This window comes from Heterodontus francisci, unplaced genomic scaffold, assembly GCF_036365525.1.
Source record: "Heterodontus francisci isolate sHetFra1 unplaced genomic scaffold, sHetFra1.hap1 HAP1_SCAFFOLD_1239, whole genome shotgun sequence".
NCBI lineage: Eukaryota > Metazoa > Chordata > Chondrichthyes > Heterodontiformes > Heterodontidae > Heterodontus > Heterodontus francisci.
In genome coordinates this window covers 1-118,343 of record NW_027142275.1, presented here as the reverse complement: position 1 = coordinate 118,343, position 118,343 = coordinate 1, and the positions used below count along the sequence as shown (strand labels likewise).

At 48.0% G+C, this 118,343-nt stretch overlaps 1 protein-coding gene across 5 annotated transcripts; it reads right to left on the bottom strand.

The window, feature by feature from the left end:
• Positions 1-26,725: 26,725 nt before the first annotated feature.
• On the bottom strand, positions 26,726-103,663 carry LOC137366896 (cytoglobin-2-like). Of its 5 annotated transcripts, XR_010973619.1 has the most exons (4): positions 103,433-103,663; positions 96,064-96,295; positions 93,057-93,717; positions 26,726-26,787 (listed from the first exon to the last, which is right to left on the bottom strand). XR_010973619.1 is itself a non-coding variant. In XM_068028452.1 (3 exons), exons 1-3 carry the CDS (start codon positions 103,567-103,569, stop codon positions 93,559-93,561), a joined length of 528 nt encoding a protein of 175 aa, XP_067884553.1. In that variant the 5' UTR covers positions 103,570-103,663; the 3' UTR covers positions 92,695-93,558. The 5 variants fall into 5 exon arrangements, 4 of the variants coding, with proteins under 4 accessions (XP_067884553.1, XP_067884555.1, XP_067884554.1 ...); XM_068028452.1 differs by lacking the exon at positions 26,726-26,787 and having other exon boundaries at positions 92,695-93,717; XM_068028454.1 differs by lacking the exon at positions 26,726-26,787 and having other exon boundaries at positions 92,695-93,717; positions 96,064-96,286.
• Positions 103,664-118,343: the final 14,680 nt, after the last annotated feature.

Sequence of the window (118,343 nt, the reverse complement as noted above, 5' to 3'; positions counted from 1 at the left end):
GGGAAAAAGAGGGGGGGGGAAAAAGAGGGGGGGGGAAAAAGAGGGGGGGGGAAAAAGAGGGGGGGGGAAAAAGAGGGGGGGGAAAAAGAGGGGGGGGGAAAAAGAGGGGGGGGGAAAAGAGGGGGGGGGAAAAAGAGGGGGGGGGAAAAGAGGGGGGGGGAAAAAGAGGGGGGGGGAAAAAGAGGGGGGGGGAAAAAGAGGGGGGGGGAAAAAGAGGGGGGGGGAAAAAGAGGGGGGGGGAAAAAGAGGGGGGGGAAAAAGAGGGGGGGGAAAAAGAGGGGGGGGGAAAAAGAGGGGGGGGGAAAAAGAGGGGGGGGGAAAAAGAGGGGGGGGAAAAGAGGGGGGGGAAAAAGAGGGGGGGGGAAAAAGAGGGGGGGGGAAAAGAGGGGGGGGGAAAAAGAGGGGGGGGGAAAAGAGGGGGGGGGAAAAAGAGGGGGGGGAAAAAGAGGGGGGGGGAAAAAGAGGGGGGGGGAAAAAGAGGGGGGGGGAAAAAGAGGGGGGGGGGAAAAAGAGGGGGGGGGAAAAAGAGGGGGGGGGGAAAAGAGGGGGGGGGGAAAAGAGGGGGGGGGGAAAAGAGGGGGGGGGAAAAGAGGGGGGGGGAAAAGAGGGGGGGGAAAAGAGGGGGGGGGAAAGAGGGGGGGGGAAAAGAGGGGGGGGGAAAAGAGGGGGGGGGGAAAAGAGGGGGGGGGGAAAAGAGGGGGGGGGAAAAGAGGGGGGGGGGAAAAGAGGGGGGGGGGGAAAAGAGGGGGGGGGAAAAGAGGGGGGGGGAAAAAGAGGGGGGGGGAAAAGAGGGGGGGGGGAAAAGAGGGGGGGGGGAAAAGAGGGGGGGGGGAAAAGAGGGGGGGGGGAAAGAGGGGGGGGGAAAAGAGGGGGGGGGAAAAGAGGGGGGGGGAAAAGAGGGGGGGGGGAAAAGAGGGGGGGGAAAAGAGGGGGGGGAAAAGAGGGGGGGGGGAAAGAGGGGGGGGGGAAAGAGGGGGGGGGGAAAGAGGGGGGGGGAAAGAGGGGGGGGGAAAGAGGGGGGGGGGAAAGAGGGGGGGGGAAAGAGGGGGGGGGAAAGAGGGGGGGGGGAAAAGAGAGGGGGGGGAAAAGAGAGGGGGGGGAAAAGAGAGGGGGGGGGAAAAGAGGGGGGGGAAAAGAGGGGGGGGGGAAAAGAGGGGGGGGAAAAGAGGGGGGGGGAAAAGAGGGGGGGAAAAAGAGGGGGGGAAAAAGAGGGGGGGGGAAAAGGGGGGGGGGGAAAGAGGGGGGGGGGGAAAAAGAGGGGGGGGGGAAAAGGGGGGGGGGGAAAGAGGGGGGGGGGGAAAAAGAGGGGGGGGGAAAGAGGGGGGGGACCTCCCGCTGCCGCCGGTTTGATTCCAGTCGCTGAATACGCAGTACCCACCCCCGGGCCTCGGCCTCCCCCAGCCTCCGTCGCCCCGAGCCGGGCCTCGGCCTCCGCCGCCCCGGGCCTCGGCCTCCGCCGCCCCGAGCCTCGGCCTCCCCCAGCCTCCGCCGCCCCGAGCCTCGGCCACCCCCAGCCTCCGCCGCCCCGGGCCTCGGCCTCCGCCGCCCCGAGCCTCGGCCTCCCCGTGCCGGGCCTCGGCCGCCTCGAGCTCCATTACCGAGCTTCGCCGCCGCCTGAAGCGACTCCTTCGACTGGATCCAACTTCAATCCTGCGCCCACTGAGTGACAACAACAGCAGCCAATCAGCGCACCGACGTCCTGAACCAGACCAGGCTGAAAGGGCGGACATCCGATCACTTCCTGCTGCCGGTGCGACGCCAGGAACAGACATCTCTCTGCAACCATGCAACAGGGGAACAGGCATCACTCTGCAGCCTTGCAACAGTCATCACTCTGCAACCAGACAGCAGACATCTCTCTGCAACCATGCAACAGGGAAACATGCATCACTCTGCAGCCTTGCAACAGTCATCACTCTGCAACCAGACAGCAGACATCTCTCTGCAACCATGCAACAGGGGAACAGGCATCACTCTGCAACCATTCAACAGGGAAACATGCATCACTCTGCAGCCTTGCAACAGTCATCACTCTGCAACCAGACAGCAGACATCTCTCTGCAACCATGCAACAGGGAAACATGCATCACTCTGCAGCCTTGCAACAGTCATCACTCTGCAACCAGACAGCAGACATCTCTCTGCAACCATGCAACAGGGGAACAGGCATCACTCTGCAACCATTCAACAGGGAAACATGCATCACTCTGCAGCCTTGCAACAGTCATCACTCTGCAACCAGACAGCAGACATCTCTCTGCAACCATGCAACAGGGAAACATGCATCACTCTGCAGCCTTGCAACAGTCATCACTCTGCAACCAGACAGCAGACATCTCTCTGCAACCATGCAACAGGGAAACATGCATCACTCTGCAGCCTTGCAACAGTCATCACTCTGCAACCAGACAGCAGACATCTCTCTGCAACCATGCAACAGGGAAACATGCATCACTCTGCAGCCTTGCAACAGGGAAAGAGGCATTACACTGCAGACCATTCAACAGTCATCACCGTGCAACAGGGAAACAGGCATCCTTCTGCAACTGTGCAAAAGGGAAGCAGGCATCACTCTGCAACTGTGCAAGAGGTATTATTCTGCAACTGTGCAACAGGCATCAATCTGCAACCATGCAACAGGAAAACATGCATCACTCTGTAGCCGTGCAGCAGGGAAACAGGCATCACTCGGCAACCATGCAACAGGGATACAGGCATCACTCTGCAACCATGCAACAGGGATACAGGCATCACTCTGCCGCCATGCAACAGGAAAACCGGCATCACACTGCAGCCGTGCAACAGGGAAACAGGCATCACGCTGCAGCCGTGCAACAGTCATCACTCTGCAACCAGACAGCAGACATCTCTCTGCAACCATGCAACAGGGAAACATGCATCACTCTGCAGCCTTGCAACAGGGAAAGAGGCATTACACTGCAACCATTCAACAGTCATCACCGTGCAACAGGGAAACAGGCATCCTTCTGCAACTGTGCAAAAGGGAAGCAGGCATCACTCTGCAACTGTGCAAGAGGTATTATTCTGCAACTGTGCAACAGGCATCAATCTGCAACCATGCAACAGGGAAACATGCATCACTCTGTAGCCGTGCAGCAGGGAAACAGGCATCACTCGGCAACCATGCATCAGGGATACAGGCATCACTCTGCAACCATGCAACAGGGATACAGGCATCACTCTGCCACCATGCAACAGGAAAACCGGCATCACACTGCAGCCGTGCAACAGGGAAACAGGCATCACGCTGCAGCCGTGCAACAGTCATCACTCTGCAACCATACAGTAGACATTTCTCTGCAACCATGCAACAGGGAAACATGCATCACTCTGCAGCCTTGCAACAGGGAAAGAGGCATTACACTGCAACCATTCAACAGTCATCACCGTGCAACAGGGAAACAGGCATCCTTCTGCAACTGTGCAAAAGGGAAGCAGGCATCACTCTGCAACTGTGCAAGAGGTATTATTCTGCAACTGTGCAACAGGCATCAATCTGCAACCATGCAACAGGGAAACATGCATCACTCTGTAGCCGTGCAGCAGGGAAACAGGCATCACTCGGCAACCATGCATCAGGGATACAGGCATCACTCTGCAACCATGCAACAGAGATACAGGCATCACTCTGCAGCTGTGCAACATGGAAACAGGCATCACTCTGCAGCCTTGCAACAGGGAAAGAGGCATTACACTGCAACCATTCAACAGTCATCACCGTGCAACAGGGAAGCAGGCATCACTCTGCAACTGTGCAAGAGGTATTATTCTGCAACTGTGCAACAGGCATCAATCTGCAACCATGCAACAGGAAAACATGCATCACTCTGTAGCCGTGCAGCAGGGAAACAAGCATCACTCGGCAACCATGCAACAGGGATACAGGCATCACTCTGCAACCATGCAACAGGGATACAGGCATCACTCTGCCGCCATGCAACAGGAAAACCGGCATCACACTGCAGCCGTGCAACAGGAAAACAGGCATCACGCTGCAGCCGTGCAACAGTCATCACTCTGCAACCAGACAGCAGACATCTCTCTGCAACCATGCAACAGGGAAACATGCATCACTCTGCAGCCTTGCAACAGGGAAAGAGGCATTCCACTGCAACCATTCAACAGTCATCACCGTGCAACAGGGAAACAGGCATCCTTCTGCAACTGTGCAAAAGGGAAGCAGGCATCACTCTGCAACTGTGCAAGAGGTATTATTCTGCAACTGTGCAACAGGCATCAATCTGCAACCATGCAACAGGAAAACATGCATCACTCTGTAGCCGTGCAGCAGGGAAACAGGCATCACTCGGCAACCATGCAACAGGGATACAGGCATCACTCTGCAACCATGCAACAGGGATACAGGCATCACTCTGCCGCCATGCAACAGGAAAACCGGCATCACACTGCAGCCGTGCAACAGGGAAACAGGCATCACGCTGCAGCCGTGCAACAGTCATCACTCTGCAACCAGACAGCAGACATCTCTCTGCAACCATGCAACAGGGAAACATGCATCACTCTGCAGCCTTGCAACAGGGAAAGAGGCATTACACTGCAACCATTCAACAGTCATCACCGTGCAACAGGGAAACAGGCATCCTTCTGCAACTGTGCAAAAGGGAAGCAGGCATCACTCTGCAACTGTGCAAGAGGTATTATTCTGCAACTGTGCAACAGGCATCAATCTGCAACCATGCAACAGGGAAACATGCATCACTCTGTAGCCGTGCAGCAGGGAAACAGGCATCACTCGGCAACCATGCATCAGGGATACAGGCATCACTCTGCAACCATGCAACAGGGATACAGGCATCACTCTGCCACCATGCAACAGGAAAACCGGCATCACACTGCAGCCGTGCAACAGGGAAACAGGCATCACGCTGCAGCCGTGCAACAGTCATCACTCTGCAACCATACAGTAGACATTTCTCTGCAACCATGCAACAGGGAAACATGCATCACTCTGCAGCCTTGCAACAGGGAAAGAGGCATTACACTGCAACCATTCAACAGTCATCACCGTGCAACAGGGAAACAGGCATCCTTCTGCAACTGTGCAAAAGGGAAGCAGGCATCACTCTGCAACTGTGCAAGAGGTATTATTCTGCAACTGTGCAACAGGCATCAATCTGCAACCATGCAACAGGGAAACATGCATCACTCTGTAGCCGTGCAGCAGGGAAACAGGCATCACTCGGCAACCATGCATCAGGGATACAGGCATCACTCTGCAACCGTGCAACAGAGATACAGGCATCACTCTGCAGCTGTGCAACATGGAAACAGGCATCACTCTGCCGCCATGCAACAGGGAAACCAACATCACTCTGCAACCATGCAACCGGGAAACAAGCATCACTCTGTAGCCGTGCAGCAGGGAAACAGGCATCACTCTGCCGCCATGCAACAGGGAAACCAACATCACGCTACAGCCGTGCAACAGGGAAACAGGCATCACTCCGCAACTGTGCAACAGGGAAACAGGCCTCACTCTGCATCCAGGCAAGAGAGAAACAGGCATCCTTCTGCAACTGTGCAAAAGGGAAGCAGGCATCACTCTGCAACTGTGCAAGAGGTATTATTCTGCAACTGTGCAACAGGCATCAATCTGCAACCATGCAATAGGGAAACATGCATCACTCTGTAGCCGTGCAGCAGGGCAACAGTCAACACTCTGCAACCATGCAACAGGGATACAGGCATCACTCGGCAACCATGCAACAGGGATACAGGCATCACTCTGCCACCATGCAACAGGGAAACTGGCATCACGCTGCAGCTGTGCAACAGGGAAACAGGCCTCACTCTGCAACTGTGCAAGAGGTATCATTCTGCAACTGTGCAACAGGCATCAATCTGCAACCATGCAACAGGGAAACATGCACCACTCTGCAGCCTTGCAACACGAAACAGGCATCACTCTGCAACCATGCAACAGTCATCACTCTGCAACCATGCGACAAGGAAACAGGCATCACACTACAACAGGGAAAGATGGAAACAGGCATCACTCTGCAACCATGCAACATGCATCACTCTGCAGCCGTGCAACAGGGAAACAGGCATCACTCGGCAACCATGCATCAGGGATACAGGCATCACTCTGCCGCCATGCAACAGGAAAACCGGCCTCACACTGCAGCCGTGCAACAGGGAAACAGGCATCACGCTGCAGCTGTGCAACTGTCATCACTCTGCAACCATACAGCAGACATCTCTCTGCAACCATGCAACAGGGATACAGGCATCACTCTGCTGCCATGCAACAGGGAAACCGGCATCACGCTGCAGCCGTGCAGCAGGGAAACAGGCATCACTCTGCAACTGTGCAAGAGGTATCATTCTGCAACCATGCAACAGGGAAACATGCACCACTCTGTAGCCGTGCAGCAGGGAAACATGCATCACTCTGCAGCCTTGCAACAGGGAAACAGGCATCACTCTGCAACCATGCAACAGGGAAACATGCATCACTCTGCAGCCTTGTAACACGGAAACAGGCATCACTCTGCAACCATGCAACAGGGATACAGGCATCACTCTGCAACCATGCAACAGGGATACAGGCATCACTCTGCAGCCTTGTAACACGGAAACAGGCATCCTTCTGCAACTGTGCAAAAGGGATACAGGCATCACTCTGCAACTGTGCAAGAGGTATCATTCTGCAACTGTGCAACAGGCATCAATCTGCAACCATGCAACAGGGAAACATGCACCACTCTGTAGCCGTGCAGCAGGGAAACATGCATCACTCTGCAGCCTTGCAACAGGGAAACAGGCATCACTCTGCAACCATGCAACAGTCATCACTCTGCAACCATGCAACAAGGCAACCGGCATCACACTACAACAGGGAAAGATGGAAACAGGCATCACTCTGCAACCGTGCAACAGTCATCACTCCGCAACTGTGCAACAGGGAAACAGGCATTACTCTGCAACCATGCAGCAGGGATACAGGCATCACTCTGCAACCATGCAACCGGGAAACAAGCATCACTGTGCAGCCATGCAACAAGGCAACCGGCATCACACTACAACAGGGAAAGATGGAAACAGGCATCACTCTGCAACCGTGCAACAGTCATCACTCTGCAACTGTGCAACAGGGAAACAGGCATTACTCTGCAACCGTGCAGCAGGGATACAGACATCACTCTGCAACTGTGCAACAGGCATCAATCTGCAACCATGCAACAGGGAAACATGCATCACCTTGCAGCCTTGTAACCCGGAAACAGGCATCACTCTGCAACCATGCAACAGGGAAACCGGCATCACGCTGCAGCTGTGCAGTAGGGAAACAGGCCTCACTCTGCATCTATGCAAGCGGGAAACAGGCATCACTCTGCAACCATGCAGTAGGGATACAGGCATCACTCTGCAACTGTGCAAGAGGTATCATTCTGCAACTGTGCAACAGGCATCAATCTGCAACCATGCAACAGGGAAACATGCATCACTCTGCAGCCTTGTAACATGGAAACAGGCATCACTCTGCAACCATGCAACAGGGATACAGGCATCACTCTGCAACCATGCAACAGGGATACAGGCATCACTCCGCAACTGTGCAACAGGGAAGCAGGCATCACTCTGCAACTGTGCAAGAGGTATTATTCTGCAACTGTGCAACAGGCATCAATCTGCAACTATGCAACAGGGAAACAGGCACCCTTCTGCAACTGTGCAAAAGGGATACAGGCATCACTCTGCAACTGTGCAAGAGGTATCATTCTGCAACTGTGCAACAGGCATCAATCTGCAACCATGCAACAGGGAAACATGCACCACTCTGTAGCCGTGCAGCAGGGAAACATGCATCACTCTGCAGCCTTGCAACAGGGAAACAGACATCACTCTGCAACCATGCAACAGTCATCACTCTGCAACCATGCAACAAGGCAACCGGCATCACACTACAACAGGGAAAGATGTAAACAGGCATCACTCTGCAACCGTGCAACAGTCATCACTCTGCAGCTGAGCAACAGGGAAACAGGCATCATTCTGCAACCATGCAGCAGGGATACAGGCATCACTCTGCAACCATGCAACCGGGAAACAAGCATCACTCTGTAGCCGTGCAGCAGGGAAACAGGCATCACTCTGCCGCAATGCTTCAGGGAAACCGGCATCATGCTGCAGCCGTGCAACAGGGAAACAAGCCTCACTCTGCAACTATGCAAGAGGGAAACAGGCATCACTCTGCAGCCATGCAACTGGGAAACAAGCATCACGCTGCAGCCAGGCAAGAGGGAAACAGGCATCCTTCTGCAACTGTGCAAAAGGGAAGCAGGCATCACTCTGCAACTGTGCAAGAGGTACTATTCTGCAACTGTGCAACAGGGAAACATGCATCACTCTGTAGCCGTGCAGCAGGGAAACAGGCATCACTGCAACCATGCAACAGGGATACAGGCATCACTCTGCAACCATGCAACAGGGATACAGGCATCACTCCGCAACTGTGCAACAGGGAAGCAGGCATCACTCTGCAACTGTGCAAGAGGTATTATTCTGCAACTGTGCAACAGGCATCACTCTGCCGCCATGCAACAGGGAAACCGGCATCATGCTGCAGCCGTGCACCAGGGAAACAGGCCTCACTCTGCATCTATGCAAGCGGGAAACAGGCATCACTCTGCAACCATGCAGTAGGGATACAGGCATCATTCTGCAACTGTGCAACAGGCATCAATCTGCAACCATGCAACAGGGAAACATGCACCACTCTGTAGCCGTGCAGCAGGGAAACATGCATCACTCTGCAGCCTTGCAACAGGGAAACAGGCATCACTCTGCAACCATGCAACTGTCATCACTCTGCAACCATGCAACAAGGCAACCGGCATCACACTACAACAGGGAAAGATGGAAACAGGCATCACTCTGCAACCGTGCAACAGTCATCACTCTGCAGCTGAGCAACAGGGAAACAGGCATCATTCTGCAACCATGCAGCAGGGATACAGGCATCACTCTGCAACCATGCAACCGGGAAACAAGCATCACTGTGCAGCCATGCAACAAGGCAACCGGCATCACACCACAACAGGTAAAGATGGAAACAGGCATCACTCTGCAACTGTGCAACAGTCATCACTCCGCAACTGTGCAACAGGGAAACAGGCATCACTCTGCAACCGTGCAACAGGCATCAATCTGCAACCATGCAACAGGGAAACATGCATCACCTTGCAGCCTTGTAACCCGGAAACAGGCATCACTCTGCAACCATGCAACAGGGATACAGGCATCACTCTGCAACTGCGCAACAGGCATCAATCTGCAACCATGCAACAGGGAAACATGCATCACCTTGCAGCCTTGTAACCCGGAAACAGGCATCACTCTGCAACCATGCAACAGGGATACAGGCGTCACTCTGCAACTATGCAAGAGGGAAACAGGCATCACTCTGCAACTGTGCAAACGAGATACAGGCATCACTCTGCAGCTGTGCAAAATGGAAACAGGCATCACTCTGCCGCCATGCAACCGGGAAACAAGCATCACTGTGCAGCCATGCAACAAGGCAACCGGCATCACACCACAACAGGGAAAGATGGAAACAGGCATCACTCTGCAACTGTGCAACAGTCATCACTCCGCAACTGTGCAACAGGGAAACAGGCATCACTCTGCAACCGTGCAGCAGGGAAACATGCATCACCTTGCAGCCTTGTAACCCGGAAACAGGCATCACTCTGCAACCATGCAACAGGGAAACAGGCATCACGCTGCAGCCGTGCAACAGGGAAACAGGCGTCACTCTGCAACTATGCAAGAGGGAAACAGGCATCACTCTGCAACTGTGCAAACAAGATACAGGCATCACTCTGCAGCTGTGCAACATGGAAACAGGCATCACTCTGCCGCCATGCAACAGGGAAACCTGCATCACGCTGCAGCCATGCAACAGGGAAACAGGCATCACTCCGCAACTGTGCAACAGGGAAACAGGCATCACTCTGCAACTGTGCAAAAGGGATACAGGCATCACTCTGTCGCCATGCAACCGGGAAACAAGCATCACTGTGCAGCCAGGCAAGAGAGAAACAGGCATCCTTCTGCAACTGTGCAAAAGGGAAGCAGGCATCACTCTGCAACTGTGCAAGAGGTATCATTCTGCAACCATGCAACAGGGAAACATGCATCACTCTGCAGCCTTGTAACACGGAAACAGGCATCACTCTGCAACTATGCAAGAGGGAAACAGGCATCACTCTGCAACTGTGCAAACAAGATACAGGCATCACTCTGCAGCTGTGCAACATGGAAACAGGCATCACTCTGCCGCCATGCAACAGGGAAACCTGCATCACGCTGCAGCCGTGCAACAGGGAAACAGGCATCACTCCGCAACTGTGCAACAGGGAAACAGGCATCACTCTGCAACTGTGCAAAAGGGATACAGGCATCACTCTGTCGCCATGCAACCGGGAAACAAGCATCACTGTGCAGCCAGGCAAGAGAGAAACAGGCATCCTTCTGCAACTGTGCAAAAGGGAAGCAGGCATCACTCTGCAACTGTGCAAGAGGTATCATTCTGCAACCATGCAACAGGGAAACATGCATCACTCTGCAGCCTTGTAACACGGAAACAGGCATCACTCTGCAACCATGCAACAGGGATACAGGCATCACTCTGCAACCATGCAACAGGGATACAGGCATCACTCCGCAACTGTGCAACAGGGAAGCAGGCATCACTCTGCAACTGTGCAAAAGGGATACAGGCATCACTCTGTCGCCATGCAACCGGGAAACAAGCATCACTGTGCAGCCAGGCAAGAGAGAAACAGGCATCCTTCTGCAACTGTGCAAAAGGGAAGCAGGCATCACTCTGCAACTGTGCAACAGGCATCAATCTGCAACCATGCAACAGGGAAACATGCATCACTCTGCAGCCTTGTAACACGGAAACAGGCATCACTCTGCAACCATGCAACAGGGATACAGGCATCACTCTGCAACCATGCAACAGGGATACAGGCATCACTCCGCAACTGTGCAACAGGGAAGCAGGCATCACTCTGCAACTGTGCAACAGGGAAACAGGCATCCTTCTGCAACTGTGCAAAAGGGATACAGGCATCACTCTGCAACTGTGCAAGAGGTATCATTCTGCAACTGTGCAACAGGCATCAATCTGCAACCATGCAACAGGGAAACATGCACCACTCTGTAGCCGTGCAGCAGGGACACATGCATCACTCTGCAGCCTTGCAACAGGGAAACAGGCATCACTCTGCAACCATGCAACAGTCATCACTCTGCAACCATGCAACAAGGCAACCGGCATCACACTACAACAGGGAAAGATGGAAACAGGCATCACTCTGCAACCGTGCAACAGTCATCACTCTGCAGCTGAGCAACAGGGAAACAGGCATCATTCTGCAACCATGCAGCAGGGATACAGGCATCACTCTGCAACCATGCAACCGGGAAACAAGCATCACTGTGCAGCCATGCAACAAGGCAACCGGCATCACACCACAACAGGTAAAGATGGAAACAGGCATCACTCTGCAACTGTGCAACAGTCATCACTCCGCAACTGTGCAACAGGGAAACAGGCATCACTCTGCAACCATGCAACAGGCATCAATCTGCAACCATGCAACAGGGAAACATGCATTACCTTGCAGCCTTGTAACCCGGAAACAGGCATCACTCTGCAACCATGCAACAGGGATACAGGCATCACTCTGCAACCATGCAACAGGGATACAGGCATCACTCTGCAACTGTGCAACAGGCCACAATCTGCAACCATGCAACAGGGAAACATGCATTACCTTGCAGCCTTGTAACCCGGAATCAGGCATCACTCTGCAACCATGCAACAGGGATACAGGCATCACTCTGCAACCATGCAACAGGGATACAGGCATCACTCTGCAGCTGTGCAACATGGAAACAAGCATCACTCGGCCGCCATGCAACAGGGAAACCGGCATCACGCTGCAACTGTGCAAACGAGATACAGGCATCACTCTGCAGCTGTGCAACATGGAAACAGGCATCACTCTGCCGCCATGCAACCGGGAAACAAGCATCACTGTGCAGCCATGCAACAAGGCAACCGGCATCACACCACAACAGGGAAAGATGGAAACAGGCATCACTCTGCAACTGTGCAACAGTCATCACTCCGCAACTGTGCAACAGGGAAACAGGCATCACTCTGCAACCGTGCAGCAGGGATACAGACATCACTCTGCAACTGTGCAACAGGCATCAATCTGCAATCATGCAACAGGGAAACATGCATCACCTTGCAGCCTTGTAACCCGGAAACAGGCATCACTCTGCAACCATGCAACAGGGATACAGGCATCACGCTGCAGCCGTGCAACAGGGAAACAGGCGTCACTCTGCAACTATGCAAGAGGGAAACAGGCATCACTCTGCAACTGTGCAAACGAGATACAGGCATCACTCTGCAGCTGTGCAACATGGAAACAGGCATCACTCTGCCGCCATGCAACAGGGAAACCTGCATCACGCTGCAGCCGTGCAACAGGGAAACAGGCATCACTCCGCAACTGTGCAACAGGGATACAGGCATCACTCTGCAACCATGCAACAGGGATACAGGCATCACTCCGCAACTGTGCAACAGGGAAGCAGGCATCACTGTACAGCCAGGCAAGAGAGAAATAGGCATCCTTCTGCAACTGTGCAAAAGGGAAGCAGGCATCACTCTGCAACTGTGCAAGAGGTATCATTCTGCAACTGTGCAACAGGCATCAATCTGCAACCATGCAACAGGGAAACATGCATCACTCTGCAGCCTTGTAACACGGAAACAGGCATCACTCTGCAACCATGCAACAGGGATACAGGCATCACTCTGCAACCATGCAACAGGGATACAGGCATCACTCCGCAACTGTGCAACAGGGAAGCAGGCATCACTCTGCAACTGTGCAAGAGGTATTATTCTGCAACTGTGCAACAGGCATCAATCTGTAACTATGCAACAGGGAAACAGGCATCCTTCTGCAACTGTGCAAAAGGGATACAGGCATCACTCTGCAACTGTGCAAGAGGTATCATTCTGCAACTGTGCAACAGGCATCAATCTGCAACCATGCAACAGGGAAACATGCACCACTCTGTAGCCGTGCAGCAGGGAAACATGCATCACTCTGCAGCCTTGCAACAGGGAAACAGGCATCACTCTGCAATCATGCAACAGTCATCACTCTGCAACCATGCAACAAGGCAACCGGCATCACACTACAACAGGGAAAGATGGAAACAGGCATCACTCTGCAACCGTGCAACAGTCATCACTCTGCAGCTGAGCAACAGGGAAACAGGCATCATTCTGCAACCATGCAGCAGGGATACAGGCATCACTCTGCAACCATGCAACCGGGAAACAAGCATCACTGTGCAGCCATGCAACAAGGCAACCGGCATCACACCACAACAGGTAAAGATGGAAACAGGCATCACTCTGCAACTGTGCAACAGTCATCACTCCGCAACTGTGCAACAGGGAAACAGGCATCACTCTGCAACCGTGCAACAGGCATCAATCTGCAACCATGCAACAGGGAAACATGCATCACCTTGCAGCCTTGTAACCCGGAAACAGGCATCACTCTGCAACCATGCAACAGGGATACAGGCATCACTCTGCAACTGTGCAACAGGCCACAATCTGCAACCATGCAACAGGGAAACATGCATTACCTTGCAGCCTTGTAACCCGGAAACAGGCATCACTCTGCAACCATGCAACAGGGATACAGGCATCACTCTGCAACCATGCAACAGGGATACAGGCATCACTCTGCAGCTGTGCAACATGGAAACAAGCATCACTCGGCCGCCATGCAACAGGGAAACCGGCATCACGCTGCAGCCGTGCAACAGGGAAACAGGCGTCACTCTGCAACTATGCAAGAGGGAAACAGGCATCACTCTGCAACTGTGCAAACGAGATACAGGCATCACTCTGCAGCTGTGCAACATGGAAACAGGCATCACTTTGCCGCCATGCAACCGGGAAACAAGCATCACTGTGCAGCCATGCAACAAGGCAACCGGCATCACACCACAACAGGGAAAGATGGAAACAGGCATCACTCTGCAACCGTGCAACAGTCATCACTCTGCAACTGTGCAACAGGGAAACAGGCATCACTCTGCAACCGTGCAGCAGGGATACAGACATCACTCTGCAACTGTGCAACAGGCATCAATCTGCAACCATGCAACAGGGAAACATGCATCACCTTGCAGCCTTGTAACCCGGAAACAGGCATCACTCTGCAACCATGCAACAGGGATACAGGCATCACGCTGCAGCCGTGCAACAGGGAAACAGGCGTCACTCTGCAACTTTGCAAGAGGGAAACAGGCATCACTCTGCAACTGTGCAAACGAGATACAGGCATCACTCTGCAGCTGTGCAACATGGAAACAGGCATCACTCTGCCGCCATGCAACAGGGAAACCTGCATCACGCTGCAGCCGTGCAACAGGGAAACAGGCATCACTCCGCAACTGTGCAACAGGGAAACAGGCATCACTCTGCAACTGTGCAAAAGGGATACAGGCATCACTCTGTCGCCATGCAACCGGGAAACAAGCATCACTGTGCAGCCAGGCAAGAGAGAAACAGGCATCCTTCTGCAACTGTGCAAAAGGGAAGCAGGCATCACTCTGCAACTGTGCAAGAGGTATTATTCTGCAACTGTGCAACAGGGAAACATGCATCACTCTGTAGCCGTGCAGCAGGGAAACAGGCATCACTGCATCCATGCAACAGGGATACAGGCATCACCCTGCAACCATGCAACAGGGATACAGGCATCACTCTGCTGCCATGCAACAGGGAAACCGGCATCACGCTGCAGCCGTGCAACAGGAAAACAGGCCTCACTCTGCAACTATGCAACAGGGAAACAGGCATCACTCTGCAACTGTGCAGTCGGGATACAGACATCACTCTGCAACTGTGCAAGTGGTATCATTCTGCAACTGTGCAACAGGCATCAATCTGCAACCATGCAACAGGGAAACATGCATCACTCTGCAGCCTTGTAACACGGAAACAGGCATCACTCTGCAACCATGCAACAGGGATACAGGCATCACTCTGCAGCTGTGCAACATGGAAACAGGCATCACTCTGCAGCCGTGCAACAGGGAAACAGGCCTCACTCTGCAACTATGCAACAGGGAAACAGGCCTCACTCTGCAACTATGCAAGAAGGAAACAGGCATCACTCTCCAACTGTGCAAAAGGGATACAGGCATCACTCTGCAGCCATGCAACCGGGAAACAAGCATCACTGTGCAGCCATGCAACAGGGAAACAGGCATCACTCCGCAACTGTGCAACAGGGAAACAGGCCTCACTCTGTAACTATGCAAGAGGGAAACAGGCATCACTCTGCAAATGTGCGAAAGGGATACAGGCATCACTCTGCAGCCATGCAACCGGGAAACAAGCATCACTCTGTAGCCGTGCAGCAGGGAAACAGGCATCACTCTGCCGCCATGCTTCAGGGAAACCGGCATCATGCTGCAGCCGTGCAACGGGGAAACAGGCCTCACTCTGCAACTATGCAAGAGGGAAACAGGCATCACTCTGCAACTGTGCTGTTGGGATACAGATATCACTCTGCAACTGTGCAAGTTGTATCATTCTGCAACTGTGCAACAGGCATCAATCTGCAACCATGCAACAGGGAAACATGCATCACTCTGCAGCCTTGTAACACGGAAACAGGCATCACTCTGCAACCATGCAACAGGGATACAGGCATCAATCTGCAGCTGTGCAACATGGAAACAGGCATCACTCTGCCGCTATGCAACAGGGAAACGGGCATCACGCTGCAACTATGCAACAGGGAAACAGGCCTCACTCTGCAACTATGCAAGAAGGAAACAAGCATCACTCTCCAACTGTGCAAAAGGGATACAGGCATCACTCTGCAGCCATGCAACCGGGAAACAAGCATCACTGTGCAGCCATGCAACAGGGAAACAGGCATCACTCCGCAACTGTGCAACAGGGAAACAGGCATCACTCTGCAACCGTGCAGCAGGGATACAGGCATCACTCTGCAAATGTGCAAGAGGTATCATTCTGCAACTGTGCAACAGACATCAATCTGCAATCATGCAACAGGGAAACATGCATCACTCTGCAGCCTTGTAACACGGAAACAGGCATCACTCTGCAACCATGCAACAGGGATACAGGCATCACTCTGCAACCATGCAACAGGGATACAGGTATCACTCTGCAGCTGTGCAACATGGAAACCGGCATCACTCTGCCGCCATGCAACAGGGAAACTGGCATCACTCTGCAACCAAGCACCGGGGAAACAGTCATCACTCTGCAACCGTGCAACAGGGAAACAGGCATCATTCTGCAACTGTGCAAAAGGGAAGCAGGCATCACTCTGCAACCATACAGCAGACAATTCTCTGCAACCGTGCAACAGGGAAACAGGAATCACTCTCCAACAGGGAAACAGGCATCACACTGCAAACGTGCAACAGGGAAACAGGCATCACTCTGCAACCATGCAACAGGGAAACATGCATCACTCTGCAACCGTGCAACAGGGAAACTGGCATAACTGTGCAACAGACATCATTCTGCAACCGTGCAACAGGGAAACAGGTATCAGACTGCAACAGGGAAAGATGAAAACAGGCATCACTCTGCAACCGTGCAACAGGCATCACTCTGCAGCCATGCAACAGAGATACAGGTATCACTCTGCAACCGTGCAACAGGGAAACAGGCATCACTCTGCAGCCATGCAACAGGGAAATAGGCATCACTCTGCAACCGTGCAACAGGGAAACAGGCATCACTCTCTAACTGTGCAATGGGGAAAGAGGCATCACTCTGCAACCATGCAACAGTCATCACTCTGCAACTGTGCAAAAGGGAAGCAGGCAGCACTCTGCAACTATACAACAGACATCTCTCTGCAGCCGTGTAACAGGGAAACGAGAATCACTCTGCAGCCATGCAAGAGGGAAGCAGGCATCACTCTGCAACAGGGAACGAGGTAAATAGGCATCACTCTGCAACTGTGCAACAGAAAAACAGGCATCACTCTGCAACTGTGCAAGAGGTATCATTCTGCAACCGTGCAACAGGCATCAATCTGCAACCATGCAACAAGGTAACAGGCATCACACTACAACAGGGAAAGATGGAAACAGGCATCACCCTGCAACCGTGCAAACATGCATCACTCTGCAGCCGTGCAACAGGTAAACGGGCATCACTCTGCGCCATGCAACAGGGGAACATGCATCTCTCTGCAGCCGTGCAACAGGGAAACATGCATCACTCTGCAGCCTTGCAACAGGGGAACAGGCATCACTCTACAGCCGTGCAACAGGGAAACATGCATCACTCTGCAGCCTTGCAACAGGGAAACAGGCATCACTCTGCAGCTGTGCAACAGGGAAACATGCATCACTCTGCTGCCTTGTAACAGGCAAACAGGCATCACTCTGCAACCATGCAACAGGGATACAGGCATCACTCTGAAGCTGTGCAACATGGAAACAGGCATCACTCTGCAACAGGGAAAGATGGAAACAGGCATCACTCTGCAACTGTGCAAAAGGGAAGCAGGCATCACTCTGCAACCATACAGCAGACAACTCTCTGCAACCGTGCAACAGGAAAACAGGAATCACTCTGCAACAGGGAAACAGACATCACACTACAACAGGGAAAGATGGAAACAGGCATCACCCTGCAACCGTGCAAACAGGCATCACTCTGCAGCCCTGCAACATGCATCACTCTGCAGCCGTGCAACAGGGAAACAGGCATCATTCTGCAACCATGCAATAGGGAAACAGGCATCACTGTGCAACCGTGCAATAGGGAAACAGGCATCACTCTGCAGCCATGCAACAGGTAAACAGGCATCACTCTGCAGCCCTGCAACAGGGATACAGGCATTACTCTGCAGCCGTGCAACAGGGGAACATGCATGTCTCTGCAGCCGTGCAACAGGGAAACATGCATCACTCTGCTGCCATGCAACAGGGAAACCGGCATCACGCTGCAGCCGTGCAACAGGGAAACAGGCCTCACTCTGCAACTATGCAAGAGGGAAACAGGCATCACTCTGCAACTGTGCAGTCGGGATACAGACATCACTCTGCAACTGTGCAAGAGGTATCATTCTGCAACTGTGCAACAGGCATCAATCTGCAACCATGCAACAGGGAAACATGCATCACTCTGCAGCCTTGTAACACGGAAACAGGCGTCACTCTGCAACCATGCAACAGGGATACAGGCATCAATCTGCAGCTGTGCAACATGGAAACAGGCATCACTCTGCCGCTATGCAACAGGGAAACTGGCATCACTCTGCAACCATGCACCGGGGAAACAGTCATCACTCTGCAACCATGCAACAGAGATACAGGCATCACTCTGCAGCTGTGCAACATGGAAACAGGCATCACTCTGCCGCCATGCAACAGGGAAACAGGCATCACTCCGCAACTGTGCAACAGGGAAACAGGCCTCACTCTGCAACTATTCAAGAAGGAAACAGGCATCACTCTCCAACTGTGCAAAAGGGATACAGGCATCACTCTGCAGCCGTGCAACCGGGAAACAAGCATCACTGTGCAGCCATGCAACAGGGAAACAGGCATCACTGCGCAACTGTGCAACAGGGAAACAGGCCTCACTCTGCAACTATGCAAGAGGGAAACAGGCATCACTCTGCAAATGTGCGAAAGGGATACAGGCATCACTCTGCAGCCATGCAACCAGGAAACAAGCATCACTCTATAGCCGTGCAGCAGGGAAACAGGCATCACTCTGCCGCCATGCTTCAGGGAAACCTGCATCATGCTGCAGCCGTGCAACAGGGAAACAGGCCTCACTCTGCAACTATGCAACAGGAAAACAGGCATCACTCCGCAACTGTGCAACAGGGAAATAGGCCTCACTCTGCAACTATGCAAGAGGGAAACAGGCATCACTCTGCAAATGTGCAAAAGGGATACAGGCATCACTCTGCAGCCATGCAATCGGGAAACAAGCATCACTGTGCAGCCATGCAACAGGAAACAGGCATCACTCCGCAACTGTGCAACAGGGAAACAGGCATCACTCTGCAACCGTGCAGCAGGGATACAGGCATCACTCTGCAACTGTGCAAGAGGTATCATTCTGCAACTGTGCAACAGGCATCAATCTGCAACCATGCAACAGGGAAACATGCATCACTCTGCAGCCTTGCAACACGGAAACAGGCATCACTCTGCAACCATGCAACAGGGATACAGGCATCACTCTGCAGCCATGCAACATGGAAACAGGCATCACTCTGCCGCCATGCAACAGGGAAACAAGCATCACTCTGCAACTGTGCAACAGGGAAAGAGGCATCACTCTGCAACCATGCACCGGGAAAATAGGCATTACTCTGCAACCATGCAACAGTCATCACCGTGCAACAGGGAAACAGGCATCCTTCTGCAACTGTGCAAAAGGGAAGCAGGCATCACTCTGCAACTGTGCAAGAGGTATTATTCTGCAACTGTGCAACAGGCATCACTCTGCCGCCATGCAACAGGGAAACCAGCATCACTCTGCAACCATGCACCGGGGAAACAGGCATCACTCTGCAGCTGTGCAACATGGAAACAGGCATCACTCTGCGCCATGCAACAGGGAAACCTGCATCATGCTGCAGCCGTGCAACAGGGAAACAGGCATCACTCTGCAAATGTGCAAAAGGGATACAGGCATCACTCTGCAGCCATGCAACTGGGAAACAAGCATCACTGTGCAGCCATGCAACAGGAAACAGGCATCACTCCGCAACTGTGCAACAGGGAAACAGGCCTCACTCTGTAACTATGCAAGAGGGAAACAGGCATCACTCTGCAAATGTGCAAAAGGGATACAGGCATCACTCTGCAACCATGCAACAGGGAAACGGGAATCACTCTGCAACAATCCTCACAGCCATCCGACCGGGGAAAAAAAGATTCTTCAACAGTAGAACAGTCCGTAGTTTAATTCAGAAGTCAAATAGTTGCTCCATCTCCAGTGACGAAGTTCAACAATTAACAACTTCCAAACACTTTTTTTAATGAATCAATTTGGCTTTAGAATTTTTGGGGAATAATGATTGTCACAGTCTAACTTCCCTTCCTTCAGTTTAAATTATCAGAGATCTCTGTTTTGGCTTGACTTTTTAGAATTTTGAGACAATAATAAAGAAACAGACTGCATTCTCTTCCGTTTAAATGGTCTGACAGCACTCCTTTCAGATGCTAACCCACCTCTGTCTGTTTCTTTTAGTTAGAACCATCTGTTTCCACTGTAACCAGTTCAAAATTAAATTGTAACCATGTATCTCTCAATCTCTGGTCCTGAATGGCTGTATCCCAGGCAACAAGAATACATTCTTTCACTCAGTCTTTGGAGCTTGCAGCCTTAAAGCAGTACTGCTCCCTTTCCAGCCTTAAAGGCACACCGCATTTTTCCCAAAAAAAGCTACAGGGTTTATAATACTCTGCAACCGTGCAACAGGGAAACATGCATCTCCCTGCAACAGGGAAACATGCATCACTCTCCAACCGTGCAACGGGGAAACATGCATCACTCTGCAACAGGGAAATAGGCATCGTTCTGCAACAGGGAAACATGCATCTCCCTGCAACAGGGAAACATGCATCACTTCAACCGTGCAACAGGGAAACATGCATCACTCTCCAACCGTGCAACAGAGAAACAGGCATCACTTTGTGACAGGGAAACTTGCATCACTCTGGAACAGGCATCACTCTCATAGAGTCATAGAGTTATACAGCACAGAAACAGGCCTGTCAGCCCATCGTGTCTGTGCCGGCCATCAAGCACCTATCTATTCTAATCCTATTTTCTAGCATTTGGCCCGTAGCCTTGTATGCTGTGGCGTTTGAAGTGCTCATATAAATATTTCTTAAATGTTGTGAGGGTTCCTGCCTCTACCACCACTTCAGGCAGTGTGTTCCAGATTCCAACCACACTCTGGGTGAAAAAACGTTTCCTCAAATCCCCTCTAAACCTCCTGCCCCTTACTTAAAACTATGCCCCCTGGTTATTGACACCTCTGCTAAGGGAAAAAGTTTCTTCCTATCTACTCTACCAATGCCCCTCATAATTTTGTATACCTCAATCAGGTCCCCCCCTCAGCCTTCTCTGTTCTAAGGAAAACAATCCTAGCTTTTTCAGTCTCTCTTCATAGCTGAAATGCTCCAGCCCAGGCAACATCCTGGTGAATCTCCTCTGCACCCTCTCCAGTGCAATCACATCCTTCCTATAGTGTGGTGACCAGAACTGTACACAGTACTCCAGCTGTGGCCTAACTAGCGTTTTATACAGCTCCATCATAACCTCCCTGCTCTTATATTCAATGCCTCAGCTAATAAAGGCAAGTATCCCATATGCCTTCCTAACCACCTTATCTACCTGTGCTGCTGCCTTCAGTGATCTATGGACAAGAACACCAAGGTCCTTCTGACCCTCTGTACTTCCTAGGGTCCTAGCATCCATTGTATATTCCCTTGCCTTGTTAGTCCTCCCAAAATGTATTACCTCACACTTCTCAGGATTAAGTTCCATTTGCCACTGCTCCGCCCATCTTACCAGCCCATCTATATCTCCCTGTAATCTAAGGCTTTCCTCCTCACTATTTACAACACCACCAATTTTTGTGTCATCTGTGAACTTACTGATCTTACCTCTGATATTCACGTCTAAATCATTAATGTACACTGCAAACAGCAAGGGTCCCAGCACCGATCCCTGTGGTACACTACTGGTCACAGACTCCCACTTGCAGAAACAACCCTCGACCTTCACCCTCTGCCTCCTGCCACTAAGCCAATTTTGGATCCAATTTGCCAAATTGCCCTGGATCCCATGGGCTCTTACCTTCTTAACCAACCTCCCATGCGGGACCTTATCAAAAGCCTTACTGAAGTCCATGTAGACTACATCAACTGCTTTACCCTCATCTACACATCTAGACACCTGCTCGAAAAATTCAATCAAATTTGTTAGACACAATCTCCCCTTGACAAAGCCATGCTGACTATCCTTGATTTCCTTTATCTTGCCCGTCAGTGTTTTATCATGTCCCCTCTTCACTTTCCTAATTACTTTTTAAAGTATCCCCTACACTTTCTATACTCCTCTAGTGCCTCTGCTGTTTTCAGCGCTCTGAATCTGCCATAAGCCTCCTTTTTTCTTTATCCAATCCTCGCTATCCCTTGATATCCAGGGTTCCCTGGACTTGTTGGTCCTACCCGTCACCTTTACGGGAACATGTTAGCCCTGAAGTCTCAATATTTCCTCTTTGAATGACTCCCACTGGACAGATGTAGACTTTCCTACAAGTAGCTGCTCCCATTCCACTTTGGCCAGATCCTGTTTTATCATATTGAAATCGGCCTTCCTCCAATTCAGTACCTTTACATCCGGTTCATCTTTGTCCTTTTCCATAAATACCTTAAATCTGAGAGTTATGGTCACTATCCCCGAAATGCTCTCCCACTGACACTTCTACCACTTGTCCGGCTTCATTCCCTAGGATTAGGTCCAGTACTGCCCCTTCTCTTGTAGGACTTTCTAGGACTCTGCAAGCATGCAGCAGGGAAACTGGCATCCCTCTGCAATGGGGATACATGCATCTCTGCAACTGTGCAACACAGAAACATGGATCACTGCAACTGTGCAATGGGGAAAGATGCATCACTCTGCAGCAGGGAAACAAGCATCACTCTGCACCCGTGCAACAGGGAAATAGGCATCACGCTGCAATCGTGCAGTGGGGAAATATGCATCATTGTGCAACTGTGCACGACGGAAACCTACATCACTCTGCAATAAATAAACATTGTACAACAGAGAAACATGCATCATCTTAACAGATATCTCTGCAGCATCCTTAAACAGGGTGAGGTCCCGGAGGACTGGAGAATTGCTAATGTTGTCCCCTTGTTTAAGAAGGGTAGCAGGGATAATCCAGGTAATTATCGACCGGTGAGCCTGACGTCAGTGGTAGGGAAGCTGCTGGAGAAGATACTGAGGGATAGGATCTATTCCCATTTGGAAGAAAATGGGCTTATCAGTGATAGGCAACATGGTTTTGTGCAGAGAAGGTCATGTCTTACCAACTTAATAGAATTCTTTGAGGAAGTGACAAAGTTGATTGATGAGGGAAGGGCTGTAGATGTCATATACATGGACTTCAGTAAGGCGTTTGATAAGGTTCCCCATGGTAGGCTGATGGAGAAAGTGAAGTCACATGGGATCCAGGGTGTACTAGCTAGATGGATAAAGAACTGGCTGGGCAACAGGAGACAGAGAGTAGCAGTGGAAGGGAGTTTCTCAAAATGGAGACGTGTGACCAGTGGTGTTCCACAGGGATCCGTGCTGGGACCACTGTTGTTTGTGATATACATAAATGATTTGGAGGAAAGTATAGGTGGTCTGATTAGCAAGTTTGCAGACGACACTAAGATTGGTGGAGTAGCAGATAGTGAAGGGGACTGTCAGAGAATACAGCAGAATATAGATAGATTGGAGAGTTGGGCAGAGAAATGGCAGATGGAGTTCAATCCGGGCAAATGCGAGGTGATGCATTTTGGAAGGTCCAATTCAAGAGTGAACTATACAGTAAATGGAAAAGTCCTGGGGAAAATTGATGTACAGAGAGATTTGGGTGTTCAGGTCCATTGTTCCCTGAAGGTGGCAACGCAGGTCAATAGAGTGGTCAAGAAGGCATACGGCATGCTTTCCTTCATTGGACGGGGTATTGAGTACAAGAGTTGGCAGGTCATGTTACAGTTGTATAGGACTTTGGTTCGGCCACATTTGGAATACTGCATGCAGTTCTGGTCGCCACATTACCAAAAGGATGTAGATGCTTTGGAGAGGGTGCAGAGGAGGTTCACCAGGATGTTGCCTGGTATGGAGGGCGCTAGCTATGAAGAGAGGTTGAGTAGATTAGGATTATTTTCATTAGAAAGACGGAGGTTGAGGGGGGACCTGATTGAGGTGTACAAAATCATGAGAGGTTTAGACAGGGTGGATAGCAAGAAGCTTTTTCCCAGAGTGGGGGATTCAATTACTAGGGGTCACGAGTTCAAAGTGAGAGGGGAAAAGTTTAGGGGGGATATGCGTGGAAAGTTCTTTACGCAGAGGGTGGTGGGTGCCTGGAACGCGTTGCCAGCGGAGGTGGTAGACGCGGGCATGATAGCGTCTTTTAAAATGTATCTAGAGAGATACATGAATGGGCAGGAAGCAAAGAGATACAGACCCTTAGAAAATAGGCGACAGGTTTAGATAGAGGATCTGGATCGGCGCAGGCTTGGAGGGCCGAAGGGCCTGTTCCTGTGCTGTAATTTTCTTTGTTCTTTTGTATCTGCAACTGTGCAATGGGGAAACATGTATCACTGCAACTGTGCAGCAGGGAAATATGCATTACTCTGCAGTCGTGCAACAGGGAAACATGCATCACTCTGCAACCATGCAACAGGGAAATATGCAACACTCTGCAACCATGCAACAGGGAAATATGCAACACTCTGCAACCATGCAACAGGGAAACATGCATCACTCTGTAACTGCAATGAGGGGAAATGCATCACTCTACTACAGGGAAACAAGCATCACTGTTTACCTGTGTAACAGGGAAACATGCATCATTCTGCAACTGTGTAACAGGGAAACATGCTTCACTGCAACCATGCAATGGGAAAACATGCATCTCTCTGCAAGCATGCACCAGGGAACATGCATCATTCTGCAAGTGTGCAACAGGGAACATGCATCACCTTTTGCAGGAAAACATGCATCACTCTGCAACCCTGCTACCAGGAAACAGTCATCACTGCAACAGGGAAATATGCATCACTCTGCAACCATGCAACAGGAAACAAGCATCACGCTGCAAGCGTGCAACAGGGAAACATGCATCACTCTACAAGCGTGCAGCAGTGAACATGCATTACTGCAACAGGAAACAAGCATCACTCTGCAACCATGCAACAGGGAAACATGCATCACTCTGCAAAATGGTTATATGCATCGCTCTGCAACTGCAGCAGGACCACATGAAATAGAGTCTGCAACTGTAGCATATTTTCCTCTTCCATTGCCCCATCCCACTCTCTCAATTACCTGTGTTTGGTGCCCACCATATTCTTTTCCCCCTTACTGTTGAGTTCTCTGAGATACTTTGCTGCATATGTTGAGCACTGTATAAATGTAACTTCTTGTTTTTTTACCATGTTTATGGCTTTGCTCAATTACCAGTATTTGTGGTTTGTTGTTTTATCCTGGAGGGAAGTTCCCTACTCTCAGTTCTAACTCTTGGATGTGGGAACAATGAAATTAGTGGTGAGAAATAGAGACAGTCAGACATACTGCCTGTAAGACTGGCGAGCCCCACCCAATGAGATACTGCCATGTGGTGTTTGATGTACAGTGTTTTCCCATGTCTTTCAACACTTGACAGTCAGTTGGAACAAAGCAGACTGTGGTGTTGGATTGAATTACCATTCTGGATGTACTAGATAATAATTACGTTAGTGTCAGGATGGAACCAATTTCCGCCTGCCTTATTCCAAATCTGACTGTAAACAGGACCAGATGTCAGTAACAGCTTGTGCACTCAGCATCTGAGATCCTATAGGTTTGGGACTAGATACTAATGAGGACTGAAGGATTGCAAAGAACAATCCCATAACAATGCATAGGACAGCTTTACAGCTTGTAAATTATAGTTCACATGCATTAAAGAAAAGAAAATTAGTGACAATTGAAAACCAAATTGTTTTGGCCGAGTGCAGGAAATGGAAGTCCCAAACTCAAACTGAGCTCCCTACTCATTCATTATTGACTTACATTTGCATTAGTCCTCCTTTAAAACTAGGTCATCTGTGGCTCGCTTTGCAGGATTCTCACCTCTTGAGTCTGAAGGTTGTGTGTTCAAGTTCCCCTCCTGCTATGAACAGGTAGTTAATTTTTTTTTAACCCATTTCTCTGTCTTTTGCACAACCTGTCCATAAGCAGATTGTGATTGGATTTTCCTGCCTTGAATCCTGACTTGTAAAGAACCACAACAACACTATTGTTAAAGTTAAAACAAAGAAATTGAGTTTTTTAACACACACTCTTAAACTCAGGACGGGGTTAAGTTCACAACGCATCCTCAAAAATGTACAAGGAAAGGTAAAAGCATAGAAAGGGTAAGGACATTTACTAAATGGAAAATAACTTAACTGCAAACTAATGGTGGTTTCACTTGAAACTAGAATCAGTTTTTTTTTAATAAACAGAAAGTCCAAAAACTGGAGTTAACTGACTGGAAAAGCCGAGTGAGGGTAGGAGTTGATTAAACCTCCTCTTACATTTTCTTCTTCTTGCACTTTCGAAGATATGTTGAGGTAGCTGAGTGTCTGACGTCAACCGTCTTGATGAAGAGAAAACTGGCAGGGAACAGAATTTCTTGCTGTTTTGCAGACTGTGGCTTCTTTACTTCCTTGCAGGAAGGCCTCAGAGAACTGAGATGCAGCATCTAGGCAGCTGTGTCTTTGAATGAGCTGTTCCTTCAACTTGTACCTGTTTCACATCCAGGCAGGTTGAAAAGGGTGGCTTCTGGGCCATATGATCAGACCTCTTCAAGTAGCTATCCTGGTGGAGTGATATCCCTACTCCATTTTAACATACGGAATACAGAAGTAAAAATAACTTAACATGCTGTGTATACTGGCCGTTGACAATAACACCCAAGTGCACAAAAATACAATTTACAGTTGGTTCTCATTGGTTCATGAAACTACAACATTTCAGCACAAGAATCCAGGCCTACTCTTCGGCGCTATATTGAGGGAGTGCTGCTCTGTTGGAGAGGCAATACTGAGGGAGCGCTGCACTGTCAGGAGCAGTACAGAGGAAGGGCTGCACTGTCAGAGAGGCAGTATGAGGGGGTGCTGCACTGTTGGAGGGTCAGTATGAGGGAGTGCTGCACTGTCGGACGTTCAGTATGAGGGAGCGCTGCACTGTCGGAGGGTCAGTATGAGGGAGTGCTGCACTGTCAGAGGGCAGTACAGAGGGAGTGCTGCACTGTCGGAGAGTCAGTATGAGGGAGTGCTGCACAGTCGGAGGGTCAGGACGGAGGGAGTGCTGCATTGTCAGAGATGCAGTACTGAGGGAGTGCTGCACTGTCAGAGATGCAGGACTGAGGGAGTGCTGCACTGTCGGAGGGACAGTATGAGGGAGTGCTGCACTGTCAGAGGGCAGTACAGAGGGAGTGCTGCACTGTCAGATGGACAGTACTGAGGGAGTGCTGCACTGTCGGAGGGTCAGTATGAGGGAGTGCTGCACAGTCGGAGGGTCAGTATGAGGGACTGCTGCATTGTCAGAGGGTCAGTACTGAGGGAGCGCTGCACTGTCAGAGGCACAGTACAGAGGGAATGCCGCACTGTCAGAGGGACAGTACAGAGGGAATGCCGCACTGTCAGAGGGACAGTACTGAGGAAGTGCTGCACTGTCAGAGGGTCAGTACTGAGGGAGGGCTGCACTGTCGGAGAGGCAGAACTGAGGGAGTGCTGCACTGTCCGAGATTCAATACTGAGGGAGTGCTGCACTGTCGGTGGGGCAATATGGGTGGTGCAGTGGTTAGCACCGCAGCCTCACAGCCTCACAGCTCCAGGGACCCGGGTTCGATTCCGGGTACTGCCTGTGTGGTGTTTGCAAGTTGTCCCTGTGTCTGCGTGGGTTTTCTCCGGGTGCTCCGGTTTCCTTCCACAAGCCAAAAGACTTGCAGGTTGATAGGTAAATTGGCCATTATAGATTGTCACTAGTATAGGTAGGTGGTAGGGAAATATAGGGACAGGTGGGGATGTTTGGTAGGAATATGGGATTAGTATAAATGGGTGGTTGATGTTCGGCACAGACTCAGTGGGCCGAAGGGCCTGTTTCAGTGCTGTATCTCTAATCTAAATCATATAAGGGAGTGCTGCACTGTCAGAGGGGCAGTGAGAGGGAGTGCTGGACTGTCAGGGGCAGTACGGATGGAGTGCTGCACTGTCAGAGGCACAGTACAGAGGGAGTGCTGCACTATCAGATGGACAGTACAGAGGGAGTGCTGCACAGTTCGAGGGTCAGTACTGAGAGAGCGCTGCACTGTCAGAGGAGCAGTACTGAGGGAGTGCTGCACTGTTGGAGGGTCAGTACTGAGAGAGCGCTGCACTGTCAGAGGGTCAGTATGAGGGAGTGCTGCACTGTCGGAGGGTCAGTATGAGGGATTGCTGCACTGTCAGAGGGTCAGTACTGAGGGAGTGCTGTACTGTCAGAGGGTCAGTATGAGGGAGTGCTGCACTGTCGGAGGGTCAGTATGAGGGATTGCTGCACTGTCAGAGGGTCAGTACTGAGGGAGTGCTGTACTGTCAGAGGGTCAGTATGAGGGAGTGCTGCACTGTCAGAGGAGCAGTACTGAGGGAGTGCTGCACTGTTGGAGGGTCAGTACTGAGAGAGCGCTGCACTGTCAGAGGGTCAGTATGAGGGAGTGCTGCACTGTCGGAGGGTCAGTATGAGGGATTGCTGCACTGTCAGAGGGTCAGTACTGAGGGAGTGCTGTACTGTCAGAGGGTCAGTATGAGGGAGTGCTGCACTGTCGGAGGGTCAGTATGAGGGATTGCTGCACTGTCAGAGGGTCAGTACTGAGGGAGTGCTGTACTGTCAGAGGGTCAGTATGAGGGAGTGCTGCACTGTCAGAGGGTCAGTACTGAGGGAGTGCTGCGCTGTCAGAGGGTCAGTATGAGGGAGTGCTGCACTGTCGGAGGATCATTATGAGGGAGTGCTGCACTGTCGGAGGGTCAGTATGAGGGAGTGCTGCACTGTCGGAGGGTCAGTACTGAGGGAGTGCTGCACTGTCGGAGGGTCAGTATGAGGGAGTGCTGCACTGTCGGAGGGTCTGTATGAGGGAGTGCTGCACTGTTGGAGGGTCAGTATGAGGGAGTGCTGCACTGTCGGAGGGTCTGTATGAGGGAGTGCTGCACTGTCGGAGGGTCAGTATGAGGGAGTGCTGCACTGTCGGAGGATCAGTATGAGGGAGTGCTGCACTGTCGGAGGGTCGGTACTGAGGGAGGTTTCCACTGTCGGAGATTCAGTATGAGGGAGTGCTGCACTGTCGGATGGTCAGTATGAGGGAGTGCTGCACTGTCGGAGGATCAGTATGAGGGAGTGCTGCACTGTCGGAGGATCAGTATGAGGGAGTGCTTCACTGTCGGAGGGTCGGTACTGAGGGAGTTCTGCACTGTCGGAGGGTCAGTATGAGGAAGTGCTGCACTGTTGGAGGGTCTGTATGAGGGAGTGCTGCACTGTCAGAGGGTCAGTATGAGGGAGTGCTGCACTGTCGGAGGGTCAGTATGAGGGAGTGCTGCACTGTCGGAGGGTCAGTATGAGGGAGTGCTGCACTGTCGGAGGGTCTGCATGAGGGAGTGCTGCACTGTCGGAGGGTCAGTATGAGGGAGTGCTGCACTGTTAGAGGGTCTGTATGAGGGAGTGCTGCACTGTCGGAGGATCAGTATGAGGGAGTGCTGCACTGTCAGAGGGTCAGTATAAGGGAGTGCTGCACTGTGAGAGGGTCAGTATGAGGGAGTGCTGCACTGTCGGAGGGTCAGAATGAGGGAGTGCTGCACTGTCGGAGGGTCAGTATGAGGGAGTGCTGCACTGTCGGAGGGTCTTTATGAGGGAGTGCTGCACTGTCGGAGGGTCAGTATGAGGGAGTGCTGCACTGTCGTTGGATCACTATGAGGGAGTGCTGCACTGTCGGGGGGTCAGTACTGAGGGAGTGCTGCACTGTCGGAGGGTCACTATGAGGGAGTGCTGCACTGTCGTTGGATCACTATGAGGGAGTGCTGCACTGTCGGACGGTCTGTATGAGGGAGTGCTGCATTGTCGGAGGGTCACTATGAGGGAGTGCTGCACTGTCGGAGGGTCAGTATGAGGGAGTGCTGCACTGTCGTTGGGTCACTATGAGGGAGTGCTGCACTGTCGGAGGGTCACTATGAGGGAGTGCTGCACTGTCGGAGGGTCACTATGAGGGAGTGTTGCACTGTCGTTGGATCACTATGAGGGAGTGTTGCACTGTCGGAGGGTCACTATGAGATAGTGCTGCACTGTCGTTGGATCACTATGAGGGAGTGCTGCACTGTCGGAGGGTCACTATGAGGGAGTGCTGCACTGTCGGAGGGTCAGTATGAGGGAGTGCCGCACTGTCGGAGCTCCCATCTTTTGTATGAGACGTTACACTGAGGCTCCCTTTGCCTCCTCAGGTGGATGTAAAAGATGCCACTGTACTATTTGAAAGAGCAGCAGAGTTCTCACCTCTCACCAGGCCAACATCACTAAAACAGATCAATTACTCATTACAACTTTGCTGTTTGTGGGATCTTGTTGTGCCATAATTGAGGTGGTGTTTTCCTACATTAAAACAGTGACTACACCTGAAAAGTGTTCATTGGCTGTAAAACACGTTGGAACGTCCTGATCTGATGAAAGGCGCTACATAAATGCAAGTCTTTTTCTTTTTGGAATTAATTAGTCGATCTCCTGTGGCATTCCTCATGAGGGAGCCAAGAGCAGTCAGAGCCTTTATGTGAAGTGGGGTTAAAGGGCGAGGGATAACTGGACACAGACGCAGAGGTCTTAAATTTTAAAATTCTCATCCTTGTTTTCAAATCTCTCTGTGACTTTGCCCCTTCCTATCTCTGTAATCTCCTGCTGTGCCACAACCCTCCAATAGATCTGCATTCCTCCAATTCTGGCCTCCTGAGCACCCCCGACTTAAATGACTCCACCATTGGTGACCCTGCCTTCAGATGTCTGGGGGTTAAGCTCTGGAATTCCCCCCCTATGCCGCTCCGCCTGTCCCTGGTCCGAAACCTCTCCACCTGTTTCTGGTAATAAACCTCTCCGCCTGTCTCTGCCATCTGCATTATATTGCCTATGTAGCTCAGTGTCAAATGTTGCTGTATAAGCACAGTGGCGCAGTGGTTAGCACTGCAGCCTCACAGCTCCAGTCACCTGGGTTTAATTCTCGGTACTGTCTGTGTGGAGTTTGCAAGTTCTCCCTGTGTCTGTGTGGGTTTCCACCCACAGCCAAAGACTTGCGGGTTGATAGGTAAATTGGCCATTATAAATTGCCCCTAGTATAGGTCGGTGTTCGGGAAATATAGGAACAGGTGAGGATGTGGTAGGAATATGGAATTAGTGTAGGATTAGTATAAAGGGGTGGTTGATGGTCGGCACAGACTCGGTGGGCCGAAGGGCCTGTTTCAGTGCTGTATCTCTAAACTAAATCTTATAAAGCACCTTGGAATATTTTATTATGTTTTGTTACACTAAAGGTGCTATTTAAATATACAAGTTGTTGCTGTAATTCAATCTCCATGACTTCAGGTGAACACAGACAGACTGGTGAAGTGGGCAGACACATGGCAGATGAAATTTAATACACAGAAGTATGAAGTGATACATTTTGGTAGGAAGATTGAGGAGAGGCAATTTAAAATAAAGGGTGCAATTCTAAAGCGGGTGCAGGGACAGGGAGCCTGGGGGTTCACTGCAGGGACAGGGAGCCTGGGGGATTACTGCAGGGACGGGGAGCCCTGGGGGATTACTGCAGGGTCAGGAGCCTGGGGGTTTACTGCAGGGACAGGGAGCCTGGGGGATAACTGCAGGGACAGGGAGCCCTGGGGGATTACTGCAGGGTCAGGAGCCTGGGGGTTTACTGCAGGGACAGGGAGCCTGGGGGATTACTGCAGGGACAGGGAGCCTGGGGGTTTACTGCAGGGACAGGGAGCCTGGGCGTTTACTGCAGGGACAGGGAGCCTGGGGGTTTACTGCAGGGACAGAGAGCCTGGGGGTTCACTGCAGGGACAGGGAGCCTGGGGGATTACTGCAGGGACAGGGAGCCCTGGGGGATTACTGCAGGGTCAGGAGCCTGGGGGTTTACTGCAGGGACAGGGAGCCTGGGGGATTACTGCAGGGACAGGGAGCCCTGGGGGATTACTGCAGGGTCAGGAGCCTGGGGGTTTACTGCAGGGACAGGGAGCCTGGGGGATTACTGCAGGGACAGGGAGCCTGGGGGTTTACTGCAGGGACAGGGAGCCTGGGGGTTTACTGCAGGGATAGGGAGCCTGGGGGATTACTGCAGGGACAGGGAGCCTGGGGGTTCACTGCAGGGACAGGGAGCCTGGGGGATTACTGCAGGGACAGGGAGCCCTGGGGGATTACTGCAGGGACAGGAGCCTGGGGGTTTACTGCAGGGATAGGGAGCCTGGGGGATTACTGCAGGGACAGGGAGCCTGGGGGATTACTGCAGGGACAGGGAGCCTGGGGATTACTGCAGGGACAGGGAGCCTGGGGGTTTACTGTAGGGACAGGGAGCCTGGGGGATTACTGCAGGGACAGGGAGCCTGGGGGTTTACTGCAGGGACAGGGAGCCTGGGGGTTTACTTACACAAATCTTTGAAGACGGCAGGACAGGAGGCTGTTAAAAAGCAGACCTGATCTTTGGTTTTATTATTAGAGGAACAAAAGCATGGCAGTTCTAGTAAATCTTTATCAATCACTGGTTAGGCCCCAGCTGGAGTATTGTGTTCCATTCACTTGGAACTATATCGCCGTTCCTTCACTGTCGCTGGGTCAAAATCCTGGAACTCCCTTCCTAACAGCACTGTGGGTGTACCTACCCCACATGGACTGCAGCAGTTCAAGAAGGCAGCTCACCACCACCTTCTCAAGGGCAATTAGGGATGGCAATAAATGCTGGCCTGGCCAGCGACGCCCACATCCCCTGAATGAATAAAAACAATTCTGTTCACCACACTCTAGGAAGAGTGTCAAGGCTTTGGAGAGGGTGCAGAGGAGATTTACTGGAATTATACCAGGGATGAAGAACTTCAGTTATGTGGAGAAGCTGGGGTTGTTATATTCCCTGGAGTTCAGAAGAATGACAGGTGATATCATTGAAACCTCTCAAATTCTTAAGGGGCTTGACAGGGTAGATGCTGAAAAATGTTTCCACATGCTGGGGAATCTAAAACGCAGGTGGATAAGGTAGTCAAGAAGGCATACGGCATGCTTGCCTTCATCGGTCGGGGCATAGAGTATAAAAATTGGCAAGTCATGCTGCAGCTGTACAGAACCTTAGTTCGGCCACACTTAGAATATTGTGTGCAATTCTGGTCACCACACTACCAGAAGGACGTGGAGGCTTTGGAGAGGGTACAGAGGAGGTTTACCAGGATGTTGCCTGGTCTGGAGGGTATTAGCTATGAGGAGAGGTCGGATAAACTCGGATTGTTTTCACCGGAAAGACGGAGGTGGAGGGGCGACATGATAGAGGTTTACAAAGTTATAAGCGGCATGGACAGAGTGGATAGTCAGAAGCTTTTTCCCAGGGTGGAAGAGTCAGTTACTAGGGGACATAGGTTTAAGGTGCGAGGGGCAAAGTTTCGAGGGGATGTGCGAGGTAAGTTTTTTACACAGAGGGAGGTGAGTGCCTGGAACTTGTTGCCGGGGGAGGTGGTGGAAGCAGGTACGATAATGACGTTTAAGAGACATCTTGACAAATACATGAATAGGATGGGAATAGAGGGTTTTAGTTTAGGCAGGCATCAAGATTGGCGCAGGCTTGGAGGGCCGAATGGCCTGTTCCTGTGCTGTACTGTTCTTTGTTCTTGTTTTGAATTAATACTTATCTTGTCACGACAGCCGTCCCGCTCCAATATTCTAGCCGCTTGCCGGAACTCCCACATCTTCGGATCTCCGTTCCGGAGAAGGGAGGAGTTAAATTTTCAGGGTCGGAGGGCAGGAAAAACTCTTGCAATTGGTGGAGGGGATGATGGGAAGGGGTTGAAGATGAAAGGGAATAAGGAAATAAAGTTCGGGAGGGAAGGTTGGGATTGGAAGATAAGTTTATTTGGGGGGTGGGGAGAGGGCAATCAAAGTCTTTAATCATTGGTGGGGGGTGAGAGAGGGGTTTTAATCATTTATTACATTTTTAAAAATAAATTTATAGTGACTGTTCCCTTAAACATGTAAATTAACTGTAAAGGCTGGAAGCCCTTTAAAAATGAATGGCACCTGTGCAGTGGCGCTGGACGCTATTGCCATGGATGGAGCGCCCACTGGATGGAGCGCCCACTGGATGGAGCGCCCACTGGATGGAGTGCCCACCCCTCCACATTATGTAAATGAGACGCTGCACTAAATAGCATGGCGGCTCCGCAAAGCGAATCCCGCGCGTTCGCACCGCCGCTTTGGAAGCAGATTGAACAAAGAACAAAGAACAAAGAAAATTACAGCACAGGAACAGGCCCTTCGGCCCTCCAAGCCTGCGCCGATCCAAATCCTCTATCTAAACATGTCGCCTATTTTCTAAGGGTCTGTATCTCTTTGCTTCCTGCCCATTCATGTATCAGTCTAGATACATCATAAAAGACGCTATCGTGCCCGCGTCTACCACCTCCGCTGGCAACACGTTCCAGGCACCCACCACCCTCTGTGTAAAGAACTTTCCACGCATATCCCCCCCTAAACCTTTCCCCTCTCACTTTGAACTCGTGTCCTCTAGTAATTGAATCCCCCACTCTGGGAAAAAGCTTCTTGCTATCCACCCTGTCTATACCTCATGATTTTGTACACCTCAATCAGGTCCCCCCTCAACCTCCGTCTTTGTAATGAAAATAATCCTAATCTACTCAACCTCTCTTCATAGCTAGCGCCCTCCATACCAGGCAACATCCTGGTGAACCTCCTCTGCACCCTCTCCAAAGCATCTACATCCTTTTGGTAATGTGGCGACCAGAACTGCACGCAGTATTCCAAATGTGGCCGAACCAAAGTCCTATACAACTGTAACATGACCTGCCAACTCTTGTACTCAATACCCCGTCCGATGAAGGAAAGCATGCCGTATGCCTTCTTGACCACTCTATTGACCTGCGTTGCCACCTTCAGGGAACAATGGACCTGAACACCCAAATCTCTCTGTACATCAATTTTCCCCAGGACTTTTCCATTTACTGTATAGTTCACTCTTGAATTGGATCTTCCAAAATGCATCACCTCGCATTTGCCCTGATTGAACTACATCTGCCATTTCTCTGCCCAACTCTCCAATCTATCTATATTCTGCTGTATTCTCTGACAGTCCCCTTCACTATCTGCTACTCCGCCAATCTTAGTGGCATCTGCAAACTTGCTAATCAGTCCACCTATACTTTCCTCCAAATCATTTATGTATATCACAAACAACAGTGGTCCCAGCACGGATCCCTGTGGAACACCACTGGTCACACGTCTCCATTTTGAGAAACTCCCTTCCACTACTACTCTCTGTCTCCTGTTGCCCAGCCAGTTCTTTATCCATCTAGCTAGTACACCCTGGACCCCATGCGACTTCACTTTCTCCATCAGCCTACCATGGGGAACCTTATCAAACGCCTTACTGAAGTCCATGTATATGACATCTACAGCCCTTCCCTCATCAATCAACTTTGTCACTTCCTCAAAGAATTCTATTAAGTTGGTAAGACATGACCTTCCCTGCACAAAACCATGTTGCCTATCACTGATGAGCCCATTTTCTTCCAAATAGGAATAGATCCTATCCCTCAGTATCTTCTCCAGCAGCTTCCCTACCACTGACGTCAGGCTCACCGGTCTATAATTACCTGGATTATCCCTGCTACCCTTCTTAAACAAGGGGACAACATTAGCAATTCTCCAGTCCTCCGGGACCTCACCCGTGTTTAAGGATGCTGCAAAGATATCTGTTAAGGCCCCAGCTATTTCCTCTCTCGCTTCCCTCAGTAACCTGGGATAGATCCCATCCGGACCTGGGGACTTGTCCACCTTAATGCCCTTTAGAATACCCAACACTTCCTCCCTCCTTATGCCGACTTGACCTAGAGTAATCAAACATCTGTCCCTAACCTCAACATCCGTCATGTCCCTCTCCTCGGTGAATACCGATGCAAAGTACTCGTTTAGAATCTCACCCATTTTCTCTGACTCCACGCATAACTTTCCTCCTTTGTCCTTGAGTGGGCCAATCCTTTCTCTAGTTACCCTCTTGCTCCTTATATATGAATAAAAGGCTTTGGGATTTTCCTTAACCATGTTTGCTCAAGATATTTCATGACCCCTTTTAGCCCTCTTAATTCCTCGTTTCAGATTGGTCCTACATTCCCGATATTCTTTCAAAGCTTCGTCTTTCTTCAGCCTCCTAGACCTTATGTATGCTTCCTTTTTCCTCTTAGCTAGTCTCACAATTTCACCTGTCATCCATGGTTCCCTCATTTTCACAGGAACATGTCTCTCCTGCACGCTAATCAACCTCTCTTTAAAAGCTTCCCACTTATCAAATATGGATTTACCTTCAAACAGCTGCTCCCAATCTACATTCCCCAGCTCCTGCCGAATTTTGGTATAGTTGGCCTTCCCCCAATTTAGCACTCTTCCTTTAGGACCACTCTTGTCTTTGTCCATGAGTATTCTAAAACTTACGGAATTGTGATCACTATTCCAAAAGTAGTCCCCTACTGAAACTTCAAACACCTGGCCAGGCTCATTCCCCAACACCAGGTCCAGTATGGCCCCTTCCCGAGTTGGACTATTTACATACTGCTCTAGAAAACCCTCCTGGATGCTCCTTACAAATTCTGCTCCATCTAGACCTCTAACACTAAGTGAATCCCAGTCAATGTTGGGAAAATTCCAGCTTCTGAGTGGAGATTAGGAATAACAAGGGTCAGAAAACACTGGTAGATGTAGTTTCTGGGCCCCCTAACAATGGTTATATTGTTGAACAGATCATTCAGCAAGAAATAATTGGAGCTTGTAACAAAGCTTGTAACTGATCTGGACCAGCCACATAAATACCGTGGCTACAAGAGCAGGTCAGAGGCTAGGAATCCTGAGGCGAGTAACTCACCTCCTGACTCCCCAAAGCCTGTCCACCATCTACAAGGCACAAGTCGGGAGTGTGATGGAATACTCTCCACTTGCCTGGATGGGTACATCTCCGACAACACTGAAGAAGCTCGACACCATCCAGGACAAAGCAGCCCGCTTGATCGACACCCCATCTACTACCCTCAATATTCACTCCCTCCACAGTCCCTCTTGTTACAGCCTTGGTCCAAATACAGACAGAAGAACTAAATTTCAGAGGTGAGGTGAGAGTGACTGCCCTTGACATCAAGTCAGCATTTGACTAAGTGTGAAATCAGGGAGACCTAGCAAAACTGGAGTCAATGGGAATCAGGGAGAAAACTCTCCGCTGGTTGGTGTCAATACCTAGCACAAAGGAAGATGGTTGTGGTTGTTGGAGGCCAATCATCTCAACCCCAGGACATCACTGCAGGAGTTCCTCAGGGTAGTGTCCTGGGCCCAACCATCTTCAGCTGCTTCATCAATGACCTTCCCTCCATCATAAGGTCAGAAGTGGGGATGATCGCTGATGATTGTACAATGTTCAGCACCATTCGCAACTCCTCAGATACTGAAGCAGTCCACGTCCATATGCAGCAAGACTCGGACAACATTCAGGCTTGGGCTGATAAGTGGCAAGTAACATTCATGCCACACAAGTGCCAGGCAATGCCCATCTCCAATAAGAGAGAATCTAACCATCTCCCCTTGATATTCAATTGCTGAATCCCCCACTATAAAGGAGTCAGAGGGGATTGGGGGTACGCGAGAAAGTGGAGTTGGGTCCACAAACAGATCAGCCATGATCTTATAGAATGGCGGAGCAGGCTCGAGCGGACACATAGCCTACTCCTGTTCCTAGTTTATATGTTCATATGTATCAACGGGGGATCGTTGACCTGAAACTGAACTAGACCGGCCACATAAATACCGTGGCTACAAGAGCAGGTCAGAGGCTAGGAATCCTGTGGTGAGTAACTCACCTCCTGACTCCCCAAAGCCTGTCCACCATCTACAAGGCACAAGTCAGGAGTGTGACAGAATACTGTCCACTTTCCTGGATGGGTGCAGCTCCAACAACACTCAAGAAGCTCGACACCATCCAGGACAAAGCAGCCCGCTTGATTGGCACCCCATCCACTATCTTAAACATTCACTCCCACCACCATTGACGCACAGTGGTAACAGTGTGTACCAGCTACAAGATGCACTGCAGCAACGCACCACACCAAGACACCTTCAACAGCACCTTCCAAACCCGCAACCTCTTCCTCCTAGGACAAGGGCAGCAGACGCATGGGAACACTATCACCTGCAAGTTCCCCTCCAAGTCACACACCATCCTGACTTGGAACTATATCGCCATTCCTTCACTGTCGTTGGGTCAAAATCCTGGAACTCCCTTCCGAACAGCACTGTGGGTGTACCTACCCCACATGGACTGCAGCAGTTCAAGAAGGCAGCTCACTACCACCTTCTCAAGGGCGATTGGGGATGGGCAATAAATGCTGGCCTGGCCAGTAATGCTCATATTCCACAAATGAAAAAAAAAGACAATGTAATAATCGTGGGGGGGGCTTTAATCTTCATATAGACTGGACAAATCATATAGACAAAGGCAGTCTGAAAGATGAATTTGTCGAATACTTTCACGACAGCTTCCTTGAACAATACTTTGTAGAACTTACTAGGGACAAAGCTACTTTAAATTTTGTATTCTGCAATGAGACAGATTTAATTAGTAATTTAATAGTGAAAGATCTTCTGGGAAAAAAGTGATTGTAATACAATTGAATTATGTGGAAGACTGTGCAGGGTTACAGGGAGAAGACGGGGGAATGGCATTAGACAAATTGCTCATTCAGAGAGTTGGTGCAGATACGATGGGCTAAATGGCCTCCTTATCGGCTGTAACAATTCTGTGATTCTGTGAATTCCATGTTAAGTTTGACAGCAACATATTCCAGTCCTTAACAAGAATCTTATACTTAAAGCCAATTACATAGGTATGGACATGGGGGAGAGCTGGCTAAGGTTGATAGGGTAAATAAACTAAAAAGGCATAGGGTTAAATAAACAGTGGGTAAGATTTAAAGAAACAATTCAAAATGTTCAACAAAAATACATTCCATTACAAAGCAAGTACTCAGCACGAAAGATCTGTCACTCCAAAATGCTGTTTCCTACCTACTGACTCCATCGCTGTCCCTGGTGACAGTCTGAGATTAAGCCAGTCTGTTCGCTACCTTGGTGTCACATTTGATCCTGAGATGAGCTTCCAACCTCATATTTGCATCACCACCAAGACCGCCTATTTCCATCTCCAAAGCATCATCCTCATTCATGCCTTTGTTACCTCCAGACTTGACTATTCCAATACACTCCTAGCTGGTCTCCCACATTACACCCTATGTAAACCTGAGATCGTTCAAATCTCTGATGCCTGTGTCTTAGCTCACACCGAGTCCTGTTCACCTGTCACCCTTGTGCTCACTGACCTACAGTGGCTCCTGGGCAGGCAATATCTTGATTTTAAAATTCTCACCCTTGCTTTCAATCCCTCCATGGCCTCGCCCCTCCCTATCTCTGTAATCTCCTCCAGCCTCAGATGTCTGCGCTCTTATAACTTTGGCCTCTTGAGCATCCTCGATTTTAATCGCTCCACCATTGGTGGCTGTGTTTTAGGTTGCCTGGACCCCAAGCTCTGGAATACCCTCCCTAAACCTCTGCACCTCATTTTCCTCCTTTAAGACACTCCTTAAAACCTACTTCTTTGACCAAGCTTTTGGTCATCTGACCTAATATCTCCTTTTGTGGCTCAGTGTCATATTTTGTTTTATAATGCTCCTGCGAAGTGCCTTGGGGTAATTTATTACATTAAAGGCACTATATAAATAGAAGTTGTTGTTTTTTCTTTGAAAAAAAATACCATCCTTGACTTCCCTTGTAAGCCACAACAACAAACAACAACTTCTATTTATATAGCGTCTTTACGAGGGAAGTTAAGGATGGTATTAGATTTTTTAAAAGGCATATACTGTTGGAAAGAATACTAGTAAGCCCAAGGATTAGTTGAGTTTTACAAACCAGCAAATGGCCACCAAAAAGGGAAAAAATAGAATACAAGAGTAAACTAGCCAGGAATATAAAAACAGATTGTCAGGGCTTTTACAAGTATATAAAAAGGAGAGTAGCTAAAGTAAATGTTTGTCCCTTTGAGATGGAGGCAGGAGAAATCATCATGGGGAATGAGGAAATGGCAAAGACATTGAACAAATATTTTGTGTCTGTCTTCACAGTAGAAGACACAAGTTCCATATTCGAAATAGAGGGTAACCAAGGAGTAAATAAGAGTGAGGAATTTGTGGTAATTAATATCAGCAGAGAAAAAGTATTGGAGAAAATGAAGGGACTAAAAGCCAACAAATCCCCAGGACCCGATGACCTACATCTAAAAAAGGTAGCTGCAGGGATTGTGGATGTTTCGGTTATGAATTTCCTGACTTTGCTAGATTCTAGAACAGTCTCAGCAGATTGGAAATTAGCAAATGTAATACTGCTATTCAAGAAAGGAGGGAGAGAGAAAACAAGGAGCTAAAGACCAGTTAGCCTGACATCAGTCGTTGGGAAAATGCTGGAATCTGTTATTCAGGAAGTCTTAACAATGCACTTAGAAAATAATTGTCTGATCAGACAAAGTCAGCATGGTTTTACTAAAGGGAGATCCTGTTTGACAAATTTATTAGAGTGTTTTGAAGATCTAACGTGTAGGGTAGAGAAAGGGGAACAAGTAGATGTAGAATACTTGAATTTCTAAAAGGCATTTGATAAGATGCCACACTAAAGGCTCATACGCAAAATAATGGAGTTGGGGGTAATGGGGGATGGAGGATTGGATAATGGACAGGAAGCAGAGAGGGCATTTTAACCAGGGCATTTTCCAGTGAACAGGCTGTGACTAGTGGAGTGCCGCAAGGATCAGTGCTGGGGCCTCAGCTATTTACAATCTATATTAATAATTTAGACGAAAAGACCGAGAGTAATGTATTTAAGTTTGCTGATGATACAAAGCTAGATGGGAATGTAAGCTGTGAGGAGGACACAAAGGTTGCATTTGACCACAGGCTTCAGAACCCCGACATCGGGACCAAATGGGGGTCTCACACCCACACTTGCCAGAAGCAGGCTCACCGACACAATCTTCCCAGCCTCCTAATAGTCCGTCTCTGTATTTGGCATCCTATTAAAGATGGTGGGTAGGCTCTCAATGCTGCATGCCCAATCAGAGGGACACCAGGTCTGGAGCCTCTGTGGCCCCACCTGAAGTGGGTGTTGCTGAGTTAGGTCAGGATTGCGAGTGTCTCAACATAGAGGTGCCCTTGGAGGCGTTCATGAAATTCAAAACTGAGAATCAAAGTCGTTAAGGACCTTCGGAGTGGAGGGGAAACCCCTCCCGAGGACTAGTTTTGGGCTGCGGGTCTGCCCCGTCATTGGGAAATGGAGCCTCCAGCTCAGATGGCCCTTCAGCTGCCATGGGGAGACTGCCTCCATTGAGTTGGTGTCCTCCACTTCGCCAGCGGAAAAACGCCAGTGAGGCTGAAGAATCGCCCCTAATTGGGCCCTTAATCATCTTAATCGGCTGCCCACCTTCGTGGTGCAAGCAGCTGATCCAGATCCTCACCTGCCCCTGGGAAACTTCCCCAGTGGCAGGAATGTGCAGGGGGGTATTGTTGGCCTTTATTGCAAGGGGATTGGGGTCAAAAATAAGGAAGTCTGGCCACAATTGTATAATTTGGTGAGACCACACCTGGAGTACAGTGTGCAGTTTTGATCTCCATATCCAATATACGAATAAGGAGCAGGAGTAGACCACTCGGCCCCTCGAGCCTGCTCCGCCATTCAATAAGATCATGGCTGATCTGATTGTAACCTCAACTCCACATTCCCGCTTACCCCCAAATAACCTTCCACCCCCTTGCTTATCAAAAATCTATCAAATCTTCCTTAAAAATATTCAGACTCTGCTTCCATTGCCTTTTGAGGAAGAGAATTCCAAAGAATCACGACCCTCTGAGAGAAAAAATGTCTCCTCATCTCTGTCTTAAATGGGCGACCCCTTATTTTTAAACAGTGACCCCTAGTTCTAGATTCTCCCACAAGGGGAAACATCCTTTCCACATCCACCCTGTCAAGACCCCTCAGGATCTTATATGTTTCAATCAAATCGCCTCTTACTCTTCTAAATTCCAGCGGATACAAGCCTAGCCTGTCCAACCTTTCCTCATAAGACAACCTGCCCATTCCAGCTATTAGTCTAGTAAACCTTCTCTGAACTGCTTCTGGTGCATTTCTATCCTTAGGAGACCAATACTGTATACAGTACTCTAGATGTGGTCTCACTAATTCCCTTTATAGCTGAAGCATAGCCTCCCTACTTTTATCTTCAATTCCCCTTGCAATAAATCATAACATTCTATTAGCTTCCCTAATTACTTGCTGTACCTGCATACTAACCTTTTGCGATTCATGCACTAGGACACCCAGATCCCTCTGCATCTCAGAGCTCTGCAGTCTCACCATTTAGATAATATGCTTTTTTATTCTTGTTGCCAAAATGGACAATTTCACATTTTCCCACATTATACTCCATTTGCCAGGTCTTTGCCCACTCACTTAACCTATCCATATCCCTTTGTAGCCTCCTTATGTCCTCTTCACAAGTTACTTTCCTACCTATCTTTGTGTCATCAGCAAATTTAGCAACCGTACCTTCGGTCCTGTCATTAAAGTCATTTATATAAATTGTAAAAAGTTGAGGCCCCAGCACTGATCCCTGTGATACACCACTCATTACAAAATGACCCATTTATGCCTACTCTCTGTTTCCTGTTAGCTCGCCAATCTTCTATCCATGCCAAAATGTTACCCCCTACACCATGAGCTTTTATTTTCTGCAATAACCTTTGATGTGGCACCTTATCAAATGCCTTCTGAAAATCTAAGTACAGTACATCCACCTGTTACTTCTTCAAAGAACTCCAATAAATTGGTTATACATGATTTCCCTTTCACAAAACCATGTTGACTCTGTCTGATTACCTTGAATTGTTCTGTGTGTCCTCCTATAATGTCTTTAATAATAGCTTCTAACATTTTGCCTGTAGTTTCCTGGTTTCTGTCTCCCTCCCTTTTGAACAAAGGAGTTACATTCGCTATTTTCCAATCTAATGGGACCTTCCCCAAATCTAGGAAATTTTGGAAAATTGAAAGCAACACATCAACTATCTCAGTAGCCACTTCTTTTAACACCCCAGAATGAAGTCCATCAGGACCCGGGGACTTGTCAGCCCACAGCTCCAACAATTTGCTCAATACCACTTCCCTGGTGATTGTAATTTTCTTGAGTTCCTCCCTCCCTTCCATTTCCTGATTTACAGCTTTTTCTGGGATGTTACTTGTATCCTCTAAGATGAAGACCAATGCAAAATACCTGTTCAATTCATCTGCATCTCTTTATTTTCCCTTATTAATTCACCAGACTCAAGGTTTAGAGGGGATTTGAGGAAACTTTTTTCACCCAGAGGGTGGTTGGAATCTGGAACACACTGCCTGAAGAGGTGGTAGAGGCAGGAACCCTAACAACATTTAAGAAGTATTTAGATGAGCACTTGAAACGGTTAGGTGCGTGATGGCCGGCACAGACACGGTTGGCTGAAGGGCCTGTTTTTGTGCTGTATAACTCTATGACTCTATACGACCAATGCTCACTTTGTTAACTCTTTTTTATTAAATATCAAGAGAAACTCTTACTATCTGTCTTTATATTTCTAGCTAGCTTTCTCTCGTGCTCTACTTTTCCCTCCTTATTAATCTTTTAGTCAATCTTTGCTGCTTTTTATATTCTCTCCAATCTTCTGACCTGCCACCCATCTTTGCGCAATTACCTGCTTTTTCTTTAGTTTGATACTATCTTAACTTTTTTAGTTAATCACGTGGGATAGTGAGTCCCACCATTGGAATTTTTCTTTCTCGTTGGAATGTAACTATTCTGTGTATTCTGAAATATCCTCTTAAATGTCTGTCACTGCATCTCTATTGACCTATCCCTTAACCTGATTTGCCAGTTCACTCCAGCTAGCTCTGCTTTCATGCCCTCATATTGCCTTTATTTAAATTTAAAATACTAGTCTTAGACCCACTCTTCTCTCCCTCAAACTGAATGTAAAATTCAATCATATTATGATCGGTGCTGCCGAGGAGCACCTTCACTATGAGGTCATTAATTAATCCTATCTCATTGCACAATACCAGGTCTAGTAAAGCCTGCTCTCTGGTTGGCTCCAGAATGTGCTGTTCTAAGAAACTATCCTGAAAACATTCTGTGAACTCCTCATCTCGGCTACCTTTGCCCATCTGACGTTTCCAGTCTCTGTAGATTAAAATCCCCCATGATTACCAAGGTGCCTTTCTGACAAGCTCCCATTATTTCTTCCTTTATACCCCATCCCACAGTGTGGTTAATGTTAGGTGGCCTGTACACCACTCCCACAAGTGACTACTTGTCTTTATCATTTCTCATCTCTACCCAAACTGCTTCTACATCCTGATTTCCTGAACTTGGGTCATCCCTCTCTATTGCACTAATACCATCATTAATTAACAGAGCTACCCCTCCACCTTTTCCTAGCTTCCTGTCCTTCCTAAATGTCATACACCCTTCAATATTCAGGTCCCAATCTATGCTATCCTGCAGCCATGTCTCTGTGATGCCTATCAGATCACAGAATCACAGAATTGTTACAGTGCAGAAGGAGGCCATATGGCCCATCGTGTCTGTACTGGCTCTCTGAAAGAGCAACTCCCCATTACCCTGCACATTCTTCCTTTTCATATAACTGTCTAATTCCCTTTTGATTGCTTCATTTGATCATACTTATTTATTTCTATTTGTGCTCTCAGTTCATCTGTTTTGTTTCGAATGCTACTTGCATTCAGATACAGAGCCTTTAGTTTTGTCCTTATTTTTGGAACCTCTAGCCCTGTCGGCTTATTTACTCTTAGATTTATAATCACTGTCCCTTCCTGTCACAGTCTGTTTATCATTTCCCATATTATTACCTTTCTCTCTTGCCTTGCCTCTACTGTTTGATTTACCACATCTTCCCAAATTTGATCCCTTGCCCCCACTATTTAGTTTAAAAGCCTCTCTACTTCCCTAGTTATGTGACTCACTAGAACACCGGTCCCAGCACGGTTCAGGTGTAGACTGTCCCAATGGTACAGCCCCCACTTTCCCCAGTACTGGTGCCAGTGCCCCATGAACTGGAACCCACTTCTACCACAGTCTTTGATTCACACATTTATTTCTCTAATCTTATTTGCCCTCCTCCAATTTGCACATGGCTCAGGTAATAATCCAGAGATTATTACCTTTGTGGTTCTGCTTCTTAATTTGGTGCCTAGTTCCTCATACTGACTATGCAGAACCTCTTTCCTTGTCCTGCCTATGTCATTGCTACCTACATGGACCATGACAACTAGATCCTCCCCCTCCCACTGTAAGTTCCTCTCCAGCCCTGAGCAGATGTCCTGAACCCTGGCACCGGGCAGGCAATACAGCCGTCTGGACTCTCACTCTTTGCTGCAAAGAACAGAGTCAATCCCCCCCTAACTATACTGCCCCCTACTACCACTTCATTCCTTTTTGCTCCCCCCACTTGAACAGCTTCCTGTACCATGGTGCCATGGTCAGGTTGCTCATCCACACTACAGCCCTTGCTCTTGTCCATATAAGCTGCGAGAACCTTGAACTTGTTGCTCAATTGCAAGGACTGAGGCTCCTCACACCTTCTCGATCCCCTGACCTGCCTGACTCGCAGTCACACCCTCCTCTCCCTGACCACTGACCAAAACAGACAACCCTATCCAAAGGAGTGTGTCTTCTGGAACAAAGTGTCTCGGTAACTTTCCCCCTCCCTGATGCATCAAAGTGTCTGCAGCTTGGCCTCCAGCTCAGTGACTCTGAGCCAAAGCTCCTCAAGTTGCAGACACTTACTACAGACATGGTTGCCATGGATTGCCGTGGCATCCAGGGGCTCCCACATATTGCACCCACAACACATCACCAGTCCTGCCATCTATATTGTGTTAATTTAATGAAATTAATTTTTTCTTAAGTAAAGTATAGTTCCCCTCCTTAATGAACTCCCTCACTTACCAAACTCCCTTCTTCACACTCTGTGCCCTCCAGCAGCACTCAATGCAGACAAGCAGCACTGCGACTCCCCTGAATTTATACTCTCTGAAAACAATGATGTCTCATCTTTGCTAGAACTCAGAAACCAGTTTAAGCTAGCTACCTAATTAACTGGCTACAGCTACTCTGAGAGCTTGTATACCCATTTAAAACTGTAAGAAACCTAACTTGCCTTTAGGGAGTTTAGGGAGTTAGGTAGAAAGTTAAAAGACAGGACCTCTAGGGTTGTAATCTCGGATTACTCCCTGTGCTGCATGCCAGTGAGGCTAGAAATAGTAAGATAGTGCAACTAAACACGTGGCTGAACAGCTGGTGTAGAAGGGAGGGTTTCAGATATCTGGACCATTGGGACCTGTACAAGAAGGACGGGTTGCATCGAAACTGGAGGGGCACAAATATCCTGGCTGCGAGGTTTGCTAGCGTCACTCGGGAGGGTTTAAACTAGTGTGGCAGGGGGGTGGGAACCAGAGCAGTAGGACAGCAAGTGAAATAAATGAGGGGGAACTAGTAAATAAGGCCAGTAAGACTAAGAGGAAGAGCAGGCAGGGAGATATTGCTGAGCACAGCGGGACTGGTGGTCTGAAATGCATTTGTTTCAATGCGAGAAGTATAACAGGTAAGGCAGATGAACTTAAAGCTTGGATTAGTACTTGGAACTATGATGTTGTTGCTATTACAGAGACTTGGTTGAGGGAAGGACAGGATTGGCGGCTAAATGTTGCAGGATTTAGAAGCTTCAGGTGGGATAGAGGGGTTGTAAAAGGGGTGGGGGAGTTGCATTACTGGTTAAGGAGAATATCACAGCTGTACTGCGGGAGGACACCTCGGAGGGGTCATGCAGCGAGGCAATATGGGTGGAGCTCAGGAATAGGAAGGGTTCAGTCACGATGTTGGGGGTTTACTACAGGCCTCCCAACAGCCAGCGGGAGGTAGAGGAGCAGATATGTAGACAGACTTTGGAAAGATGTAAAGGTAACAGGGTTGTGGTGGTGGGTGATTTTAACTTCCCCAAGATTGACTGGGACTCACTTAGTACTAGGGGCTTAGATGGGGTAGAATTTGTAAGGAGCATCCAGGAGAGCTTCTTGAAACAATTTGTAGATAGTCCAACGAGGGATGGGGCCATACTGGACCTGGTATTGGGGAATGAGCCCGGCCAGGTGGTCGAAGTTTCAGTAGGGGAGCATTTCGGGAACAGTGACCATAATTCCATAAGTTTTAAGGTACGTGTGGATAAGGATAAGAGTAGTCCTCAGGTGAAGGTGCTAAATTGGGGGAAGGCAAATTATCACAATATTAGGCAGGAACTGAAGAATTTAGATTGGGGGCGGCTGTTTGAGGGTAAATCAACATCTGACATGTAGGAGTCTTTCAAACGTCAGTTGATTAGAATCCAGGACCAGCATGTTCCTGTGAGGAAGAAGGATAAGTCTGGCAAATTTTGGGAACCTTGGATAACGCGGGATATTGTGAGCCTCGTCAAAAAGAAAAAGGAAGCATTCGTAAGGGCTGGAAGGCTAGGAACAGACGAATCCCTTGAGGAATATAAAGACAGTAGGAAGGAACTTAAGCAAGGAGTCAGGAGGGCTAAAAGGGGTCATGAAAAGCCACTGGTAAACAGGATTAAGGAAAATCCCAAGGCTTTTTATACATATATAAAGAGCAAGAGGGTAACTAGGGAACGGGTTGGCCCACTCAAGGACAGAGAAGGGAATCCATGCGTGGAGCCAGAGGAAATGGGTGAGGTGCTAAATGAGTACTTTGCATCAGTATTCACCAAAGAGAAGGAATTGGTGGACGATGAGCCTAGGGAAGGGAGTGTAGATAGTCTCAGTCATCTCATTATCAAAAAGGAGGAGGTGTTGGGTGTCTTGCAAAGCATTAAGGTAGATAAGTCCCCAGGGCCTGACGGGATCTACCCCAGAATACTGAGGGAGGCAAGGGAAGAAATTGCTGGGGCCTTGACAGAAATCTTTGCATCCTCATTGGCTACAGGTGAGGTCCCAGAGGACTGGAGAATAGCCAATGTTGTTCCTTTGTTTAAGAAGGGTAGCAAGGATAATCCAGGAAATTATAGGCCGGTGAGCCTTACGTCAGTGGTAGGGAAATTATTAGAGAGGATTCTTTGGGACAGGATTTACTCCCATTTGGAAACAAACGAACTTATTAGCGAGAGGCAGCATGGTTTTGTGAAGGGGAGGTCGTGTCTCACTAACTTGATTGAGTTTTTTGAGGAAGTGACGAAGATGATTGATGAAGGAAGGGCAGTGGATGTTATCTATATGGACTTCAGTAAATCCTTTGACAAGGTCCCTCATGGCAGACTGGTACAAAAGGTGAAGTCACACGGGATCAGAGGTGAGCTGGCAAGATGGATACAGAACTGGATCTGTCATAGAAGACAGAGGGTAGCAGTGGAAGGGTGCTTTTCTGAATGGAGGGATGTGACTAGTGGTGTTCCGCAGGGATCAGTGCTGGGACCTTTGCTCTTTGTAGTATATATAAATGATTTGGAGGAAAATGTAGCTGGGCTGATTAGTAAGTTTGCGGACGACACAAAGGTTGGTGGAGTTGCGGATAGTGATGAGGATTGTCAGAGGATACAGCAGGATATAGATCGGTTGGAGACTTGGGCGGAGAAATGGCAGATGGAGTTTAATCCGGACAAATGTGAGGTAATGCATTTTGGAAGGTCTAATGCAGGTGGGAAGTATACAGTAAGTGGCAGAACCCTTCGGAGTATTGACAGGCAGAGAGATCTGGGCGTACAGGTCCACAGGTCACTGAAAGTGGCAAAGCAGGTGGATAAGGTAGTCAAGAAGGCATACGGCATGCTTGCCTTCATCGGTCGGGGCATAGAGTATAAAAATTGGCAAGTCATGCTGCAGCTGTACAGAACCTTAGTTAGGCCACACTTAGAATATTGCGTGCAATTCTGGTCGCCACACTACCAGAAGGACGTGGAGGCTTTGGAGAGGGTACAGAGGAGGTTTACCAGGATGTTGCCTGGTCTGGAGTGCATTAGCTATGAAGAGAGGTTGGATAAACTCGGATTGTTTTCACTGGAACGACGGAGGTGGAGAGGCGACATGATAGAGGTTTACAAAGTTATAAGCGGCATGGACAGAGTGGATAGTCAGAAGCTTTTTCCCAGGGTGGAAGAGTCAGTTTCTAGGGGACATAGGTTTAAGGTGCGAGGGGCAAAATTTAGAGGGGATGTGCGAGGCAGGTTTTTTACACAGAGGGTGGTGAGTGCCTGGAACTTGTTGCCGGGGGAGGTGGTGGAAGCAGATACGATAGCGACGTTTAAGAGACATCTTGACAAATACATGAATAGGTAGGGAATAGAGGGATACGGGCCTCGGAAGTGCAGAAGGTTTTAGTTTAGGCAGGCATCAAGATCGGCGCAGGCTTGGAGGGCCGAATGGCCTGTTCCTGTGCTGCACTGTTCTTTGTTCTCTCAACTTAAACAGTAATTTTAGTTAATTGCTGAATGAAAACAAAACAAAAACTCAACTTTAGAGAGATTAACCCTTCAAATCCATTCACTTACCAAACTCCCTTCTTCAGACTCTGTGCCCTTCAGCAGCACTCAGTGCATCTCAGGAAGGATATATTTGCCTTGGAGGTGATAAAGTGAAGGTTCACTTGATTAGTTCTTGGGATGAGAGGTTTTGTCCTATGATGAGAGGCTGAGTAAATTGGGTCTACACTCTCTGGCGTTTCAAAGAACGAGTGGTGATCTCATTGAAACAAACAAGATTATGAAGGAGTTTGACAGAGTAGACATAGAAACATAGAAACATAGACAATAGGAGCAGGAGTAGGCCATTCGGCCCTTCGAGCTTGCTCCACCATTCATTATGATCATGGCTGATCATCCAACTCAGTAGCCTGTTCCCACTTTCCCCCCATATCCTTTGATCCCTTTCACCCCAAGAGCTATATCTAACTCCTTCTTGAAAACATGCAATGTTTTGGCCTCAACTGCTTTCTGTGGTAGTGAATTCCACAGGCTCACCACTCTCTGGGTAAAGAAATTTATCCTCATCTCAGTCCGGAAAGGTTTATCCCGTATCCTTAGACTATGACCCCTAGTTCTGGACTCCCCCACCATCGGAAACATCCTTCCTGCATCTACCCTGTCAAATCCTGTTAGAATTTTATAGGTTTCTATGAGATCCCCCCTCATTCTTCTGAACTCCAGCGAATATAATCCTAACCGACTCAATCTCTCCTCATACGTCAGTCCCGCCATCCCAGGGATCAGTCTGGTAAACCTTCACTGCATTCCCTCCATAGCAAGAACATCCTTCTTCAGATAAGGAGACCAAAACTGCACACAATATTCAGGTGTGGCCTCACCAAGGCCCTGTATAATTGCAGCAAGGTATCCCTGCTCCTGTACTCGAATCCTCTCGCTATGAAGGCCAACATACCATTTGCCGTTTTTACCACCTGTTGCACCTGCATGCTCACCTTCAACGATTGGTGTACGAGAACACCCAGGTCTCACTGCATATTCCCCTCTCTCAGTTTTTAGCCGTTCAGATAATAATCTGCCTTCCTGTTTTTTCTACCAAAGTGGATAACTTCACATTTATCCACATGATACTGCATCTGCCATGCATTTGCCCACTCACTCAATTTGTCCAAATCACCCTGAAGCCTCTCTGCATCCTCCTCACAACTCACCCTTCCACCCAGTTTTGTGTCATCTGCAAATTTGGAGATATTACATTTAGTTCCCTCATCTAAATCATTAATATATATTGTGAATAGCTGGGGTCCTAGCACCGAACCCGGCGGTACCCCACTAGTCACTGCCTGCCATTCGGAAAAAGACCCGTTTATCCCTACTCTGTTTCCTTGTCTGCCAACCACTTTTCTATCCATCGCAATACACTACCCCCAATCCCTTGTGCTTTAATTTTACACGCTAATCTCTTATGTGGGACTTTGTCGAAAGCCTTCTGAAAGTCCAAATAAACCACATCTACTGGCTCCCCCTCATCAACTCTACTGGTTACATCCTCGAAGAATTCTCGTAGATTTGCCCAGCATGATTTCCCTTTCGTAAATCCATGCTGACTAGATACTGAGAGGTTATTTCCCCTGAATGGGGAATCTAAAACATGGGGAAACAGGAAAAGGGGGCCGATCATTCAGGACTGAGATGAGGAGAAATTTCTCCACTCAAAGGGTTGTGAATCTTTGGAATTCTCTACCCCAGAGGGTTGTGGATGCTCCATCATTGCATATATTTAAGGCTGAGATAGACAGATTTACGATCTCTCAATGAATCAAGCGATATGGGGAGCGGGGGGGAAGGTGGAATTGAGGTAGATCAACCATGATCATATTGAATTGTAGAGCCTGAGGGGCCGAATGGTCTACTCCTGCTCCTATTTTTATGTTCTTATGTTCATAATGGACATGTTGAAATCATGAATAGTTTTGACAGAATAGATAAGGAGATTGTTTCCAGTGGCAGCAGATTGGTAATTAGATGATTCAGATTTAAAGTGATTGGCAAAAGGACCAGAAGGGACATGAAAAAACTTTTTGTTTTAACACAGCAAGTTGTTGTGACCTGGAATCCACTGCCAGAGACAGTGACAGAAGTAGATTTATGATAACATTCAAAAGGGAATTGGAGAAATATTTGAAGGGGAAAAATTTACAGGATTGTGCAGAACACAGAAGGGAGTGGGAATAATTGGATAGCTTTTTTAAAGAGTTGGCGCAGACACGATGGGCCAAAGGGCCTCCTTCTGTAATGTATCATTCTATAACTGATATTACTGCTGTGTTGTACAGTTGGAATCCTGACTATAAATCCAGAGACAATAAACAGATCTGTTATCCACCCAATCACTTTAAGCCCTTGAACACTTTTCAGACACTGAAAATTTCTGTCTCCAGGAATGGACAAATGAGGAGGGCTTAAAAGTAACATTGTCAGTGACGGAATTGAGTCCAGCCAATGGCAGTGGTTGAGACTCAGGAATAGTCACTTGGTCTTAAGATCTTCAACCTGCTGTTAAAACATTTTTCGTCGTTATTCCAGAAATAGGCTAGGGAATCTCTCAATGTTCTTTGTTTAATTATGTAGCACCAGCACTGTCAGTGCAGAATGTGGAACATAGGATAGGTCTCAGTGCACTAAAAAGCAGTAGATAGCGAGTAACAAGCCCAGAGGCAGATGCACCTCCAGCAGTATATACTGCTCCAGCTCCTCTGAAGGCACTGCAGATGTGACTGTGTCTTTTTGCTTATAATGGGATTGATCCAGAGTCGAGCAGATTCCTTCAGCGTTAAACTCAGTTCTGCCAAATGTAGGTGGAACTTGTTAAGGTAAACAGATTAAACTTTTAAACATTTTTAAAATGTCATATCCAAACAGGATGGAGAGCTGAAGGAAAGATGTGCACCTGCAGTTCTCCCGGCATAAACTTCCGATGCCAGGAGCACAAATGAGGAATCTTATCCTGAAGAGTCCAAGACTCCTGGGAGGAACCGCTTGTTCTCTGTGAAAGGTACCTGTGGTAACGCCTGAGAGACTGCAGATGGGGACCTGGGGACGGGGTTCGAATCCCACCACAGTAGCTGCTGGAATTTAAATTCAATTCATTAATAAAAATCTGGAATTGAAAGCTAGTCTCAGTAATGGTGACATGAAACTATAATTGATTGTCATAAAAACCCATCTGGTTCACTAATGTCCTTTAGGGAAGGAAATCTGCTGTCCTTACCTGGTCTGGCCTACGTGTGTCTCCAGACCCACAGCAATGTGGTTGACTCTTAACTGCCCTCTGAAATGGCCCAGCAAGACACTCAGTTGTCAAGAGTTATTCGGGATGGGCAACAAATACTGGCCTGTCAGAGACACGTGAGTGAGCAAGTGAGTATAGAAATAAAAGGATAAGACAAATGAATACATGGCTGGAAAGATGGTGCAGGAGGGAGGGCTTCAGATTCCCGGGACATTGGGACTGACTCTTGGGGAGATGGGACCTGTTACAGGGCGGACAGGTTGCACCTGAACAGAGCCGGGACTGAGTTCCTTGTGGGATGTTTTGCTAGTGCTGTTGGGCAGGGTTTAATCTAGTTTGGCAGGAGGATGGGTACCTTAGGAATAGACACATTTGGGACAAAATCAGAAATTAAAATGGAAGGCAGAAAATTAATGGATCAGTCTGGAAGACAGAGGAAACAAAGGTTAGAAAATAAAAAAAGAGTTTGGCAGTGCTCAAGGGTATCTATTTCAATGCAAGGAGTATAGCAAATAAAGCAGATGAGCTGAGAGCACAGATAGACACATGGCAGTATGATATCATAGCTATTACAGAAACATGGCTTAAGGATGGACAGGAATGGCAGCTCAACGTTCCTGGTTACAGGGTTTTCAGACACGATAGGGAGGGGGATAAGAAAGGAGGGGGAGTGGCAATTTTGGTCAAGGAAACTATTACAGCTGTGAGGAGGGAGGATATGTTGGAAGGTTCATCAAATTATGCCATATGGATTGAGCTAAGGAACTAAAAACGGGCAATCACACTGCTGGGAGTGCACTATAGACCCCAAACAGTCAGAGGGAGATAGAAGAGCAGATATGTTGGCAAATCTCTGAGAAGTGCAAGAACAATAGGGCAGTAATAGTAGGGGATTTTAATTATCCCAATATTAACTGGGATAGTTTTAGTGTGAAAGGAATTGAGGGAGCAGAATTCTTGATGTACATTCCGGAGAACTTTTTTGCCCAGTATGGAGCAAGTCCAACAAGAGAGGGCACAGTTTTAGGAAATGAAGATGGGCAGGTGGAAGGAGTGGCAGTGGGAGAGCATTTTGGTGGTAGTGATCATAATTCAGTCAGTTTTAACATAATTATGGAAAAGGATAGAGAAAGAACAGGAGTTAGAGTTCTCAATTGGGGCAAGGTTAATTTTACTAAACTGAAGAGTGATTTAGTGAAAGTGGACTGGAAACAGCTACTTGAAGGTAAATCAGTGTCAGTACAGTGGGAGGCATTCAAAGGGGAGATTCAAGGAGTTCAGAGTAAACATGTTCCCACAAAGAAAAAGGGTGGGACGGCCAAATCTAGAGCCCCATGGATGTCAAGGAGCTTACAGGGTAAGATAAGGCAGAAAAGGAAAGCTGATGTCTGACACTGAGAACTCAATACTACAGAAAGCTGAGAGGAGTATCGAAAGTGAAAGGGTGAAATCAAAAAGGAAATTAGGAAAGCAAAGAGAGGGCATGAAAGAATATTGGCAAGCAAAATCAAGGTGAACCCAAAGATGTTTTATTAGAATTAGAATTAGAACATTACAGCGCAGTACAGGTCCTTCGGCCCTCGATGTTGCGCCGACCTGTGAAACCATCTGACCTACACTATTCCATTTTCATCCATATGTCTGTCCAATGACCACTTAAATGCCCTTAAAGTTGGCGAGTCTACTACTGTTGCAGGCAGGGCGTTCCACGCCCCTACTACTCTCTGCGTAAAGAAACTACCTCTGACATCTGTCCTATATCTTTCACCCCTCAACTTAAAGCTATGTCCCCTCGTGTTTGCCATCATCATCCGAGGAAAAAGACTCTCACTATCCACCCTATCTAACCCTCTGATTATCTTGTATGTCTCTATTAAGTCACCTCTCCTCCTCCTTCTCTCTAACGAAAACAACCCCAAGTCCCTCAGCCTTTCCTCGTAAGACCTTCCTTCCATACCAGGCAACATCCTAGTAAATCTCCTCTGCACCCTTTCCAAAGCTTCCACATCCTTCCTATAATGCGGTGACCAGAACTGCACGCAATACTCAAGGTGCGGCCTCACCAGAGTTTTGTACAGCTGCATCATGACCTCGTGGCTCCGAAACTCGATCCCCCTACTAATAAAAGCTAACACACCATATGCCTTCTTAACAGCCCTATTAACCTGGGTAGCAACTTTCAGGGATTTATGTACCTGGACACCAAGATCTCTCTGCTCATCTACACTACCAAGAATCTTCCCATTAGCCCAGTACTCTGCATTCCTGTTACTCCTTCCAAAGTGAATCACCTCACACTTCTCCGCATTAAACTCTATTTGCCATCTCTCAGCCCAGCTCTGCAGCCTATCTATGTCCCTCTGTACCCTACAACACCCTTCGACACTATCCACAACTCCACCGACCTTCATGTCATCCGCAAATTTACTAACCCACCCTTCTACACCCTCATCCAGGTCATTTATAAAAATGACAAACAGCAGTGGCCCCAAAACAGAACCTTGCGGTACACCACTAGTAACTAAACTCCAGGATGAACATTTGCCATCAACCACCACCCTCTGTCTTCTTTCAGCTGGCCAATTTCTGATCCAAAGCTCTAAATCACCTTCAATCCCATACTTCTGTATTTTCTGCAATAGCCTACCGTGGGGAACCTTATCAAACGCCTTACTTAAATCCATATACACCACATCCACGGCTTTACCCTCATCCACCTGTTTGGTCACCTTCTCGAAAAACTCAATAAGGTTTGTGAGGCACGACCTACCTTTCACAAAACCGTGCTGACTATCGCAAATGAACTTATTCTTTTCAAGATGATTATAAATCCTATCTCTTATAACCTTTTCCAACATTTTACCCACAACCGAAGTAAGGCTCACAGGTCTATAATTACCAGGGCTGTCTCTACTCCCCTTCTTGAACAAGGGGACAACATTTGCTATCCTCCAGTCTTCCGGCACTACTCCTGTCGACAATGACGACATAAAGATCAACAACAACGGCTCTGCAATCTCCTCCCTGGCTTCCCAGAGAATCCTAGGATAAATCCCATCTGGCCCAGGGGACTTATCTATTTTCACACTTTCCAAAATTGCTAACACCTCCTCCTTGTGAATCTCAATCCCATCTAGCCTAGTAGTCTGTATCTCAGTAATCTCTTCGACAACATTTTCTTTCTCTACTGTAAATACTGACGAAAAATATTCATTTAACGCTTCCCCTATCTCCTCTGATTCCACACACAACTTCCCACTACTATCCTTGATTGGCCCTAATCTAACTCCAGTCATTCTTTTATTCCTGATATACCTATAGAAAGCCTTAGGGTTTTCCCTGATCCGATCCGCCAATGACTTCTCGTGTCCTCTCCTTGCTCTTCTTAGCCCTCCCTTTAGATCCTTCCTGGCTAGCTTGTAACTCTCAAGCGCCTTACATTAAGAGTAAGAGGATAACGAGGGAGACAGTGGGGCCCATAAAAGACCAAAAAGGTAATCTGTGTGTCAGAGTGGAAGATATTGGTATGATTCTTAATGAATATTTTGCATCTGTCTTCACAAAAGAGGGGGACGTTGCAGATATTGTAGTTAAGGGGGAAGAGTGTAAAATATTGGATGTGATAAACATAGGGAGAGAGGAAGTATTAATGCGATTAGCATCCTTGAAAGTTGATAAATCACCAGGGCCAGATGAAATACACCCTAGGCTGTTAAAAGAAGCAAGAGAGGAAATAGCAGAGGGTCTGACCATCATTTTCCAGTCCTCACTGGATACAGGTGTGGTGCCGGAGGATTGGAGAACTGCTAATGCTGTACCTCTGTTTAAAAAGGGAGTGAACAAATTATTGGAATCTATTCTGAGAGACAGGATAAACTGTCACTTAGAAAGGCACTTGATCGAATGTTTCGAAGAAGTAACAAGGAAGATAGATGAGGGTAGTGCAGTTGATGTGGTCTACGTGGACTTTAGCAAGGCTTTTGACAAGGTCCCACATGGCAGACTGGTTAAAAAAAAAATCCCATGGGATCCAGGGAAATGCAGCAAGGTGGATGCAAGATTGGCTCAGTGGCAGCAAACAGAGGGTAATTGTTGACGGCTGTTTCCAGTGGTGTTCTGCAGGGCTCAGCACTGTGTCCCCTGTTTTTTGTGGTATATATTAACGATTTGGACATAAATCCAAGCCAAAGCCAAAGACTTGCACGTTGATAGGTAAATTGGCCATTGTAAATTGCCCCTAGTGTCGGTAGGTGGTAGGAGAATTGAGGGAAGGTGGGGATGTGGTAGGGAATATAGGATTAATGTAGGATTCGTATAAATGGGTGGTTGATGGTTGGCACAGACTCGGTGGGCCGCAGGGCCTGTTTCTGTGCTGTATCTCTCTCTGACTCTATGACTATAAATGTAGGGGGCATGATCAAGAAGTTTGCAGATGACACAAAGATTGGCTGTGTGGTAGATGACGAGGAGGATAGCTGTAGGCTGTAGGAAAATATTGATGGTCTGGTCAGATGGGCAGAAAAGTGGCAAATGGAATTCAACTTGGAGAAGTGTGAGGTGATGCATTTGGGGAGGTCAAACAAGGCAAAGGAATACACGATTAATGGGAAAATACAGAGAAGTGTAGAGGAAGTGAGGGACCTTGGAGTGAATGCCCACAGATCTAAATCTATATACGAATTGAGATAATAAAGCTCCTTATTTTCCCTAGCCCTCATGCACATGCACATACATCCAAAAACTGGTTAACCGGGGGAAAAAAGGGATTTTCGTTTACAGCTGTTTCATAGGAATGAAAGGAATAATAAAAAACTTAGGCTGTCATGATCTGGAAGGGAGTTCTTTGGTTTGGGGAAGTGTCATAAAGTTGAATAGTTGGATGCCACTCAAAGTCTTCCAGACGAGGTTGATGAACAGTCTGTGATGGGTAGGCTTTCAAAGAACTTCAACAGTAGAAGGCTTCACATAAGCTCTTCCTTCAGGTGTCAACCTGGTGAAGCTACAACCCAGGACTATCTGCGTGCCAAACTGCGTAAGCAGCATGCGATAGACAGAGCTATGCGATCCCATAACCAACGGATCAGATCTAAGCTCTGCAGTCCTGCCACATCCAGCCGTGAATGGTGGTGGACAATTAAACAACTAACTGGAGGAGGTGGCTCCACAAATATCCCCATCCTCAATGATGGGGGAGCCCAGCACGTCAGTGCTGATAAGGCTGAAGCATTTGCAACAATCTTCAGCCAGAAGTGCCGAGTGGATGATCCATCTCAGCCTCCTCCTGAAGTCCCCAGCATCACAGATGCCAGACTTCAGCCAATCTGAATCACTCCACGTGATATCAAGAAACGACTGAAGGCACTGAATACTGCAAAGGCTATGGGTCCTGACAACAGTACTAAAGACTTGTCCTCCAGAACTTGCTGACCCCCTAGCTAAGCTGTTCCAATACAGATACAACGTTGGCATCTACCTGTGGAAAATTGCCCAGGTATGTCCTGTACACAAAAAGCAGGACAAGTCCAACCCAGCCAATTACCGCCCCATCAGCCTACTCTCAATCATCAGTAAAGTGATGGAAGGTGTCATCAACAGTGCCATCAAGTGGCACTTGCTTAGCAATAACCTGCTCAGTGACGCTCAGTTTGGGTTCCGCCAGGGCCACTCAGCTCCTGACCTCATTACAGCCTTGGTTCAAACATGGACAGAAGAGCTGAACTCCAGAGGTGAGGTGAGAGTGACTGCCCTTGACATCAAGGCAGCATTTGAACGAGTATGACATCAAGGAGCCCTAGCAAAACTGAGGTCAATGGGAATCAGGGGGAAAACTTTCTGCTGGTTGGATTCGTATCTAGCGCAAAGGAAGATGGTTGTGATTGTTGGAGGTCAATCATCTGAGCTCCAGGACATCACTGCAGGAGTTCCTCAGGGTAGTGTCCTGGGCCCAACCATCTTCAGCTGCTTCATCAATGACCTTCCTTCAATCATAAGGTCAGAAGTGGGGATATTCGCTGATGATTGCACAATGTTCAGCACCATTCACCAGTCCTCAGATACTGAAGCAGTCCGTGTAGAAATGCAGCAAGACCTGGACAATATCCAGGCTTGGGCTCATAAGTGGCAAGTAACATATGAGCCACACAAGTGCCAGGCAATGACCATCTCCAACAAGAGAGAATCTAACCATCTCCCCTTGACATTAATGGCATTACGATCGCTGAATCCCCCACTATCAACATCCTAGGGGCTACCATTAACCAAAAACTGAACTGGAGTAGCCATATAAATACCATGGCTACAAGAGCAGGTCAGAGGCTAGGAATCCTGTGTCGAGTAACTCACTTCCTAACTTCTCTAATCCTGTCCACCATCTACAAGGCACAAGTCAGGAGTGTGATGGAATACTCTCCACTTGCCTGGATGTTTGCAGCTCCAACAACACTCAAGAAGCTTGACACCATCGAGGTCAAAGCAGCCCGCTTGATTGGCACCCCATCTACAAACATTCACTCCCTCCACCACCGACGCATAGTGACAGCAGTGTGTACCATCTACAAGATGCACTGCAGCAATGCACCAAGGCTCCTCAGACAGCACCTTCCAAACCCACGACCTCTACCACCTAGAAGGACAAGGGCAGCAAATACATGGGAACACCACCACCTGCAAGTTCCCCTCCAAGTCACACACCATCCTGACTTGGAACTATATCGCCATTCCTTCACTGTCACTGGGTCAAAATCCTGGAACTCCCTTCCTAACAGCACTGTGGGTGTACCTACACCACATGGACTGCAGCGGTTCAAGAAGGCAGCTCACCACCTCCTTCTGAAGGACAATTAAGGATGGGCAATAAATGCTGGCCTAGCCAGTGACACCCACATTCCATGAACGCATAAAAAAGGTGTGCAGCAACAAGAATTTTTTTTTAGGTCTTACAGCAGCAGTATAGCAGTAAAAGGTTTCTTCCAATATTCTAGATTTTTTAAACCCAGGAGGTAACAGTACAGCTTGATGCAGGGATTCTTCAGAGACAGGAGGCAATAGGAATTTGCCACATTTGAAATACAGGGTTTCTTCTCAAGAGATACAGGATTCCTTTACAGAGAGGTAATCCTTTTTCTGGGTCTTCTTCTGATCTCCAGGCAGGTCAAAATCAAATTTCAAATGCCTGCATTTGGTCTAAACCCACAGACTATATTTAAAGTTCCAAACTGAAACCGAAACCTTCCTGAAACAGGTCACATGCCCAGTCATAAATTTTCTCTTGTCATAACAGAGGGTAGCTCTGAGGTCAACCCCCTGCTGGTTTCCTTGATATTACCTGCATTCCAGTCCTTGTTTACCAGTTCAGCTTTAGTTGAACTTCCTTTCAAAACATTCATGAAGTTCAACTATTTGCAGGTGTCTCAATGTCCACTGAAATCCTTTTCCAGTTTTTAAAAACACAGAATCCTAAGTTTTAATACAAAAAAAATCCTCGTAACCCCTCCGCCCTTGGCAAAACGAAACGTCATTTTTGAATGCGTTTCATTCCAATTTAACAAAAAAGAATTTAAACATTTTAAACATATTTTCGTACTCAGCGCCCCCCCCTCCCCATTCACACTACTTATGGTTAACACAATTTGCTTTGTACCATCCTTACACTTATAACCCAACAAAGTTAAATTTGCGACAAAGCATCCGCGATAACATCACTTTTTTCCCGAAATATGGACAATCTTTAAGTGATAAGGCTGTAACAATAAACTCCATCGGAATATTCCGGCAGTCTGGGCTTTAAATATTTCCATAAAAGTTATTCCAATCAGCCAATTGCAACTTTCCAAACATAGCCTCCCAGTTGTTTCATGTGTTCCTTCCAAGTGTCCCTAAAGACCAGCACCTCAGCAAAGTAAACTGCACAGTTAGGAACACTGGCCACTACTGGGTTCACTAATCTCTGAGAAGTTTTTCGAGTATCCATTAACCTGTGTGGTATTAAATAGCACTGGAAAAACCTGTCCAGTGTCACAAAACCTGGATATTTCTTTAGCTCGGGGTGTTAAAGAAACTTGCCAGTATCCCTTTAACAAATCTATCTTTGTAAGAAACATGGCACTGCCAACTCTGTCAATACAGTCTTCGAAGTGAGGAATTTTGTCACTGTAATAACTTTTCTGTAGTCTATGCAAAGTCTAATTGACCCATCAGGTTTAGGCATTAATAATAATAATAAAAACAAGAAATGCTGGAATCACTCAGCAGGTCTGGCAGCATCTGTGGAAAGAGAAGCAGAGTTAACGTTTCGGGTCAGTGACCCTTCATCGGAACTCTGCTTCTCTTTCCACAGATGCTGCCAGACCTGCTGAGTGATTCCAGCATTTCTTGTTTTTATTTCAGATTTCCAGCATCCGCAGTATTTTGCTTTTATTTTAGGCATTAATAATATTGGTGAACTCCAGCTGCTTTGACTAGGTTCAATTAAGTTGTTTTCCAGCATGTATTGGATTTCTGCTTTTACCTGGGCCTGTTTGACTGGATTTAAGCGGTAAGGATGCTGTTTTATAGGAACGGATTCCCCTACATCCACATCATGTGTGGCTAAGACTGCACATCCTGGCTTATCCCTACAGCCTCTTTTAAATGCTGTGAGCAGCCTGGTTGGGTTCCTCAGCAGGTCTGGCAGCATCCGTGGAGAGAGAAGTAGAGTTAACATTTCAGGTCAGCAACCTTTCATCAGGACTGTAAGTGAAACGTTAATTCTGCTTTTCTTTCCACAGATGCTGCCAGACCTGCTGAGTATCGGGCTGAGTGGCCTACTCCTGCTCCTAATTCGTATGTTCGCATTTCCAGCACTTTCTGTTTTTATTTCAGAGCTCCAGCATCTGCAGTCCTTTTCTATTATATTATTGTTAGGTCTTCTCGTTGTTCTGCATCTAAATATGAAAGCATAGTGTCCTAACTTTCTAGCCGTTCAGTATTAGCTAACTGGATAGTAGGAGGTTCAATTTGAGACTTGTCTAGGCCTCCTTCTGCCTCATCCTCACTATCCCTTTCAATCTTACTGTCCCTATTATCTGACATTCCTGTACTGGCTTATTCTCCTCCCTGCAATAATATTGCTTTAACATATTGATATGACACAGTCGACTCTTTTTCCAGCCATCTGGGGTGTCAATCAAATAATTTTCCTTACGAATGCTTTTGACCACTTTATACGGATCCCTGAACCGGGCTTTTCATGGTTCACCCTAATAAGGTAATAATACGAATACTTCATCCCATGGTTGAAATGTTCGGGTCTTTGCGTGCTTGTCTGCCCATTTTTTCATAGTGGTTTGGGATGCTTTAAGTTGTTCCTGAGCCACAATGCAAGCTTTTGTGACCTGTTCCCGGAGCACAGATACATAGTGTAGTACAGAAGATTTATCTCTCTGTTCTAAAAACCTTTCTTTGATTAGTTTTAGAGGAGCTCTTATCTCATAAACTAATTCAAAAGGACTAAAAGCTGTAGACTCATTCGGTGAATCTCTAGCGACAAATAAAAGAAAGTCTTGCCCTTTATCACAATCATGGGGATATTCATGACAGTATGTTCTGATCATTGTTTTGAGAGTTTGCTGGTACCTTTCTAAAACTTCCTGTGTCTGGGCCATATGCTAAAGATTTTAACTGTGTTATACCCAAATTACCCTCTTGAAATATTTTAGACATAAAATTGGAACCGTGATCCGATTGAATTTCAAGTGGTAATCCATCTCTGGTAAAGAATCGGGTTAACGTCTCTACTACTACTTTAGTAGTAATTGTCCTCAAGGGAATGGCCTCTGGGAATGGAACAGCCATATGCATAATAGTGAGAATATATTGGTGTCCCACTTTTGTTTTCGGCAAGGGTCCTACATAGTCTACCGACACCTTACTAAATGGTTCTCCAATTTATGGCAGGTTGCGGTTTTCCCACAATCTAGCACGTATGACATGTTTTTCAAAACTGCACCACGTCCTTTGTAAGACCTGGTCAGTAATAATGTTGACTTATACGTAATTTGGTCTTCCGGATCCCCATATATCCTGCTATAGGAATTTCATACGCTAACCTTAATAATTCCTGGCGATACTTAGATGGTACCACTATCTGTCTAACAACTGTCCATTCTTTGTCCACAGATCTATGAGGTGGTCTCCATTTCCTCATCAGAACTCCATCTTTAACATAATAGCCTTCTGGAACTCCTTTTGCCTCAGCTTCTGTCTGAGCTGATTGTACCATTTTATTTAACTCTGGATCATCTTCTTGTGCTGTGATTAGAGAAGATTTGTTAAACATCTCATTTGGATTATCAAATCCCCAAGGAAAGTTTCAGATATTCAGCTATCTGTCTGTGGTGCCAATTTTATCTCCAACAATGGAACATGTTTAGCCATTGCTTGGGTTACTACACACGAAGAATATACTTCTGGAATTTTATTCTACAATTGTTCTGTTTCTTTAAATTCACTTGGTTTCTCTGTGACTACGGGAGAAACTGATACTCTTGCTCCTGCCAAATCATTCCCTAAGAGTAGGTCAAATCCACCTACTGGCAAACCATGGACAACTCCTACAGTTACCATCCCAGATATTAGATCACACTCTCGGTGCACTCGAATCAAAGTTATGAGTATATACTCCCTGTCAATACCCTTCACTAAAACATTAGCATTCAGTGCGCTCTCTGGTGGAAATGTTATACCTTTCCCCAGCAAAAGAGTTTGGGTTGCTCCTGTATCCCTGAGTATAACGATAAGTTTACCTGCCTCACTTGAGGGATAAGGAGTAACTTTTCCTTTCGAAAAAAAATTCCCTATAACTCTCAGATATCTTATTCTCAGCCCCTAAACTCACATTGGTTTTTGTATTTGGTTTTACAGCTGCTGCGAAAGCTATGATCTGCTGTACTCTCAGTCACAGCCCCTTTCTCTGCATTACCTTTGTGTACCCCAACAAGTCCCATGGCTTTACCTCGCAATTTCCACCATTCTGAATGAAGATGTCCCACCTTGTGACATTGATAACATGTCAGCTTACAGATCTCACTTCCACCCTCAGCACCTTCCTTTCTGGCCTGAGGAGGGGATCCTGGGGCGTTCCCAGCTGTTCCTTCTCTTCCCCGGCTACTTGTCATCCTTTCATTCTACCACCTTCTATCTTTCTCAGGTTTGTGGGGGTGACAGACAAAGGGTTTGGGCTTGTAAAGAAGCTCAAAATGATCAGTGATTTCCGCTGCTTGTCTGGCTCTTGAAACCTTTTGGTTCTCGACATGAGTTCTCACTACTGGAGGGAGTGAATTTTTAAATTCTTCCAGGAAAATCAGTTCTCTAAGGTTCTCATACGTGGCTTCCATCATTACTGCACATATCCAGCAATCATAATTAATTTGCTTTACCCTCTCAAATTCTACATAAGTCTGCCCAGCCAATCTCCAGAGGCTCTGAAACTTCTGACGGTAAGCTTCAGGGATTAACTCATACGCAGCAAGAATAGCCTTTTTTGCCATCTCATAATCTGCAGAAGCCTCTTCAGAAAGAATGGCATAAACTTCCTGAGCTCTGCCCATCAACCTGCTTTGCATAAGCAGTGTCCAGCTTTCCTTTGGCCTTTCATTTGTTTGGCTATCTTTTCAAAAGAAATGAAAAATGCTGTCCCTTTCCTTAAACTTAGGGAGAGTTTGAATAAATTTAAACAGCTTTTCGCAGGATCCTGAGCTGGATTTAGATTCTTCTTGACCAGAATTTTCCCTGCGTTAGGACCACTCCTTTGGCTTAGTTCCATCTCTTTCAATTTGAATTCCCTTACTTCTCTTTCTCTCGGAAATGTTCTCTCTTTCTCCCTTTCCTCTTTTACAAATTCAAGTTTTTTCAATTCTTTTTCCATATGAAGCTCTAGTTGCCTCATCTGTAACTAAATTTTAGCCAATTCCACTCTGACATACTGTCGTCTTCTTTCAATTTCAAATGTTAGGTTATTACTTCAATTCTCTCTGCTTTTTTAGCACCTGATTTCAATTCTAACCCTAATGGTGCTGCCAAATCTTTTAGTTTAATCTTAGTCAAGATTCACAAGTCACTGAAGGATACATTGTCCTTCCCCAGAAAAGGTTTGGCAACTGCTCTAGACATTCCGGTCAATAGTGTTTACCCCATTATATAAAAAAACTGGTTCTTTTATTTTCCTCTTTCAATTATCATTATTACTTCCCTTACAACTAAACATTATCGGTGTTAGATTTAATCTCGGACGAGCCCTCAATTAATATGTTATAACAGAGGTGGGAGGAGTGCACTGAAGAATGGACTTAGGAGAGCTAGAAAGGGACATGAAAAAGTCTTGGCGGGTAGGGTTAAGGAAAATCCCAAGGCGTTCTACACTTATGTGAGGAACAAGAGGATGGCCAGAGTGAGGGTAGGGCCGATCGGGGATAGTGGAGGGAACTTGTGCCTGGAGTCGGAGGAGGTAGGGGAGGTCCTTAATGAATACTTTGCTTCAGTATTCACTAGTGAGAGGGACCTTGCGTTTGTGAGGACAGCGTGGAACAGGCTGATATGCTCGAACAGGTTGATGTTAAGAAGGAGGATGTGCTGGAAATTTTGAACGACATGAGGATAGATAAGTCCCCGGGGCCAGACGGGATATACCCAAGGTTATTACGGGAAACGAGGGAAGAAATTGCCGCGCCTTTGGCGATGATCTTTGCGTCTTCACTGTCCACTGGAGTAGTACCAGATGATTGGAGGGTGGCAAATGTTATTCCCTTGTTCAAGAAAGGGAATAGGGATAACCCTGGGAATTACAGACCAGTCAGTCTTACGTTGGTGGTGGGCAAATTATTGGAGAGGATTCTGAGAGACAGGATTTATGATTATTTGGAAAAGCATAGTTTGATTAGAGATAGTCAGCATGGCTTTGTGAGGGGCAGGTCATGCCTCACAAGCCTTATTGAATTCTTTGAGGATGTGACAAAACACATTGATGAAGGAAGAGCGGTGGATGTGGTGTACATGGATTTTAGCAAGGCGTTTGATAAGGTTCCCCATGGTAGGCTCATTCAGAAAGTAAGGAGGCATGGGATACAGGGAAATTTGGCTGTCTGGATACAGAATTGGCTGGCCCATAGAAGACAGAGGGTGGTAGTAGATGGAAAGTTTTTAGCCTGGAGCTCGGTGACCAGTGGTGTTCCGCTGGGATCTGTTCTGGGACCTCTGCTCTTTGTGATTTTTATAAATGACTTGGATGAGGAAGTGGAAGGCTGGGTTAGTAAGTTTGCCGATGACACAAAGGTTGCTGGAGTTGTGGATAGTGTGGAGGGCTGTTGCAGGTTGCAACGGGACATTGACAGGATGCAGAGCTGGGCTGAGAAGTGGCAGTAGGAGTTCAACCTGGAAAAGTGTGAAGTGATTCATTTTGGAAGGTCGAATTTGAATGCAGAATACAGGCTTAAAGACAGGATTCTTGGTAGTGTGGAGGGACAGAGGGATCTTGGGGTCCACATCCATAGATCCTCATCGTCACACCTCAGATAAAAGAAGTAGGTAGATGGGTTACCGTCAGGGGAAGGAGAGGGAACCAGCAGGCAGTGCAGGGATCCCCTGTGACCGTTTCCCTCAACAACAGGTATACCGTTTTGGATACTGTTGGGGGGGGACGACTTACCAGGGGTAAGCAATGGGGTGCAGGTCTCTGGCACAGAGTCTGTCCCTGTTGCTCAGAAGGGAAAAGGGAAGAGGAGCAGAGCATTAGTCATTGGGGACTCCATAGTTAGGGGAACAGATAGGAGGTTCTGTGGGAACGAGAGAGACTCACGGTTGGTGTGTTGCCTCCCAGGTGCCAGGGTTCGTGATGTCTCGGATCGTGTTTTTGGGATCCTTAAGGGGGAGGGGGAGCAGCCCCAAGTCGTGGTCCACATAGGCACCAACGACATAGGTAGGAAGAGAGATGGGGATTTAAGGCAGAAATTCAGGGAGCTAAGGTGGAAGCTTAGAGCGAGAACAAACAGAGTTGTTATCTCTGGGTTGTTGCCCGTGCCACGTGCTAGCGAAGCAAGGAATAGGGAGAGAGAGGAGTTGAACACGTGGCTGCAGGGATGGTGTAGGAGGGAGGGTTTTGGTTTCCTGGATAATTGGGGCTCTTTCTGGGGTAGGTGGGACCTCTACAAACAGGATGGTCTTCACCTGAACCAGAGGGGTACCAATATCCTGGGGGGGAGATTTGCTAGTGCTCTTCGGGGGGGTTTAAACTAATTCAGCAGGGGGATGGGAACCTAAATTGTAGTTCCTGTGTACAGGATGTTGAGAGTAGTGAGGTCAGGGATAAGGTTACAAGGACGCAAGAGGGCACTGGCAAGCAAGAACCTGGTATAAAGTGTGTCTACTTCAACGCCAGGAGCATCCGGAATAAGGTGGGTGAGCATGCAGCATGGGTTGGTACCTGGGATCTCGATGTTGTGGCCATTTCGGAGACATGGGTAGAGTAGGGACAGGAATGGATGTTGCTGGTTCCGGGATTTAGATGTTTCAGTAAGAACAGAGAAGATGGTAAAAGGGGGGGGGGTGTGGCATTGTTAATCAAGGAGAGTATTACGGCGGCAGAAAGGACGTTTGAGGACTCGTCTACTGAGGTAGTATGGACCGAGGTTAGAAACAAGAGAGGAGAGGTCACCCTGTTGGGAGTTTTCTATAGACCTCTGAATAGTTCCAGAGATGTAGAGGAAAGGATAGCGAAGATGATTCTCGACAGGAGCAAGAGTAACAGGGTAGTTGTTATGGGGGACTTTAACTTTCCAAATATTGACTGGAAATACTATAGTTCGAGTACTTTAGATGGGTCAGTTTTTGTCCAGTGTGTGCAGGAGGGTTTTCTGACACAGTATGTAGACAGGCCAACCAGGGGCGATGCCACATTGGATTTGGTACTGGGTAATGAACCCGGCCAGGTGTTAGATTTAGATGTAGGTGAGCACTTTGGTGATAGTGATCACAATTCGGTTAGGTTTACCTTAGCGATGGGCAGGGACAGGTATATACCTCAGGGCAAGAATTATAGCTGGGGGAAAGGAAATTATGATGCGATTAGGCAAGATTTAGGATGCGTAGGATGGGGAAGGAAACTGCAGGGGATGGGCACAATCGAAATGTGGAGCTTATTCAGGGAGCAGCTACTGCGTGTCCTTGATAAGTATGTACCTGTCAGGCAGGGAGGAAGTTGTCGAGCGAGGGAGCCGTGGTTTACTAAAGAAGTTGAAGCCCTTGTCAAAAGGAAGAAGAAGGCTTATATTAGGATGAGACGTGAAGGCTCAGTTAGGGCGCTTGAGAGTTACAAGCTAGCCAGGAAGGATCTAAAGGGAGAGCTTAGAAGAGCGAGGAGAGGACACGAGAAGTCATTGGCAGATAGGATCAGGGAAAACCCTAAGGCTTTCTATAGGTATATCAGGAATAAAAGAATGACTAGAGTTAGATTAGGGCCAATCAAGGATAGTTGTGGGAAGTTGTGTGTGGAATCAGAGGAGATAGGGGAAGCGTTAAATGAATATTTTTCGTCAGTATTTACAGTAGAGAAAGAAAATGTTGTCGAGGAGAATACTGAGATGCAGACTACTAGGCTAGATGGGATTGAGGTTCACAAGGAGGAGGTGTTAGCAATTTTGGAAAGTGTGAAAATAGATAAGTCCCCTGGGCCAGATGGGATTTATCCTAGGATTCTCTGGGAAGCCAGGGAGGAGATTGCAGAGCCTTTGTCCTTGATCTTTATGTCGTCATTGTCGACAGGAATAGTGCCGGAAGACTGGAGGATAGCAAATGTTGTCCCCTTGTTCAAGAAGGGGAGTAGAGACAGCCCTGGTAATTATAGACCTGTGAGCCTTACTTCGGTTGTGGGTAAAATGTTGGAAAATGTTATAAGAGATAGGATTTATAATCATCTTGAAAAGAATAAGTTCATTAGCGATAGTCAGCACGGTTTTGTGAAGGGTAGGTCGTGCCTCACAAACCTTATTGAGTTTTTTGACAAGGTGACCAAACAGGTGGATGAGGGTAAAGCCGTGGATGTGGTGTTTATGGATTTCAGTAAGGCGTTTGATAAGGTTCCCCACGGTAGGCTATTGCAGAAAATACGGAAGTATGGGATTGAAGGTGATTTAGTGCTTTGGATCAGAAATTGGCCAGCTGAAAGAAGACAGAGGGTGGTGGTTGATGGTAAATGTTCATCCTGGAGTTTAGTTACTAGTGGTGTACCGCAAGGATCTGTTTTGGGGCCACTGCTGTTTGTCATTTTTATAAATGACCTGGATGAGGGTGTAGAAGGGTGGGTTAGTAAATTTGCGGATGACACGAAGGTCGGTGGAGTTGTGGATAGTGCCGAAGGATGTTGTAGGTTACAGAGGGACATAAATAGGCTGCAGAGCTGGGATGAGAGATGGCAAATGGAGTTTAATGCGGAAAAGTGTGAGGTGATTCACTTTGGAAGGAGTAACAGGAATGCAGAGTACTGGGCTAATGGGAAGATTCTTGGTAGTGTAGATGAGCAGAGAGATCTTGGTGTCCAGGTACATAAATCCCTGAAAGTTGCCACCCAGGTTAATAGGGCTGTTAAGAAGGCATATGGTGTGTTAGCTTTTATTAGTAGGGGGATCGAGTTTCGGAGCCATGAGGTCATGCTGCAGCTGCACAAAACTCTGGTGCGGCCGCACCTGGAGTATTGCGTGCAGTTCTGGTCACCGCATTATAGGAAGGATGTGGAAGCTTTGGAAAGGGTGCAGAGGAGATTTACTAGGATGTTGCCTGGTATGGAGGGAAGGTCTTACAAGGAAAGGCTGAGGGACTTGAGGTTGTTTTCGTTAGAGAGAAGGAGGAGGAGAGGTGACTTAATAGAGACATATAAGATAATCAGAGGGTTAGATAGGGTGGATAGTGAGAGTCTTTTTCCTCGGATGGTGATGGCAAACACGAGGGGACATAGCTTTAAGTTGAGGGGTGATAGATATAGGACAGATGTCAGAGGTAGTTTCTTTACTCAGAGAGTAGTAGGGGCGTGGAACGCCCTGCCTGCAACAGTAGTAGACTCGCCAACTTTAAGGGCATTTAAGTGGTCATTGGATAGACATATGGATGAAAATGGAATAGTTTAGGTCAGATGGTTTCACAGGTCGGCGCAACATCGAGGGCCGAAGGGCCTGTACTGCGCTGTAATGTTCTATGTTCTATCCCTCAAAGTTGCCATCCACGTTGATAGGGTTGTTAAGAAGGCGTATGGGGTGTTGGCTTTCATTAACAGGGGGATTGAGTTTAAGAGTTGCGAGGTTATGCTGCAGCTCTATAAAGCCCTGGTTAGACCACACTTGGAATATTGTGTTCAGTTCTGGTCGCCTCATTATAGGAAGGATGTGGAAGCTTTAGAGAGGGTGCAGAGGAGATTTACCAGGATGCTGCCTGGACTGGAGGGCATGTCTTCGGAAGAAAGGTTGAGGGAGCTAGGGCTTTTCTTGTTGGAGCGAAGAAGGATGAGAGGTGACTTGATAGAGGTGTACAAGATGATGAGAGGCATAGATAGAGTGGATAGCCAGAGATTTTTTCCCAGGGCGGAAAGGACTATCACCAGGGGGCATAATTTTAAGGTGATTGGAGGAAGGTTTCGGGGAGATGTCAGAGGTAGGTTCTTTACACAGAGAGTGGTGGGTGCGTGGAATGCACTGCCAGCGGTGGTAGTAGAAGCAGATACATTAGGGACATTTAAGCGACTCTTGGATAGGTACATAGATGATAATAGAATGAAGGGTCTGTAGGTAGTTTGATCTTCGAGTAGGTTAAAGGGTCGGCACCACATCATGGGCCGAAGGGCCTGTACTGTGCTGTACTGTTCTATGTTCTATGTTCTAATTCAGTCCCACTTCTTCACAGGTCACAGCATATCAATAAAATTTCCCACTTAACCGAAACAGCCAATCAGATACTCTATTTGTCCCCTGACTAAAGCACACCAACCAGGTTTCTTTAATCAACAACAAAATTAACTGTTTATTATAAAAGCAAGTCTTAACCAATAATGACGTAAATCTATATACAAACAGAGATATTAAATCTCCTTACTCTCCCTCGCCCACATGCCCACACACACATACATCCAAAAAATGGTTAACTGGGGAAAAAAAGGGATTCTGATTTACAGCTGTTTCATAAGAATAAAAGGGATAATAAAAAACTTAGGCTGTCATGATCTGAAAGGAAGTTCTTCGGTTTGAAGAGGCGTCCCAGTTCGCTTGACATCTGTCTTAGGGAAAATGTTAGAAACTATTATTAAAGACGTTATAGCAGGGCATTTAGAAAAATTCAAGGTAAACAGGCAGAGTCAACCTGGATTTGTGAAAGGGAAATCATGTTTAACCAATTTATTGGAGCTCTTTGAGGGAGTTACACATGCTGTGGATAAAGGGGAACCGGTGGATGTACTGTACTTAGATTTCCAGAAGGCATCTGATAAGGTGCCACATCAAAGATTATTGCAGAAAATAAAAGCTCATGGTGTAGGGGGTAACATATTGGCATGGATAGAAGATTGGCTATCTAACAGGAACAGAGAGTAGGCATAAATGAGCTATTTTCTGGTTGGCAAGATGTAATGAGTGATGTGCCACAGGGATCTGTGCTGGGACCTCAACTTTTTACAGTTTATATAAATGAGTTAGATGAAGGGACCGAATGTATGGTTGCTAAATTTGCTGATGATACAAAGATAGGTAGGAAAGTAACTTGTGAAGAGGACATAAGGATGCTACAAAGGGATATAGATAGGTTAAGTGAGTGGGCAAAGATCTGGCAAATGGAATATAATGTGGAAAAATGTGAAATGTCCATTTTGCAGGAAGAATAAAAAAGAAGCATATTATCTAAATGGTGAGAGATTGCAGAGCTCTGAGATGCAGAGGGATCTGGGTGTTCTAGTGCTTGAATCACAAAAGGTAAGAATGCAGGTAATTAGGAAAGCTAATAGAATGTAATCATTTATCGTGAGGGGAATTGAATACTAAAGTAGGGAGGTTATGCTTCAGCTATACAGGGCATTGGTGAGACCACATTTGGAGTACTGTGTACAGTATTAGTGTCATTTTAGGAAATGTAAATGTGTTGGAGGCAGTTCAGAGAAGGTTTACTGGACTAATACCAGGAATGGGTGGGCTGTCTTATGAGGAAAGATTGGACAGGCTAGGCTTGTATCTGCTGGAGTTTAGAAGAGTAAGAGGCGACTTGATTGAAACATATGAGATCCTGAGGGGTCTTGACAGAGTGGATGTGGAAAGGATATTTCCCCTTGTGGGAGAATCTAGAACTAGGGGTCACTGTTTAAAAATAAGGGGTCGCCCATTTAAGACAGAGATGAGGAGAAATTGTTTCTCTCAGTGGGTCGTGAGTCTTTGGAGTTCTCTTCCTCAAAAGGCAGTGGAAGCAGAGTCTTTGAATATTTTTAAGGCAGAGGTAGATAGATTCTTGATAAGCAAGGGGTGAAAGGTTTTCAGGAGTAGGTGGAAATGTGGAGTAATTAGTTCAACCATGAACTTATTGAATGGCGGAGCAGGCTCGAGGGGCCGAGTGGCCTACTCCTGCTCCTGATTCTTATGTTCGTATGTCCCAAAGTCGAATAGTTAGATGCCAATCATAGTCTTTCCAGGCGAGCTTGATGAACATTCTGTGATGGGTAGGCATTCAAAGAACTTCAACAATAGATTTTTTTTTAGGTCTTACAGCAGCAGTATAGCAGTAAAAGGTTTCTTCCAATATTCTGGATTTCTTAAACCCATGAGGTAACAGTACAGCTTGATGCAGGGATTCTTCAGAGTCAGGAGGCAATAGGAATTTGCCATATTTGAAATACAGGGTTTCTTCTCAAGAGATACAGGATTCCTTTACAGAGAGGTCATTCTTTTTCTGGGTCTTCTCCTGATCTCCAGGCAGGTCAAAATCAAATTCCAAATGCCTGCATTTTGTCCAAACTCATTGGCTTTTTTAAAAGTTGGAAGTGAAACCAAAACCTTCCTGAAACAGGTCACATGCCCAGTCATAAATTTTCTCTTGTCATAACAGAGGGTAGCTCTGAGGTCAACCCCCTGCTGGTTTCCTTGATATTACCTGCATTCCAGTCCTTGTTTACCAGTTCAGCTTTAGTTGAACTTCCTTTCAAAACATCCATAAAGTCAACTATTTGCAGGTGTCTCAATGTCCACTGAAATCCTTTTCCAGTTTCCAGAATCCTAAGTTTTAATACAAAAAAAATCCTCATAACAGAGGTCACACCTCAGCCTTCTCTTTTCCACAGAAAAGAGCCCCACTTTTTCCAGATAAAATCTGAGTTCTGCTAACATTCTAGTAAATCTTTTTTGTAGCTTTGCCAGTGTCTCCACGTGTTTTTTATAATATGGTGATCAGAACTGTTGACAGTATTCCAAGTGTGGTCTAACCAAGGTTCTATTAACATAACTTCCCTGCTTTTCAATTCTATCCCTCTAGAAATGAACCCAAGTGCATTGTTAATAAAAAGCAAAATACTGCGGAAGCTGGAAATCTGAAATAAAAACAGAAAGTGCTGGAAATACTCAGTAAGTCTGGCAGCATCTGTGGAGAGAGAAGCAGAGTTAACGTTTTGAGTCAGATATGACTCTTCCTCTTCTTGCTGCCAGACCCAGTGCTTTGATTGTTATGGTGATAGTGCTATTTGTGGGTAACTGTGGGGAGGCGGTGGTGTCATGGTAATGTCACTGGAACTAATAATCCAGAGCCCAGGCTCATACTTTGGGGACGTGGGTTCGAATCCCACCACGGCAGATGGTGAAATCTGAATTCAATTAATAAATCTGGAATTTAAAGCTAGTCTAATGGTGACCATGAAACCATTGTCGATTGTTGTAAAAACCCATCTGGTTCACTAATGTCCTTTAGGGAAGGAAATCTTCTGTCCTTACCTGGTCTGGCCTACATGTGACTCCAGACGCACAGCAATGTGGTTGACTCTTAAAACGCCCTCTGAAATGGCCTAGCAAACCACTCAGGTCAAGGGCAATTGGGGATGGGCAATAAATGCTGGCCCTGCCAGCGATGTCCACAGCCCAGGAACGAATAAAAACTATTCATCTTTTATCTATAATTTTGATAACTGTTCTGGTACTTCTGCAGTTAAGACAGTTGGAGCACAGCCCATCAGCTCTCCCTCCACAGGTAACATACCCTCCACTGGATTTCCCCCTGGGGCTGAGAACACCCAGGGGGAGGGGCTGGGGACTCCCTGGGGGAGGGGCTGGGGACTCCCTGGGGGAGGGGCTGAGAACACCCGGGGGAGGGGCTGGGGACTCCCTGGGGGAGGGGCTGAAGTCTCCCTGGAGGAGGGGCTGGGGACTCCATGGGGGAGGGGCTGGGGACAAGACAGTGGGCAGGGTCATGGCAAGGGTGGTTGGACCATTGATTGTCCTTGTGGGGTTCTTAGTGGCTGGTGAGCATGGGTTTGAGATGGAGCTGGAAATCCCTGGTAATTATTCAGCAGCAAACAGCTGAAGCTAAAAAAACCACTGAATGATCAACATCAGAGCCCAGTCATGAGAGAAAGGAAATCGAGCCACACAAGATCTGAACACAGGATTTAATTCAATAATGTGACATGCTAACAAACATTGTTTACAATGATCATCCTCCAGCCTTGCAAATCATACAATCATACTGTGAAGCCAACCCATTCCAGGCCTCTCCTTCCCCCACACCTTTCACTGTCTAGCCCCGGGTTCTCTCCCCACCCACCGGCCTCTCCCGCTCACCGTCCGCACCCACCCACAAGCCTCTCCTCCCCCTGGGCTGTTTTCCCCAGGCCTCTGCCCTCCAGGACCTCTCTCCCCTCTTTCCAGGTCTCTTCCCCTATTCTCCCATCCTGCTCCCCCACCACGGGGCAACTCCTTCTCCTCCAAACGTCTCTCCCCCCAACTCGGCCTCTCCTCCCATCCTTGCTTCCTGCCCCCATTGGTTTCTCCCCCAACCCTGGCCTCTCCCTGCCATTGGTTCCTCCCCTGACAACCCCCCGTTGACCTCTCCCTACCCCCCCCTACCCCAACCTGTCCCTTATCCCCCCCCCCCCCCCACGGCCTTTCCTCATCTGTCTTCCCAGTCTCTCCATCCTCACCAAACCCCCCAGGCCCCTCTCTGCATTGGAATATTGAAGTAGCACATTACAATCACAGACCCGATTCAGCAATCTCTCCTCTCAGAGCCTCAGCTGCTGGATAGAAAGGCTTTTCTAATGGCAGCAAACTGTGAAAGTGACTCCATGTTGTTCAGACCTTGCTTCTAATGAGAAGAAAATCTTCAATCCACAGTCAAGTTCCTTAATGAACAATTTGAACATGCATAAAAAGCCAAACTGTGACACTTAAATATCTGATAAATACTTCTTATTTCAGATCTCACTCAGTGCAGTGATTTCCATTTCACGGGAAGGTTGTGATGTGCGAGCTGAGTGTGTGGTTTGTGGAGGATTTATGAGAACAACTTGGCCCCAAATCCAAGACTCCTGATGGACAATGAAGACACCAAGAACTGTGAAATATCAACACTGATATACAGGAAAAGCTTTGTTATCAGGCAATTAACCAACTGGAAAGCTCCATTATCGGGAATTTCCAAAAGCTTCCGAGGCTTGTCTCCCAATATCAACTTTTCCCGAGTGCAGCCAATTCTGCTCGTAGCGCTACCGACAGTCCATCTCATTGTGTCGCTGTGTTCATACAGTCTCACCATTTATCTCTCCACCACCTTCTACTTCTGCTGCTTTTGTGTAATTTATACATTAAGTTTACTGTTCAAGAACTCTAAGCATCTTTAGTGCGTAAAGGTTTCTGTATTACACATCTTCTTGTTTCCATGTAATCTTTTGTCTTGATAGTACGACGCTTGAAAAACCGGAATTTTCGATAAGCCGGCACCTCTCAGATCCAGAGCATGCAGGATAACAAAGCTTTTACTGGAATGTCTTTTAACATTCCACACACAGAGAGGAACAAAACAATAAAGGTTGTTCACTCGGCCCATCTAACCTGCACGAACATGTTTAGTTTTATCTCTAATCACAAATCTTGCCTTTTCTCCAGAAGTAAACCTCCCTTTTAAACACTTCAGCTGATTTGGCACCTGTGGCTGATGCAGTGTGTTCCATATTCTCTCAGCCTGCGTGTGAGAATTTCTCACATTCACTTCAAACAACTTTAGGTCATATTCCCATATTGTTCTGGATTCTGGGACTCAGTCAGATCATTGTTCATGAATCATTCCCCAGGAATATCACCTGAGTGTATCCAGTCACTCCATACCTCAACAATCAGGTTCAGGATATTGGCAATGTGTTGGACAGTTTGGTCCTCAACGTTAGAGTTATGGAGAGATATAGCACTGAAACAGGTCCTTCGGCCCACCGAGTCGGTGCTGACCATCAACCACCATTTATACTAATTTTTTTTTATTCATTCATGGGATGTGGACGTCACTGGCCAGGCCAACATTTATTGCCCATCCCTATTTGCCCTTGAGAAGGTGGTGGTGAGCTGCCTTCTTGAACCGCTGCAGTCCATGTGGGGTAGGTACACTCACAGTGCTGTTAGGAAGGGAGTTCCAGGATTTTGACCCAGCGACAGTGAAGGAACGGCGATATAGTTCCAAGTCAGGATGGTGTGTGACTTGGAGGGAACTTGCAGGTGGTGGTGTTCCCATATATTTGCTGCCGTTGTCCTTCAAGGTGGTAGAGGTCACAGGTTTGGAAGATGCTGTCTAAGGAGCCTTGGTACATTGCTGCAGTGCATCTTGTAGATGGTACACACTGCTGTCACTGTGTGTCGGTGGTGGAGGGAGTGAATGTTTGTTGATGGGGTACCAATCAAGCGGGCTGCTTTGTCCTGGATGGTGTTGAGCTTCTTCAGTGTTGTTGGAGCTGCACCCATCCAGGCAAGTGGAGAGTATTCCATCACACTCCTGACTTGTGCCTTGTAGATGGTGGACAGGCTTTGGGGAGTCAGGAGGTGAGTTACTTGCCTCAGGATTCCTAGCCTCTGACCTGCTCTTGTAGCCACGGTATTTATATGGCTACTCCAGTTCAGTTTCTGGTCAATAGTAGCCCCTAGGATGTTGATAGTGGGGGATTCAGCGATGGTAATGCTGTTGAATGTCATGGGGAGATGGTGAGATTCTCTCTTCTTTGAGATGGTCATTGCCTGGCACTTGTGTGGCGCGAATGTTACTTGCCACTTATCAGCCCAAGCCTGGATATAGTCCAGGTCTTGCTGCATTTCTACACGGACTGCTTCAGTATCTGAGGAGTCATGAATGGTGCTGAACATTGTGCAATCATCAGCGAACCTCCCCACTTCTGTCCTTATGAATGAAGGAAGGTCACTGATGAAGCAGCTGAAGATGGTTGGGCCCAGGACACTACCCTGAGGAACTCCTGCAGTGATGTCCTGGAGCTCAGATGATTGACCTCCAACAACCACAACCATCTTCCTTTGTGCTAGGTATGACTCCAGCCAGCGGAGGGTTTTCCCGCTGATTCCCATTGACCTCAGTTTTGCTGGGGGTCCTTGATGCCATACTCGGTCAAATGCTGCCTTGATGTCAAGGGCAGTCACTCTCACCTCACCTCGAGTTTTGCTCTCTTGTCCATGTTTGAACCAAGGCTGTAATGAGGTCAGGAGCTGAGTGGCCCTGGCGGAACCCAAACTGAGCATCACTGAGCAGGTTATTGCTAAGCAAGTGCCGCTTGATGGCACTGTTGATGACACCTTCCATCACTTTACTGATGATTGAGAGTAGACTGATGGGGCGGTAATTGGCCGGGTTGGAATTGTCCTGCTTTTTGTGTACAGGACATACCTGGGCAATTTTCCACATTGCAGGGTAGATGTCAGTGTTGTAGCTGTACTGAAACACCTTGGCTAGGGGCACGGCAAGTTCTGGAGCACAGGTCTTCAGTACTATTGCCGGAATATTGTCAGGGCCCATAGCCTTTGCAGTATCCAGTGCCTTCAGTCGTTTCTTGATATCATGCGGAGTGAATCGAATTGGCTGAAGTCTGGCATCTGTGATGCTGGGGACTTCAGGAGGAGGCCGAGATGGATCATCAACTCGGCACTTCTGGCTGAAGATTGTTGCAAATGCTTCTGCCTTATCTTTCACACTGATGTGCTGGGCTGCCCCATCATTGAGGATGGGGATATTTGTGGAGCCACCTCCTCCAGTTAGTTGTTTAATTGTCCACCACCATTCATGGCTGGATGTGCAGGATTGCAGAGCTTAGATCTGATCCGTTGGTTATGGGATCGCTTAGCTCTGTCTATCGCATGCTGCTTACGCAGTTTGGCATACAAGTAGTCCTGGGTTGTAGCTTCACCAGGCTATCACCTCATTTTGAGGTATGCCTGGTGCTGCTCCTGGCATGCCCTCCTGCACTCTTCATTGCACCAGGGTTGGTCTCCTGGCTTGATGGTAATGGTAGAGTGGGGGATATGCCGGGCCATGAGGTTACAGATTGTGGTTGAGTACAATTCTGCTGCTGCTGATGGCCCACAGCACCTCATGGATGCTCAGTTATGCACTGCTAGATCTGTTTGAAATCTATCCCATTTAGCATGGTGATAGTGCCACACAACACAATGGACGGTATCCTCAATGTGAAGGTGGGACTTCGTCTCCACAAGGACTGTGCGGTGGTCACTCCTACCAATACAGTCATGGACAGATGCATCTGCGGCAGGCAGATTGGTGAGGACGAGGTCAAGTATGTTTTTCCCTTGTGTTGGTTCCCCCACCACCTGCCGCAGACCCAGTCTAGCAGCTATGTCCTTTCGGACTCGGCCAGCTCGGTCAGTAGTGGTGCTACCGAGCCACTCTTGGTGATGGACATTGAAGTCCCCCACCCAGAGTACATTTTGTGCCCTTGCCACACTCAATGCTTCCTCCAAGTGCTGTTCAACATGAAGGAGTACTGACTCATCAGCTGAGGGAGGGCGGTAGGTGGTAATCAGTAGGAGGTTACCTTGCCCATGTTTGACCTGACGCCATGAGACTTCATGGGGTCCGGAGTTGATGTTGAGGACTCCCAGGGCAACTCCCTCCCTACTGTACACCACTGTGCCACCACCTCTGGTAGGTCTGTCCTGCAGGTGGGACAGGACATACCCGGGGATGGTGATGGCAGTGTCTGGGACATTGTCTGTAAGGTATGATTCCGTGAGTATGACTGTCAGGCTGTTGCTTGACTCGTCTGTGGGACAGCTCTCCCAACTTTGGTACAACCCGCCAAATGTTAGTAAGGAGGACTTTGTAGGGTCGACAGGGCTGGGTTTGCCGTTGTCATTTCCGGTGCCTAGGTCGATGCCGGGTGGTCCGTCCGGTTTCATTCCTTTTCATTAACTTTGTAGCGGTTAGGTACAACTGAGTGGCTTGCTAGGCCATTTCAGAGGGCATGTAAGAGTTAACCACATTGCTGTTAATCCTACATTAATCCCATATTCCCTCCCACATCCCCAACATTCCCCTACCACCTACCTACACTCGGGGCAATGGCCAATTTCCCTATCAACCTGCAAGTCTTTGGCTGTGGGAGGAAACCGGAGCACCCGGCGAAAACCCACGCGGTCACAGGGAGAACTTGCAAACTCCGCACAGGCAGTACCCAGAATCGAACCCGGATCGCTGGAGCTGTGAGGCTGCGGTGCTAACCACTGCACCAATGTGTCACTTTGAATAATAGTTTTACTTTTCTATTGTTTGGAACAGCATGATCACATTGAATATTACTTGGGCAATTTTATCTCTCACCACTGATGTGCTCAAGCTAACTCTACAATTATAGATAATTACCCATTAACCAGACAAATTTGGGGTAACCTACCCAGGACACACTGACTCCTGCTCCTGACTCCCTCCACCACTGCTTCACCCATGAACTGGCTTCATGTCTAAGTCCATCAGGATATTCCTCCATGGAGTGCATCACAGCCGAGCCTTATCCCATCCACGCCCAATGTACTTTCTAGCAGGAGTCACAACAACAACAATGTGCATTTATATAGCTCCTATAATATAGTAAAACATCTCCACAGGAGCGTGATCAGACAAAAATTGACACCAAGCCAAAGAAAGAGACATTAGAAGAGATGGCCTAGATTTTAAGGAGGGTCTTAAAGAAGGAAAGAGCGAAGTGGAGAGGGAGAAGTTTAGGGAGAGAATTCAACTGGGTAGTTATTATGAGTTAGGACTTTGACTGATTGTCCTATACCTCAGTTAGAAGAGACCATGGAAAACAATTCCAGGGTTTTTCAACTGGGGGAGATCAGGTAACGTCATACAGACCCCCAAGAGTATTATCCAGCCAACAAGGGTGTGCAGTAGGGTTTCAGAATATCCAGCACTGTTCCTGAAGTGGTCACAACACACACTGTTTAATTGGAGATTTTCTATCTTCAGGACAGTCATTGCTCCAACCAAGCGACAGTCCAATTACAGAGTCGTGGTCTGATGCAGTAATTGCAACACATCTGATTTTACCAACATATGAATTAGGAGCAGGAGGCGGCCATTCGGCCCCTCTAGCCCATTCAATAAGATCATGGCTGATCTGTTTGTGTCTCAAATTCCACACTCCCATCTACCCCGATAATCTTTGATCCCTTGCCTAACAAGAATCTATCTACCTCCACCTTAAAAATATTCAATGACCCCACCTGCACCACCTTCTGAGGCAGAGAGTTCCAAAGTCACACAACCCTCAGACAAAAAAATTCTCATCTCTGTTCTAACAGGGCGACCCCTAATTTTAAAACCGTGCCCCCTAGTTCTGGACTCACCCACAAGAGGAAACATCCTTTCCACATCCACCTTGTCAAGATTGTTCATGATCTTATAGACTTCAATCAAGTCTCCCCTCACTCTTCTAAACTCCAGTGAAAACAAGCCCAGTCTGTCCAACCTTTCCTCATAAAACAACCCACTCATTCCAGGTATCAATCTAGTAAACCTCCTGTGAACTGCCTCCAACGCATTTACATCCTTCCTTAAATAAGGAGACCAAATCTGCACACAGTATTCAAGATATGGTCTCACCAATGCCCTGTATAACTGAAGCATAACATCCTTATTTTTATTCTCTATTCCTCTCGTAATAAAGGATAGCATTCCATTAGCTTTCTTTATCACTTGCTGTACTTAAATACTAACTTTTTGTGACTCCTGCACTAGAACACCTAGATCTCTCTGCACCTCGGAATTCTGCAGTCGTTCTCCATTTAAGTAATACTCTGCTTTTTTATTCTTCCTGCCAAGTGAAGAATTTCACATTTTCCCACATTATACTCCATTTGCCAGATTTTTGCCTACTCACTCAACCTATCTATATCGGTCTGCAACCACCTTTTGTCCTCTTCACAACATACTTTCCTACCTATCTTTGTGTTATCTGCAAATTTAGCTACCATGTCATCACTCCCCTCATCTAACTCATTGACATAAATTGTAAAAAGTTGAAGCCCCAGTACAGACCCCTGCGGGACTCCACTTGTCAAATCCTGCCAATCAGAAAAGGACCCATTTATACATACTCTCTGTTTTCTGCCAGCCAGCCAAGCTTCTACCCATGCTAATATGTTACCCCCTACACCATGAGCTCCTACTTTGCACAATAACTTTTTATGTGGCACCTCGTCAAATGCCTTCCTGGCAGCAGAATCGGGGTGCAGGCAGGACCCGGGGCATCTCTTGGCCCCACAAGGAGACCTTGAACCCACTCTGCTCCAGGTCTCCCCCTCCCTCGACCATATGTAACTCCTGTCCACTTTACCGACATGCTATCTTCTGGTTCCCAGCGATGGTCTGAGACTGCACTGTATAGCACTCCTACTCACCTGCCGTTACTTCATTCCACTGGCCTTGGGCTAGAGTCTACAAGCAAGCATTAAAATCATTAATCCCCCACTATCAACATCCTGGGGGTTACCATTGACCAGAAACTGAACTAGAGCAGCCATATTGAGTAACCCAGTCCGGATGAAAGGTCACTGACCTGAAACGTTAACTCTGCTTCTCTTTCCACAGATGCTGCCAGATATTTCTTGTTTTTATTTTATGCTAGCCATATAAATACCGTGGCTACAAGAGCAGCTCAGAGGCTAGGAATCCTGCGGTGAGTAACTCACCTCCTGACTCCCCAAAGCCTGTCCACCATCTACAAGGCACAAGTCAGGAGTGTGATGGAATACTCTCCACTTGCCTGGATGGGTGCAGCTCCAACAACACTCAAGAAGTTCGACACCATCCAGGACAAAGCAGCCCGCTTGATTGGCACCCCATCAACAAACATTCACTCCCTCCACCACCGATGCACAGTGGCAGCAGTGTGTACCATCTACAAGATGCACTGCAGCAATGCATCAAGGCTCCTTAGACAGCACCTTTCAAACCCGCGACCTCTACCACCTAGAAGGACAAGGGCAGCAAATGCATGGGAACACCAACACCTGCAAGTTCCCCTCCAAGTCACACACCATCCTGACTTGGAACTATATCACTGTTCCTTCACTGTCACTGGGTCAAAATCCTGGAACTCCCTTCCTAACAGCACTGTGGGTGTACCTACCCCACATGGACTGCAGCAGTTCAAGAAGGCAGCTCACCACCACCTTCTCAAGGGCAAATAGGGGTGGGCAATAAATGCTGGCCTGGCCAGTGACACCCACATCCCATGAATGAATTAAAAAAAAGTTAAAATCACCTGGTAGGATCGCCACCCACTTTACCCCAACACACAGAATCACAGAATCATTACAGTGCAGAAGGAGGCCATTCGGCCCATCATGTCTACAACAGCTCTCCTAAAGAGTAATTCACTCAGTTCCATTCTCCTGCCTTCTTCCCATAACCCTGCACATTCTTCCTTTTCATATAACTGTCTAATTCCCTTTTGAATGCTTCAATTGAACCTGCCTCCACCACGTTCTCAGGCAGCGCATTCCAGACCTTAACCACTCGCTGTGTGAAAAAGTTTTTCCTCATGTCACTTTTGCTTCTCTTACCAAATACTTTAAATCTGTGCCCTCTCGTTCTCAATCCTTTCACGAGTGGGAATAGTTTCTCTCTATCTACTCTGTCCAGACCCCTCATGATTTTGAATACCTCTATTAAATCACCTCTCAGCCTTCTCTTCTCCAAGGAAAACAGTTCTAACTTCTCCAATCCATAACTGAAATTCCTCATCCCTGGAACCATTCTCGTGACTCTTTTCTGCCCCCATTTGCTAAAATTAGAAATGTAATTGGTTTCGAGCAAGTGAAATGGGGGATGGTGGAACAAAGGGTCTTTGATTGGCTGGAGGGCAGGGCAGATTAATGACAAAAGGTTTCATGGTACAAACTCAAAGGAAGTGGTAATGGGACAAGTATAGAAACAAAGGATGTGTCTGGATGAGGTGTGATTGGCAGGATAGTAGCCATCCAAACACAAAGTAAAGGGAGGGATTAAGAAAGAAACAAGAGGGGAAAAAACAAACCAGCAAAAAAAATTTTTTAAATGGGGACAGCGGTTATGACCTAAAATTATTGAACTCAATGTTGAGTCCAGAAGGCTGTAAAGTGCCCAGTTGAAAGATGAGGTGCTGTTCCTCAAGCTTGCGTTGGGCTTCATTGGAACACTGGCAGGCCAAGGACAGAAAGGTCAGAATGGGAGAAAAGTAGAGAATTGAAATGACAGGCGACAGGAAGCTCAGGGTCATGCTTGCAGACTGAATATAGATTTTCCACAAAGCAGTCACCCAATCTGCGTTTGGTCTCCCCAATTTAGAGGAGACCACATTGTGAGCAGCGAATACAGTATACTACATTGAAAGAAGTATGAGTAAATCGCTGCTTCACCTGAAAGGAGTGTTTGGGGCCTGGGATAGTGAGGAAAGGAGGTAAAAGGGCAGGTATTACACCTTCTGCAATTGCATGGGAATGTGCTGTAGGAAAGGGGTGACTGAGGAGTGGTACAGGGTGTCGCAGATGGAATGGTCCCTTCGGAATGCTGATAGGGAACAAGAGGAATAAGGTGAGTGAATTGAAGGCGTGGATGGGCACTTGGGACTACGATGTTGTGGCCATCACTGAAACGTGGATAGGTGAGGGGGAGGAATGGTTTTTGGAGGTACCTGGTTATAGATGTTTTCATAAGATTAGGAATGGTGGTAAAAGAGGTGGGGGGGTGGCATTGTTAGTTAGAAATAGTGTAACAACTGCTGAAAGAATTTTCGAGGAGGATCTGCCGACTGAGGCACTGTGGGTTGAGGTCAGGAACAGGAAAGGAGCAGTCACCTTGATGGGAGTTTTCTATAGGCCCCCCAATAGCAGCAGGGAGGTGGAAGAGCAGATTGGGAAACAGATTTTGGAAAGGAGCAGAAGTCACAGGGTAGTAATTATGGGGGATTTCAACTTCCCAAATATTGATTGGCAACTCTTTAGATCGAATAGTTTGGATGGGGTAGTGTTTGTGCAGTATGTCCAGGAAGCTTTTCTGACTCAGTATGTAGACTGCCCGACCAGAGGGGAGGCAATATTGGATTTGGTACTAGGTAATGAACCAGGGCAAGTGATAGAGCTGTTGGTGGGCGAGCACTTTGGAGATAGTGATCACAATTCTGTAGCATTCACTGTGGTAATGGAGAGGAATAGGTATGTGCAACAGGGCAAGGTTTACAATTGGGGGAAGGGTAGATATGATGCTGTCAGGCAGGAACTGAGGAGCATAAGTTGGGAGCATATGCTGGCAGGGAAGGGCACGGTCGAAATGTGGAACTTTTTCAAGGAGCAGATAGTAGGGGCCATTGATAAGCATGTCCCTGTCAGACAGGGAAGGGATGGTCATGTGAGGGAACCGTGGTTGACAAGAGAGGTTGAGAGTCTTGTTAGGAAGAAGAAGGATGCGTATATAAAGTTGAGGAAAAAGGGCACAGGCATAGCTCTGGAGGGATACAAGATGGCCAGGAAGGATCTGAAGAAAGGGATTAGGAGAGCTAAGAGAGGGCATGAAAAATGCTTGGCGGGTAGGATAAAAGAAAACCCCAAGGCCTTTTACGCGTATGTCAGAAATATGAGGATGACTAAGGGGACCGTAGGTCCGGTCAAGGACAATAGCGGGAGACTGTGTGTTGAGCCGGAAGAGATAAGTGAGGTTTTGAATGAGTACTTCTCTTCGGTATTTACGAATGAGAAGGGGTGTATTACTGAAGAGGACGGTGGGAAGCAGACTGGTAAGCTCGAGGAAGTGCTCGTTAGGAGGGAAGATGTGTTGGGGTTTTTGAATAACTTGAAGATAGACAAGTCTCCCGGGCCTGACGGGGTATATCCAAGGATGTTATGGGAAGCAAGGGATGAAATTGCAGAGCCGCTGGCAATGATCTTTTCATCTTCTCTGCTGACGGGGGTGGTACCAGGTGATTGGAGGGTGGCAAATGTTGTGCCCCTGTTCAAGAAAGGGAATAGGAACAACCCTGGGAATTACAGGCCAGTTAGTCTTACTTCGGTGGTAGGCAAGTTGATGGAAAAGGTGCTGAGGGATAGGATTTCTGAGCATCTGGAAAGACACTGCTTGATTCGGGACAGTCAGCACGGTTTTGTGAGGGGTAGGTCTTGCCTCACAAGCCTGATTGAATTCTTTGAGCAGGTGACCAAGCAAGTGGATGAGGGTAAACCAGTGGATGTGGTGTACATGGATTTTAGTAAGGCATTTGATAAGGTCCCCCATGGTAGACTTATGGAGAAAGTCAGGAGGCATGGGATAGTGGGGAATGTGGCCAGTTGGATTAAGAATTGGCTAACTGATAGAAGGCAGAGAGTGGTCTTAGATGGTAAATACTCAGCCTGGAGCCCAGTTACCAGTGGCGTGCCGCAGGGATCAGTTCTGGGTCCTCTCCTGTTTGTGATTTTTATTAACGACTTGGATGAGGAAGTCGAAGGGTGGGTCAGTAAATTTGCAGATGATACAAAGGTTGGTGGAGTTGTGGATACCGAGGAGGGCTATTGTCGTCTGCAAAGGGACTTGGATAGGTTGCAATGCTGGGCTGAAAAGTGGCAGATGGAGTTTAACCCTGAAAAGTGTGAGGTCGTCCATTTTGGAAGGACAAACATGAATGCAAAATACTGGGTTAACGGTAGGGTTCTTGGGCATGTGGAGGAGCAGAGAGACCTTGGGGTCTATGTGCATAGATCATTGAAAGTTGCAACTCAAGTGGATAGGGCTGTGAAGAAGGCATATGGGGTGTTAGCGTTCATTAGCAGAGGGATTGAATTTAAGAGCCGTGAGGTGATGATGCAGCTGTACAGGACCTTGGTAAGGCCTCATTTGGAGTACTGTGTGCAGTTCTGGTCGCCTCATTTTAGGAAGGATGTGGAAGCCTTGGAGAGGGTGCAGAGGAGATTTACCAGGATGTTGCCTGGAATGGAGAATAAGTCTTACGAGGAAAGGCTGAACATTCTAGGCCTCTTCTCATTAGAAAGGAGAAGGATGAGGGGTGACATGATAGAGGTTTATAAGATGATCAGGGGAATAGATAGGGTAGACAGTCAGAAACTTTTTCCCCGGGTGGAGCAAAGCGTTACAAGGGGTCATAAATTTAAGGTGAAGGGTGGGAGATATAAGGGGGATGTCAGGGGAAGGTTCTTTACCCAGAGAGTGGTCGAGGCATGGAATGCCTTGCCCGGGGAAGTTGTTGAGTCAGAAACTTTAGGGACTTTCAAAAGGCTTTTGGATAGGTATATGGATAAAGGAGAATGATGGGGTATAGATTAAATTGTCCTTGACAGAGGACAAAGGATCGGCACAACATTGTGGGCCGAAGGGCCTGTTCTGTGCTGTATGTTCTATGTTCTATGTTCTATGTTCTATGTGTTTGGTGGTGACATCAGGCTGGTGGTGGTGGAAATGGTGGAGGATGATATGTTGAATACAGAGGCTGGCGGGGTGGAAGGTGAAGATAAGGGGTACCCTATCATGGTTCCTGTCAGCAGGTTTAATGATGATGCGAGGGTTAGACCTGAGAGAACGGAATGCAGCAAATTCAGAGGGAGACAGGTTAAAGTGAGAGAGGGGAACAGAGAAATTGAGATAGAATCATAGAAGGTTTAAGGCACAGAAAGAGGCCACTTGGCCCATCGTGTCTGTGCTGCCAATAAACGATCCACCTATTCTAATCCCACCTTCCAGCATTTGGTCCGTAGCCCTGCAGATTACAGCACTTGAGGTGCATATCCAGACTCTTTTTGAATGAGTTGAGGGTTTCTGCCTCAACTACCCTTTCAGGCAGTGAGTTCCAGACCCCCATCACCCTCTGGGTGAAAAAGCTTTTCCTCATCTCCCCTCTAATCTTTCTACCAATCACTTTAAATCTATGCCCCCTCGTCACTGACCTCTCTGCTAAGGTGAATAGACCCTTCGCCTCCACTCTATCCAGGCCCCTCACAATTTTATACATTTCAATCAGATCTCCCCTCAGACTTCTCTGTTCCAAGGAGAACAACCCCAGCCTATCCAATCTTTCCTCATAGCTGTATTTTTACAGTCCTGGCAACATCCTCGTAAATCTCCTCTGTACCCTCTCTAGTGCAATTACATCCTTTCTGTAATGAGGTGACCAGAGCTGTACACAGTACTCAAGTTGTGGCCTAAACAATGAGTTATACAGTTCCAGCATAACCTGCCTGCTCTTGTATTCTATACCTCGGCTAATAAAGGAAAGGATTCTATATGCCTTCTTAACCACCTTATCGACCTGTCCTGCTACCTTTAGGGACCTGTGGACATTCACTCCAAGGTCCCTCACTTCCTCTACACTTCTCAGTATTTTCCCATTAATCGTGTATTCCTTTGCCTTGTTTGACCTCCCCAAATGCATCACCTCACACTTCTCCGGGTTGAATTCCATTTGCCACTTTTCTGCCCACCTGACCAGACCATCAATATCTTCCTGCAGCCTACAGCTATCCTTTTCGCTACCTACCACACGGCCAATCTTTATGTCGTCTACAAACTTCTTGATCATGCCCCCTACATTTATGTCCAAATCGTTAATATATACCACAAAAAGCAGGGGACCCAGTACTGAGCCCTGTGGAATGCCACTGGAAACAGCCCTCCAGTCGCTAAAACATTGTCAACAATTATCCTTTGTTTCCTGCCACTGATCCACTTTTGTATCTGCCTTGCTGCATTTCCCTGGATCCCATGGGATTTTATTTTTTTAACCAGTCTGCCATGTGGGACCTTGTCAAAAGCCTTGCTAAAATCCATGTAGACCACATCAACTGCACTACCCTCATCTATCTTCCTAGTTACTTCTTCAAAACATTCGATCAAGTTGGTCAAACAAGATCTTCCCTTAACAAATCCATGCTGACTATCCTTGATTAACCTGTGCCTTTCTAAGTGACAGTTTATCCTGTCTCAGAATAGATTCCAATAATTTGCCCACTACTGAGGTTAGACTGACTGGCCTGTAATTATTCGGTCTATCCTTCGCTCCCTTTTTAAACAGAGGTACAAGGTTAGCAATTCTCCAATCCTCCGGCACCACACCTGTATCCAGTGAGGACTGGAAAATGATGGTCAGACCTTCTGCTATTTCCTCTCTTGCTTCTTTTAACAGCCTAGGGCATATTTCATCTGGCCCTGGTGATTTATCATCTTTCAAGGATGCTAATCCCATTAATACTTCCTCTCTCCCTATGTTTATCACATCCAATACTTCACACTCTCCCTCCTTAACTACAATATCTGCATTGTCCCCCTCTTTTGTGAAGACAGACGCAAAGTATTCATTAAGAACAATATCAATATCTTCTGCTCCTACACATTGGTTACCTTTTTGGTCTTTTATGGGCCTTACTCTCTCCTTAGTTATCCTCTTACTCTTAATGTATTGATAAAACATCTTTGGGTTCACCTTGATTTTGCTTGCCAATATTCTTTCATGCCCTCTCTTTGCTTTCCTAATTTCCTTTTTGATTTCACCCCTCCACTTTCTATACTACTCTCGGCTTTCTGTAGTATTGAGTTCTCGGTGTCGGACATAAGCTTTCCTTTTCTGCCTTATCTTACCCTGTAAGCTCCTTGACATCCATGGGGCTCCAGATTTGGCCGCATCACCCTTTTCCTTTGTGGGAACATGTTTACTCTGAACTCCTTGAATCTCTCCTTTGAATGCCTCCCGCTGCTCGGACACTGATTTACCTTCAAGTAGCTGTTTCCAGTCCACTTTCGCTAAATCACTCCTCAGTTTAGTAAAATTGGCCTTGCCCCAGTTGAGATCTCTAACTCCTGTTCTATCTCTGTCCTTTTCCATAATTATGTTAAAACTGACTGAATTATGATCCCTACCACCAAAATGCTCTCCCACTGCCACTCCTTCCACCTGCCCATCTTCATTTCCTAAAACTAAATCTAAAACTGTGCCCTCTCTTGTTGGCTTTGCTACATACTGGGCAAAAACGTTCTCCTGAATGCATCTCAAGAATGCTGCTCCCTCAATTCCTTTCACACTAAAACTAACCCAGTTAATATTGGGGTAGTTAAAATCCAAACTTTTCTAACCCTCGTTTCCTCTGTCTTCCAGACTCATCCATTAATTTTCTGCCTTCCATTTTAATTTCTGATTTTGTCCCAGCTGAGTCTACCCTCAGGTCTCCATCCACCTGCCAAACTAGTTTAAACCCTCCGTAACAGCACTGTCAAAATGTCCCGCAAGGAACTCAGTCCCGGCTCTGTTCAGGTACAACCCATCCAGCCTGTACAGGTCTCATCTCCCCAAGAGCCGGTCCCAATCTCCCAGGAATCTGAAGCCCTCCCTCCTGTACCATCTTTCCATTCATCAGGAGTAATCCGGGGACTCCTACTTTTGAGGTCCTGCTTGCTAATTTCTTACCTAGCTCCCTAAATTCTGGCTGCAAGAACCACATCCTTCTTTCTATCTATGTTGTTGGTTCCGATGTGGATCATGAAGTTCGCCCTCCCCCTTCACGATGCTGTGTAGCCGCTCCTTGATCCTGGCACCAGGGAGGCAACACACCATCCTGGATTCATGTCTGCGGCCACAGAAACGCCAGTCTGTTCCCCTGACTATTGAATTACCTATCACTATGCTCTTCCAGTCTTCCCTGTACTCCCCTGTGCAGCTGAGCCACCCGTGGTGCCATGGACCTGGCTCTGGCTGCACTCCCCAGGTGAAGCATCACTTTCCTCAGTATTTAGAACTGAATACCTGTTGGAGAGTGAGATGCACTCAGCGGTCTCCTGCACTACCTGCCTGATTCTTTTTGACTGTCTGGTGGTCACCCATGCCCTCTCTCCCTGCATACTCTTAAACTGTGGGGTGACCACATCTATAAACAAGCTATCCAAGAAGCTCTCATCCTCATGAATGCATCGCAGTGTCACCAGCTGCCGCTCAAGTTCCAAAACCCGGAGCTCAAGCTGCTTCAATTGACGACACTTCCTGTACAAATGGTTCTCCAGGATACGGGAAGCATCCTGGAGCTCCCACATATCACAGGAAGTGCACTCTCGAGGTTGAAGCAATCCTGCCATTCCTTTATTTATTAGTTGACCTTTTGCTACTGCTAAAAAAAAACTTACCAGTACTACAACAGCTTAGAATTATTAATAAAACCTTACTAGTACTGATAAATCCTCCTAAAAATCAATGCAGTTCATTAGTTAAAATAAACCTTATCCAAAAAAACAGCCACTCACTTGTTCCTTATTATTAAGCTATTTACACACTCACACCTTAACAGTAGTGTACTAACCCAGCTATTTACTGATACTCCCTAACAGCAGTTACTCACCAACCAATCACCCTGCAGCTTTCCTGTGATGTCACTGTTCACTTTGTTTTCAAACTTCTGCGCGCCTGGACTCCTCTCTGCTTCTTTCCTGGAAGGTAAATACGCTAGGCCGTGATCCTTGGGCTCTATTTACCCACTCCTCACTCAGTGTTCCTCCTGCAGGTCCGCCCTTCTCCGCTGCTCTCTGGGAAGGGAAGTGCTGTAGGCCATGATCCACGGACTCTATTTATCCACTCCTCGCTCTGTGTTCTTCCCGCAGCTCCCCTCCTCTCCCAGAAGTTAAGTGCTCTGGGGCGCGATCCTCGGGCTCTATTTATCTGCTCCTCGCTCCATGTTCCTCCGCAGGTTCGCTCCTCTACACTGCTCTCCCGGAAGGTAAGCTGGCTGATATCGTGCCGTCAGTTCTCAATGAACTGATCAAGGGAGGGTAAGAGGCCACAGGAAGGGGTGCAGGTGGAGGCAGAATACTACAGCTGGGTAAAAGGGTCCGCTGGGTGGGGGGGATGACCCCTAACCAAAGAAGTGCTCACAGAGATGAGGACAGTGGAAGAAGAGTTCAGCATCGTGCTGAGCTCGAAATTCATTGAGGTAGGGGCATAAGTGGATGAAGCTGAGGCTTTTGATGAGGACAGATCGTTCAGAGTCAGAGCGGGGAAGGTCAAAGGGTATTGTGAATATATGGCAAAGGGTCCGATTCAAAGAAGAGATGGGGTGAGAGGGAAGGGAAAGGGAAGAAGGATGCAGAGGATATTGGTACCCATGAGTTGTTCAAACTTGTGATCCTTCACACTTGAAAAGAAGATAAAAGGTTTTTGTTTAAGTGCCGGATGAGATGAAATTGTGGAGCAGGATCACCTTTTATCATTTAATCTGTCCTGCACTCCACCCAATTACAGACTTTCCCTTTTGTTCTTCTTCCCCACATCCCTTGCTTTCACTTACTCAAAACCTATTATTACATTTCTAACTTTTGACAGTTCTGATGAAAAGTCACAGATTTGAAATGTTAACTGTTTCTCTCTCCACAGATGCTGTCCGACAAGCCGAGTATTTCCAGCACTTGCTACTTTTGTTTCAGATTTCCAGCATCTGCAGTATTTTGCTTTTGTTTTTTAGTTTTCGAGTATAAAATTCAGAAGTAGTGAAGTTATGTTAAACATACATCAGGCCCTTTTCAGGCTACACTTAGAAAGCTGTCCACAGTTCTAGTCTCCAAACTCTCAAAAGGACATAGAAGCACTGGAGAAAGTGAAAGAAAGATTTATAAGGATGATACCAGAACTGCAAGATTACAGCTATTGGGGCTTTTTGCTTTCGGAAGGAGAAGATTTAGAGGAGACCTAACAGAGGTTTTTAAAATTGTGAATGAGTTGGACAGGGTAGATGTGAAGAGAATGTTTCCACTTGTGGGAAAATGCAAAACAGGGGCCATAAATATAAAATAGTTACTAGTAAATCCAGCAGGGAAATGAGGTGAAATTTCTTTATCCAAAGAGTTGTTAGAATGTGGGACTCATTATCACAGGGAGTGGTTGAAGTAAAGAGCTCAGATACTTTTAACAGGAAACTAGATGAGTACACAAGAATAAAGGGAATAGAAAGATTTTCTGAAAAGCTGTGATGAAGTAGATAGAAAGGAGACTCCTATGCAGTAAAAACATCAGCACAGACTAGTTGGAGTGAATGGCCCATTTCAGTGTTGTGTATTCCATTTAAAACAGATTATGTGGACATTTAGCTCATTGCTGGGATCTTGCTGTGCGCAAATTGGCTGCCACGTTTCCTACATTACAACAGTAATTACACTTTGAAAGACTCAATTGGCTGCAAAGAGCTGGGAGACGTTCTGTGATGGTGAAAGGTGCTATATAAATGCAAGCCTTTCTTTTTTCCTTTTCAGTAACACACAAGGCAGACCATTCACAAAATAACTCGCGGCTTTCTGTTCAATTCCAAAATTGGATCCAAAGTGGCCAAGAAAATTCACCTCTTGTGAATATGGAAACATCTGTCAAATTATAACAATTTTGATCAAATGTTACCTGCATTGTCGTCAGATTCTAGGACATACATCTGAATACAATGGCACAGAGTTACACTGTCTGATTCCAAACAGTGTCACAGTAACACACACAGGGACACAAAGAGACACACAGTCACAACATGCAGAGACACACAGTCACAACATGCAGAGACATACAGACACACAGAGGGACAAAGCAAGACAGTCACACAGTGACACAGAGACATGGCGAGACTCAGAAACACAGGGACAGAAAGAGACACAGGGACTGGGAGAGACATGGGGATTCACAGACACGGACAGCCAGAGAAACACAGAGGGCCACAGAAAGACACTTCCACAGAAACCTGAAGCCTGGATCTGGGGCTGTGTTCTCAGTACACATTGCTGCTCTGGTCATCTTTTTTCATTATGCTCTTACTGTAATCCTTAATTCCCAAGTTTTGGAATGTGCTGCTTGTATCTCTTTGGTGGGTCTAAGTAGCAGGGTAGTGTTGACATCTCCAAGCTGACGGTGGACTTCAGGGGGAGGAGTTCTGAACCCAGCCAACCTCCTGATATGTAGCTGAAACTTTTATGTAGATGAGACTCATTAACTTTGTCCAAGCCTTTTGGGCTTCATGGGTGAAGAACTCTGAATATTCTTCCACTAGGATCTCCAGAATAACACCATTTAATATCTAGAGACACAAACAGAGAGAGAGAGACATGGTGAGGGTCAGAGACATAGAGAGAGAGAGGCAGAGCAAATCAGAGAGAGTTACAGAGATATAGAAAGACAAAAGAGACAGTGGCATAGTGGTAATGTCACTGGAGGCCCAGGCGAATTACATGGGTTTAAATCCTACCATAGAAGCTGGTAGAATTTAAATTGAATGAATGAATAAGAATTAATTAAAATCTGGAATTGAAAGCTGGTCTCAGTAATGGTGCCATGAAAACTATCAATTAAAAAAAATCTGGTTCACTAATGTCCTTACCTGGTCTGGCCTACATGTGACTCCAGACCCGCTGCAATGTGGTTGACTCTTAACTGCCCTCTGAAATATTGTCAAGGGCAATTAGTGATGCCCACATCACATACAAGAATATATAAAAAAACAGACAAGAGAGAGGAAACTGCAGTGGCAGAGAGAGAGACATGGAAAACCAGATAAGCACAGAGAGGTGAGCAGATAGATTTTTTTTATTTGTTTCATTGGATGTGAGCATTGCTGGCAAGGCCAGCACTTGCTGCCCACCCCGAATTGACCTTGAGAAGGTGGTGGTGAGCTGCCTTCTTGGAATCACTGCAGTCCATCTGGTGCGGGTAAACCCACAGTGCTGTTAGGGAGGGAGTTCCAGGATTTTGACCTGGCGACAGTGAAGGAACGATGATATAGTTCCAAGTCAGGATGGTGTGTGACTTGGAGGGAAACTTGCAGGTGGTGGTGTTCCATGCATCTGCTGCCCTTGTCCTTCTAGGTGGCAGAGGTTGCAGGTTTGGAAGATGCTGTCGAAGGAGCCTTGGTGAGTTGCTGCAGTGCAAGATGGTGCATACTGAGATAGAGACAATGACCAAGATTAAAAAAGAGAGGGTGCTAAATAAATCAAACAAATTTGAAATTAAATTTGAGAAAAGAGGAGGAATAGATGTGCAGAGTATTTCTTTTAGTAGGAGGAATAGATGTGCAGAGTATTTCTTGAATGGTAAGAGATTAGAAAGTGTAGATGTACAAAGGGACCTGGGTGTCCTCATCAATAAGTCACTGAAAGCTAGCATGCAGGTGCAGCAAGAAATTAAGAAGGCTAATGGTATGTTAACCTTTATCGCAAGAGGATTTGAGTACAGGAGTAGCGAAGTCTTGCTTCAATTGTATAGAACCTTGGTTAGACCACACCTGGAGTACTGTGTGCTGTTGTGGTCCCCTTACCTTCGGAAGGATATTATTGCCACAGAAGGACTGTAATGAAGGTTCACCGGACTTGTTCCTGGGATGGCGGGACTGTCCTATGAAGAGAGATTGGGGAAACTGGGCCTGTATTCTCTAGAGTTTCGAAGAATGAGAGGTGATCTCAGTGAAACCTACAAAATACTTAAAGGGATAGACAGGGTAGATGCAGGTAAGATGTTTCTCCTGGTTGGGGAGTCTAGAACCAGGGGACACAATTTCAACATAAGGGGGAAGCCACTTAGGACAGAGATGAGGAGAAATCTCTTTACTCAGAGGGTTGTGAATCTTTGGAAATCTCTACGCCAGAGGGCTGTGGAAGCTCAGTCATTGAGTATCTTTAAAGCAGAGATTGACAGATTTCTAAATACCAATGACATAAGGGGATATGAGGATAGTGTGGGGAAAAAGGCATTGAAGTGGATGATCAGCCATGATTGTATTGAATGGCAGAGCAGGCTCGATGGGCTGAATGGCCTACTCCCGCTCCTATGTTCCTAATATAGTTTTTGAGAAGAAAAAGGGAAATAGAAGAAGGGATTTGTTAATAAGAAAAACTGAATTTAAGGTAAAGATAATTTCTGACAAAGCGTAGCACAGACAGCATGGGCTGAGATAACAACAATGTCAACATCTGTATTTAAACATGTGCTGAAAGATGTGGGACTCTTGTAGCTTTTAAAAGACTTCTTATCAAATTCTTTCAATCAGATGAAACTCTAACTCCAGAGTATCAAAAGTGATCATGAACCTGTGACCTCCTGATCTGTAATAATCCTCAGTCTTTGCCTAGTCCCCTACATTTATGTCACATATTCCAATATTGTTCTCAAAACCAAATATAAACTAAGAACAGAGGTCTGACCCCTGGAGTATGCAACGTTCAGTTTGAACAACACCCTGTTACCCAAACTCGTTTCCAGTCCTGCCACCCACTTTCTATCCATGTTGCTTCATTTCCTCTTATACCACATGCCTGAATTTTTGTAACAAGCTTCTGTGAAATACCTCGTTGATTTCACGTGGCTCTTACTGAAGCCTTTGACAAAGCTTTCTAACTCCCCAATCTGTCAGCTGCCCATAGCCAACGCTCACCTTAAAGTACACTGGATCCACCTTGTGCCTGAGAGCGTGTGCCCTGCCTATTGATACCAAGATGGAGTCAACCTCGTCTGGATACTCAAGGTTCTCCACTAGGCTGCTGATGGCCCCCATCACTCTGCGAGCATGCCTGCGGAGTTGGACGCAGTGCTGCATTTCCTGTGGGTCCTGCAGATGTTGGAATTGTCTGAAGTACTGACGGGCAGCAGGAGAATTACTAAAAAACCTGCAAAACACAGCAACAAGTGAGGCATGGTCTGGGCAGCAGGTAGATAATGAGCTTGGCTTCAGTTGGGCACCTCAGCTGTTCAATATAGTCAATCGCTCAAATCAGTAACTGATTAAGGAATAAAACATTTTCAAAATCGATCGTTTCAAATGACAGCTGTCCCAGTTAAATAAATGACCGTTAAAGGGGATCAGAAGGGTTGGAGTGTTAGGGCAGGGTTGGACGGTGAGGATCTGGGGGTTGGAGGATGGGGTTTTGGGGAGGTTGGAGGGTGAAGATCTGGGGAGGTTGGAGGGTGAGGATCTGGGGAGGTTGGAGGGTGAGGATCTGGGGAGGTTGGAGGGTGAGGATCTGGGGAGGTTGGAGGATGGGGTTTTGGGGAGGTTGGAGGGTGAGGATCTGGGGAGGTTGGAGGGTGAGGATCTGGGGAGGTTGGAGGGTGAGGATCTGGGGAGGTTGGAGGGTGAGGATCTGGGGAGGTTGGAGGTGAGGATCTGGGGAGGTAGGAGGGTGAGGATCTGGGGAGGTTGGAGGGTGAGGATCTGGGGAGGTTGGAGGGTGAGGATCTGGGGAGGTTGGAGGATGAGGACCTGGGGGGTTGATGAAGACCTGGGGGTTGGAGGATGAGGACCTGGGGGGTTGATGAGGACCTGGGGGGTTGATGAGGACCTGGGGGGTTGGAGGATGGGGTTCTGGGGAGGTTGGAGGATGGGGTTCTGGGGAGGTTGGAGGGTGAGGATCTGGGGGTTGGAGGGTGAGGATCTGGGGAGGTTCGAGGGTGAGGATCTGGGGAGGTTGGAGGGTGAGGATCTGGGGAGGTTGGAGGGTGAGGATCTGGGGAGGTTGGAGGGTGAGGATCTGGGGAGGTTGGAGGGTGAGGATCTGGGGAGGTTGGAGGGTGAGGATCTGGGGAGGTTGGAGGGTGAGGATCTGGGGGGGTTGGAGGGTGAGGACCAGGGGGAAGGAGGGTGAGGATGAGGGGGTTGGAGGGTGAGGACCTGGGGGGTTGGAGGGTGAGGACCTGGGGGGTTGGAGGGTGAGGACCTGGGGGGTTGGAGGGCGAGGACCTGGGGGGTTGGAGGGCGAGGACCTGGGGGTTGGAGGGTGAGGACCAGGGGGTTGGAGGGTGAGGACCTGGGGGTCGGAGGGTGAGGATCTGGGGAGGTTGGAGGGTGAGGATCTGGGGAGGTTGGAGGGTGAGGATCTGGGGAGGTTGGAGGGTGAAGATCTGGGGAGGTTGGAGGGTGAGGATCTGGGGAGGTTGGAGGGTGAGGACGAGGGGGTCGCAGGGTGACGACCTGGGGGTTGGAGGGTGAGGACCAGGGGGTTGGAGGTTGGGGTTCTGGGGAGGTTGGAGGGTGACGAGGGGGGTCGCAGGGTGAGGACCTGGTGGTTGGAGGGTGAGGACCTGGGGGTTGGAGGGTGAGGACCTGGGGGTTGGAGGATGGGTTTCTGGGGAGGTTGGAGGGTGAGGATCTGGGGAGGTTGGAGGGTGAGGATCTGGGGAGGTTGGAAGGTGAGGACGAGGGGGTCGCAGGGCGAGGGTCTGGGGGTCGCAGGGTGAGGACGAGGGGGTCGGAGGGTGAGGACGTGGGGGTCGGAGGGTGAGGACGTGGGGGTCGGAGGGTGAGGGCGAGGGGGTCGGAGGGTGAGGACGAGGGGGTCGGAGGGTGAGGATGAGGGGGTCGCAGGGTGAGGACCTGGGGGTTGGAGGGTGAGGACCTGGGGGTTGGAGGGTGAGGACGAGGGGGTCGCAGGGCGAGGGTCTGGGGGTCGCAGGGTGAGGACGAGGGGGTCGGAGGGTGAGGACGAGGGGGTCGGAGGGTGAGGACGTGGGGGTCGGAGGGTGAGGATGAGGGGGTCGCAGGGTGAGGATCTGGGGGTTGGAGGATGAGGATAGTCCGAGGAATGAGGGACTGAAGTTGTTTGGAGAGACTGGAAAAGCCGGGATTGTTGGATTTCTCTCTCTCGATGATCTGCTCTTGTGCTTCATGATTGTCTCTTGGTAAATCCCATGGGATCTGACAGGAGGAATTTCAGTCCAGGTTTAAAGGAAACATATTCAGTCAAAAGCAGGTTTGTGTGTCACAGTAGTCACAGCCCGCACCCAACCCGGACTCAATCCGCACCCAACCCGGACTCAAACCGCACCCAACCCGGACTCAAACCGCACCCAACCCGGACTCAAACCGCACCCAACCCGGACTCAAACCGCACCCAACCCGGACTCAAACCGCACCCAACCCGGACTCAAACTGCACCCAACCCGGACTCAATCCGCTCCCAACCCGGACTCAAACTGCACCCAACCCGGACTCAAACCGCACCCAACCCGGACTCAAACCACACCCAACCCGGACTCAAACCACACCCAACCCGGACTCAAACCACACCCAACCCAGACTCAATCCACACCCAACCCGGACTCAAACCGCACCCAACCCGGACTCAAACCACACCCAACCCAGACTCAAACCACACCCAACCCAGACTCAATCCACACCCAACCCGGACTCAATCCGCTCCCAACCCAGACTCAAACCGCACCCAACCCGGACTCAATCCGCTCCCAACCCGGACTCAATCCGCTCCCAACCCGGACTCAAACCGCACCCAACCCGGACTCAAACCGCACCCAACCCAGACTCAAACCGCACCCAACCCGGACTCAAACCGCACCCAACCCGGACTCAAACCGCACCCAACCCGGACTCAAACCACACCCAAACCGGACTCAAACCACACCCAACCCAGACTCAATCCACTCCCAATCCGGACTCAACCTGCAAACAACCCACACCCAACCTGAACTCAACCCGTACCCAAGCCACACCAAACCCACACCCAATCCAGACATAATCCACTTATATGATCATAGGAAATAGGAGCAGCAGTAGGCCGTTCGGCCCTTCGAGTCTGCTCCACCATTCAATAGGATCATGGCTGATATGATTGTCGTCTTAGCTCCACTTTCCTACCTTTCCCCATAACTCTTGACCCCCTTGTAAACAACAATCTGTCTAATTCAGCTTTGAATATATTCAATGACCCAGCCTTCACTGCATGCTGAGGTAGAGAATGCCAAAGACCAACGACCTTCTGAGAGAAGAAATTCCTCCTCATCTCTGCCTTAAATGGGAGACCCTTTATTTTAAAACTGTGCTCCCTAGTTCTCGATTCCCCCATGAGGGGAAACATCCTCTCAGCATCTACCCTGTCAAGCCCCCTCAGAATCTTACATGTTTCAATAAGATCATCTCTCATTCTTCTAAATTCCAATGAGTAAAGGCCCAACCTGCTCAACCTTTCCTCATAAGACAACCTCTTCATCCCAGGAATCAGCCTAGTGAACCTTCTTTGAACTGCTTCCAATGCAAGTATATCCCTCCTTAAGTAAGGAGTCGAAAACTGTACACAGTACTCTAGGTGTAGCCTCACCAATGCCCTGAACAGTTGTAATAAGCCTTCCCTACTTTTAGACTCCATCCCCCTTGTAATAAAGCAGTGGTATAATGGTAATGTCACTAGCCTAGTAATCCAGAGGCCTAGGCTTATGCTCTGGGGTTTGGTTCCCACCGTGGCAGGTGGTGAATTTAAATTCAGTTAATAAATCTGGAATTAAAACGCTCGTCTCATGGTGACCATAAAACCATTGTCAATTATTGTAAAAGCCCATCTGGTTCACTAATATCAGTCAGTCTAACCTCTAGTGGGTAAATTATTGGAATCTATTCTGAGACAGGATAAACTGTCACTTAGAAAGGCACAGGTTAATCAAGGATAGTCAGCATGGATTTGTTAAGGGAAGATCTTGTTTGGCCAACTTGATTGAATTTTTTGAAGAAGTAACAAGGAAGATTGATGAGGGTAGTGCAGTTGATGTGGTCTATTTATTTATTTTATTTTATTTATTTAGAGATACAGCACTGAAACAGGCCCTTCGGCCCACCGAGTCTGTGCCGACCATCAACCACCCATTTATACTAATCCTACACTAATCCCATATTCCTACCACATCCCCACCTGTCCCTATATTTCCCTACCACCTACCTATACTAGGGGCAATTTACAATGGCCAATTTACCTATCAACCTGCAAGTCTTTGGCATGTGGGAGGAAACCGGAGCACCCGGAGGAAACCCACGCAGACACAGGGAGAACTTGCAAACTCCACACAGGCAGTACCCAGAATTGAACCCAGGTCGCTGGAGCTGTGAGGCTGCGGTGCTAACCACTGCGCCACTGTGCCGCCCATCCTGACTCTCTGCTTCCTGTTAGTTAGCCAATCCTCTATCCATGCTAATATGTTACCCCAACACCATGAGCTCTCATCTTGTGTAGTAATTTTTTATGTGGCACTTTATTGAATGTCTTTTGGAATCCAAATACACTACATCTACGGGTTCCGCTTTATCCACCTTGCTTGTTACATCCTCAAAGAACTCTGATAAACGTCAAACACCATTTCCCTTTTATAAAACCATGTTGACTCTGCCTGATTGTATTGCAATTTTCTAAATGTCCTGCTACTATTTTCTTAATAATGTATTCTAGCATTTTCCCAATGACAGATGTTAGGCTAACTGGCCTGTAGTTCCCTGCTTTTTGTCTCCCTCCTTTCTTGAATAGAGGTGTTACATTTGCGATTTTCCAATCTGTTGGGACCTTTCCAAAATGTCAGGAATTTTGGAAGTTTACAACCAATGCATCCACTATCTCTGCAGCCACTTCTTTTAAGACCCTAGGATGCAGGCCATCAGGTCCTGGGGACTTGTCAGCTTTTAGTCCCATTAGTTTTCCTAGTACTTTTTCCTCAGTGATTGTGATTGTTTTAAGTTCCTCCCTCTCTTTTGCCTCCTGATTTTCTACTATTTTTGGGATTTTTTTGTGTTTTCTACTGTGAAGACAGACATAAAATACTTGCTCAAAGTCCCTGTCATTTCTTTGTTTCCCATTATTAATTCTTCAGTCTCATTCTCTAAGGAACCAACACTTAAGCCTACTCTCTTACTATTTATATATTTGTAGAAGCTCTTACTGTCTGTTTTTATATTTCTATCTCATTCTAATTTCTCCCTCTTTTTTTTAAATCATCCTCTGCTGGTTTCTCTGGCCTACCACTAATCTTTGCAGCATTGTACACCTTTTCTTTCGATTTGATACCATCATTAACTTCCTTATTTAGCCAGGGATGGTGCAACCTTCTCAACGAGTCTTTCTTCCTCAATGGAATGTATCTTTGTTGAGAGTTATGAAATTTCTCTTTAAAATTGCCCACGATTATTGCAGTAACTTTCCTACAAGCCCCCATTATTCCTTGATCTATACTCTGGCCTACAGTGTGGCTACTGTTCAGGAGCCTATAAACTATTACCACCAGTGACTTCTTTCCTTTGCTATTTATTATTTCCACCCAAACCGATTCTACATCTTGATCTGCTGAGCCAAGATCGTTTTTCACTACTGTACTGATCTCATCCTTTATTAACTGAGCTAACCCACCTCCTTTTCCCTTCTTTCTGTCCTTCCAAAATGTCAAATACCGCCTTGGTTCCCTATCAACCACGTCTCTGTAATGACGATCAGATCATTACCCATTTATTTAAATTGTGCCACCAATTCATCCATCTTATTACAATGCAGCATTCAGATAAAGGGCTTCCAACCCCCTCCCCGACCCGGACTCAATCTGCATCCAAACCCCCTCCCAGACCCGGACTCAATCCGCATCCAAACCCCCTCCCCGACCCGGACTCAATCCGCATCCAAACCCCCTCCCCGACCCGGACTCAATCCGCATCCAAACCCCCTCCCCGACCCGGACTCAATCCGCATCCAAACCCCCTCCCCGACCCGGACTCAATCCGCATCCAAACCCCCTCCCCGACCCGGACTCAATCCGCATCAAAACCCCCTCCCCGACCCGGACTCAATCCGCATCCAAACCCCCTCCCCGCCCCGGACTCAATCCGCATCCAAACCCCCTCCCCGACCCGGACTCAATCCGCATCCAAACCCCCTCCCCGACCCGGACTCAATCCGCATCCAAACCCCCTCCCCGACCCGGACTCAATCCGCATCCAAACCCCCTCCCCGCCCCGGACTCAATCCGCATCCAAACCCCCTCCCCGACCCGGACTCAATCCGGATCCAAACCCCCTCCCCGACCCGGACTCAATCCGCATCCAAACCCCCTCCCCGACCCGGACTCAATCCGCATCCAAACCCCCTCCCCGACCCGGACTCAATCAGCAACCAAACCCCCTCCCCGACCCGGACTCAATCCGCATCCAAACCCCCTCCCCGACCCGGACTCAATCCGCATCCAAACCCCCTCCCCGACCCGGACTCAATCCGCATCCAAACCCCCTCCCCGACCCGGACTCAATCCGCATCCAAACCCCCTCCCCGACCCGGACTCAATCCGCATCCAAACCCCCTCCCCGCCCCGGACTCAATCCGCATCCAAACCCCCTCCCCGACCCGGACTCAATCTGCATCCAAACCCCCTCCCCGACCCGGACTCAATCCGCATCCAAACCCCCTCCCCGACCCGGACTCAATCTGCATCCAAACCCCCTCCCCGACCCGGACTCAATCTGCATCCAAACCCCCTCCCCGACCCGGACTCAATCCGCATCCAAACCCCCTCCCCGACCCGGACTCAATCCGCATCCAAACCCCCTCCCCGACCCGGACTCAATCCGCATCCAAACCCCCTCCCCGACCCGGACTCAATCCGCATCCAAACCCCCTCCCCGACCCGGACTCAATCCGCATCCAAACCCCCTCCCCGACCCGGACTCAATCCGCATCAAAACCCCCTCCCCGACCCGGACTCAATCCGCATCCAAACCCCCTCCCCGCCCCGGACTCAATCCGCATCCAAACCCCCTCCCCGACCCGGACTCAATCCGCATCCAAACCCCCTCCCCGACCCGGACTCAATCCGCATCCAAACCCCCTCCCCGACCCGGACTCAATCCGCATCCAAACCCCCTCCCCGCCCCGGACTCAATCCGCATCCAAACCCCCTCCCCGACCCGGACTCAATCCGGATCCAAACCCCCTCCCCGACCCGGACTCAATCCGGTTTCACCCCGGAGCCGGTTCAATCCGCTCCGCCTGCCCGACCTGATGAGGACTCGGACTCCCAGACCCTCGCTGTCCCCGCACACCCGGCTCCAAGTCCGGCGGATGATGTCCGTCTCCCTGTCCGAGAGTCGATGGCCTGGGTCCGGCCACTCGCTCAGCCTCGGCCCGCTCTCCATGTCCCGATCACTGGCGGCTCCCGGTGGCGAGAGAGGCGGAACCGGACCCGGCAAAGATCCCCGTGCCCGTTCACTGCAACCTCTCCTCCCCGGCTCCAGACAGACACTCAGAGACAGACAGACACTCAGAGACAGACAGACACTCAGAGAGACAGACAGACACTCAGAGACAGACAGACACTCAGAGACAGACAGACAGACAGAGAGACAGACAGACACTCACAGAGACAGACAGACACTCACAGAGACAGACAGACACTCAGAGACAGACAGACAGACACTCAGAGACAGACAGACACTCACAGAGACAGACAGACACTCACAGAGACAGACAGACACTCAGAGACAGACAGACACTCACAGAGACAGACAGACAGACACTCTCAGAGACAGACAGACACTCTGAGAGACAGACAGACACTCACAGAGACAGACAGACACTCAGAGAGACAGACAGACACTCAGAGACAGACAGACAGACACTCTCAGAGACAGACAGACACTCAGAGAGACAGACAGACACTCAGAGACAGACAGACACTCAGAGACAGACAGACAGACAGAGAGACAGACAGACACTCACAGAGACAGACAGACACTCACAGAGACAGACAGACACTCAGAGACAGACAGACAGACACTCAGAGACAGACAGACACTCACAGAGACAGACAGACACTCACAGAGACAGACAGACACTCAGAGACAGACAGACAGACACTCTCAGAGACAGACAGACACTCAGAGACAGACAGACACTCACAGAGACAGACAGACACTCACAGAGACAGACAGACACTCAGAGACAGACAGACAGACACTCAGAGACAGACAGACACTCACAGAGACAGACAGACACTCACAGAGACAGACAGACACTCAGAGACAGACAGACACTCACAGAGACAGACAGACAGACACTCTCAGAGACAGACAGACACTCTGAGAGACAGACAGACACTCACAGAGACAGACAGACAGACACTCACAGAGACAGACAGACACTCAGAGACAGACAGACACTCACAGAGACAGACAGACAGACACTCTCAGAGACAGACAGACACTCTGAGAGACAGACAGACAGACACTCACAAAGACAGACAGACACTCACAGAGACAGACAGACACTCACAGAGACAGACAGACACTCTCAGAGACAGACAGACAGACAGACACTCACAGAGACAGACAGACACTCAGAGAGACAGACAGACACTCACAGAGACAGACAGACACTCTCAGAGACAGACAGACAGACAGACACTCACAGAGACAGACAGACACTCACAGAGACAGACAGACAGACACTCTGAGAGACAGACAGACAGACACTCACAAAGACAGACAGACACTCACAGAGACAGACAGACACTCACAGAGACAGACAGACACTCTCAGAGACAGACAGACAGACAGACACTCACAGAGACAGACAGACACTCAGAGAGACAGACAGACACTCACAGAGACAGACAGACACTCTCAGAGACAGACAGACAGACAGACACTCACAGAGACAGACAGACACTCACAGAGACAGACAGACACTCTCAGAGACAGACAGACAGACACTCAGAGACAGACAGACACTCAGAGACAGACAGACACTCTCAGAGACAGACAGACACTCACAGAGACAGACAGACAGACACTCTCAGAGACAGACAGACACTCACAGAGACAGACAGACACTCACAGAGACAGACAGACACTCTCAGAGACAGACAGACAGACACTCACAGAGACAGACAGACAGACACTCAGAGAGACAGACAGACACTCACAGAGACAGACAGACACTCTCAGAGACAGACAGACAGACAGACACTCACAGAGACAGACAGACACTCAGAGAGACAGACAGACACTCACAGAGACAGACAGACACTCTCAGAGACAGACAGACAGACACTCACAGAGACAGACAGACACTCAGAGACAGACAGACACTCTCAGAGACAGACAGACACTCACAGAGACAGACAGACAGACACTCTCAGAGACAGACAGACACTCACAGAGACAGACAGACACTCACAGAGACAGACAGACACTCTCAGAGACAGACAGACAGACACTCACAGAGACAGACAGACAGACACTCAGAGAGACAGACAGACACTCACAGAGACAGACAGACACTCTCAGAGACAGACAGACAGACAGACACTCACAGAGACAGACAGACACTCAGAGAGACAGACAGACACTCACAGAGACAGACAGACACTCTCAGAGACAGACAGACAGACACTCACAGAGACAGACAGACACTCAGAGACAGACAGACACTCTCAGAGACAGACAGACACTCACAGAGACAGACAGACAGACACTCTCAGAGACAGACAGACACTCACAGAGACAGACAGACACTCAGAGACAGACAGACACTCTCAGAGACAGACAGACACTCACAGAGACAGACAGACACTCACAGAGACAGACAGACAGACACTCTCAGAGACAGACAGACACTCTCAGAGACAGACAGACACTCAGAGACAGACAGACACTCTCAGAGACAGACAGACACTCACAGAGACAGACAGACAGACACTCACAGAGACAGACAGACACTCACAGAGACAGACAGACACTCTCAGAGACAGACAGACACTCACAGAGACAGACAGACACTCACAGAGACATAGACAGACACTCACAGAGACAGACAGACACTCACAGAGACAGACAGACACTCTCAGAGACAGACAGACACTCAGAGACAGACAGACACTCTCAGAGACAGACAGACACTCACAGAGACAGACAGACAGACACTCTCAGAGACAGACAGACACTCACAGAGACAGACAGACACTCAGAGACAGACAGACACTCTCAGAGACAGACAGACACTCACAGAGACAGACAGACAGACACTCTCAGAGACAGACAGACACTCACAGAGACAGACAGACACTCTCAGAGACAGACAGACACTCACAGAGACAGACAGACAGACACTCTCAGAGACAGACAGACACTCTCAGAGACAGACAGACACTCACAGAGACAGACAGACACTCTCAGAGACATAGACAGACACTCACAGAGACAGACAGACAGACACTCTCAGAGACAGACAGACACTCTCAGAGACAGACAGACACTCACAGAGACAGACAGACACTCTCAGAGACATAGACAGACACTCACAGAGACAGACAGACACTCAGAGACAGACAGACACTCTCAGAGACAGACAGACAGACAGACACTCACAGAGACAGACAGACACTCTCAGAGACAGACAGACACTCAGAGACAGACAGACAGACACTCTCAGAGACAGACAGACACTCACAGAGACAGACAGACACTCAGAGACAGACAGACACTCTCAGAGACAGACAGACACTCACAGAGACAGACAGACAGACAGACACTCACAGAGACAGACAGACACTCAGAGAGACAGACAGACACTCACAGAGACAGACAGACACTCTCAGAGACAGACAGACAGACACTCACAGAGACAGACAGACACTCAGAGACAGACAGACACTCTCAGAGACAGACAGACACTCACAGAGACAGACAGACAGACACTCTCAGAGACAGACAGACACTCACAGAGACAGACAGACACTCTCAGAGACAGACAGACACTCACAGAGACAGACAGACACTCTCAGAGACATAGACAGACACTCACAGAGACAGACAGACACTCAGAGACAGACAGACACTCTCAGAGACAGACAGACAGACAGACACTCACAGAGACAGACAGACACTCTCAGAGACAGACAGACACTCAGAGACAGACAGACAGACACTCTCAGAGACAGACAGACACTCACAGAGACAGACAGACACTCAGAGACAGACAGACACTCTCAGAGACAGACAGACAGACAGACACTCACAGAGACAGACAGACACTCAGAGAGACAGACAGACACTCACAGAGACAGACAGACACTCTCAGAGACAGACAGACAGACACTCACAGAGACAGACAGACACTCAGAGACAGACAGACACTCTCAGAGACAGACAGACACTCACAGAGACAGACAGACAGACACTCTCAGAGACAGACAGACACTCACAGAGACAGACAGACACTCTCAGAGACAGACAGACAGACACTCACAGAGACAGACAGACAGACACTCAGAGAGACAGACAGACACTCACAGAGACAGACAGACACTCTCAGAGACAGACAGACAGACAGACACTCACAGAGACAGACAGACACTCAGAGAGACAGACAGACACTCACAGAGACAGACAGACACTCTCAGAGACAGACAGACAGACACTCACAGAGACAGACAGACACTCAGAGACAGACAGACACTCTCAGAGACAGACAGACACTCACAGAGACAGACAGACAGACACTCTCAGAGACAGACAGACACTCACAGAGACAGACAGACACTCAGAGACAGACAGACACTCTCAGAGACAGACAGACACTCTCAGAGACAGACAGACAGACACTCACAGAGACAGACAGACACTCAGAGACAGACAGACACTCTCAGAGACAGACAGACACTCACAGAGACAGACAGACAGACACTCTCAGAGACAGACAGACAGACACTCACAGAGACAGACAGACACTCAGAGACAGACAGACACTCTCAGAGACAGACAGACACTCACAGAGACAGACAGACAGACACTCTCAGAGACAGACAGACACTCACAGAGACAGACAGACACTCTCAGAGACAGACAGACACTCACAGAGACAGACAGACACTCACAGAGACAGACAGACAGACACTCTCAGAGACAGACAGACACTCACAGAGACAGACAGACACTCTCAGAGACATAGACAGACACTCACAGAGACAGACAGACACTCAGAGACAGACAGACACTCTCAGAGACAGACAGACAGACACTCACAGAGACAGACAGACACTCAGAGACAGACAGACACTCTCAGAGACAGACAGACACTCACAGAGACAGACAGACAGACACTCTCAGAGACAGACAGACACTCACAGAGACAGACAGACACTCTCAGAGACAGACAGACACTCACAGAGACAGACAGACACTCTCAGAGACATAGACAGACACTCACAGAGACAGACAGACACTCAGAGACAGACAGACACTCTCAGAGACAGACAGACAGACACTCACAGAGACAGACAGACACTCTCAGAGACAGACAGACACTCACAGAGACAGACAGACACTCAGAGACAGACAGACAGACACTCTCAGAGACAGACAGACTCTCACAGAGACAGACAGACACTCACAGAGACAGACAGACACTCTCAGAGACAGACAGACACTCAGAGACAGACAGACACTCTCAGAGACAGACAGACACTCACAGAGACAGACAGACAGACACTCACAGAGACAGACAGACACTCACAGAGACAGACAGACACTCAGAGACAGACAGACACTCTCAGAGACAGACAGACACTCAGAGACAGACAGACACTCTCAGAGACAGACAGACACTCACAGAGACAGACAGACAGACACTCACAGAGACAGACAGACACTCAGAGACAGACAGACACTCTCAGAGACAGACAGACAGACACTCACAGAGACAGACAGACACTTTCAGAGAAAGACAGACACTCTCAGAGACAGACAGACACTCAGAGACAGACAGACACTCTCAGAGACAGACAGACAGACACTCACAGAGACAGACAGACACTCTCAGAGACAGACAGACACTCACAGAGACAGACAGACACTCTCAGAGACAGACAGACAGACACTCTCAGAGACAGACAGACAGACACTCTCAGAGACAGACACTCACAGAGACAGACAGACACTCTCAGAGACATAGACAGACACTCTCAGAGACAGACAGACACTCACAGAGACAGACAGCCACTCTCAGAGACAGACAGACACTCACAGAGACAGACAGACAGACACTCTCAGAGACAGACAGACACTCACATAGACAGACAGACACTCACAGAGACAGACAGACACTCTCAGAGACAGACAGACAGACACTCACAGAGACAGACAGACAGACACTCTCAGAGACAGACAGACACTCACAGAGACAGACAGACACTCTCAGAGACAGACAGACAGACACTCTCAGAGACAGACAGACACTCACAGAGACAGACAGACAGACACTCACAGAGACAGACAGACAGACACTCTCAGAGACAGACAGACACTCACAGAGACAGACAGACACTCTCAGAGACAGACAGACACTCACAGAGACAGACACTCTCAGAGACAGACAGACAGACACTCTCAGAGACAGACAGACACTCACAGAGACATAGACAGACACTCTCAGAGACAGACAGACACTCACAGAGACAGACAGACAGACACTCACAGAGACAGACAGACACTCACAGAGACAGACAGACAGACACTCTCAGAGACAGACAGACACTCACAGAGACAGACAGACAGACACTCTCAGAGACAGACAGACACTCACAGAGACAGACAGACAGACACTCTCAGAGACAGACAGACACTCTCAGAGACAGACAGACACTCACAGAGACAGACAGACAGACACTCACAGAGACAGACAGACACTCTCAGAGACAGACAGACACTCACAGAGACAGACAGACAGACACTCTCAGAGACAGACAGACACTCACAGAGACAGACAGACAGACACTCACAGAGACAGACAGACACTCTCAGAGACAGACAGACAGACACTCTCAGAGACAGACAGACACTCACAGAGACAGACAGACACTCACAGAGACAGACAGACAGACACTCACAGAGACAGACAGACACTCTCAGAGACAGACAGACAGACACTCTCAGAGACAGACAGACACTCACAGAGACAGACAGACAGACACTCTCAGAGACAGACAGACACTCACAGAGACAGACAGACACTCTCAGAGACAGACAGACACTCTCAGAGACAGACAGACACTCACAGAGACATAGACAGACACTCACAGAGACAGACAGACACTCTCAGAGACAGACAGACACTCACAGAGACAGACAGACAGACACTCTCAGAGACAGACAGACACTCACAGAGACAGACAGACAGACACTCTCAGAGACAGACAGACACTCTCAGAGACAGACAGACACTCACAGAGACATAGACAGACACTCACAGAGACAGACAGACACTCTCAGAGACAGACACTCACAGAGACAGACAGACACTCTCAGAGACAGACAGACACTCACAGAGACAGACAGACAGACACTCTCAGAGACAGACAGACACTCACAGAGACAGACAGAGAGACACTCTCAGAGACAGACAGACAGACACTCTCAGAGACAGACAGACACTCTCAGAGACAGACACTCACAGAGACAGACAGACAGACACTCTCAGAGACAGACAGACACTCACAGAGACAGACAGACACTCTCAGAGACAGACAGACACTCACAGAGACATAGACAGACACTCTCAGAGACAGACAGACACTCACAGAGACAGACAGACACTCACAGAGACATAGACAGACACTCACAGAGACAGACAGACACTCACAGAGACATAGACAGACACTCACAGAGACAGACAGACACTCTCAGAGACACAGACACTCACAGAGACATAGACAGACACTCACAGAGACAGACAGACACCCTCAGAGACAGACAGACACTCACAGAGACAGACAGACACTCTCAGAGACAGACAGACACTCACAGAGACATAGACAGACACTCACAGAGACAGACAGACACTCTCAGAGACAGACACTCACAGAGACATAGACAGACACTCACAGAGACATAGACAGACACTCACAGAGACAGACAGACACTCACAGGGACAGACAGACAGATACTCTCAGAGACAGACAGACACTCACAGAGACATAGACAGACACTCACAGAGACAGACAGACACTCTCAGAGACAGACAGACACTCACAGAGACATAGACAGACACTCACAGAGACAGACAGACACTCTCAGAGACAGACAGACACTCACAGAGACATAGACAGACACTCACAGAGACAGACAGACACTCTCAGAGACAGACAGACACTCACAGAGACATAGACAGACACTCACAGAGACAGACAGACACTCTCAGAGACAGACAGACACTCACAGAGACAGACAGACACTCTCAGAGACAGACAGACAGACACTCACAGAGACATAGACAGACACTCACAGAGACAGACAGACACTCACAGAGACAGACAGACAGACACTCACAGAGACAGACAGACACTCTCAGAGACAGACACTCTCAGAGACAGACAGACACTCACAGAGACATAGACAGACACTCACAGAGACAGACAGACACTCTCAGAGACAGACAGACACTCACAGAGACATAGACAGACACTCACAGAGACAGACAGACACTCTCAGAGACAGACAGACACTCACAGAGACATAGACAGACACTCACAGAGACAGACAGACACTCACAGAGACAGACAGACACTCTCAGAGACAGACACTCACAGAGACAGACAGACACTCTCAGAGACATAGACAGACACTCACAGAGACAGACAGACACTCTCAGAGACAGACAGACACTCACAGAGACAGACAGACAGACACTCTCAGAGACAGACAGACACTCTCAGAGACAGACAGACACTCACAGAGACAGACAGACAGACACTCACAGAGACAGACAGACACTCTCAGAGACAGACAGACACTCACAGAGACAGACAGACAGACACTCTCAGAGACAGACAGACACTCACAGAGACAGACAGACAGACACTCACAGAGACAGACAGACACTCTCAGAGACAGACAGACAGACACTCTCAGAGACAGACAGACACTCACAGAGACAGACAGACACTCACAGAGACAGACAGACAGACACTCACAGAGACAGACAGACACTCTCAGAGACAGACAGACAGACACTCTCAGAGACAGACAGACACTCACAGAGACAGACAGACAGACACTCTCAGAGACAGACAGACACTCACAGAGACAGACAGACACTCTCAGAGACAGACAGACACTCTCAGAGACAGACAGACACTCACAGAGACATAGACAGACACTCACAGAGACAGACAGACACTCTCAGAGACAGACAGACACTCACAGAGACAGACAGACAGACACTCTCAGAGACAGACAGACACTCACAGAGACAGACAGACAGACACTCTCAGAGACAGACAGACACTCTCAGAGACAGACAGACACTCACAGAGACATAGACAGACACTCACAGAGACAGACAGACACTCTCAGAGACAGACAGACACTCACAGAGACAGACAGACACTCTCAGAGACAGACAGACACTCACAGAGACAGACAGACAGACACTCTCAGAGACAGACAGACACTCACAGAGACAGACAGAGAGACACTCTCAGAGACAGACAGACAGACACTCTCAGAGACAGACAGACACTCTCAGAGACAGACACTCACAGAGACAGACAGACAGACACTCTCAGAGACAGACAGACACTCACAGAGACAGACAGACACTCTCAGAGACAGACAGACACTCACAGAGACATAGACAGACACTCTCAGAGACAGACAGACACTCACAGAGACAGACAGACACTCACAGAGACATAGACAGACACTCACAGAGACAGACAGACACTCACAGAGACATAGACAGACACTCACAGAGACAGACAGACACTCTCAGAGACAGACAGACACTCACAGAGACATAGACAGACACTCACAGAGACAGACAGACACCCTCAGAGACAGACAGACACTCACAGAGACAGACAGACACTCTCAGAGACAGACAGACACTCACAGAGACATAGACAGACACTCACAGAGACAGACAGACACTCTCAGAGACAGACACTCACAGAGACATAGACAGACACTCACAGAGACATAGACAGACACTCACAGAGACAGACAGACACTCACAGGGACAGACAGACAGATACTCTCAGAGACAGACAGACACTCACAGAGACATAGACAGACACTCACAGAGACAGACAGACACTCTCAGAGACAGACAGACACTCTCAGAGACAGACAGACACTCACAGAGACATAGACAGACACTCACAGAGACAGACAGACACTCTCAGAGACAGACAGACACTCACAGAGACATAGACAGACACTCACAGAGACAGACAGACACTCTCAGAGACAGACAGACACTCACAGAGACATAGACAGACACTCACAGAGACAGACAGACACTCTCAGAGACAGACAGACACTCACAGAGACAGACAGACACTCTCAGAGACAGACAGACAGACACTCACAGAGACATAGACAGACACTCACAGAGACAGACAGACACTCACAGAGACAGACAGACAGACACTCACAGAGACAGACAGACACTCTCAGAGACAGACACTCTCAGAGACAGACAGACACTCACAGAGACATAGACAGACACTCACAGAGACAGACAGACACTCTCAGAGACAGACAGACACTCACAGAGACATAGACAGACACTCACAGAGACAGACAGACACTCTCAGAGACAGACAGACACTCACAGAGACATAGACAGACACTCACAGAGACAGACAGACACTCACAGAGACAGACAGACACTCTCAGAGACAGACACTCACAGAGACAGACAGACACTCTCAGAGACATAGACAGACACTCACAGAGACAGACAGACACTCTCAGAGACAGACAGACACTCACAGAGACAGACAGACAGACACTCTCAGAGACAGACAGACACTCACAGAGACAGACAGACACTCACAGAGACAGACAGACAGACACTCTCAGAGACAGACAGATCTCAGAGACAGACAGACACTCTCAGAGACAGACAGACACTCACAGAGACAGACAGACAGACGCTCAGAGAGACAGACAGACACTCTCAGAGACAGACACTCACAGAGACAGACAGACAGACACTCTCAGAGACAGACAGACACTCTCAGAGACAGACAGACACTCACAGAGACAGACAGACAGACACTCTCAGAGACAGACAGACACTCACAGAGACAGACAGACACTCTCAGAGACAGACAGACAGACACTCACAGAGACAGACAGACACTCACAGAGACAGACAGACAGACACTCACAGAGACATAGACAGACACTCACAGAGACAGACAGACACTCACAGAGACAGACAGACAGACACTCTCAGAGACAGACATTCACAGAGACAGACAGACACTCTCAGAGACAGACAGACACTCACAGAGACAGACAGACAGACACTCACAGAGACATAGACAGACAGACCCTCACAGAGACATAGACTGACACTCACAGAGACATAGACAGACACTCACAGAGACAGACAGACACTCTCAGAGACAGACAGACACTCACAGAGACAGACAGACAGACACTCTCAGAGACAGACAGACACTCACAGAGACAGACAGACACTCACAGAGACAGACAGACAGACACTCTCAGAGACAGACAGATCTCAGAGACAGACAGACACTCTCAGAGACAGACAGACACTCACAGAGACAGACAGACAGACGCTCAGAGAGACAGACAGACACTCTCAGAGACAGACAGACACTCACAGAGACAGACAGACAGACACTCTCAGAGACAGACAGACACTCACAGAGACAGACAGACAGACACTCTCAGAGACAGACAGACACTCACAGAGACAGACAGACACTCTCAGAGACAGACAGACAGACACTCACAGAGACAGACAGACACTCACAGAGACAGACAGACAGACACTCACAGAGACATAGACAGACACTCACAGAGACAGACAGACACTCACAGAGACAGACAGACAGACACTCTCAGAGACAGACATTCACAGAGACAGACAGACACTCTCAGAGACAGACAGACACTCACAGAGACAGACAGACAGACACTCACAGAGACATAGACAGACAGACCCTCACAGAGACATAGACTGACACTCACAGAGACATAGACAGACAGCCACTCACAGAGACAGACAGACACTCACAGAGACATAGACAGACCATCACAGAGACAGACAGACACTCACAGAGACAGACAGACACTCTCACAGACAGACAGACCCTCACAGAGACAGACAGACAGACCCTCACAGAGACATAGACAGACACTCACAGAGACAGACAGACAGACCCTCACAGAGACATAGACAGACAGACACTCACAGAGACATAGACAGACAGACCCTCACAGAGACAGACAGACACTCACAGAGACATAGACAGACAGACCCTCACAGAGATAGACAGACACTCAGACACTCACAGAGACATAGACAGACAGACCCTCACAGAGACTGACAGACACTCAGAGACAGACAGACACTCACAGAGACATAGACAGACAGACCCTCACAGAGACAGACACTCACAGAGACATAGACAGACAGACCCTCACAGAGACAGACAGACACTCTGAGACATAGACAGACAGACCCTCACAGAGACAGGCAGACACTCACAGAAACACACAGACACTCACAGAGACATAGACAGACACTCACAGAGACAGACAGACCCTCACAGAGACATAGACAGACAGACCCTCACAGAGACAGACAGACACTCACAGAGACAGACCGACGCTCACAGAGACAGACAGACACTCAGAGACAGACAGACCCTCACACAGACAGACTGACACTCAGAGACATACAGACACTCACAGAGACAGACAGACACACAGAGACATAGACAGACCCTCACAGAAACATAGACAGACCCTCACAGAGACATAGACAGACAGACCCTCACAGAGACAGACAGACACTCACAGAGACATAGACAGACAGACCCTCACAGAGACATAGACAGACACTCACAGAGACATAGACAGACAGCCACTCACAGAGACTGACAGACACTCACAGAGACATAGACAGACCATCACAGAGACATAGACAGACACTCACACAGACAGACAGACCCTCACAGAGACAGACAGACAGACCCTCACAGAGACATAGACAGACAGACACTCACAGAGACATAGACAGACACTCACAGAGACATAGACAGACAGACCCTCACAGAGACATAGACAGACACTCACAGAGACAGACAGACACTCACAGAGACATAGACAGACACTCACAGAGACATAGACAGACAGACACTCACAGAGACAGACAAATACTCACAGAGACAGACAGACACTCTCAGAGACAGACAGACACTCACAGAGACTAGACAGGGACTCACAGAAAGAATATCGGGATTGTAGGCGCAATCTGAAACGAGGAATTAAGAGGGCTAAAAGGGGTCATGAAATATCTTTAGCAAACAGGGTTAAGGAAAATCCCAAAGCCTTTTATTCATATATAAGGAGCAAGAGGGTAACTAGAGAAAGGATTGGCCCACTAAAGGACAAAGGAGGAATGTTATGCGTGGAGTCAGAGAAAATGGGTGAGATTCTAAACGAGTACTTTGCATCGGTATTCACCGAGGAGAGGGACATGACGGATGTTGAGGTTAGGGACAGATGTTTGATTACTCTAGGTCAAGTCGGCATAAGGAGGGAGGAAGTGTTGGGTATTCTAAAGGGTATTAAGGTGGACAAGTCCCCAGGTCCGGATGGGATCTATCCCAGGTTACTGAGGGAAGCGAGAGAGGAAATAGCTGGGGCCTTAACAGATATCTTTGCAGCATCCTTAAACACGGGTGAGGTCCCGGAGGACTGGAGAATTGCTAATGTTGTCCCCTTGTTTAAGAAGGGTAGCAGGGATAATCCAGGTAATTATAGACCGGTGAGCCTGATGTCAGTGGTAGGGAAGCTGCTGGAGAAGATACTGAGGGATAGGATCTATTCCCATCTGGAAGAAAATGGGCTTATCAGTGATAGGCAACATGGTTTTGTGCAGGGAAGGTCATGTCTTACCAACTTAATAGAATTCTTTGAGGAAGTGACAAAGTTGATTGATGAGGGAAGGGCTGTCGATGTCATATACATGGACTTCAGTAAGGCGTTTGATAAGGTTCCCCATGGCAGGCTGATGGAGAAACTGAAGGCGCTTGGGGTCCAAGGTGTACTAGCTAGATGGATAAAGAACTGGCTGGGCAACAGGAGACAGAGAGTAGCAGTGGAAGGGAGTTTCTCAAAATGGAGACGTGTGACCAGTGGTGTTCCACAGGGATCCGTGCTGGGACCACTGTTGTTTGTGATATACATAAATGATTTGGAGGAAAGTATAGGTGGTCTGATTAGCAAGTTTGCAGATGACACTAAGATTGGTGGAGTAGCAGATAGTGAAGGGGACTGTCAGAGAATACAGCAGAAAATAGATAGACTGGAGAGTTGGGCAGAGAAATGGCAGATGGAGTTCAATCAGGGCAAATGCGAGGTGATGCATTTTGGAAGATCCAATTCAAGAGTGAACTACACAGTAAATGGAAAAGTCCTGGGGAAAATTGATGTACAGAGAGATTTGGGTGTTCAGGTCCATTGTTCCCTGAAGGTGGCAACGCAGGTCAATAGAGTGGTCAAGAAGGCATACGGCATGCTTTCCTTCATCGGACGGGGTATTGAGTACAAGAGTTGGCAGGTCTTGTTACAGTTGTATAGGACTTTGGTTCGGCCACATTTGGAATACTGCGTGCAGTTCTGGTCGCCACATTATCAAAAGGATGTGGATGCTTTGGAGAGGGTGCAGAGGAGGTTCACCAGGATGTTGCCTGGTATGGAGGGCGCTAGCTATGAAGAGAGGTTGAGTAGATTAGGATTATTTTCATTAGAAAGACGGAGGTTGAGGGGGGACCTGATTGAGGTGTACAAAATCATGAGAGGTATAGACAGGGTGGATAGCAAGAGGCTTTTTCCCCAGAGTGAGGGATTCAATTACTTGGGGA

Excerpts from the sequence above, each read along its gene's own strand:
- LOC137366896 (XM_068028452.1), bottom strand. The coding sequence starts at position 103,569 with ATGGAGAGCGGGCCGAGGCTGAGCGAGTGGCCGGACCCAGGCCATCGA. Across the intron at positions 96,296-103,432 it reads GGAGTCCGAGTCCTCATCAG|GTTTTTTAGTAATTCTCCTG; the intron begins GTCGGGCAGGCG and ends TGTGTTTTGCAG. Across the intron at positions 93,718-96,063 it reads TGGATCCAGTGTACTTTAAG|ATATTAAATGGTGTTATTCT; the intron begins GTGAGCGTTGGC and ends TTGTGTCTCTAG.